Raw genomic sequence first — 134,656 nt, 5'->3', positions numbered from 1 at the left:
GTGACGCAGCCACGGATCCCCCCCACCCCGCCCCCCAGGCCTCCCGCCTGCCTGACCTTTGCCCCTGGGCCCCCGCAGGGCCGGAGTTCTGGTGCTCCATCGCCTACTTCGAAATGGATGTGCAGGTCGGGGAGATCTTCAAGGTGCCGTCCAGCTGCCCCGTGGTGACGGTGGACGGCTACGTGGACCCCTCGGGGGGCGACCGCTTCTGCCTGGGACAGCTCTCCAACGTGCACCGCACGGACGCCAGCGAGCGGGCCAGGTGAGGGGGGGGCGGGGGCAGGGAGGCGCCGCCCGGGCGGGTCCCCCCCGTCCCCCCCCCGGGCACCAGGCTGAGCCAGGCTTCCTGTGCCGCAGGCTGCACATCGGCAAGGGGGTGCAGCTGGAGTGCCGGGGCGAGGGCGACGTCTGGATGCGCTGCCTGAGCGATCACGCTGTCTTCGTGCAGAGCTACTACCTGGACCGGGAGGCCGGGCGCGCCCCCGGCGACGCCGTGCACAAGATCTACCCCGGCGCCTACATCAAGGTAGGAGCAGGGCGGCGGGGGGATTCGCTGCCCCGGCTGCTGGGTGTGGACAGACCCTTCGGTTCCCCGGGCTCCAGCGTCTCGCCCTTCATCCCGAGGGGGCCGTAGGAGCCGTGCCCCTCCCCACCCCGGCGCTGACGCTCTTGTCCCCTCCCAGGTGTTCGACCTGCGGCAGTGCCACCGCCAGATGCAGCAGCAGGCGGCCACGGCGCAAGCGGCAGCTGCGGCACAGGCCGCGGCGGTAGCGGGGAACATCCCGGGGCCCGGCTCCGTGGGAGGCATCGCACCGGCTGTTAGTAAGTGACCGGGGGGCCTCGTCCACACTTGGGGAGGGTCTAGCAGCTGGGTTTCAAGGGGGTAGAGCGGGCAGGGGGGCTGCGTGGCCAGGGGTCTGGGAGATGCCACTTGGAATAAGGGAGCAGCTGGGGTCCTAGTAGTGGTGGAGGGTAGATCTCGGAGCCAGGACTCCTGGGTTCTATCCCCGGCTCTGGGAAGGGAGTGGGGTCCAGTGGTTAGAGCAGGGGGGGGTTGTCAGCCAGGACTCCTGGGTTCTCTCCCCAGTTCTGGGAAGGGAGTAGGGTCTAGTGGTTAGAGCGGGGGGGCTGGGAGCCAGGACTCCTGGGTTCTCTCCCCGGTTCTGGGAAGGGAGTAGGGTCTAGTGGTTAGAGCAGGGGGGGTTGGCAGCCAGGACTCCTGGGTTCTCTCCAGCTCTGGGAGGGGAGTGATGTCCAGTGGTTAGAGCAGGGGGGGCTGGGAGCCAGGACTCCTGGGTTCTCTCCCCAGTTCTGGGAGGGGAGTGGGGGCTGATGGGTTAGAGCAGGGGGCGGGGCTGGGAGCCAGGACTCCTGGGTTCTCTCCCTGGGTCTGGGAGGGGAGTGGGGGCTGATGGGTTAGAGCAGGGGGGGTTGGCAGCCAGGACTCCTGGGTTCTCTCCAGCTCTGGGAGGGGAGTGAGGTCCACTGGTTAGAGCAGGGGGGGCTAGGAGCCAGGACTCCTGGGTTCTATCCTGGTTCTGGGAGGGGAGTGGGGGCTGGTAGTTAGAGCAGGGGGGGCTGGGAGCCAGGATTCCTGGGTTCTCTCCCCGGCTCTGGGAGGGGAGTGGGGGCTGGTGGGTCAGAGAAGGGGGGCTGGGAGCCAGGACTCCTGGGTTCTATCCTGGTTCTGGGAGGGGAGTGGGGGCTGGTAGTTAGAGCAGGGGGGGCTGGGAGCCAGGATTCCTGGGTTCTCTCCCCGGCTCTGGGAGGGGAGTGGGGGCTGGTGGTTAGAGCAGCGGGGGCCAGGACTCCTGGGTTCTCCCCGGCTCTGGGAGGGGGGTGGGGTCCAGTGGTTAGAGCAGGGGGGCCGGGCCAGGACCCCGTATGTCCCAGCAGTGGGGGAGGCCCGAGTCCCCCGCACTCCAGCCCTGCCTGTCTCCCCTTTGCCCCCTCCCAGGCCTCTCTGCTGCCGCCGGGATCGGTGTGGACGACCTGCGGCGTCTCTGCATCCTGCGTCTGAGCTTCGTCAAGGGCTGGGGGCCGGACTACCCCCGCCAGAGCATCAAGCACACCCCCTGCTGGATCGAGGTGCACCTGCACCGCGCCCTGCAGCTGCTGGACGAGGTGCTGCACACCATGCCCATGGCCGACCCGGGGCCCGTCAACTAGTGGGGCACCGCCCGGCCACGCGGCTTCCAGCCTCTGCTTTAAAGGGCCGGCGCTGCCTTCCATCCATGAGCGTCCGTGGGGCCTTATCTTACCATGTGGGGTGCCCGGACTCCCCCCTCCCCCACGATCCTGCCCCTCCCACTGAGCCCTGAACCGGCCGCCACCCTGGAGCCAAAGCGAGCCGGCCCCATCGGAGCGCCCCGGCTGCCGGGAGTCTCTGGGCTCTGTCGAGACTCTAGCAAGGGAGAGACTGCCCAGATCTGCTGGTCCCCTCTGGGCTCTGCCAGGGCTCGCGGCGCGCCGACCGGCCGGGGACTGTCTAGCCTGCTGGGTCTCTTCCAGCTCGGTGATCTAGGAGGCGTTTTATCCTTCCCTCTCCTGCTCCATCCACCCACCCCATCCCTCGGGCGACACTTCCTCCTCGTCTCTCCCCTTTGCCCCACGCTCGGCCAGGCGCTGCCCTGCGGGGAGGGGGTTCTGGGCGGCTGCTCTCCCCCCCGCCCCCATGAAAGCCCTCCCGGTCGCACTCACTTCTTGGGGTGGTTTAATTTAAATTGTAATAAAAAGCCAAATAACGAGGGCCCTACCAAATTCATGGCCTTGAAGAACGCGTCACGGACTGTGAAATGTGGCCTCCCGCTGTGAAATCGGGTCTTTTGTGTGCTTTTACCCTATGCTATACAAATTTCACAGGGGAGACCAGTTCTCAGACAGGAGGGCCTGGCCCCAAATGGAGTTGCGGGGGGCATCACATGGTTATTTAAGGGGGGGGTCGCGGTATTGCCACCCTCACTTCTGTGCTGCCTTCAGAGCTGGGCGGCCAGAGTGGGAGCATCGCAGAAGTAGGGGTGGCAGTACCACAACCCCCCCCATAACCTTGCAACCCCCCCTCACACACACACACACCCCTCCTGTTTGGGTCAGGACCCTACAATTACAACACTGTGAAATTTCAGATTTGAATAACTGAAATCATGAAATTTACGATTTTTTTAATCCTACGATGGTGAAATTGACCAAAATGGACAGCGAATTTGGTAGGGCCCTACAAATAACTACAAGTACCAAAAATCCCAGCCCGGCACTGCCGGGGCCTGGCCTCCTTCGCCCGCTGCAGGGAGCGTGGGTAAAGGGAGAGCCTGTAACCAGTGCCCCCTGGTGGCCAGCTCTGTAGGTGCAGCTCATTGGCCTGCCCTACAGCTCTGCCGGTCGGCTGGGTTTGCACCGTGGGGAGCGTCTCAGTCCTGGGCCAGGCGAGGGGAAGGAGCCGCGCAAGTGACGTGCTTTCCTCCCATGCACTGGGCCCTCCGTCAGCGGGAATTCAGACACTTCATGTGGCTTTTTTAATCGTTATTTAAATGATCTGGGTTTTTTCCACTGGTCTCATGTCTGCTCCTTCCCGCCAGGGCGCGCTGGGGCGTGGGAGGGGGAGATTAGCTGGTTTCTTTCCCCGCAGCGGAGGCCGAGACAGGGGCACCCGCTCAGACCCGGTTCCCTGGTGCTTTCTGTTCTTGAAGCTCTGTCCCAGCGGCTGCTCCACTAGCCGGGCAGGGAGGCGAGGTATTCGGGTCATGCTGCAGAGGGGGAGACGGGACGCCTGGGTCCCATTCCTGGGCTCAGTCCCATGAGAGCAGAGCAGAGCCTGGGGCTGTCTGCCCTGATGTCCTGTGTGTGCCAGTGGCTGGTTGGGGGGAGTGCGGGACCCCTGCACTGATGGGGTCACCTGCTGGAGCCAGGTTCACGCCCTGAGGCAGGAGCTTTTCTCTGGGTTATTTGGTGTAACTGGATATTTCTGTTCTCCATGAAACCGTCTGCATCCCGCTGAGTCCTTGGCCTGAATGAGAGCTTGTGGCAGAGAGTTCCAAAGGCTCACTGTGCTCTCTCTGCTCCGGAAGCCAATGGCCTCCTTTCCTCAGCATTGAGCCAGGCTCCTGAAACCTGCCACCCCCTTCCTGCCCCCTGGCTCCCAGGCCACCACCTTCAGTCCTGCTTGGCTGCAGAGTGGGTAGGGGGTGAATCCGCAGTCCTCCTGTTGTGACAGATGCTTATGGAGCCCTGGGCCGTGGGGCTGGAGCTGGGAACTGGATCTGTGCAGCCTGCAAACCTTGCAGCGGGGCCAGGCAAGGCGGCTGCCAGGCCTGAAGGTGTCACTGACTCCTGCCCGAGGATGGCCAGGACAAAGACGGGCCCTGCCCCCAACAGGCGGATCAGCTCCGGGGCAAGGAAAGCGGCACAGCCAGTTGGACACGAGGCCAGTTGGCAGGAAAGGGGAAGCGAGGCCTTTAAAACACCGGAGAAGAGGCTTCGGAAACGTTTTCCCTCCTCCAGCCAGGGGAGGTTTGTGCCTCTTTCCCATCCCGGAGGAGCCCACCACCGGTCTGTCTCCCAACAGCTCCTGGGGGTCGTGCTGCATGTGATCAGGCAGCCATGTTTCCTTGGCTAGCCCACCCACCCCTCAACATGCTATAAAAACTCCACAACCCACCTGTGCCACAACTTTTTCTGCATATAAAAAGCAGGGCCGGCATTAGGGGGTAGCAAGCAGGGGCCTAGGGTTGCCAGGGGGCCGTTAAAAGTTGGGTGGGCAGTGCAGCAGGGCGAAGGGAGGCTCCCTGCCTGCGTGTGGTTCCCAGAAGCAGCCGACATGTCTGGCACCTAGGTGCAGGGGCGGCCACGGGGGTCCGCGCGCTGCCCTCGCCCCAAGTTGTCTGGGAATGTTGCCAATGGGAGCTGCGGGGGCGGTGCCTGTGGGCAAGGGCAGTGCGCAGAGCCCCCTGGCTGCACCTACACCTAGGAGCCGAACATGCCGACTGCTTCCGGGAACCCCACGGAGCCAGGGCAGGCAGGGAGCCTGCCTTCACCCCACTGTGCTGCCGACCCCATCTGAGGTAAGTGCCACCTAGCTGGGGCTCTCACCCTGAACCCCCTCCCACATCCCAACCCCAGCCCTGATCCTGCCCCCAAACCTCCTGAGCCCCTTCCCGGAGCCTCCTTCACCCCAAACCCCTCACCCCTAGCCCCACCCCAGAGCCCACACTCCCAGCCGGAGCCCTCCCCCCCTCCTGCACCCCAACCCCCTGCCCCAGCCCAGTGAAAGTGAGCGAGGGTGGGGGAGAGTGAGTGACAGGGGGGCTCTTCGAAGGGGCGGGGCAAGGGTGTTGGGTTTTGTTCTATTAGAAAGTTGGCAACCCTAAGGGGGCCCTGGGGCACTAAGCCGCTCGGGCTTCGGCTTTCTGCCCTGGGCCCCAGGGAGTCTAAGGCCACCCCCCCCCCAAGCTGCTCATGGCCCCCCCCTTGAGAACAGCTGGTGCAGGGAACCGCAGGGGGGCAGAGTGCAGATGTGGGGGGCTTGGGGAGGATGCCCCGTGTGCTCGGCGCTGCCGGGCGGGGGGGGGGGGGGAGCGCTGGCTCTGGTCTGTGACTTCTGCCCCCTGGGAAACTACATTTCCCAGAGGCCTTTGCACCAGGGACACAGCCGCGGCACTCCATTTCCCAGCGGGCGCCGCGCGGGCACGCCGCTTCCCGGCAGGCTGCGCGGCGGGGCGATGGCCGGGCCTGGCGCGGGGACCCCGGGCTCGGGGGCTCGCGACCTGTTCGCCGAGGGGCTGCTGGAGTTCCTGCGGCCGGCCGCGCGCCAGCTCGACTCGCACGTGCACGCGGTCAGGTGCCTGATGGGGGCTGGGGGGACATGGGGGCTGGGGGGGGCAGCTGCAGCTGGGATCTAGCCCCATGGGGGGGTTGCATGGGCTGGGGCCCGGGAGAGGGGCTAGGGCAATGGGGGTTGCATGGGCTGGGGCCCTGGGGGGCTGGGCCAGCTGCAGCTGGGATCTAGCCCCATGGGGGGGTTGCATGGGCTGGTGCCCGGGAGAGGGGCTAGGGCAATGGGGGTTGCATGGGCTGGGGCCCTGGGGGGCTGGGCCAGCTGCAGCTGGGATCTAGCCCCATGGGGGGGTTGCATGGGCTGGGGCCCGGGAGAGGGGCTAGGGCAATGGGGGTTGCATGGGCTGGGGCCCTGGGGGGCTGGGCCAGCTGCAGCTGGGATCTAGCCCCATGGGGGGGTTGCATGGGCTGGGGCCCGGGAGAGGGGCTAGGGCAATGGGGGTTGCATGGGCTGGGGCCCTGGGGGGCTGGGCCAGCTGCAGCTGGGATCTAGCCCCATGGGGGGGTTGCATGGGCTGGGGCCCGGGAGAGGGGCTAGGGCAATGGGGGTTGCATGGGCTGGGGCCTTGGGGGGCTGGGCCAGCTGCAGCTGGGATCTAGCCCCATGGGGGGGCTGGGCTGAGCTCAGTGCCCGGTGGTGTTGGGGGCTCAGGAGCTGAGTCTGGCACTGGGGGTTGCCCAGAGGCTCCCTGGGGCTGGGTCCGGGCAGGCCTCACTGGGCTCCCCTGGCTGGCTGGGGCCGGGGTGGGCAGCCCCCTCTGGGGAGTAGCGCTGACCAATTGCCTTTGTGTTTCCCCAGGGAGAGCCAGGTGGAGCTTCGGGAGCACATCGATAACCTGGCCACAGGTGAGCCCACGAGCCGCAGGGCAGCACCCAGCCCAGGAGGGCTGGCTGGGCAAGGGGCGCGTCCCGCTGGGTGCGGCCTGAAGGGGGCGATCCCCCGGGGCGGGGTGATTCAGGTGGGGCTTGGGGATGGGGTCGGGGGGTGCCAGCCTGCTCCCGCCTGGCACTAGGGTGTCCCTTCCCTCAGAGCTGTGCAGGATCAATGAAGACCAGAAGGTTGCGCTCGACTTGGACCCATACGTGAAGAAACTGCTGAACGCCCGGCGCCGAGTTGTGCTGGTCAACAATATCCTACAGAATGCACAGGTGGGCACCTCGCCCCCCGCCAGGTGCAACAGGGGGACCCCGCTGGGCTTTGCAGGTGGGAGGGAGTCTGAGAACAAACCCCCAAGCTTCTGAGGGACGCTGAACCAATCCAGCTGCCCCTGGGGCCGCTGGAGGGTCAGCCCAGAGTCTGCTTCAGACACCCCCCGGCCCCCAGGCTGGTATGGAGGGGCTGAGATTGCATTGACTTCTCCCGGCTCTGCCATCTCTGTCCTGACACGCGCGCGGCTGTGGGCCTGCCGGCCTGGCTCAGGATGGTATCCGCAGACATCGCTTGCTTCTCCTGCCTGCACAGCCCCACTGCTCCCCTCTCTGAGGATTATTGTGTGGGGAAAGCACCCCCTTGTGCTAGGCCCTGCCCCAGAGCCGCAATCTTATAGCCCCAGGGAGCTGCCTTTTGGAAACTGACCGGTACTTTCACTCCCCCTGAGGTAGCTATTTCAAGATGGACCTGAGCCGCTCCAAGTTCTGGAGAGAATCCCGGGCTCCTGGTTGTCAGCCTGGGGCACTAGCCCACGTGTGCTAGGAAGGCTAGGGGGCGATGCCATCCCGAGGCTGCGTATGGGAAGGGATCCATTGCAAAGGGACGAGGAGACTTCACTCTCTCATGCAGCTGTGGGTCTGGCCAAGGCTACATGGGAATAGAGGCAGCGTTTCCTAGGTTTAGGGGACTGATCCGAGCATTCCCTCCCCTGCAGGAACGGCTGAGGAGACTCAATCACAACGTGGCCAAGGAGACTGCCCGCAGGAAGGCCATCCTGGAGGCATCAGGCGGCTACCCCCAGGGCTCTCCCAGCAAGTGATGCTGGGGAGAGCCTGGCTGGACAGGCCGGTGCTTTGCTGAACTGATGCCCAATGGATTCTAAAGCTGCTACTAGGAGATCAGGTGGGGAGGGGGAGCCGAGAGCACCCGGCCCTGCAGGAACTCCGCTACCATCGTACCTGCAGAGCTGAATGTATGGGCTGAAGTTGCTGTTGGGGGGTGTGTGGGGGGGGAAACTGTATGGGTGTCAAATGGAGGGAGAACTGCTCCCAGGGAGACCGCAGCAAGCTAGGCAGGTGGCCCTTCGCTGGCATTGATGCTTCCTTGTCACCCACTGGGGTAGGGGGAGGTAGGCAGCACCCGCCGGTGTCTCCTTCGCTGTCTGGGGGCTGCGGCTCTGACCAGCTGCCCCCACGGTCCATCCAGGGGGCTTGTCCTAACGTTTGCTCCAGTCAGCGAGGGGAGGGGCCATGTACAATATATTGCTACTCTTGGAGGTGGTACGATAATAAACTGCCTATTGCTTATGACTAGTGAGTGATGTGTGGGGGGCACTCCTGCTAGGCCTGGGTGGGCATGGACCCGTTGGACAGACTGTTCTCTCCTGCCCGGGGGAGGGCACTGCTTTGAGACGCAGCATTCTCTGACCCTCCAAACCGCACATAGCAACCATGAGAAGTGTGAGCCCGCCTGCCCCCCCTGCTGCAAGGCAGAGGGCCGGAGCTCCCCCCTAAGTCTGGTGGGAAGGCGTGGGGGGCTCCGCAAGCCACATTTCAACTGGAGAAGCGCTGCAGGCGGCCCATGAGCCAGGGTTTGGCCGCCCCGGCTCTAGAGGAAAGTGAAAGCCTTGCCCCTGGACAGAGGGGCTCAGGCCTGTCACATCCCTTAGTAAAAAGAACAGGAGTGCTTGTGGCACCTTAGAGACCGTCCCTTAGTGTCTCTTCATGCTGGGTACAGTGCAGCCATGGAGATCCAGCACTAGGCCGTAGTGGTGAAGTGCAGCTCTAGAGTGGATGGATGGACCAGTTCCGGCTCCTCCGAGATCTGGAATACCCCCCCCCCCCCCTTACCCAAGCCTCCGCCTGGGGAGGGGAGAAGGTTGTTTGCCCACACACAAATCAGAGAGGAGAGGCACTTAAAAGGGGGAACCATTTTAATAGAACCTATAAAAACCAAGACAAAATACAAAGGACTTTTCCCGTCGTTCGGCGGGACAGATGGTTGAGGACAGGCTCAGGCCTAGACGAGATTCTTCATGTGCTGCGGCCAGCAGGATGCTTTACAGGTAGGGGGCAAAACTGCAAGAGCCAAGCAAACACCACATCAAAATGCAGGTGAGGCAGGAACTTGTACCACTTTTCACAGTGCTCAGGGGCAGAAGGGAGGCCTGAGCTTAGAGCAAGAGCTCACGAGTGAAAGAGCAGCTGGCTGGCTCCAGTGCGGTACAGCAGCATCCATCACTTATTTCCCGGGGAGCTGGCCTGAGCACATGCCCTGGGGCTCACTAGGCAAGCAGAGAGGTTCCCCATAGTCCTGCAGCACAGCCAGGTGAAGCTTAGGGACTTCCCTACACTGCCAGACGCTGCAGGTAAGAAGCCACCGGCGCTGGCTCAGATTTGTGCAAGCAGCAGCAAGTTGGACTGTTAGTTTCCACTTACGGTCTCGGGCATTACAGGTAGGAGGGGAATGGTGCAGCCCCAGACACCGGAACCAGGCCGAGACCCTTGAGTTCCAGGTAGACGTGCCCCCCCCCCCCCGAATACATCTGTAGGAGCAGCCTCAGACTGACACCACCTGGCTGTCTTTACCTGGGCAGGTCACTCCTGAGTCTCCATGCTCTCCTCCTCCTCTCCCGCAGCTGTTTCTTCTTGATTCTCCTCTTCTTCCTCCCCTTCCTTCTTCTCTGGAGGCTTCTCATAAGCCTTCTCTGAAGGGGTGACTATCACCCCGTCCCAAGTGGACATTTCAGAGGCCAGGTCTGCAAAGCAAACAGAAGTCATCATGTCAGCCTGCAGTGCAGGGTCCTGCCAGCACCCCACCCCCAGGGCATTCTTCAGAACGGTGCCAGGTGGGGAGGAGACCAGCTGAAGTAACCCAGAGCCCCCTGCCATTTCTCCTCCCGCTGCGGCTGTTACAGGAAGCGGACAGCAGACCCCAGTGACAGCAAGCCCCTTACATTTGCCCACTTTTCTCAAGGGCAAGTTGTCAGGGTTCAAGGCAAGAGGCTGCTCCCAAGTTCTAGCAACAGCCCCCACCATGCAGGGACCAGACGTATCCTTGTCAGGTCACTGGCTGGGTGTGCCTGCATGCTTGATTTGCTCAGTCTGACCAAGTCAAGCCATAGGGGATTGCTCTCTTCTGCCATATGCTCGGGTAAGGACCCCCCACCCCAGGTTTCCTTAAGTCTTCAACCTTCCACATCCTTCCTGAGGTGTCTCCAAATAAAGCCCCAGCACTTCCTGGCCATGCTGACCAGCAGTCACAAGCCATGGAGCTCCTACTTACAGCTGGCATCCCCCTCTTGTCCAAGGATCTTCCTGTAACCGCCGTGTGAGAGGATTCGGACGAGCGTCTGTGCCGTGTAACACACCATGTCCTATGACGGGAGTAGAGAATGAATGCATGCGCGGGAGTCCCCCCGCACGGAGGGTAAAGCCTTTCTGACAGATCAGATCCATCGTCCAGGCAGTCGAGTGTTTGGCTCAGCCCCTCACACGCTCTCAGCAGGGCCTTGTTTTAGCCATAAGAGCCTGATCTGACTGCCCCATGCAGAGGGACCGTGCTACAGCAGCTCACCTGTTTGTGTGCACAGGGCTACGGCTTGGCTCTCCTCTCCCCAGGACAGGGGTGATATGAAGACTTTGATCTGCTCTTCCCTCGTTTACAGTTTAATTTTAATTAAGACTTGGGCTGCAGGTCTTTGCTTTTACCCAGTGAGGCATGCGCCTGCCTACGAACTGCATCGCACCACCAAGACTGGCTGAAGTGGCAGCGTCCCAGCGTATTGCCTCCAGGGTCCTAAACCCTCTTTCACGCTGTACCCAGGGTCAGGACCCCCTCCCACTCCAACCCCAGTGACACGAAGGGTTGAGCCCCAGGCTGGAAGCCCCAGGGGATAAACGCAGCCAGTAACCCCACTAGCTCATTTTCATACAGCAAGTTGCACTTCCAGGTCTCAGAGTTTTGCCCCTTTACAGAATGCCATGGGGCCAGGGTACTCCCACCACCCCAGCCTCAGGGAGCTGCATGCACAAAGGTTAGTTCACCTGTTGTTCCAGGGTCATGACTGTATGGACTCTGAAGTTGCCACTCTCACAGGGATCGGTGATCCCAACAGATCCCGGGAGGAACAGCCCAGCCGCCAGGATCTGAAGGCAGCGCCTGTGGGGCAGTCAGGTGTTAGCAACACAGACAGTTCTACGTTAGACCAGGGGTAGGCAACCTATGGCACGTGTGCTGAAGGCGGCACACAAACTGATTTTCAGTGGCACTCACACTGACCGGGTCCTGGCCACCGGTCCGGGGGACTCTGCATTTGAATTTAATTTTAAATGAAGCTTCTTAAACATTTTAAAAACCTTATTGACTTTACATACAACAATAGTTTAGTTATGTTATAGACTTATTGAAAGAGACCTTCTTAAAAGGTTAAAATGTATGACTAGCACGCGAAACCTTAAATGAGAGTGAATAAATGAAGACTCGGCACCCCACTTCTGAAAGGTTGCCGACTCGTGTTAGACACTAATCCCCAACACAACTGTCTTGCTGAGCCATGGGGTGACTCGCCAGCGCAGCATAGGATATGTTTAGCACTAGGCGCTAAGGAAAGTGGTCCAAGGTAGCACACTCCTAACATGGCGTAAGTGTGTGTGGCAACATCTCATGATGTTCTCAATAGGCCATGAGTTTGCTTTGTCACCATAGTTGAAAGGATTTAGACCCGAGAGCTCAAGGTAAGAAGTCCTGCGTTAATGGTACTGGCCAATGCCGTAATTAGATCCACGCAGCAGCAACCTGCTCGTTTCAGGAGGTTCTGAAGAAGTGACAAGGGAGTTCACGCAGCATGAAACAGTCTTGAGAAACCAGAGCCCAGGGCACCAGCAGCAGAGGCAAGATTTCCAAACTGACGTTCACTTTATCTGCAGCACACGTACCTGTACGCTACGTTGAGAGCCAAGGGCTGCCTGGTAGGGTTGTTCATCACAGCATAGTGCCCCTGAAGGTAAGGGGAGGAAGTTGTTAGACACAAGGGAGTGTTTAAGATCGATCAGTTTTAAAGCCCCTGTTTCTGCAGGAAGCGACAATCTGTGGGACTTGACTGCTTGAGCTGCCGTGGGATTCAGGGTCAGGGGCTGCAGACCCACCAGATCCCTCCGAACATTGGCCAGGGAAGCCACAGCAGATCAGAGTGAAAGAGTCTATATGGAGACTGTGCCCTTTTAGATCAAAGCCCCCTTCCACTCACATACCAGAAGGTCGAGGATCCACGGAGTGAGAGGCTCGAAGCCAGGGAATCGGATTCTCAAGTCCTTCAGCAATCGGATTAAGACTTTCACCCTGAAAGACGACGTTTTACAAGGACAATGCTCAGAGGGTTTCACCGGGCTCGGACCTCTCGCTGGCTGCCAAGGCCAGTCTAGAGTATTAGGGACGGGGCTGCTTTGGGAGCCTGGGTTCAGGTGCTGCACCTCTGCCCAGCATCAGCTCTGGAAGAACCCAAAGATTTTCCTCTACCAGTTACTCTGCTAGCCAACACTTCATCAGAAAGGGTTGGCCATGCAGGAGCAGGGGAGGCAAACTCCCATGCGCGTGCATGTGTGGGGTGGTGGCCTGCATGGTTCCAAGCGAAGTCAGATTGCCATGTGCCTGCAGGATTAGAGCTGGGCTTGAGCTCCGGTGTCATGTCTCTGTCTGGCTAGAGGAGTATGGGACTGGTGATGAAAGCCCCTTCCCCAGAGGGGAAACAGCCTGTTCACTGCATACAGGGAAGGCTAGGTCAGTAAGGCCTTCCAGCTGCAGAGAAACTTACGTGGACTGAGAAGCGTTCTCTTCAAACCAGCGAGCGTGTCGGATGGCAGCCAGGGCGCTCTGCAGCACTTTGATATCCACTGGAAGAGGAGAGGTAGGCAGGTTTGATTCGGAACATTTGAGGAGAGTCAGCCCAGGGTAAAGCAAGCTGCTCCCCATGCTCCTGTAAACATGCTCTGGATTGTCACAGCTGTGGGGTACAGAATCAGCAAGCAAGCTGTATCTCTCCACTCCCCGCCCCCCCCCCCCCGAGGTCTGTGGGTAAACAGGGCTGCTCTGCAGTGGACAAATAGAAGCTCCCCATCCCCACACGCTAACTAAGCCGCCAAATAAGTTCTGAGAGGTTTCCTTACAGTGGAGCTCTGGGTCCAGCTTGCGAAGGTTGGGGGGCACGGTGGTAATGAGGATCTTCACCGTGGCATCAGCAGAGCTAATCTCAAAGCCAGTCTCGTTGGTTAACATGGTCAGGACTGAGGGAGAAAGAGCAAGACAGATACTCAGAGGGGGTCCACACGGCTGAGCCCAAGACACCGAAGGCAAATAGAAGCAAGGAGACTTCTCAGCCTTGACATTATGCTGGTTTTCGGTTAGCTATCTCAGCTTTACCCTGGTTTGTGCATGAAGGAGCCCCCGCCACAGGGAGTCTATGGGGAGCGTCTCCCTATTTATCAGGGAACATCAGTGTCATTGCTTATTCTGCTCATCTGCATCCCCTTCATGTCACGATGCAAGTGAAGTTACTGACCTTCAGTAGGATCTTGTGCTCTCAGGCTTTCCACTACTTTGTTTCCCAAGGCAGCAACAGCTTCCACTAGAGAGAGAAACGGAATACAGAATTACATTCATTCTGGCCACCGTCCCAGTCAGCCACAGAGGAGAAGCCAATACTTACATGTGGGCAAGATTTTCAGGATCACTACCAGATCGGCCACGTTGTGCCCCGTTGTCATGGTGCCCTTCTTGTAAGACCCCACCTGGCGGACTTCTTCGATTTGCTGATTTATGGGAGCAAACCAAGAGTTAATGCCAACAACTCTACTTGTGTGGTCCCCTTATGCACCCCACCCTCCAGAGGCGAGATGGACTCTTTAATCAGGCCAAAGAAAGCCAGTTTCATACCAGTTATGCCACTAATATTCTGATCTTGTACCGAGGCAGGAGAATAAAGAGCAACTCAATCAGAACATGACAGTCTCCTTGATCTGCCAGCACACCTTGCTGGATAGATTCTCCAAACAAACTCATCTGACTCACCACTTCGAAAGTTCCTGGTGCTACGATCAGGTTGTCGATCACATTGTTTATTTTAGTCACTAGAGAAAGAATGGAAGCCTGAAAAGGAATCAGAAAAAGTGGTTGTAGCAGCAACAGACTGACTGGAGTCTTGAGACACCAAGCTAAATACACAAGCTTTGGAAGGATACGACTTAGACAATCCCAGTACAAGGGATGCAACAGACAGGTTAGTTCAAGTGTGTTTAGAAGCCACTTTAAAAATAACGTTGCATTTTCCCTCATCAGAATCCTACTGCAGGCTACAATACCCACCCCACGTTGGGGTTAGAGGAAACAGGCTAGGGAGCTAGCCCTCCCTTTCTACAAAGATAATTTCTTGTACCCCTTACAACCGTGACAAAGTCAACGCTCTACTGAAAGCAACCTGGCAACACCTTGAACTCCTTTTGACACGTTTCCAATGGCAAGCACCCAGCACGCATGCTTTATTAACCTGTTCAGCAGAATTGGGAGCCAGATCCTGGTTTCTCTTCAGCAAGGCTTCACTGAATGCCGTCTCGTCTGGAGCAGGTTTCACGCGAGGGAAGGCCATTTCACACTGAAACGAGAGTAGACGGACATCAGACTGGTGTCGTGCCAGGGAGACAAGGTCTTCAAAGTGGCTCGTTTACCAGCAAGAAAGACGATTATTCCATTTAACTCTGTTTACATCCATTAGTCACTTCCAAGTGTTTCCTTCTGCTAATGGCTGTTCCACTGTATCAGTCGGGCATTTCGTTTTGAGTGGAGCACGGAAACCTTCAGTCCTGCCTACACATCTTCCCTGGGGCTCAAACAACAGAGAATCACTAGAACTAGTGCATTACCACCACAAAGCAGGTGTTCTACATAGAGCTGATTGGGAACCAGGAGCTATGAAGAGACAGTTGTGAGAAGCTGGATTAAAAACATTTGGAAAGATCCATCCTGAAAAGCCTTATTCGTAAAAGGAGGCAAAAAAAGGACACCCATCAGCTGCTGTCCCTGAGCTCGGAACAAGGAGTCCCTGTCTGCATATATCCAAACCGTCTCACTGTTGTGACAGGGTGTACAGCCCCACCGATGAAGGCAAGGAAAGCATTAATCCCTTCTCCTTGGCAAGGACCACACCTGTGTATCTTTACTGCAGAGGCACTCAAGAGAGGATGGAAACAGCTGTAATCAAGGGAAACCTCCCCCAATAAAAGGAGGCAGCTCAAGCAGTCCTGTTAATCCTGAGAAGGGCCAAAACTAGGAAGGAGTCTGGAGGATACGCTGATTTCTTCTGGGAACTTGGCCAAGGTAACTCATGCTTTGTTTGGACTATAGGCAGCAGAGTTGGGAAAAGAGGATTTTCTCCTCGGTTTGGACCTTAAAGGGTGGGCCATATGTCATGATAAAAACCAGCCCTCCCCAGTCTGTTTACCCTTCACCTTGTGTCTCCACTGCCATTTGCCACACCCTGACAGACATGCTAGCCACTTGTGGTCCCTTTGATTACTTCAAATTAGCCAAAAAGTCAAATAGCAGGTCTGGCTTTCTGCAAACTCCCTGTCTCATATTAGACTTGCAGCAGTTAAGCTATTAGATGCCACAGCCTGCATTGTTTGTACTGGGAGCTTTATGGGTGTGTCTTCACAGCAGTTTGCTCAAGTTACCCCAACTTGATTCTTGTCCACACACAGGAGTGTCCAGCTCAAATTATGTGGTGGTTTGAGCTCCCAGCTAACCCATGAATGGCACAGCTCAAATTCTAAACAATCAGCAGCAGCTAATCCAATCACTGAATGGTTTGAAGTGTGGCTGCCCTGAGTCTCACTGGAGCTATTAAGGTAGACTAGCCCAAGTGCAGTTAACTCAAGCGTGCTAACTGTGCTGTGAAGACACGCCATAAACCAAGTTTATTTTTAAACCAAGAATATAATTGCAATACAACATTCCTGCACCTGGTTTACACAGCCAATGCCATGGACTGGCTAAACCAAGCCAAGTTACTCACCACATAGAAGTCAAAGGGGATGTGTGGCACAAAGGGTCTGAACCTAAAAAAGAAAACAAAGCAAAGGTGAGGTCTTATGACGACGTTAACCACACATTGCTGGGTGATAACGGGGCAGATACGGTACACCAGACTGAACCACTAGTCCATCAAATCCTACACCCTGGTTGGGAGGGTGTTCTAGAGAAAAGCAAACCCTTCTTCCCAGCCTCTCATGGGAGGACCTCTCACCCTGTTGGACAAGCTAAAATTCCTTTTTACCTGGGCAACAGGAAGTTTAACACAGTTTAATACATTGGTTGTCAATCAAGCGTTTACCAGTTTAGAATGGGTCCCACCTAAGCAAAGCTCTTAATAACCTTTAGGACGGCTCTTGCCTGTGCAGCATGTAGTGAGATCTCCACCACACGCTGGATCGTAGCATTAGGAAGATTTTATGGGGTTTTGCTTCATAGCTTATGGACAAGGCTCCACTTTCCCTCTACCTCCTACTGGTTTGCAACAAGTTGGTGGCCATCCCCCAATCCAGAAGTGGCTGCATTTCAGCAGTATTTTGCCTCTACAGCATGACGAGCCAGCAGGCCCAATGGCTAGGACGTGCCGCACCTCCTGGCAGGAGGGGGACAGCGGATTTCTGGATGGCGATGCTCACAGCTGCAGCCCACCCCGGGGCTGGTTCGCTCAGAGAGCAGCACTTACCCGCTGCCAGGGCCGCCCCTGGAGCCAAAACGCCCGCCACGGCCACGGCCTCGATCACCCCTGGGGAAGGAGGACAGCCCCGTGTCAGCAGAGCGGGGGGCCCGCAGACCCCGCCCCAGGGGGCAGCCCCGCCTTGGGAGAGGAACTGCCCCCCCCGCAGGGGGTCAGCTCCCCCCACAGGTCCTCCCAGCACCGCACCACCACCCCCCCCGGGGCAGCCCCCTGGATCCATCCCCTTCAGGCGGCACCGCCCGCTCCTGCCCCCGGGGCCAGACCCCCCCCCCACGCTCCCCCCTCAGACCGCCCCTGGATCCCCGCCCCTCCCCCCGGGGGCCAGACCCCCCCCCGGGCATCTCCCTCAGACAGCCCCGGGATCCACCCCCCCGCCCCTCGATCCGCCCCTCCCCCCGGGGCCAGACCCCCCCCCCCACGCTCCCCCCTCAGACAGCCCCTGGATCCCCGCCCCTCCCCCCGGGGGCCAGACCCCCCCCCGGGCATCTCCCTCAGACAGCCCCGGGATCCACCCCCCCGCCCCTCGATCCGCCCCTCCCCCCGGGGCCAGACCCCCCCCCCCACGCTCCCCCCTCAGACAGCCCCGGGATCCACCCCCCCGCCCCTCCCCCCGGGCATCTCCCTCAGACAGCCCCTGGATCCCCCCCCGGGATCCCCCCCTCTCCCCACGCTCCCCCCTCAGACCGCCCCTGGATCCCCGCCCCTCCCCCCGGGGGCCAGACCCCCCCCCCCGGGCATCTCCCTCAGACAGCCCCGGGATCCACCCCCCCGCCCCTCGATCCGCCCCTCCCCCCGGGGCCAGACCCCCCCCCACGCTCCCCCCTCAGACAGCCCCGGGATCCACCCCCCCGCCCCTCCCCCCGGGCATCTCCCTCAGACCGCCCCTGGATCCCCGCCCCTCCCCCCGGGGGCCAGACCCCCCCCCCACGCTCCCCCCTCAGACCGCCCCTGGATCCCCGCCCCTCCCCCCGGGGGCCAGACCCCCCCCACACGCTCCCCCCTCAGGCAGCCCGCGGGCCCCGAGCCTGGCCGCCCCTCACCTCATGGCGCCGCTGAACCCGAACAATGGAAGCCGCCGCTGCGGAGAGGAGAAGCCGCCGGCCTGCGTCGCTCACCCTCCAACAAGCTGCCCGGCTATTGGCTGCGCGCCGCCTCCCGCGCGACCAGCCCCAGAGGCCCCTCTTCCATTCCGGCTTTGCCATTGGTCGTCTCGCCTATCCGTCGTGACGCGCGCCGAGAGGCGTCAGGGCGTCGGCCAATCACAGGCCGGCCCGGGGCGGGACCGAGACGGGGCCGTTGGAGAGCTGGCGCGCTCTGCAGTGACGGGGAATGACCGCTAGGTGGGGAGGTGGAAAAGGACTGGCGGGGGGGGGGGGGAGCGCGCCGAGTGCGCATGCGTGTGTGGCACGCACGCTAGCGCACAGCTATGTGTAGAAGCTTGAGGCGGGTGTAGACCGCGCAGCAGAGTGGCGCAGCGGAAGCGTGCTGGGCCCATAACCCAGAGGTCGATGGATCGAAACCATCCTCTGCTAGGAGACGTCTTTTGGCGCAGCGCGCCCCATTGGGGCAGGGCAGTAACGGGGGTCCTATTTTACTCCCCAGGCGATGGCTTGTGATGTCACCACCTTGCAGGCCTTTGGTTGTGACATCATCGCGTTGCAGACCTTCAGGTGTGACATCACTGCTGGTGTGACATCACTGCTGGTGTTACCATTCTGCAGTGTTTGGATGTGATGTCATTGCACTGGCGCCGCCTGGGTGTGACGTCATTGTTCGGGTGTGACATCACTGTGCCGGTGTCATCGTGCGGGGTCTGGGTGTGACGTCGCTGTGCCGGTGTCGCCTGTGCAACAGCGTCTGGGTGTGACGTCACTGTTCGGGTGTGACATCACTGTGCCGGTGTCATCGTGCGGGGTCTGGATGTGACGTTGCTGTGCCGGTGTCGCCCGTGCGACGGCGTCTGGCTGCGACGTGGTGGTTCCTGCAGTTCCCGCAAGTGATTTCACTGCAGCTTAGAGCCTGCTGGAGCTGCCAAACAGGCCGGGAAGTGACCCCCTTCCAAGGTGCTGGGCTAGGAAGGGAGTGGGGTCAGCGGGATCTGCGCTCCATACCAGACAGGGGCCAGCGCCTCCATTCCCCCTCGCAGAAATCTCAGTCCCTGGGATACCAACTTGTGCAATTTTACCACAATAGTGGGTGGGTTTTTTTCTTAAAGCCCCAGCTCCTGGAGTCAGGTGAGGGCACCAAGCATCTCAGCTTCCTTTTAAAAGTAATAGGACAAACTCAGCCACCAGAGCTAGAAGGAGAAAAGCTGGAAAACACAGCCCAGAAGGCTCAGAACCCAGAAGGCAAATAACACAAACCCAATTTAATGTATTGATTGAAATCTCATGGGTTTTGGAAGCCCTGACTCATGATTTGTGACCACCTGGGGGTTGGAGAAGCTTCAGGCAGTCCCGGGGCCAGGGTGAGGATCCTGGTTATTTATTATTTATTTACTAACTGGTATCGTGCTGGGGCCTTGAAGCCCCAGCCACGTATCATGTGCCCATTGTGCCAGGCACTGCACTTTCTGTACACTCTGCATTTTGAACTGACAGCTAAACAAGTCGGAGGATACAAATCTGCTTTGGACGGAGACAGAGACACTGATGAGAAAGCGAGGGCAGGAAATTAGGGGGCAATCAGATACGCGTAGTATTGAGTGGACCCCAGATAAAACGGGGACCCCATTGGGCTGTGTGTTTTACAACCATCAAAGAGAACAGTCCCTGCCCCAAAGAATCTGCAAGCTAACCAGACCAGACGAACACTCGGGCTGGGCCGGCAGCTTCTTTCCCACCCTGTGAGAATTTTGGAAATACTGGAAAATGTTCCCATCCCAAATTGGGGCCAAAAAGTCAAAACCTTGACAATTTTCACCAACCAAAAAAAAATCTGAAAAAAGCCCATTCCGTTCCGGTCACCGGTGACGTGTCGATTCCATCGGTGTAAATATCCAAACAAGACATTGTGGATCAAACGGTTCTGAAACGTTTTGTTTCAGAAAGATCGGAATAGGACACGTGGACACTTTCAACGCTTCACCCCCACACACACAAACGTGTCGAGCTGGGAGATCCCTTGCAGCCCTGTTCTGTCAGCGGGTTCGGGTCTGATGAATTGGCCTTTTCCAGCAAAAAAAGTTTGTCTAAAACTTCCCAACCAGCTGGGATCCCTACCCTGCATAAGCTCTGTGTGTCTGGTGCCAACAGACCTCTGGGTGGCGCCGGGACACCACAGAACATCTGCTCAGCCCAACCAGTGGATGCCCCTTTCCTCCAGCTCCTGGCATCCGAAATGCCAGCAACGGGGCACTGAAAATGGCCACTTTGGGGGCTTCTTCCCTGGGCATCTCCGAGGGGACACGTGGGATTTAGGGGCATGGTGGGAGCGTGGTAACTCTGCCGGAGTTAGAGAGGAGCAGTGTAGATGCAGCATTGGGGAGAGGTAAATCGGGGGGCAGGGGAAGTGAAGTGCATTGTGTCACCCAGCAGCCCCACCCCCCACCCCCACCTGGCAGGAAGCACATGGCCCAGGAACTGGTTCAGAAACTTCTCGTGCTCCCAGCGGGGAGGGGATGTGCGGGGAGCCCCACCCCAGCACTGGTTGCTGGGGAAGAAACCCCGCCCCCTGCAAAAAAATACTAGGTCTTGGAGTGGCTCCTGGCTGAGCCCATGTGCCCCGGGGAGGGGGCAGAGGCGGTTTGGATGGGGGGAAAATCAGACGAATTCCCCCCCCGCCAATGGTCCCGCTCAGTAACCGGCTCCCTGGAGCCATCCGTCACTGGGGCAGCGCTGGCTGATCCACAACGCCCAAATAACCAGCTCTCCCTCCCTCAGTCCCCTGCCGCCAAGAGTGACTTTGGAGCCATTCATGCCCCCCCCCCCCCCGCCGGCTGCTAATGCTGCAGCCCCACCCCCCACCCCCCAGCCTCAGGTTCATCTCTGCAGATGTGGCTGGGGAGGGCACCGGGAGGGGGGGTCGTGATGCGCTCTCAGTGCCCGTGGGGGTGATTTCAGAGCAAGCAGGGCCTGTGGAGGAACGGGCCACGCATCCCACGGCGCGCCCTGGAACGAAAGACCAAGGCAGCCTGACCAGGAATCTCTGAGCACTTGGGAGCCGTGACATCACTGCCAGCACCTCTCCTGGGAGAAGGATTAGTGTCCTTACGATATTTCATTTGTGAGGAAACTGAGGCAGGGGAGGGGAAAGGGGCTCGCCCAAGGTCAGTCAGTCAGTGGTAGGCACTCAGAAAAGAACCCAGGAGTCCTGTCTTCTAGTCTGTTATTCTAACCACTAGCCCCCACTTCCCATAGATGGGAAGAGAACCCAGGAGTCCTGGCTCCTAACCCGCCCCCGTCCTCCCACTCCCACAACCACAAGACCCAGCTCCCCTCATGTAGTCAGGGAGAACCCAGGGGTCCTGGCCCCCAACCCCCACCCCGCTCTAACAAGACCCAGCTCCCCTCCTGGAGACAGGGGTAGGACCCAGGGGTCCTGGCTCCCTCTCCGCTCCTCCTTCCAGTACACACGCTTTCCATGCAGCCTGGGCCACGCTCTTGGAAGCTGGCTCAGCGTTCTCTACTCACTCCTCTCGCTAGCACTGGTGCTGCTCAGGGCGCTTCGAGTTCTCCTGTTTCCCAGCGGTTTGCAATCCAGCTGGGGCAGGAGGCGACTTTATTAGCTGCCCCCCAACATGCAGCCCCCGCCTTGAGTGCAAGGTCGAGGTTGCATTTAACAAAGCGCTGCCTTTCTCCGCCTGCTTTTCCCATTCAGCCCAGGAACAAATTCTCCCCAGACAATACGGACCCGGCGGTAACTAGCTCAGCGCCTTGGAAACGAATTCACTCCTTTGCATGGGAAGCCCATTTGCAAGGCAAACGCTCGGCCGCCCGTTCCCGTTAATAACCTGCCCTGACACAGGTTCCGGCCTCGCTGCGACGTTATTGTGTCTCTGCTCCCCCCACCGATAACTGGCTCCATTAACTCCCTCTCCTCTAATGGGGGATTGGCCATATCCGTGCCCCCGCTGACCCTGGTGGCACATTCCCCACGGCGCCGTAAATAAAGTGCCCCAGGGGTGCTAGTTGCTGGACTGCAGCGGCAGCTAGAAATTCCAGCCGAAACAGGACGCCTGTTGCAGCAGACGCAGCCTGGAAGACTGGCTCTCGGAGACCCCGCTGCCCCAGCGTAGGAGGGCAAAGGACTCGCCCAGCACCAGCAGGGTTGTGGCAGCCCAGAATTACGTCCTCTTGAGTCTCAGACCAGGGCCCCCTCTGACTTTCCTGGGCCCCTCTCTCTGCTACCTCCTTCTCAGCACACCTGAGGTAGCTGCCAGGTCTGCTTCCCGGCTCTCCAGCCCACCCCCACCCCCTCCAAGGGGCCCAATCCCCCTCTTCTGCGGCGGCGCTCATCACCGGGGGCGCTCCTGATTTGCACCAGGCACAGAAGCAGCCCCGTGGTCTGCATGCCGTGTCTGTGTGTGAGGCCCCTGCGTGTCTCTGGGGCAGTGCTCAGCCATGGGGTGGGGGGGGTCTTTGTGCACGGCTCCCCTTCTTCCTTTGAGGGACCCCTGCCAAAGACTGCCCTGGACTCAGTCCTCCCCGCCGCCAGTGCCCCAAAGCACCAGCCCGCTCCCCCAAATCATGAGGTCGGCTCCTCGGCTCCCGCTTTCTGGTGCTGGGGCCGTCAGGGCTGCCCCTCTTTCCCATTCTCCAGCTTATCCCCGCACCCACAAGGGCCAGAACCAGACTTGGATTTCACACGTGAGCTGAGAGTCTCCTGACTCCAGGAGCTGGGGATTTAAGAGAAAACACCAAATATCATGAGACAATCACAAGAGTTGGTGATGCTGTAGGTCTGGATGCAGTAACCGCTGAGGAGGAGAGCTGCCGTCCCCACCACTGCCCCCAGGGGGCGAAGGAGAGCTGGAACCTGGGGCCGGTGCGGGAGGGGGGGACCCAGCAGGATCAGGCCCTGGTCCCCGGCCCGGATCGGGCCCCCACTCCAGCCTCCGTGGAGGGCTCTGGATACTTTATTTTCTTCAGCCCTGCCCCCCGAGCCCTCCTCCGCCCGTCCCCTCATTATCTCCCCAGCCCCTTCTCCCCCCCCCCGGCCCATTGCCCCCCCCCCATCTGCTCCCCAGCCCCAGCCTCTGCCGCCCCCCACCGTCTCTGTCTCAGGCATTGCGGGGCCCTTTGACTCCTTGCTCAGCGTGAAGTTTTATAAGCAGGGGGGAGCCGGGAACTTCCCCTCGACCCCCCACCTGAGCCCTGCTTCCAGCCAGGCCTGTGCTCACCCACACGCTGGCCGTGCCCTCACCAGGGCCCGAGAGCCCCGCAGCTGGTGGTGGGCACCAGTTCTTTCCCTTTCACCCCCAGGTGGGAACGCAGCCCACGTGGGAGGAGTGGGGCAAACGGCGGGATCAAGCCACACACCCCAGTGTGACTGGTAATCACCCTTTCTCCATGGGGCCCTCCCCACCCTGCCCTGGCCCCCCCATCTCATCTCATCCCACCCTGTCCCCGTCTCTGCCCGTTGGGATTTCCCTCCGCCCCCAACTCCCACATCCCCCCCCCCCCCCAGTGGTCAACAAGTTACAGGCAGTGTTGCCAACCCGCCCCCAGACGTCGAACGCCCCCTCTCAGTTCAATTCCTGGGCAAAACCCGAAATACCCTGGCCACGTCCGGCAGCTCTGCTCAGTCCTGGGGGAGACTAGCGGGGGGCCAGCATTCATCTCCTCCCCACCTCACTGGGCTTTGGGAAACCGCCCCCCACACACACACCCCTTCCCTGTCCCCTCCCTCGGGCAGGTGCTCCCTGCCTGCGCTGGGGGGTTCTGGGCAGGAGGGGGTTAAGGAGCTGTGCATGATAACAGCCCTTTTGTCATTGAATGAGGGGAAGGAAAAGGCTGCCTGCCTGGGAGATAATCAGTCACTTTCAGCACCGGGAAGCAAGCGAAGGGAAGCGAAGGGAAGGGAAGGGAGCTCCCAGCGGCTGGAGCCCAGGGCAGTGGGGGGACGGGGCACGGAGGGGCAGCGGGCGCGGGCAGACTCGGAATTCCGGCCATGGTCACGGGGTGGCCCGCCGGGATCTAGGGGGCTGGAGCAGGGGAGCCGGGGGGCTGCACCTCGGGGGGCAGCGATGCGCCAGTGACGCCATGTGGTGGGCGCTGGTGGTGCTGTGCGGGGTCCTGTGCCAGTTGGGCGGGTCGCGGGGCCAAGGGGCCAACCTGACGCTGGCCGTGCTGCTGCCGAAGCAAAACATGACCTACCCGTGGGCCTGGCCCCGCGTGGGCCCTGCCATCTGGCTGGCCATCGACCGGATCAACCGGCAGCCGGACCTACTGCCGGGCCACACGGTGCGCTGGGTGTTCGGGAACAGCGAGGACAAGCACGGCGTCTGCTCCGACCAGGACGCCCCCGTGGCCGCCGTGGACCTCAAGCTGACCGACAACCCCGACGCCTTCATCGGCCCCGGCTGCGTCTACAGCTCGGCGCCCGTGGCCCGCCTGACCAGCCACTGGAAGCTGCCGCTGGTGACGGCCGGGGCCGAGGCCCACGGCTTCGACAACAAGGACATGTTCTCCCTGACCACGCGGGCCGGGCCCAGCCACCGCAAGCTGGGTGAGTACGTTGTGGGGCTCCAGCGCCACTTCAACTGGACCCACCGCGCCATGCTGGTCTACTCGGACGAGAAGATGGACGACCGGCCCTGCTTCTTCGCCATCGAGGGGCTGTACATGCAGCTGCCCACCGTCCACAACATCACCGTGATGGACATCTCCTTCAAGGACCGAGACCAGGCCAACTACACCTCCCTAATCCAGGAGATCAAGCAGAAGGGCAGAAGTAAGTGACCCTCCCACCCCACCTTGGTACGGCTGCTTCCAGGGACCCCCCTGCCCCACGGTGCCACAAGCCCCCTATGCAACATCTCCCTATTGCAGCTCCTCCCTCCCCGCAGCCCTGCCTGCCACTTCAGTGCAACTTTGCCCCCCTGCTCTGCGGCACAACTCCCCCCCCCCCCCCAGTGCAGCCACCCCATGGTTCACCTCCCCCAGCCCAACCCCAGGCTGCCCCAGTGCAGCCTTCCCACCACGGCACCCCCGGCAACACCCCCGCATGGCACTCGTCTTCAACCGAACAATGCAAGGGGCCCCGGTGCCGCCCCACCTCCTTAATGCACCCCCACACACACACGGAAACGCTGCCCCCCTTCTCCCAGCCCCCCACGTGGAACAGATCCAGCCCTTTGGATTCCCAGCGGGTCGAGGGGGGGAAGTTTTCTCCGAGTTGCTTTGTGTTAACTTTGTGGTGTGCTGCCGCTCCAGCCAGCCCAGCGCAGGCTTGGTTTCCCTGGCTCCCTGCACACAGAGTGGGGGAGCTGAGCGGTGTTGGGGGTGGCTCTGAATTGGAAAAGGCAAGGAGTTTGCTGGGATGGGGGTGAGGGGTGAAATGTACACCCTCCCCCGGGCAGTGAGAGAGGGGAGCTTGGACAGGTCATGTCGGGGGCCCCTCCAAGCCCTAGTCTAGAGCCAACGGGAGTCCGGCTGCAGGGAGATGGGGTGCGTTTGGTCTGGCCCTGGTTTGGGGAATTCTGCTTGGGGGTTTGAATCTGGCCCCAGCCGAAGCCACTCGAGGTGCAAGCCACCCGTCAGGTCCCATGTAATCCCCCAACAGTCCAGTCCCCAGTGCTCTGTGCCAGTGGCAGGGGACTGGCTCCCCGTGGGAGATGTAAGGTGGGACAATCCCCTGCCGGAGCCGTTACCCAGCCGCTGCAGAGTGCAGGGCAGCTCGCTAGCTCAGGGCCCAGTGCACACCCCCTGGGCGATCCCGTGGGGCTGGTTTCATTCCAAACGCTTGGTCTCCACGAACGCCCCAGCCTGGCCACCAGAAGGCAGGTGGGCGCTTTGCAGGTGGGCGCCAGCCTGCCGGGGTGCAGCGGGCAGAGCCCAGCCCGGGGCAGGGGCACCTGATGGGGAGACAAGCTCTGAACCCCCCAGCCCAGATGACACTTGTGCACCATGGCTCTCGGCTCTAAGGGCCTGATCCAAACCCTGCTACAGGAGGAGACTATCCATGGACTTGGATCTGGCCCTGACAGCAGGGATCTGGGCCGGGGCCTCGGCTCAAACCTGCACGTTGGGGAGGTGCCCCACAGATGGGCAGTGAAAGTCCGTCCCCCCCCCCCCTCGCCTCCCACCATGTGTCCAGCCCAACCACGGAGCCTTGGGCTTGGGAACGTTTAACTGTCCCGCGGGCTCGGAGACGCACAGCAGTGCTGCAAGCCCGGGCGGGCGTGTGTCTCTGTGTGTGTGTGCGGGTGTGGAGACGGATTGAGTCGCAGGGCACCTGGAAATCCGCTGGCCACGGAAAGACGCAGAACTGGCCCCTTGACAGAGAATCTTCAGCTTTTACATTTAGTGAAAAAATAAAAACAGGCACCGTAGAACCCCGTTTAGCCGAGCCCCCATTATCCGGCGCTCCCTCGGGCAGCTCTCAGCCCCAGTTTGGTTCAGATGCAGAGCTGGATAAACGGGCTTCTACTGGCTGTCACTAAAACCCCGTGTTCCGTGGATACCCGTGTGTACTGCGGCCGGGGAAAGTGAGGGTCAGCACTTCGGTTTACCCGTGGAAAAACATGGCTAGTTTTGTGTTTGTATTGGAGAATGTTGGGTTTTTTTATCACAGGCAACTAGGATCCCTGGTGATTAGGCAGCGTGCGTGGATGTGTGTGTGGTTGTGTACATGCGTGTGCGCATGCAGATGGATGGATTTGTGCGTGTGTTTTGAGGGGCAGCTGGGGCAGGCTGATGGATCGTCTTCCTGCCCAGGGTTTATTGTACCCTCACTGGGTTTCTAACCCACTGAATCCTGGGCACCTGGCACTGAAAAATCGTAGCCCCAACCTGCCCCGTGCTCCCTGACCCCATGGCCCATCCCACAGAGACAGCTCCTGGCCTGGCTGGGACAAAAGGCAAGAGGCCTGGCCCTCTGGAAGTCACAGCTGCTATGGCAACGCCCGGCCTCATCCCATGGCTGCTCCCAGAGGCCTGCCCGGCCCAGGGCTGACCACAGGGCCGTGCTGCGGGGGAGCGCGGAACAGCAATGAGCTGCGTCAGCGCCTGCCCTGGCTTTGTGCCGACGTCATTCAGAGCAGGATCCGGCCCCCGAGGCTGTGAGCTCTGCAGGCCAGGGGCCGTCTCTGCGCTGCGTCTGTACAGCACCTGGCGCAGTGGGGCCCAATCTGGGACCGGGCATCTCCGTGCTCCCCAAACACACCTAATGAGAGCCAGGGGTTAACAGGCGATCGCTCCAGCCCGGGTCAGAGCCAGGCAGGAATTCTTTCGTGTGGGGAGGGGAGTCGCTGCTCGGATAGCAGGCGATGGGGGGGAGGGCTGGGGTAAGCAGAGACACCCCCGGGGGGCAAGGGAGTGGAGTGGAGTGACACCCCCCCAGCCCGTCTGACAGCCGGGCGCTCCAGCGCCATGGTGATGGGCTTCCCGTGGAGACGCTGTGAGAGCTGGGAGGGGGAGCACCCCATGGATGGGCCGGGGGGGGGGCCAGAGCGCCCGGGTGCGTGGTGGGAGCATTCAGCCCAGAGTTCTCCTCCTGCTCCCCCCACGTCAAACTGTGAATCCAAGCAGCGACCCCAGACCTCAGCCCCGGGCCTGCCCGGAAGATGCCCCCACCCCCAGCCTAGGGGGAGTGAATCCCAATCAGCCGCACGGCTTCATCTGCAAACATGGGGGAGCCGGGCCTGCGGCCCAGCCAGCCAGAAACCCTGGGCTCAGGGGCAGCAGGGGTGTCATCCCTCCCTGTGCAGCCTGCTCCATCTAGCCGCTCCCCCGTCTGACCAGGCGTTCCAGGATGCCTCGTGTCCATGGGGGGTCCTGACAGACACGGGGAGCTCAGCTCTGAGCCACGTCTCCCTGTAGGAGGGATGAGCCAGGCTCCGTGCCCACTTGCTGCCCACAGAGAAGGACAGGCCGGATGCCCAGCGGGCCCCACCCTGGCTGGGCAGAGCACACAGGAGCGAGGTGATGTTATTAGTGGAGGTTTTTCTAAGGGTGCCAGTGGATCACGGCCATTCTGTCCCGCGAGTGAGGGACGCGGCTTCCTCCCGGGGGGCGAAGGACTGAGGACGCTGTGGTGGTGCTAATTAATGTCATTAACCCTCCCAGCCCAACCTCGAGTGTCAGCTTTTCCGGGGCTGAGCATCTAACCTCGGGCCCAGATTTACCCAGGAGCCCGGCCCCCAGCTGGCCCCCAGCAGGCCGGATTCTTCTGCAGCTGAATCGTTTTGAGACTCTGGCCCTAGAACTTCCTCAGTCCCCGAAATGCAGCCATGTCTGGGGTGGGCCACGGCCGCCGCGTACAGCCACATGGCAACGCTGCCAGATGTTTTAAGCCAGGAAGTGAAGAGGAATCCTGTAACGGGGAGTCCAGGGATGCAGGGATGCAGGCTGGAATTAGGGGTGATTATCTTGTCTCCAGGAGGAGGGGCACTACCCTGTTTGCAGCTGCAACTTCTTTAGCGTTCCGCTCCCCTGGGTAGGCGTGGCAGTGCCGGATTCGCAGGGGGGCACTTGTGCCGTTTATACAGGGGCGCGGAGCCCACTTACTCCCATCCGCTTCTTTCTCTGCTTCGTTTCCTAACGTGTGGGGGTTTCTGTATGCCTTCCACCGCTCACCCATGTGTCATGGGCCCTGCACTGCAGTCGCTACATGAGGATTTCCCTTTCGTTCAGGTGCCTGGGCTTGTGCCACAGGAGGATGTGAGTTCTATCCCCGCTGGTGCCAAGCAGTTCCAGGTGGCCCTTTAAGGGGTGCCTGGCCCTTTAAGGGGAGATGGGCACAGCCCCACCTGTGACCCACTTAGTTCACACACACACACACACACACACACACACACACACACCCCCGCAGTAGCAAAGTCACATGACTGGCAGGTCAGGTGGCTAAATCAGGCCTCTGGGGTGGAAATAAAACCAGGTGAGCAAGAAGACCCTTGTGGGAGGTCTTGGGGGTTGCTGTTGGACAGAGTCCCAAGGGCTGGCAAAGGGCTGGGTTGTAGGCAGTAGAAGCCAGCAAAGAGAAAATCCTCTAGTGGGAAGAAGCCACAGCAGGGCCGGGGCTTGGCTGGGGAGGAGTTTGGGGGTTTCCTGGGGAACTTTGTGATTTCCCCCAGGCCCCAGGAAGGGCTGTGACCTGAGCCAGGGAAGCCTGTGGTGACATTATTCAGTAGCCCTAGGAGGGGAAACTGAGGCAGTGCCTAGCCTGGAGCCAGAGTGGCTCAGTGGTGCTGCTGCAGTTTGCTCTGAGGGGTGTGGCTCTATGGCAGGAGTAGGAGAGAAACAGTCCATGGTGTGGGGGCTCCCAGGGTGCTGTGGGGCTGGGCGTGGTGTGGTGTGGGGGTCCCTGGGGGCAGGCTGGCTCCCAGGCACTGTGGGGCTGGGCGTGGTGTGGTGTGGGGGGTCCCCGGGGGCAGGCTGGCTCCCAGGCGCTGTGGGGCTGGGCGTGGTGTGGTGTGGGGATCCCCGGGGGCAGGCTGGCTCCCAGGCGCTCTGGGGCTGGCCGTGGTGTGGGGGTCCCTGGGGGCAGGCTGGCTCCCAGGCGCTGTGGGGCTGGGCGTGGTGTGAGGGTCCCCGGGGTCAGGCTGGCTCCCAGGGCACTGCCGAGCTCTGTCTGTCCCTGGTGCCTATTTCACGGTGTTCGTTCTGTGTCTGCCTCGGTTTGTTTTGTCTCGGCTATTTCTGGGGCCTGGCGCGCTCCCTGTCCGGCTTCGCGCTCCCTCCAGGGACCTTCCCCGGAGCCCGTCGCTGCTGGACTGGGCAAGGCATGGCCCCACGAAGCAACTCCTCGGCCAGGGGGTGCGTGGGACGGCCCGGGGCTGCGACAGCGACAGGGCAGGAGGTCTGGACTGCCTCTCCCACCTCTCTGCTTTCCCCCAGCAGTAGGCGGTGTCCTGGTCAGGCACAGGACCCCCTTCCACACCCTGCCCTGGCCGCAGGCCCTCACCCCACCCTGGATGGACCCCCCCAGGGCCTGCCGGACTCTCCCCAGCTCTCCGAGCTGAGCTGGGCCCCTGTCTCCGGCCGGTCTCCTCTCCCAGCCCTGCTAAGGAGCTGGGGCCCGCGGGGCAAGGCTGGGGCCGGGCGCTGGGCAAGCGCCTCAGATAAATCACGGCCTGAAGCCTGGGCTGGAGGGGAGGAGGCGCCAAGTCAGCACAACAGGAAGCCCCTGGGCTGGCGCCCTGGCTGCGGAGGGGCCGAGCGCTGACTCGGCCTGGCCGGGGCTCTGCTGACCGAACGTGCCCCCTGACCCTGGCCACATTGGCTGACACGGCTGGGCCGGCGGCAGGGAAACAACAGGCCGGGTCGCGCGCGGCCGGAAAATAACAGGATGTTCCCGGCCCGCTGAGGCCTAGGAAAGGGTGGGCTCCGACCCCCTCCCTGCTCCCCAGCCCCTGGGCGCTGGGCTTTTTCGCGTCTCCTCCAGGGCGAGATCGCTGGTCGGCTTCCTGGCCCCGTGTCTCGTGCGGCCCCAGCCCGTCAGTGCCGGGCGCTCATTCCGGGATCGTCTCTGGGGCGGCCCCCGGGCTGGCTGTGCTGGGGATGCTCTGGCCTGCCACCTGTGGCTTGTGGCACTGCCGCTCCCGGGCACAGCGGGTGTAAGCAGGGCCGTGGCATTGCATGCCCGTGGGCACAGCAGCCCGCGGCTGGGGTGAGTCAGGCTCCCAGCTCCCGCTGGCCTCCGCCCTGCCCAGAGCGGTGGCTGTCCTGGTGGTGGCTGGGCTGGGCGGGTGCCACCCTGGCTGCTGGCACCAGTGGGGGGTTTTCGGGTGAAGCAGCTGGCGTGGTGCCCCCCCCATGTGCAGCCCATCTCTCCCTGGGCCTGCTATTGCCACAGGGACGAACACCAGCTGTTGCTAAATAGATCTGTCGTTGGGAAGGGCCGGCTGAGCCAACAGGATGGGCTGTCTCTGTTCGCAGCCCTAGAGCTGGGGCCCCACCTCTCCGACCTGACAGCCGGGCAGCCGTGCCCCCCGCCTGGCCCAGGCGAGGGTTGTGCCCGCTGGGGGAGCGGGCAGGGGGCTGCTGCCCACAGCTACAATTTTATAATCTACTTCGTCCTGCCAAGAGTGCAGGGAACTGGACTAGACGAGGTCCCTTCCAGGCCTGCGATTCCATCCTAGGGGGGCCCCCACCCGCCTTTCGAGGCAGGGAAGTGCAGTTTGTTTCACACACTCATTTGTGACCCTCCTAGCCGTTCTGGATGCGCCCCCTTCATGGCGGGGGGAGGCTGGGGCAAGTGCAGGGAAAGGAGCCTGCCCCCAAATCGCAAAATGAGCTGGGGCTAGAACCCAGGAGTCCTGCCTCCCAGCCCTGCCCCTCCCCTGCTCTAACCACTAGACCCCTCTCCCCAGCCAGAGTCAGGGAGAGAACCCAGGAGTCCTGGTTCCCAGTCATTATATAGCATCCCCCCCCTTCCCCTCAACCCTTTTGTGGTGTGTAGCTCTGGGCACCTGGACAGCCAGGCCAAGCCCCCTCCCTCCGGCGCTGGCTGCGTCCTGGGGGCCTGGCACGGCCCTCCCTGGGCCCTTGTGAGGCAGGCTGGAGAACAGCTCGTTAAACTCAGCTCCTCCAGATTTCACAACCTTGGCGTAGTGCGAAGGGCTCCCAGGGGAGGCGGCTCTGGCAGCTCGCGGCGGGGTGGGGGCTTGTTGTCTTTCCAGCTCAGCATAGGAGGAATATGGAGAAAAGTGCAGGCAGAGCCCTGGGGCTTTGGCTTCCTGGCTGTGCCTGCCAAGGGCCTGGACCCCTGCTCCGGGATGGGCTAGCAGGAAGTCCTGGTGGCTCCTGGCTACTCCAGCCCTGGCCTCTTCCACAGGGGGCGGTGTGGGGCACAGGGCAGGAGAAGTGCTAGCCGGGGGGTGGGGTGTGTCTGGTGTGCATGTGCATGAGTGTGTGTGTGTGTGTGTGCGGTCACGCACCAACCCCTGTGCCCCGCCATGCCCCACAGGGCGTCCCCGGCTCTCTGTTGCACCAGCCCGCCCGAGGGACTGCCGGGGCCAGGGCAGTGACCCATCCAGCCTGCCCAGCTCCGGTCCAGCCGCTTCCCCTCTGGCAGCAGAGCAGGGGCAGGAGTGGGGAGCATTAGGGTCAGGGCAGGATCTCGGGGCACGTGGGGGTCCATGCATTGCTCCCTCAGCTCTGACTGCTCCGGAGCTAGAGAATCCGGGTCAGGGTCCCCAGGACAGAGGAGCCCCCGGCGATGCAGGGCACGTGTCCAGGGGCTGGTGCCGCTAACCCCATCCTTGCCCCTTCAGTCGTGTACATTTGCTGCCCCCCGGACACCTTCCGCCAGCTCATGCTGCAGGCCCGGCGCGAGGGGCTCATGCAGGGGGACTTCGCCTTCTTCTACATCGACATCTTCGGGGCCAGCCTGCAGGGCTCCCGCTTCCCCGACCCCCAGAGGCCCTGGAGACGTGGGGACAAGGATGACGCCAACGCCAGGGAGGCCTTTAAGGTGAGGCGTGCCCAGGATGGTGCCCTCCAGCCAGGTAACTGGGGAGGCCAGGTACCAAGTGCAGGGCCTGGCCTGGCTCTGTGTGGAGAGGGCAGCACTGGCAGGGCCTGTTACAGGTCACTGCGCTGGCACCATGGGTTCAAAGAGGGTTGGGTAGTAACTACAGCAAGGGGCTGGGAGTCCGGATGCCTGGGTTCTATTCCGAACTCTGGCCTGGAGTGTGCTTTTCTGCTTAGACCGGTGCGGGGGCGGGGGCTGGGTTCTCTCCCGGCTCTGCGGGGAGTGGGGCCTAATGTTATCAAAGGGAGCCAGGACTCCTGGGTTCTATTCCCACCTCTGCCACCAATTTGCTACGTGACGTTCGGCCGCTCATCACCTCCCAGGCTGCTGAGCTCAGCGGTGGTGGGCACTTGGGGTAGTGCTGGTACCTAGCTCAGGGGGGCTGCCGCGGTGCCTGGGGCGGAACAGCAGGGCAATGGTGCTCTCCCCCTTGCAGCCAGAACATGCCGTGTTTGCACCTGGCACAGGACAGTCACACTGGCACACGTGCTAAGGTGCACCCAGCTTCACTGGTATAAAGGTGCCGCGGGCAGGTTACAGGTTCCTGGGGGAGGGGCACTGGGCTGACAGGCTCAGTTTGCAGCTCTGGAGCCCTGGGTTTGAATCCTGCCAAATGCACTTGTGACATGAGTTTGCTGGGCCTCAGCCCAAATTGCCCCAGCCAGGCCCCTCTGTTGCCCTAGAGACGAGGGGCCGTGGGGGCAGCTAGTGCCCCTCACCCTCCCTGCTTCTGGCCAGCCCCTGCCTGTTTGCTCTTTGCTGTCAGCAAATAACGAGGAGGGAGGAAGGAAGCGAGATAATTTCCCCAGGTCTGAGCACTGCCAGGGAAGGCTATTAATAGCCCGGGGGCGGGACACTGCCCCCAACCTCCCCAGGGAGCCCGGGCCTGGAGGGGCCGAGGGAGCCTGGAAGCAAGATGGGGCGGAGGAAGGGGCCAGACTAGCAGACCTGGAGGCTTCTGCCCACTGGCTAGGGGAGCCGGGCAGTGGCGGGGGGAGTCCCTGGGAGGTGCCAGATCACCAGCCACCCTCCCGCGGGGAGTCCTGGCAGCTGCCCACCCGTGGGGCTGCAAGCGCCATGTGGGAAACCCAGGCCCATCACCTCCCCCAGGCCTCCCGGCTCAGACTCTCTCCCCTCTTCCCCCCTCCCCCCAGGCAGTGATGATCATCACCTGCAAGGAGCCCGAGAACCCCGAGTACCAGCCCTTCCTGGAGCAGCTCAAGCAGGGGGCCCGCACCCACTTCAACTTCACCCTGCAGGATGGTCTGGTAAGGCCCCCCATTCCCCCCGCACCGGCCGCCCCTCCTTGGCCAGAGACAGCAGGGCCGGTCAGCAGCCCAATAAGGAACCGGGGGGGGCACAGAGACTCGCCCGCAGTCTGTGCATGGGTAGCACCCCTCTGTCCTGGGGCAGCATGGGCACCTCAGCTCTTCCCCCCTGCCCCCCACCCAGCCCATGGCACCACCCCAGCGGTTCTGAGCTGGCCCATCCCTTTCAGATGAACTACATCGCGGCGGCCTTCCACGACGGGGTGCTGCTGTACGCCCGGGCCGTGAATGAGACCCTCCAGCAGGGCGGCACCGTCCGGAACGCCAGCGCCATCACCCGCCACATGTGGAACCGCACCTTCTACGGTGAGCGCCCCCCCCCCCCCCCAGCGTACGGACGCTGGAGTCTCCAGTGGCTGCTCCTGGGGCAGAGACCCCTTTGTGCAGCCCGAAGCCCTGGGGAACAGCTGGGGGAGAAGGGAGGCCCTGGGGGGACTTGGCCTGTGATTCCCGGCAGGGCCAGCAGGGGCGCCACTCCCATGGTGCTGGCCACGGAGCCAGGTGCCAGCCGCCTCCCTGCCCTGCCCTGCCCAGCGCTGCCAGACGGATCCTTTCCCCGAGCCGCTCATTCCTTCTCTCCAGAAATTCCAGGGCTGGGATCGTTAGCGGCTCGGGGCGTGAGCTGGGCCGGGAGCCGCTGGGCCGGGCTACTCGGCGGGAGATGGATGGGCTGTGGAGTGATGGAGCCGCTCCCCTCACAGCTCTACGCCCACGCTGGGGACCCCGCCAGAAAGCATCCCGAATGCCCTGGCCGGGCTCCACGTGGCTCCGCTCCCCCTTCTGGTGGGGCCCCTCCGCCATGGGGCTGAGGGGACGCTGGGCTGCCAGAGGGTCCGTCAGACGAGCCCCAGCCCAGGGGCCTGCGCTCTTTGGAGTCAGCCTCCGGCCCCTTTCTAACACAGGAAGTGGGTGAAATTCCCCAGCAGTTCCAGCGGCGTGCAGGTTTCTCCTTTGCTTTTTAGCCAGTACTGTGTGGTGTTGCTGTGCACTGCTGCGCTCCACCCCAGAGGCAGCTGCATCTTGGCACCAGGCGAGGGATCCCTGTATAACCAGCCTCTGCACCCCACCCCAGAGGGGCTGCATCTCAGAGCCATATGGTCCCCCCAATATCCCCTTCTCCACTTGTAGCCTCAAAGCCTGATTTTTCGGGCCCTTCTGCCCTTTGACCCCGGGTGCTGCCCTGTGAGGGAGCTGGTCCTGAGGTCTCTCACCCCCCCTTCCCCGCAGGAGTCACCGGCTTCCTGAAGATTGATGAGAACGGAGACCGGGAGAGCGACTATTCACTGTGGGATATGGACCCCATGTCGGGCACGTTCCAGGTCAGTGGGTCTCGGCCCAGCCTCCCAGCTCTGTCCTCTGCAGCCACCCCCTGAGGCTGGACTGGGACGGCTCTGAGCCAAACCCAGGGCCCTGTTACCTGGGCGTTATAGCTGGCGGGGGGAGGGGGTGATGGCAGCCTGGGACCCTGGGGGGCTCCTGCTGTTGGCCCCCTCCCAGAGCCCCCCTCTCTCGCCCTCTGCAGATAGTCTACAGCTACAATGGCACCACCAAGAAGATGAGCGCGGTGCCCGGGCGTGAAATCCACTGGCCGGGGAAAGGCGTGCCCAGGGACGTCCCGCCCTGCGGCTTCGACAACAACAACCCCCTGTGCCGCAAAGGTGGGGCCAGCATCCCAGACCCCGCTCCCGGGCTTTGCAGAGCAAGTTCTGAGGGTTTCATTCCCTTGCCCAGGCCCATGGTGCTGCTCCAGGCAGTCCTCGCCCCTGGAGCGCCGCCAGCATAAATACCTTCCCGCAGGCAGAATCCAGCCTCCCCCGGCGGGGAAGGGCTGCACTAGGCCGACCACATGAAAACAAGCCCCTCCAGCCAGCCCAGCCGTGCGGCTCCATCCCTCCCCCTTCAGCGGGCTTTGCACCCCATACGGGGGTGTGGGGAGCTGCCCCCTTCCCGTGAGCTCGGCCTGGGCTCCTCACCCGCAAAGCCACGAGGGGGGACAAGTCTCCTTGGTGTTTCTCTGCACCTGGTACCCTGTGCCCCCAGAACAGGCCCAGTGACTGGCCATGCTTCCCCCATCCCACTGTGGGCTTTGCTGCCTAGTGGGTGTTGCCATGGGAACTTCCCTGGCTGAGACCCCCCCCAGCACAGACCAGCACATACAGCCCCTGGGCTGGATTCGAACTCAGGACTCTGAGCCAGTCGCTCCCCACCATCGCCCTCCTGCCTTGTTTTGCAGCCAGTTTAACCACCCTGGAGATCCTCTCCGTCATGGTGAGCCTCATCCTGCTGATTATCACCGTCACCTCCTTCTTCATCTACAGGTGCGGGGAGGGGCCCTGCACCCCCAGGGCTGGGCCGGGGAGGGGGCTGTGTCTGGCTGACCTTGGCCGGGATGCAGGGATGGGGATATGAGGCGGGGGGCTCTACTGCAAATGCGGGGGGGAAGGGCAGGGGAAATGCTCCTGCTTTACGGGCAGATGTGGGGGGAGGCGACAGCAGGGGGTGGAGGTGGGATTGGGCCCGGGAGGGGGGTTGGGCAGCACCTGGCCCAAGGGGGTGGTTGGCCATGGCTCGGGCAGGTGCTACCGCCGTACAGATAACTAGCAGCGTGGGGGGCACTGGGACCGGGCTGGCGCCTGATGCCCTCTCACACATCCCCCCCCCCCCCCCCCCCCGGCACAGGAAGCTGAATCTGGAGAAGGAGCTGGCGGCCGAGCTGTGGCGTGTGCGCTGGGAGGACGTCCAGTCCAGCAGCCTGGAGAAACACCTGCGTAGCACTGGGAGCAAACTGACCCTGTCCCTGGTGAGCCTCCCGGGGCTCGGCGACCTGGCGGAGGAGGGTGGGTGTCTGGCTGGGACCCCGGGCCGAGCAGCCCCCCCAAGGGACCCCCTCTCCAGCCGGCACTGGGCGAAGGCAGCCGGGCCAGGGCCCCTGGTTACAGCTGTAGATCCAGGGAGGTTAATTCAAAGCAAATCCAGTCAGGGAGCCCTGAGCAGGTGCTGAGCCCGGCCAGGCATTGGAGGTGTGGGGGGAGAGGGGGGCTGGGGGCGCCCAGGTCCAGCTGGCTTTGAAGCGGTGATAGGGAGGGGTCCCCCACGGCCTGCTGGGGCCCCCTCCAGCCATTGTCACCCTTCCAAGCCATTGCCCTCCCCCAAAGCCCTGCAGCAGGAGTGGTGGGGGTGAGATTTGGGAGGGAGGGTTCCCCGAGGGCTGCGAGGGGGGGTGCCCCAGAAACCCTGGGCGTGTCGGCGCTGCCCGCGGTCCCCCTTCACACCGGCGCTTGCTTCCGCACAGAGAGGCTCCAACTACGGCTCCCTGCTGACCACGGAGGGGCAGTTCCAGATCTATGCCAAGACGGCCTATTACAAGGTGGGTGCGGGGATCCCGCCTGAGCGCACGGGGGAGCAGCCAGGAGCTGCGGGGAGGGGGTGGGGTCAGTGGGGGGTGCTGTGCGGGGCAGGGCAGGGTCAACAAGGGGAGGGGGTGGGTCAGTAGGGGGAACTGCGCTGCGGGGGCAGGGTGGAGTCAGTAGGGGGCACTTTCCCCTGACCATCAGTGTCCATAGATGTTAAACAGCTGCCCGGGGCGGGGGAGGTACAGGACCTACCCCCCATCTGAGCTCCCCCCAATCTCTTTCTCCAGGGGAACATCGTGGCGGTGAAGCACATCAATCGGAAGAGAATCGAGCTGACGCGGAAGGTGCTGTTTGAGCTGAAACACGTAGGTACCCGGCCAGCGCTCAGGCAGGTGGCTGGGCTGAGGGGCTCGGTGCGGCCGGGTGTTTCTGTTCAGCTCCGCGGGGGCTGCCCGGCTCGCACGGCTGAGGATCCAGGCGGTGCTGGCAAAGGGGCCACGTTACACAACTGCATACGTGCACTATGGGGCCCCCCCGCGGAGCACCCGTGAGCAGGAGGCTGGGCTGGGCTCTCTTGCCTTCCGCCTTCCTCCCCCTGTACAGACCCCAGCTTGGGGGGGACCCGGACTCGGCTCCCGAATTCTCTGGATGGGAGGGGTTGGTGGGACCCCTCCCTGCCCTGGGGCCCAGCTCCCCACTCCGCTACAGCGGCTATTGACTGCCAGAATGTGGTGTGTTGTGTGTGGGGGTGAGGTCTGACCCCCCCCACCCAGCATCCCCATTGCTAACGATGCTCCTGCCTCTCGTTAGTGCCTGGGCCTGTGCGCCTGTGTTCGGAGAGGAGAAAAATACTGACCCCCACCCCCACCCCCCAGCCTCATGCCAAGAGCCTCTTGGCAGCCCCAGGCCTGGGCTGCAGCCACCACGCCCGGAGCGGGGCCTCTGGGCACGAGTCCCACCCCCACCCCGGGGGCCGCGCGGGGGAGGAAGGGGGGAGCGAGAGCCGGGGCGAAGGGCAGTGCGGGAGAGACCTCGCCAGGAGACGCTAGTGCCCCTTGCTCTAGCCCCACCCAGCCTGCCCTGAGCGAGCCGAGCGCCCGGCCTTGCCCTGGCTTCCTCCTGGGAGCCCAGCCCGGAGCCTTCCCTGGCCCTGCACACGCGTGTGCGGATTCACACGTGTACAGAGTCACGCGCACACACTGAATTCCCAGGCTCTAACTGGCCCCTCCCGTTAGACCTGGCAGCCTGCTGCCTCCCGCGGGCGCCCAGTGGGCAGGGCAGGTCTCTGGCGCTTGCGGCTGCCCCCAGGGCACTGGGAGAGCCCCCTCCAGCCTCTCGGCGTGGGTTGATCAGTCCCTAGCGGAGGATCTGGAGCGGGAGGGGTCAGCGCAGTGTCCCTGCAGGGCAGCCACCGCCCCTGGAGAAGGCGAGAGACTGGCGTGTCCTGCCCCCCTGCTCTGGGCCACGCTCCCCTCCGTGTGTCGGGGGCTCTCCCAAGCCGCCCTGCCTCGGAGCCCCCACGGGCCGGGAGAGCTGTTAAGGCCTGGGGCTCCCTTGTACCCCCCTCCTCCGCCACACCCCTTGGCACCGGCCATGCTGGAGGCTTTTAATAGGGGTGGCTGGGCGCAGACAGACCCTGTGGTTCCCCCCAGCTTCCAGGCAGCCATCCCAAGGGAGAGGCCGACTCCCTGTTGTCCTGCCTCTTCCACCCCCATTGACCCCAGGGAGCAGGGGGGTGAAGCTGCTGTAAATGGCTGTGCGAGCAGCAGGGGGCCCAAGGCAAGGCCTTGTGGGGGGCAGCTGGAGCTGGGAGGGGTCTGGGGGCTCGCACTGATGCTTGAGCCGCTTGCATCCAATTATGGAATGGATCCATCTGCCCGGCAGCTGCGAAGCTGTGCTGGGCACCAGGGTGTGGAGCAGCCGCCGCAGACCTGAGGGGGCTAAAGGCAACGTGCCACTTTCACAGGCTGCGGGTCCACGCGTGGGACTCCCTGCTGCAGGACACCTGGTGAGCGGGGACTGAGCCCGCTCAGCTTCCGGCTGCCTGCCGGCTCACCCGGGGAGGTGTGAATCAGCAGGACCGGCCCTCACAGGGACACGGCTCTGTGGGAGGTGTGTCTGCGCCAGTGCAAAGCCCTAGTGTAGACGTGCGGCAGCGCTGTGAGGCCCGTAGCGTCTCTGCACTAGGGGATGGCGTTGGTGCAAAGAGGAGCGAGGGCACGTGGACCCCGCCACTAGCAGCTGCTGCTGGCATCACAAGCACCATCGAGGCCCCAGCGTCAGGACAGATTGACCCGGCGCTGCGAGGTGCGCTGGGCGAGTACCGGGGCGGAGGCAATTCTCAGCTGCTGCCTGAGGCAAAATGCCCCCCCACCTGTCAGCCCAGCAGGGCCTGGCCACTTGGCCCAGCCAGTGGGCAGGAGACAGGGCTGGACAGGCCAAAGGACTGTGCTGGATGGCAGCCACTCCTAGGGCTCCCCCACACCCCAGTAAACTCCTCGGGCGCCTTGGGGCACCAGCAGGAGGCGGCGTCGCACACTTGGGCCCTTTCTGCGCCGTGTGCCGAGGGGAGGGACCCGCTCCCTGGCAGGCAGGCGGGGCTGGCTCCGGGCTCTGCCACGCCAGGCTAATTACTCATTAGCAAGGAAGCAGCAGGGAAGCCACTGTCCTTTCCTTGCTAATTAGAAATCAGCCTGAGCCAAGGGGCAGCACTGGGAGGAGGGGGAGCTTCCTGGATCCCTGGTTGCCATATGGGGCGCTTGCCAGGCCCCACGTGGGGACAGTATCCTCCCCACTTCCCAGGGGGGGAAACTGAGGCACAGGGTGGTTAAGGCCTGACTTTTGCTGGGGGTTGAGGCTGGTTACCAGCACTCCATTTCAGGCGCCTGGAGTCCGGCTCCCCTCCCTCCCCGCACTCAGGCCCATGGGAGCTGCTGGGCGTTACGAAAGCTGGTCCCTGGGCCTGGGCACTGGGTGCTCCTGTTGACATCAGCTGGAGCCGTGGGTGCTTGGCGCCGGTGAGTAGAGAGGTGCCCCTCCCCCACGCAGCCCAGCCTTGGCACCGCAGCTGGGGGCCTGGGGCCGGGCAGGGCAGGGCTGGCAGAGTCTGTAGCCGGATGGGACGTCACTGGCTGGACAAACGCTGCCCGAGTGCAGGGCAAGGCCTGGCCCCTCAGGGCTCCGGCCAGCTCAGGGACCCAGCAGGCCAGGCTAGGAGCTGGGTTAAACGAGCCCTAGGCCTTCTGTGCAGGCCGGTCTCCCACAGCGCAGGCCCCTGCACCGGGCAGGGGCTGCTCGTCCCTCTCAGGCCGGGTGGGGATGCCAGGGACACCGGCCGGGCCTCAGGGCGCTCTGATGATAGAGCCCATCAGCCGCGTGACCCATCTGGCCGCCCCGCCTCGGAAAGGGGGTGAATGGGGCGTGGGGCAGCGCTCTGGCCTGGGGCGGCGACGTGATCACAGCGCTTCCCCCCGGCCTCGGAACCGGGATCTCTGCTGCTTTCTCGGCTGGGCTGCGGGAGGCTGCAGGAGCTCCAGCGACCCCTGTGCGGCCCCAGAGCCATGACCGCAGCTTATGGGCCCTGTTCCCTTTCGGTCCCGGCTCCGGGGGAGACGCCGACCACGGCGACACGGCCGTGGGGCGGGGAGAGCTCCTGGGTTAGAGCCGCCCCAATCCGTGGGACATGCAGCCTGGTGCGGCGCGTGGGGTGAATTCCTGTGGCGCCGAGCCGAGCCGGGAAGTTCCCTCTGCCCCCGTGCATGGAGGGAGGTTTTAGCACATCGGGTCTTTTTAAATGTCTGGGCTGGCCGGAGACCCTCTGTCCCTGCGCCAGCTGTGGGGAAAACATGCAGGGGTTGAGCCAGCGGGAGGGGTGGGGAGGTGACAGGCCAAGAGGAAACTGGCCACATGTTCCACTATCCCCGTGTCCTGTGCACGGGGATTGGTGCACACGCAGGGCCTGGCTTGCAGGGTGCTGCGCTGCATCTCCTGACATCTGGCTGCAGCTGGAGATGCGGGGGGAGAGGGGGGCGTTGCATTGGGTCATTCCTCTGCTTTTGGGACTGGAATTCAGCACACGAAGTTGGGGCTGCTGATCATGGAGTGACCTTCGACCTCCCCGCACTCAGCTCGCCTCGTAAATATCACGTGCTTGGATGCCGGCCAAGCAATTTCCTGCCCACCTGACTGGCCTGATAAATCCTTCATTAGGTTGAGCAAAGGCTTCCTCCGCAGCGTCTGCCTTCATGGCTGTTAAACAGCTGCTGAGCCCCTCCCAGAGGTGGCTGCATCTCAGAGCCAAGGGAGGGGTCCCTTGTAGACATAGTGTGATCCTCCCAACACGGGGACCATCCCGCTTGGGGGGGCCCCCCTCCCATGAGCACTGACGGTGCACAGACAGGCCTGCCCCACATATGCCTTTCAGAGGTGGCTGCATCCCAGTGCTGGGTGAAGCAATGCCTCTGAGTGGCCTGCAAAGCACTCTGGGAGGAAAGACAATATGGACTCCAAGCGGCCTTCCCTTAACCCGGCCTTCTCCATCCCCCTGCAGATCAGGGACGTCCAGAACGAACACCTGACCCGCTTCGTCGGAGCCTGCACGGACCCCCCAAACATCTGCATCCTGACGGAGTACTGCCCACGCGGGAGCCTCCAGGTATCGCTGGGCAGGGGCTATGGGGCGGTGGGGGGTAGTGGATGGGACTGGGAGCTGGGACTCCTGGGTTCTCTCCCGGGCTCTGGGAGGGGAGGGGACTCCAGTGGGTTGGAGCAGGGGGCCTGAGAGCCAGGACTCCTGGATTCTCTTCTCAGCTGAGGTGGCGGGGAGGCTCCGTGTGGCAGCCGGCGAAGGTTTGCCTGGTGCTGGGCAGAGCCTGCTGGAACTGGAAGGCATTGGGGCAGCAGGGGAGGGGCCTGATGCCCAGTGCCCTGCGTGCTGCTGTTCCCAAGTGGGGTCGCCAGGCACCGATCTCCTGGCGACGGGGAGAGGAGAAGGGCTGTGATCCGGCGTCCAGGCTGGACTCGGTGCAAATGTGCAGAGCAGTGGGCAGGCCTGTCTGTGCCCCAGCAGTGCCCATGGGAGGGGGGCCCCAGCGGGACGGTCCCTGCGTTGGGAGGGCACGCTTTGCAGCGGCGATGGCGGGGGCGGGGTCTGAATTAAAAGGAGGGGGCACGGCTGGGCTTCCCCAGGGCCTAGCGAGTGCTGGTGCGGGGGCTGTTTCCAAGCGGGATGATTTATGTGGGGGAGGGCGCTCCCCTCCCACGTTTCCTCTCTCGTGACAGGCCTGGATTCCTGGCCGCGCGCTCCAGCGCAGATGCAGTTCCTCCAATGACCGAGAGAGAGGCCCCTGGGGGTCCCTGCCGGGTACCCCGCTGGCCGCCGGGCTCCCTGTCGGCCAGCCAGGCGCCATGGGGACATGCTCCCTTATTCTCCGGCTCTCTCTGAACACAGAGAGCCGTCAAGTCCCCCACTGCCCTCCGCCCACTCGGCCTGCCGAGCCCCGTCCGTGCCACATGTGCTTTGCACCAGTGCAGCCCCCCCACTCCAGTGCCGGCTGCACATGGCCCTGGTTCAGTCCCGCGCCCACGCCAGGGGTTGGCCCCAGGATAGACCAGCCAAGCCTAGTCCAGTGCCACCCGACCCCCATTACCAGCAGGTCTCACTGGGCTGTCGGGGGGGTTGCAGAAGGATCCAGACCCCTAGTTGTGGGGGAGGAGGGAGAGTAGCTCAGCCCCCACCCCTCTCTGTGCTTGTGCCCGTCCCGTGCAGGACATCCTGGAAAACGAGAGCATCACGCTGGACTGGATGTTCCGGTACTCGCTCACCACTGACATCGTCAAGGTAACGGCCAGCCTCCCGCCTGTGCCCCACACCCAGCCCCTGCAGCACCCAGCCCCTGCAGCTGCCTGCCCCCGCAGCACCCGCCCCCCCCCCCAGTCCCCTGCACCCAGCCCTCTGCCTGTCCCCTGCAGTCCCCGCCCCCCCCCCAGTCTCCTGCACCCAGCCCTCTGCCTGCCCCCTGCAGTCCCCGGCCCCCAGCAGCCCCCAGACCCTCTGCCTCCCCCCACCTGCCTGCCCCTGCAGTGTCCCCTCCAGCTCCCTGCAGTGCCCAATGCCCATACGCAGTCCTTTGCCTTCCCCATGGGGCCTCTGAGCCCAGTTCTGACCCAGGCACCAGCTCTGCAGCCCCCCTGCTGCCCCCTGGCAAGGCCTGGCAGGGGATCTGGCCTTCGCTGAAGAAGGTCCCAGGCTGAGGCTCTGGCACCCCCCACCTCGCTTCTCTGCCCTCCAGGGGATGCTGTTCCTGCACAATGGGGTGATCGTCTCCCATGGCAACCTCAAGTCCTCCAACTGCGTGGTGGACAGCCGCTTCGTGCTCAAGATCACGGACTACGGGCTGGAGAGCTTCCGCCAGGCCCCCGACTCCGATGACTCCCACGCGCTCTTCGCCAGTGAGGGCCGCGGCGCCCCGGGGGCCCCTGGAAACGGTGGGGGGTCCCTCGGGGGTGGACACAGCCCCTGCTCACTCGGCTGGCCACTGGCTGCCCCATCCTTCCCTGCAGGTCCCAGATATGGGCCCCTGACCCCCGCTGGGCCCAGGCACGGCCCCCCATCCTTCCCTGCTGGTCCCAGCCATGGGCCCCTGACCCCCACTGGGCCCAGGCACGGCCCCCCCATCCTTCCCTGCTGGTCCCAGCCATGCCCCCCCGACCCTTACCAGCTATGGGCCCCCAACCCCTGCTGATCCCAGGCAAGCCTCCCCCCCCAGCTGGTCCCAGCCATGCCCCCCTGACCCTCACCAACCATAGGCCCCCAACCCCCAGCTGGTCCCAGCCATGCCTCCCGACCCTCACTAGCCACCCCATCCCGCCCTGCTAGTCCCAGGCCGGGTCAGCTGGGGGGGAAGCCCTAAGGCTCGGATCCAGGCCCTCCAAGCCCCAGCCCAGCTGGAAGGCCCCAGACGGCAGTACCCACAATGCAGCAGGGCAGCCACGCCAACCCTGGTGTCTTCCCTCCTGCCAGCCTGGCCATGCCCCTTCCCCTGCTCCGGCTGACCCTGTCTCCTCGCCCCCCGCAGAGAAGCTGTGGACGGCGCCCGAGCTGCTGCGCATGGAGGTGCCCCTGGCCCGGGGCACCCAGAAAGGCGACGTATACAGCTTTGGGATCATCCTGCAGGAGATAGCCTTGCGCAACGGGGTCTTCTACGTGGAGGGGATGGACCTGAGCCCCAAAGGTGAGAGTGGGGGGGGGGGTGTGAGCCCTGCAGGGGGGCTGGTGCCCCAGAGCAGAGGGAGTGCCCTTTGGGGATCTGGCTGTGTAAATGGGGCGTTCCCCCCTCCCCTGGGGCAGTGTGCTGGGAGAGGAGCCTCTGTGGGGCTGGTGGAGGCCAGGGAGCGGAGTGCCAGCGGGGCAGGTGCTGGCTGGAATCCTGGGCTGAGGGAAGCCGGGCTTGGCCCCCCCCCAGGAGAACCCGTATTTGGGGCAGATGGGGGGGTCCGTTCCCTGGACAGGGTTGAAGGAGGGGGGGGTGGTCAGCCAAGAGCCCCAACCCGCCGGCCAACTGGAAGGCAGCCAGGAGGGGAAAGCGGCAGAGCCAGGCAGAGAACCCAGGAGTCCTGAGTCCCATCCCATGCGCTCAGCACTAGAGCCAAGTGGGGCATTGAGGGGAGGCTGATGCAGGGGGGGCATCTGGGCCTGTGCCTTGCTGCCCATGGGGCCCCTGGCTCACCACCCCACCCCGCCCTCAGAGATCATCGAGCGGGTGAAGAGCGGCAAGCGCCCCTACTTCCGGCCCTCCGTGAACGTGGCCTGCCACATCGAGGAGTTGGGGCAGCTCATGCAGCACTGCTGGGCCGAGGACGTGCTGGAGCGGCCGGACTTCAACCAGATCAAGGTCCTGCTCCGCAAGTTCAACAGGTGAGCGCCCCCGTCCGTGTCCCCCCCCCCCCATCACTCCCAGCCCCCTCATCAGCCCCCCCAAGCCACAGACTCCTCAATCAGACGCTCCCCACTTCCTTCTGGCACAGGCCCCGCTCATGTCGCCAGCCCATGGAGGGACGGGTGGGACCGAGCTGCCCCCCTGCTCACCCCCCCGCCCCTGGAGCCTGCCCCCTGCTGGCTGGTCGTGGGGCCCTGCCCCTGGCCGCTTCCACCCTGGTGATTCCATCGAGTCCCTGTCCTCGGGTGGGAGAGGGAGCGAGTGGGGGGCTGTGCTGGCTGCGTGGCTGGCGTGGGGTGTCCCACCCCCAGCGAGGTCTGGAGGAGAGGGAGCTGCGTGGGTGGGAGAAAGGGACGTTCCCGCGGCCCAGCATCCTCACGGCCCCGTGCGTTGCAGGGAGAACACCAGCAACATCCTGGACAACCTGCTGTCGCGCATGGAGCAGTACGCCAACAACCTGGAGGAGCTGGTGGAGGAGCGGACGCAGGCCTACCTGGAGGAGAAGCGCAAGGCCGAGACCCTGCTCTACCAGATCCTGCCCCAGTGAGTGATGGGCCAGACCCACCCGCCCCAGGCAGGCTCCTTAACCCCCCATACTCCCAAGGGCTCCATTGGCACCCAGGTTCCAGTGCTATGGGGGCCTGCTCCTCCTCCCCCAGCCCCCCAAATACCTGAACATCTAGGCCCCTTCTGCCCCCATCCCTCACCCCGCTCTCCCTGTCCCCCAGCTCTGTGGCCGAGCAGCTGAAGCGCGGGGAGACGGTGCAGGCTGAGGCCTTTGACAACGTCACCATCTACTTCAGTGACATCGTGGGGTTCACAGCCCTGTCGGCAGAGAGCACCCCCATGCAGGTAACTGGGAGTGCGGGATGAGAGCTGCCCCCCCCGTGCAGGTAACCGGGGGGAGCGGGATGAGAGCTGCTCCCCACCCCGTGCAGGTAACCGGGGGGAGCGGGGTGAGAGCTGCTCCCCACCCCGTGCAGGTAACCGGGGGGAGCGGGGTGAGAGTGCCCCCCCGTGCAGGTAACTGGGGGGAGCGGGGTGAGAGCAACCCCCCCCGTGCAGGTAACTGGGGGGAGTGGGGTGAGAGCAGTCGTGTGTCCCCCCCCCCGTGCAGGTAACCAGGGGGAGCGGGGTGAGAGCAGCCCCCCCCCGTGCAGGTAACCGGGGGGAGCGGGGTGAGAGCAGCCCCCCCGTGCAGGTAACCGGGGGGAGCGGGGTGAGAGCAGTCGTCGTCCCCCCCCCCCTGTGCAGGTAACCGGGGGGGCAGGGTGAGAGCCCCCGGGAGTCGCTGGGGGAGGTCTGTGGTGCTCCCCTGGGGTCTCTGTCCCAGCCCCCCGGGCACAGCCGCTGTCTAGCCCCAGGGGTTGGGGAGGGGACTCCTGCCTGCGGTTGCAGTGCTGGGGAGGAGGAAGGCAGCAGGAGAGAAGTGGCGGAGCTTGGAGCTGGCCAGGGCCCCCGTCCCGGGGTTCAAAGCTGGCGGCGCTTGGAGCCCTGGCTCCCACCCCCACCGGCGGGCACAGCCTCTGCTTCGGCAGAGCTGCCAGGCTCCGTTTCCGAGGTGCCCTGCCTGCGTCACTGCTTCAGGGACGACTGCCCCCCCCCCCCCGGGGGCTGGCGCGTAAGGGGGGGAGCGCTCACTGCCCAGGGGTGGGGGATCAGGCCAGGCCGAGCCCCTGCAGCCTCTCACCTCCCCCTCCCCCCGCTGCATGCGTTGCAGGTTGTGACCTTGCTGAACGACCTGTACACCTGCTTCGACGCCATCATCGACAACTTCGACGTCTACAAGGTGAGGGGGGGGCTGCCTGGTGGGGGGGGGCTGCCGGGGGCGGGGAGATCTGGCCGACACCGGCCTCCACTTAGACTGCTGGTTCTGGCACGAACAAGTAGCTGCTCCCCGCCCCGGGACAGCCCCCCGCATGCTGCTGCCCTGGTGGAGACGCCATTGCCCCCAAGTGCCCCCAGTGCCCCAGCTCTGCTCTCCTGGCCCTGGAAATCCTCACTCCGGAGGCAGCTTCTGCAGCTCCATGCCCCCCAGCCGTGCCCCTGCTGCTCTGTGAGAGGAGCTCCCTGGCACTGCCCCGAGCCACACTCGCTGCCAGGCCCTCCGAGGGCCAGTGCCAGGGAGCAGAGGCACTGCCAGGCCTGCCCAGCCAGTCTCCTGTCGCTGGGAGGAAGGGGCAGTTTCCTCCAGACCCTGTCAGCTGGGGCAGCTCATGGCCAGAGGCAAGAGGGCGCGTCAGCCGAGTACAACGCTCCTGGTCTGCTGAGGTTGCCTGGGCACACACGTGCGAGGGTGCACACACACACACGTGCGAGGGTGCACACACACACACGTGCGAGGGTGCACACACACACACTTAAGCTGCCTGGACAGATATGCCCCCCCCCCCCATTGATCCAATGACTCAAGCCTCACAACAAGGCCCAGAGCGAGAGGTGTCCAGGGAGGCGGGGGCAGCGTGTGCAGCCGGTTTGCCCCAGGGCTGTGCTCCCCCCTCCCCTGCAGGTGGAGACGATCGGCGACGCCTACATGGTGGTGTCGGGGCTGCCGGTGCGCAACGGCAAACTGCACGCCTGCGAGGTGGCCCACATGTCCCTGGCCCTGCTCGACGCCGTGCGCACCTTCAAGATCCGCCACCGGCCAGACCAGCAACTCAAGCTGCGCATCGGGATCCACAGTGGTGAGCGGGGGGAGGGGGGGGGGGCGCGGCTGGGAGGGCCTTGAGCACAGCGTGGCCCCAGGCAGTGCCAGGGAATGGGCTGCAGGGAGCCCCTAGGGTAACCCCCCCCCTGCACATACTGGGGTGCACAGAGGGCCAAGGGCGGCAATGGCACTTGGTACCTCTATGGGGCAGAAGCCCCCTCCTGCCCCTCCCCAACCATGCAGCTCTGCAAGACCCTGTCTCGCTCTGACCCTAAATAGGCTGGGCCCTTTGCATGGGACTTGGAGCCAGGACTCCTGGGTTCTATCTCCGCTCTGGGAAGGGAGTGGGGTCTGTGACGGGTTCGGTCACAGAGACTCCCCTCGAGACTGTCACTCGATGAGCTGGGATACCCCTGAGAACAACCCTCCTGCCAGAACAGGTGCCCCTCCACTCCTCTCTTGCTGAGTTAGACACTCCAGTCAGCTCCAGCACAGACCCAGAGGTTGGGCCACGCCCCTCTGCAGTTCACTGAAACCGAGATTCACTCAGCCAAGGGGCTTCTCAGTTAACAGGGACTTTCCCAGTGTTCAGCCTTCCTGGGAGCCTGAACCCCAAATAAATCCATTTTACTCTGTATAAAGCTTATGCAGGGTAAACTCACGAATTGTTCGCCCCACTGATAGAGAGATGCACAGCTGTTTGCTCCCGCAGGTATTAATCACTTACTCTGGGTTTATTAATAAACATAAGTGATTTTATTAAGTATAAAAAGTAGGAGTTACGTGGTTTCAAGTAATAACAGGCAGACCAGAGTAAGTCACCAATCAAAATAAAGCAAAAACACGCAAGTCTAAGCCTAATACATTAAGAAACTGATTACAGGTAAATCTCCCCCTCAGAGCTGTTCCAATCAGCTTCTTTCACAGACTAGACTCCTTCCTAGTCTGGACCCAATCCTTCCCCTGGTACAGTCCTTGTTAGTTCCAGCAGACATCTCAGGTGGTAAGCAGGGATTTTCTCATGACTGGCCGCCCCTTTGTCCTGCTCCACCCTCTTTTATAGCTTTGGCACAAGGCGGGACTCTTTCGTTTCTCTGGGTCCCCACCCCTGCTTCTAAATGGAAAAGAACCAGATTTAAGATGGATTCCAGTATCAGGTGCCATGGTCACATGTCCCTGTAAGACCCCCACTCTCCATTCCCCATGGGCTGGCCCACGCGTCCACAGGAAGGCTTTCAAGTAACTAAGGCCATTTACAACTGATTGTTTCTGGAGCACCCTTAATGGCCTCCACTTCATATGTTTACATCCGTGATACAAGTTCATATCTTATTCTCCCAACTCCAGACAGAGAAATAAGACGTGTAAACAAATAGGATGAGCACACTCAGTAGATTACAAGCTTTCTAATGGCACCATACAAGGGGTACTTAGTGTAAAGCAAATTCCAGTGATGTCATATTCATCAGCATATTTCCATCAAGCATATGGAGTGCAATGTCACAGGGTCTAGTGGTTGCGGGGGGGGGGGGGGGGGGGAGAGACTGAGGGCCAGGACTCCTGGGTTCCATTCCCAGCTTTTGGTAAGGGAATGGGGAATAGAGGTTAGAGGGGGGGGGGAACTGAAGGCCAGGACTCCCGAGTTCCATTCCTAGCTCTACCACCGGCTGGCTGGGGACCTTCCCAGCCGCACCCAGGGAGCCGCTAGCGTGCGAGGCCCTTTGCACTAGCCCAGCACTATCAGTGCAAGGGATGGTTGATTCGAATGTAGGTGATCCGGGCAGGGGAGGGGTCAGCCCTGGGCACAGCCTGCAGTGGGGTGCCCAACACTCTCTCTCCTGTCCCAGGCCCGGTCTGTGCCGGGGTGGTTGGTCTGAAGATGCCCCGTTATTGCCTCTTTGGGGACACGGTGAACACGGCCTCAAGGATGGAGTCCAATGGGGAAGGTAAAGGGGCCAGGCACAGGGCTGAGGTGTGGGGGGCAGAGGGGGGCACTGCGGCGGGAGGGTGGTGCCAGCAAATGGGGGGCAGAGGGGAGCACTGGGTGGGGAGTGGGGAGGGGTGCTGGGCGGCCAGCAGAGTGGAGTGGGTGGCTGGAGCTGGCTGGACGGGGCCAGTCGTCCTCTGCAGGAGCTGAGCCGAGGCCCGGCAGGTGGCCGCAGGGAGCTGGAGGGGGCTGGGTCTCTGCGGGCAGGGGGGCCGTGTCCCTGCACTATCCACAGCCCCCTGTCTGTGGTTCCAGCCCTGAAGATCCACCTGTCATCAGCCACCAAGAGCGTCCTGGAGGAGGTCGGCTGCTTCGAGCTGGAGCTGCGTGGGGATGTGGAGATGAAGGTGATGGAAGCATGGCCTCCCCCTGCCCCCACCAGCCTCATCAGTCCCCCTGCCACTGTCTTCCCCCAGGCACTAGTACCCTCCCCATGGAGTCCTGTTCCTGTGCAGAGCCAGCTGCCCCCTCCCTCGAGCCCGGCCTGGGTTGGGCTGCCCCCGACCCTGCCACATCTCCTAACACTTGTCGGAGCGGACTCTGCCCCTGGCCTGCACCCCGCTCCCAGGCCAGGCTGCCTGGGGCCCTGCATGGGGATGGGGGGAGCACCCCGGGATCCCCCCCTGAGCTTCCTCTCCTCCCGCAGGGCAAGGGCAAGATGCGGACGTACTGGCTGCTGGGTGAGCGCATGAGCAGCATGCGGGGCTGACCGGCCCCCTGCCTACTGAGGGACCAGCATCCACCTGCGTGCCGGACCATCCTGCTTCTCCCCCGGGCATCGGCCCCTCCCACACACGCTGAACGGGGCTGAACGGGGCCCTGCAGGGGGGGCCCCACTGAGCCCAGCAACACCCGCGGGCTGTGTGTGGACCCTGCCCTCCCAGAGGGGTCTCCAAAGACACTTAAAACACCCCCTCCCCCCCCGCCAAGGGTCTCTGCCAACCTGAGTCGGGTGAGGGGGAAGCACGGAATGGTTGGACTGAACCCTGGGAGGGTGATACCCCTGCAGCAGCGTGGCACCCCCAGTCCCACCCACCTCCCAGTGCCCCTACCCTTGGCTCACGAAAAGCCCGGGAGCAGAACCACTGGCCTATCCCCACTCCCAGCCCTGAGCCCCAGGGAGCTGGACTCGGAGCTGCCCCCTTCTCTCCACCCCTGCGAGGCCCTGAGCCACATCCGAGGAGCAGCTCCCACCCCCGCGAGCCCGGAGACTTGTACCCAGGGGGGCCTCATCCCCAGAGCCACAGGTGGGGAGGAGCTGCCCTTTACCGAAGGGTCGGGGGAGCTCTCACAGCTGGGCATTGCCCCTCCCCTGCACACACACAGTCGGGGGGGCTCCCTGTCAGGGCGTCATCAGCAGAGCTCTACTCTTTGTAATAAAGCCTGTGTATCTTGCCCTCTGTGTGATGATGCCCGTGGGCCCTGGGGGGAGGCAGGGCCAGCCCCTGAAGTGTGGGGGCTCGTGTGGGGAGGGAGGGCCTGCTCTGGGAGTAGGGGAGCTTGCAGGGCAGGGGCGCTGCAGCGACAGGTTCAATTGGGATCCTGTGTGGGCACCACGGTGGCTCAGGGCTGCCCAGCCCCCCAGCAGTGGCATCTCCCACCTCTGCTGCAGCCTGGGGGAGTGCTGCTCCCCTGGGGATCCCTCCTGGACTGAGCCCAGGGGGCCACACGGCACCCCCAGGGCACTGGGTCTCTGCCGCTCCCTCAGGTAGGGCTGGAGCCCCAGCTGGATGGTGTCTGTCAGGCCAAGGGGAGCTGGCTGGTTGCACTAGCCGGGCCCGGCTGTGCGGCTTCCCCTGACCCAAGGCCGTTGGGTCCGGTCCCTCTGCGGGCACCGACCAGCAGGAGGGAAGGGGGGGCGTCCTGCCTCACGGGGAATGGGATGAACTGGGGAGGGACCATAGTGGGACACCAGCTCTGACAGCACTCGTGCTCCTGCCCTCCCCCTACACCTCATACACACGTGCCAGCGCCCCCACTCCTGCCCTCCCCCTGCACCTCAGACACACGTGCCAGCGCCCCCGCTCCTGCCCTCCCCCTACACCTCATACACACGTGCCAGCGCCCCCGCTCCTGCCCTCCCCCCTACACCTCAGACACACGTGCCAGCGCCCCCGCTCCTGCCCTCCCCCCTACACCTCATACACACGTGCCAGCGCCCCCGCTCCTGCCCTCCCCCTACACCTCAGACACACGTGCCAGCGCCCCCGCTCCTGCCCTCCCCCTACACCTCAGACACACGTGCCAGCGCCCCCGCTCCTGCCCTCCCCCCTACACCTCAGACACACGTGCCAGCGCCCCCGCTCCTGCCCTCCCCCTACACCTCATACACACGTGCCAGCGCCCCCGCTCCTGCCCTCCCCCTACACCTCAGACACACGTGCCAGCGCCCCCGCTCCTGCCCTCCCCCTACACCTCAGACACACGTGCCAGCGCCCCCGCTCCTGCCCTCCCCCCTACACCTCAGACACACGTGCCAGCGCCCCCGCTCCTGCCCTCCCCCCTACACCTCAGACACACGTGCCAGCGCCCCCCGCTCCTGCCCTCCCCCCTACACCTCAGACACACGTGCCAGCGCCCCCGCTCCTGCCCTCCCCCTACACCTCATACACACGTGCCAGCGCCCCCGCTCCTGCCCTCCCCCTACACCTCATACACACGTGCCAGTGCCCCTGATCCTGACCCCCCAGGATTGTAGGGGCACCTCTCTGCAGAGCCAATCTGGGAGGCTGGCTGGGCATGTGGGACACTGGGGGAAGGGGGCTGAGCCCAGTCTTGCCCCTGGAGAGCCAGGCAGCCCCCGCTCGGAGCCGGGAAGCCCTGGCCCCTGCCAGGAATGCGAGGGAGGCACCAGGGCTGAGCAGGCACCTCCGGCCCTGCCAGGAACTCACAGGCCTGAACGGGACGTTCCCTGGGCTCATCTGTCAAAGTCAGCAGCCAGGCCAACCACAAAGCGCCCTCTCCCCCACCCGCGGCACCGCCCCACCTGGGCGAGTGCCCGGCTGGCTGGGGGCCTGGGGCTGCAAAACCCTGCCTCTGACGCCCCCGCCCCGGGGAACAGCATTTGTGCACTATGGGTCCCCGGGACTCTGCCCTGTACCCCGCCCCGCATCTACCTGCTCCTGTAACCTGCCCCCAGTAGGCACATGGAGAATCTCACTGGAGTTCCTGGCTCCCCCGCTGGTCACTGGGGTCATGGCAGGAAACCTGGTCTAGCAGTGAGGGCGGCAGGCTTGGCGCCAGGACTCCTGGGTTCTATCCCCAGCTTTGGGTGGGAGGGGAGGTGGGCAGGACTCCTGGGTTCTGCCCTGGCTCTGGGTGAGAGAGGGCTCGAGGGGGGGAGGCAGTCAGGACTGCTGGGCTCTGGTCCTAGCTTTTCTGCTGACTGACTTCTGTGCTTCAGTTTAGCCACCTGTAAAGTGGGCTGATGACGCCTTTCCCTGAGGGCTGGGAAGGCTGGTCCGTTAGCCTCTGGGCCCCAGCCACGTGGGCTGGAGAGCTATGGGGAGCTGCGGCAGCCCACTCCGCCCCCCTGCAGGCCACAGCCTCGCGCGGGAGCCCTCACCCCAGCTCAGAGGCGGCCGCTCCCCAGGACAGGCTGCATGGAGGACATTGCGGGGTGGGGGACAGCCTGGGGCCTGGGATGGCCAGAGCAGCCCAGCGAGCGAGCGCTGAGGTGGGGACGAACCCAGGCTTCGTAGGGGCAACGCTGGGCACCAGTGGGGCTGGCCATGCACCTGGCAGGGTGGGGTTTGTAACATGCTGTACCTGCAGGACAGGGCTTGCGTCCCCTGGGCCAGCCCCATCCAGGGGTCGCCCTCCTCTGCCCTCATGCAGGCTGGGATGGGGAACCTGACCGCGCCTGTGGCTGGGGTGTGGAACCAGCAGGGAGGGTCAGATAATGGGAAGCTCTGCTGTGGGGCTAACTCTGCAGTTGGAGGGTGCGGAGGGGATCTCGAGGCAGACGGACAGCGGGTGGGAGCTCAGAGGCCAAGGGGAGCTGGCCCCTGGGAGCTCAGGGCTCGCCTGCCCTAGGGAGCGGGTCCTGCTGAGCCGCGGGCGAGCTGCAGCCACAGACGGGACCCATCATGCCCAGCCCCGCCCCGGCCCAGAGCCTGTGGCCCACTGTAGGGTGAGCCGGGAAGGAAGTAACTTTGCCAGCCATGGGCCCCTGACCCCAGGCAGAGAAGAGCCACCCGCTGACCCCCGTGACAATGGCAGGAAGCCTGGAACCGAGCTGGGGGGATGGGCTGGGGGCTGTGATCCTTACAGCTGCCATGGGGGAGCGATTGGGGGGCACGATCCCAGAGCCAGACTTTTGCTCCCACTGCAGTTTGCATCACAGCCAGGCCGGGGTCCTGTGTGGGGCAGGGAGAGGCAATGAACAGCCCACTCCAGGAATTGCCCTGATGGAGCATGGCTGGGGCGGGCACCCTGGGCAAGGGGGACCCTGCCTGGGATCATGTTGTGACTGGGCCCTCCTGGGACACGATGTCCACCGGGCACTGGGGCCTCCTAGGATGTGGCCCCAGGCGAACTGCAGCGTCCAGCCTTCCAGGCCCAGGAAGACGGGCACGGCCCCTGACCAGACTGGCAGCTTCTGCACGTCTCCGGAGCTGAGCAGCCCAGGCTGGGCACGGCAGGCTCCCCTCACGCACGGCCCAAGTGCAGGGGGCTTGGTCTCCGTGGCCCAGGCAGCCTCTGGCCTCTCTGCGGAGGTGGCTGGCAAAGGGGCCAGTTAGCACCAGCCGTGATGGTGGTTCATGTGACATGGGCGCTTTGCCCCCCAGAAACGGGGCTGAGACCCACACAGGGCTACCAAGCGGCTGCCAGACAGGCCTGACTTTCAGCCCCTATGGGCCTGTTGCGAATGGGCCTGGAGGTGGGGCGCTGCACCCTGGTACCCCGTTCCCCCCCCGAACAGCTGTCACTCAGGCACTTGTGGTCAGATCTCCCTCACACCTTCGCTGTCCCCAAGCCCCCTCGAAGTCCCCCTGGGCCTGGGCCTGGGCCTGGCAGGGACCCAGCGCCGCCCGCCCAGCGGATCGGGTTTATCACCCCGGCTGTGGTGCTCTCTGCTGTGCCTGGCTTCCTCCCGCACTGAGCTGTTCACTTCCCTTTCTGGCGCCCACTTCCCTGCACTCCTGTATCTGGTCAGCGCTGGGACGGAGGGGAGGGGAGGCGGCTAGTGAATCTGTGGAAGGAGTTCTGTGCAAAACGGGCTCGGCTGGCTACCCTGGGAGGGATCCAGCGGGATCCAGCCTTTCGCTCTGCAGCTGCTGTGCGGTGCCAGTAGCCCTGCTGGGGGCAGCCCTACGGCCTGTGAGACCACAGACCTGTGGCTATGGTGAAGAGCTGCAGGGGAGGGTCAGTGGGGTGGGGGAGTGCAGAACCCTATATAGGCAGAGCCCTGTATGGACGGGGGGACAGGGGGTCACTGCAGAGCCCCAGGGCGGGGGAGGGGTGTCAGTGCAGAGCCCTGGCCTGTATGGACGGGGGGACAGGGGGTCACTGCGGAGCCCCGGTGGGGGGAGGCAGAGTCTGGGGGAGGGGGGTTAGTGCAGAGCCCTGGGGCTGGCAGTGCAGAGCCCTGTATGGATGAGGGACAGGGGATCACTGCAGAGCCCGGGGGGGGGGGGGGAATGTTGGTGCAGAGCCCTGTATGAATGGGGGGGGGGTCAGTGCAGAGCCCAGGAGGGGCCAGGCAGAGTCCGGAGGGGGGGGGGGGTGTCGGTGCAGAGCCTGGGGGCGGGGAAGGTCAGCGTAGGGTGACCAGACAGCAAGTATGAAAAATCGGGGCAGGGGTGGGGGGTAATAGGCGCCTATATCAGACAAAGCCCCAGATCTCGGGACACCTGGTCACCGGTGCAGAGCGCTGCAGGGTGGACAGGGCTGGGGGGGCCAGGCGTGCTGACCATGGAGCAGGGAGACAGGGGCGTAAATCATACAGCGCCGTGCACTTGGCGGGGGGGGGGGGGAAGGTAAATCGTACAGCGCCCTGCACTCGGCGGGGGGGGGGGGAGGTAAATCGTACAGCGCCGTGCATGCGGCGGGGGGGGCGGTAAATCGTACAGCGCCCTGCACTCGGCGGGGGGGGGGGCGGTAAATCGTACAGCGCCGTGCACGCGGCGGGGGGGGGGGAGGTAAATCGTACAGCGCCGTGCACGCGGCGGGGGGGGGGAGGTAAATCGTACAGCGCCGTGCACGCGGCGGGGGGGGCGGTAAATCGTACAGCGCCCTGCACTCGGCGGGGGGGGGCGGTAAATCGTACAGCGCCGTGCACGCGGCGGGGGGGGGGCGGTAAATCGTACAGCACCGTGCACGCGGCGGGGGGGGGGGAGGTAAATCGTACAGCGCCCTGCACTCGGCGGGGGGGGCGGTAAATCGTACAGCGCCGTGCACGCGGCGGGGGGGGGGGGGCGGTAAATCGTACAGCGCCCTGCACTCGGCGGGGGGGGCGGTAAATCGTACAGCGCCGTGCACGCGGCGGGGGGGGGCGCGCGCTGCGCTGCGCTGCGCTGCGCTGCGCGGGGAGGGGTGGGGGAGGGGCGCTCAGACTCCCGGCCTCGCGCTTCTCCCGGCCCCAGCCTAGTAGGGCGAGACGCTCCAGCCCTACAGAAACCCCGCCCCCTCCCTCCCTATTGGCCAGCCAGCTGTGACGGGCCGTTGGGGCGGAGCCACCTTCCTCGCCTGTCGCTCGGGGGCCTCTCCCCGCTGCCATTGGCCGGCGAGGGGCGGAGGGGGCGGGTCCTTCCGGCGCGTGAGCCGCTTCCTCCTCCGCCCCCCCGCCTGTCGCTCCCAGTGACTTCCGGTCTGTGCTGCTGGGTGGGGGGTGTGGAGGCGCCTGCTCCCCCCCTCCCCCCGGGTACAGAGCCCCCCCCTTGGTCCCCTCAGAGGAGACAGCCCCCCCTCTCGGGGAGAGAGAGCCCCCCACACACCGCCCCCGCCCCCCCAGCAGGAGCTGAGCCCCCCCCGGAGAGAGAGCGGGGACCCGCCCCCCCCGTCCACCAGCCCCCCCCCCCCCGCAGCCCTCCCTGCAGGTGCCAGGCAGGTGCTGGGAGGAGTCTCGGGGGGGAGAGAGGAGCCCCCCCCATCCCATCCCATCCCCCTGGGGGGGAGACGGGGCAGCCCCCGTGGAGCCCTCGCCCCCCTTGGGGAAGAGCTGTGTGGCCCCGGGGTGTGAGTGACAGGGGGAGCCCCTGCCCCGCCATGGAGAAGGGGAAGGGGGGAGCAGCAGCAGGAGGAGGAGGAGGAGGAGGAGGGAAGTTGCTGCTCTCCACCATCCTGGATGCCAAGGATGAGTTAGAGGAGGTAGGTGCACGTGGGAGGGGGGCTGTGAGGGGTGGGACGGAGGGTGGGGCAAGGAGCTGGCCGGGGGCGTGCTGGAGGGGGGGCTGTAAGGGGTGGACGGAGGCTGGGGGCAAGGAGTTGGCCAGGGGGGATGCTGGAGAGGGGGCTGTGAGGGGTGGGAAGGAGGCTGGGGCAAGGTCCTGGCCAGGGGGGATGCTGGAGAGGGGGCTGTGAGGGGTGGGAAGGAGGCTGGGGCAAGGTCCTGGCCAGGGGGGGTGCTGGAGAGGGGGCTGTAAGGGGTGGGACGGAGGCTGGGGGCAAGGAGCTGGCCGGGGGCGTGCTGGAGGGGGGGCTGTAAGGGGTGGACGGAGGCTGGGGGCAAGGAGCTGGCCAGGGGGGATGCTGGAGGGGGGGCTGTAAGGGGTGGACGGAGGCTGGGACAAGGAGCTGGCCGGGGGGGTGCTGGAGTGGGGGCTGTAAGGGGTGGGACTGAGGCTGGGGCAAGGACCTGGCCAGGGGGCGTGCTGGAGAGGGGGCTGTAAGGGGTGGGACGGAGGCTGGGGCAAGGACCTGGCCAGGGGGCGTGCTGGAGAGGGGGCTGTAAGGGGTGGGACAGAGGCTGGGGCAAGAAGCTGACATGGGGACACACTGCGCTAGGACAGGGTGGTTCTCACTCCCCAATGTACTTCCACCTGCCTCAGCTTTTCCTTGAAGAGAGTGGCAGCTCGTAGTAAGGTGCAATCGGAAGCCAGTGTGTATTTTCGTAAAGCTCCCTTGATTTTGTCTCCATTACACTGGAGGGCAAGCGGCAGCATGTTGGCCTACTAATGTTCCCAATGGGCAAGTGGTTCTTCGCTTCATCTTCGGTTTCTCCACCTTCATTGGCAGCAGGCCCTGCTGCTTCATGAGTGGGCATTTTGGAGGTGCAAGTGTGGAACAGGATCACAAAGTTTGCTTCGGATTTCAGCATTGACAGGATTCCTCATCTTTCCTTTCTGATAACAGGAAAACGGTGTCATTCTGGAACGCATTTCTACTGACTGCCAAAGCATTTTGGAGCCCTGGCAGGACCCAGAATATGAGACCTTGAAATCATGTCATTCTGCTTATTGTCTTGCTTTTTTCTCCACTATGGATAGGTAGTCAGAGAAGGATTGGGAGTCAAGTCTTTTGGGATCTGTTCCTGGTGCTGAGGCATTGGAGTATAGTGGTTAGAACAGCTGAACAGGTTCTGGGTTTTATTCCTGGCTCTTCTTTCAGACTTTCTGCCTGACCTTGGGCAAGTAATCTTCTGTACCTCAGTTTACTCATCGGTAATGTAGATAACTATTATTGTACCTGTCTCACATGGGTGTTAATGTTCATAAAGCATTTTGAGATCCTCTGAAAGAAGCTATTGTAGGGTGAAGTACTATCACTTTAGTTGTGACTTGATTTGAGCGGCTAATGTCTCATGAATTACTGGACTTGCAGAGCCAGCTTTTATTTACCATGAGCCAGAAGCAAATGTATTCGGGACTGTTGAAACAGTGCCCGCTAATTTCCTATTGGAAATCAAGTAGAAAAGAAAGACCCAAAGGTATTTGGAATTACTTGGTCTCAAGGTCTGATATATATCAACCTGCTGGGCCTGGAAACTCCCATACCATTGGCAAAACTCTCAATTGTCCCTGTGTATTTTTGGTACTAGTCCAGGTCTGAATAAAACATCCCAGTCCTCAGAGAAATGCCACTTTGTGTGCCTGTCAGAGCTGAAAACTCAAATTCTCCTTGAAACCTCGCCAAGTACTCTCTCCGGGGCTTGTCTGGAATCCGTGTAACACTATTATTTAGTGTTCTGTAGTGCCTCTTCTCCGTGGATCTCAGGGCAGTACAACTCTCAAACCTTGCCTATCCAGTGAGGTAGGTATTGCTCTTTTACAGCTGGGGAAATTGAGACACGGACAGATGAAGTGACTTGTTCAAGGTCATAAAGTTGGGTAAGGACCAGAACTAGGAAGAGAATCCAGAAGTCCTGACAAATGGTCCCCTGCTTTCACTGTTAAGAATCTCTCCTTTGTGCATGTACTTTAAATCACTAAAGCAGTTAAAGGGTCACCAACCTGAAATCTAGTCAGTTTGTAAGAAATGAGTTAAAAATAATGTCAGCTATTACACCTGCTCCTGAGTCCCCCAGCCAGTTTTAGTGGTTTTACTGTCACATTTGCATGTTTAAAAAAAATCCTCTTCCATGCAGAGGGGTGCAAGACTCCCACAAATGGGGAAACTGACTATGGGGGGGAACTGTCAAATGCCCCAAGTGAACATAGTGGCAAACTCAAGAGAAGTGTCTTTTCTAATCTTCTCCTTATAACAATGTGAGATGCGGATTATGACAGCAATAGGTTAAGCCGAGGACTGGTGTTTAAAGTGACAATGTTCCTCCAAAACATATTACATATGGTATCGTCAACTAAAACTCAGAGAGAGAGCTGACCTCTTGCCAGCCTGCGGTGAGTTCTGATAAAGGAAACCGAGCTCATCACTGGGCTGCATGCTTGTAAAGTTGCTTTAAGGTCGGGGGTAACATCTTTCTTTTAGACTAACCATTTAGCCACTCTTCAAGTTTGTGTGTCTCCTATTTATTGTGACAGGTGGTTGCACTCTCTGTCTTAACTCTCTTCTAACACGTGGTCTAGGGAGGTATCTGCAAAACGGCAGCTCCTGCTGAGAGAGAAATACCCAGACCCTTTCTCTGCTATGGAGATATTGAAACTGGGTGTGTGTGGTGGGGGAGGGGTGCGTATATACGCGCACACACACTTGTGTATGTGCATTTTTTTTCTATAGCTAAAGAAATTACTGTTCTAATACTGATTCCACAGTTCCTCCAATGTGTATAGTCACGTCCCCGGTGACCCAGCAGGGTAGAGAATAACTATGTGAGGATTAGAGTGGTAGCCGGGTTAGTCTGGATCTGTAAAAAGCGACAGAGAGTCCTGTGGCACCTTCTAGACTAACAGATGCATTGAAGCATAAGCATGTGTCTGCCGAAGTGGGTATTCACCCACGAAAGCTTATGCTCCAATACGTCTGTTAGTCTATAAGGTGCCACAGGACCCTCTGTCGCTTTTTATGTGCGGATTGATCCCTAAGGTGTAACCATATCTGTTGCCATTTTCTTTAAGATTGATCCCTTAGAATTAGCTGCTATATGTATTTGTTGTTTTAGTGTCTGGACAGCAGTGCTAGTCCTCAAAAATATTCATGGATTTTAAAGCCAGAAGGGTCCACTGTGTTCATATGGCCTGATCTCTTGCGTAGCAGAGACCACGGAATTTCAGTTGGTGAATCCTGCACTGGAGGGAATTATTCTTCCTACCGTATAAGTGACATTGTCAAGCCCAGTGACTTGGGGTTGAACTGGAGCGTACCGTTAGAAAGTCAATCAGTCTCCATTTAAAGACTGAGGGATGATGAGCTTACACGCTCCTTTGGGAACCTGCACTGTTAACATTGTCCTACTTGCAGTGTGAATTTTTCTGACTTCAGTTTGTGCTCACTGGATCTTGTTCTGCCTTTGCAAATAATGGAAATGAGTCTACTTGAGATCTGGGCTTTCAAATTCTTTTGGTCCTCTCTGATAGTTCTGTAGATCAGCCCTGAAAAAAGCCTTACTGAAAAGCAGGGTTACCCTTCTGCACTTGTTGACCCATGCGTGTTCATTTGCATCACCCTAGAAGGCAGACTGTGAAATGGAGATGTTCCCCTTTGCCAATCGCTTCCTCCTCATTCATGTTAGTGGGCGGGGGGGCTGTCACTAGCCAGTGCCATAGTCAGCCTGGCAGATTTGCATTTTAAAGTGGTGCTAATCCAGAAGTGATTGTGTAGAAATAACCCCTTCAGATCCTGCATTTCAGCTCCTGGAGTCGCATCTGCCAGCTTTCCCTGGCACAAACAAGTCATTACCCCGTCCGCTCTGCGGGAGAGTGAGACCGGGTCCTTTTGTCTCACTTCTCACAGGTGGAGTAGGTGGCTGTGTTCCAGTTGCAGGTCTCTTGTCAGTGGTGCTGGCAGAGCCAGAAACATTCCAGCTGGGTCTTCAGATCCTGCCTTGAGTTTGTGGCACTGGTAGTTTGAATGATTGGGCCAAGTGACAAGGGGCACATCTCCCCTGGAAGGCAATGCACCTGTTTATGCCAGGGCTTAACCTACAGCTTACACAGCAAAACACAGGGCTGGAGAGACAAGAACCTTAACTGCAGTGAAGCCACCTCTCCACTACAGGCTAGGGGGGACCCTGCAGGGTCATTTTTATAGTCGGGCTGTAGCTACACTGGCAACAGTGGGAACCGGGTTTGCCCCCCTGCACAATAGCAGCAGCAGAAGCTGTAGCATATACAGTCCTTGGGTGGGCTTAAGGTTTTTAGTCACCATGTCACAAAACCCTGCTTGGGGTGGATTTAGGTGGGGGGTGGGGTGCTGGTGGTAATGTCTGAGCGTTGTCTGCTACAGCTTTTCCCGTTGTCTGTGGAGCTGCCCTGCTGGGGCCATTGGAGACCTGTCTCGTTCTCTAACTCCACATCATTCCTGTTCCACTGCTCAGACTCTTCCTAATTCTCAGTCACCGACCCGCTAACCAGGCCCGACCTGCACTACAAAAATAGCCATGTTGTGAACATGGTTGTAGCTAAAACGTGGCTGCTCCTTTTCTGTGTGAACAGGAAAGAAACGCATTAACCGTATCCTAGCGTAGGTAGGACGTGGTTTCCGAAGGGTGGTCATAACGTGTGTGGTTCTGTGTACGTAGGCAAGAATAAAGGATGGTTGATCATGGTGGTTCTTGTAGTGTGGACGGGGCTCACCAGCTCTTCCCCTCTAATGTCTGCCTGGTTACTGCAGACGTGCGCTCAGAAGGGTCTGTTGTCCTCGTGGCACATGCCTGGAGCCCCTCAGGTGAAGTCCGTGAGAGGCCCTGCACGTGCACTGGGAGGTGAGGCACCACCTACAGTTCTTACCCAGTGCTAGCTGGAAACGCTGGCTTGAAATGACAGCACGCCGGCCTCCGGACGTTCACGGCCGGCCAACCCACCCAGAGACGTCAGTCGGTTGGTGCTATGGGAGGGTTAACTTGCAAAAATCCAATTAAAATAACCCCTGTGGATTTCTCGAGGTCGAGTGAAAGCTCTTGCCGCTCATGCCTAGACTTCTCCCTCTTGCACTGTTATAACTTAGCAACGGCAAGTGGGTCTTATTAGGCCATTCCAGTGCAGTGCCTTGTTCGGGAGGGAAGGGAATCGGGTTTGGTTCTGATCGGTGGCAGCTGTCTGGGGTGCTGCAGAGCCAGCGTGCTCTCTCCTTCCCTCATCCCCCCTCCAGCCCAGTGCACGTAGTGATTCTGTGGGTGTGTCTACACTACACGCTAGGCCTGGGGCTGTGACCCAGGCTTGTGGACTTGGTGTTTCCAAGCCCCTGCTTGAGTTTCCGCACTGCATTATGAATTTGGGTTTACAGGGCTGGGCCCATGTGTCACAGCTGTGCTAACACATCCATACTGCACTAAGCCGCTCTCCTGACTCAGCTTGGGGTGTGGCCTGCATCCACACTGCAAAATGACAGGGCTTGGACCTGAGTCACAACAGGACTCGGGCTCTGACCCACCCCCTGGCAGGTCCTGAGTGCTTTCGGGTGAGTAGCCAGAAGGGAGGCTTGGGCTCAGTGGGCAGTGTAGGTACACCCTGAGTGGCTCCAGAATGGGACCCATCTGTCCCTTCAGTCAGAGCGATGGTCCACTGACAAACATCCTCCCCCTCAGAACCCTGCTCTGGGGCCTTGTGCAACAATTGGGAGCGCTTAGCCTGGCTTTGTGCAGAATGAATCCTGGACCTCCCATGGACAAGCCCCCGTAGAAAGCCTCCACTTGAGAACACCCCCAATGTCCTCAGGACAATCTCGTCATCTCTCTAAAGAGCTATCCCCAGAAGAAACAGGCCTCTCTGTTGCCAAGGCAGGGTTCATTGGCTCTGCTTAGGTGCCATTTACCAGACTTACTGAGCCTTGTTCACCCCAAAGTCTCTCCTTTTCCGATGTTCCTAGCACCTTGCTGGCTGTCCTGTTCCTTTCCCATGGCAGAGTCGTGCACACGGCTTGAGAAACTGAAGGCACTTACAAGCCAGTGTTCTGAGTTCACTAGATGCTGCCTTGGTCGGATGTTTGTCCCTTTCCCCACTGCTGGCTCCGTTCTGTTGTTAAGCATTATTTGAGCACTAGGAAAATAGTTTCATGTACTATCCTGCTCCCACTTCCCTGGCTAGTTCTTGCAGTTTTACAATCACATTTTGCTCTATTTTAAAATGCTTTCCTCTCCCGTGTTGCTGTATACAAGACCCACAGCAGCAAAGGAACTGGCTGACTACAGAGGAAAAGTGAAGTGGGCTGTGCACCCAACGCTGTCGAATGCACAAAGTGAAGTGAAATCACTTGTCGTGATTTTCAGCAAGTCACAGAAGTTCCAGCGGAATCATCATACTTTAAGTTGATGTTCTCCCTTGAGCCACAGTAGATCTGTAAGGCCTTTTCACATCGCCTCTCACTCCAATACCAGCGTGAGTGCCATCCAAGTGCCTGTCTTGGTGATTAGCCAGAGCTTCTGCACCAGACGTGCAGAAACTGTCATGACGCACTTACCAGCCAAGTGCCAAATGCTCCTGCCCTCTGTTTACCATGGAACAAACAAATGTTTTACTTGCTCACCCCAAGCAGTCTGCTCCTTTTCATGGGTAGGCAGGTGAGTGGGGCTTGGCAGGCTGGGGACGGCCTCAGAGAAGGATGGTGCTGTGGGTGTGAGGCACTGGCATTGGACTTGGAAGAGCCAAATTCCATTCCTGTCTTTGCCACAAACTCCCAAGGTGACCTTGGGCAAATCACTTAACATCTCCGTTCCCCAACTTCAAAATGGTGACAGTGGTGCTCTCTTCTGTGCCCTGTGCCCCCTCCCCCTGTCTTGTCTATTGAGAGTGTAAACACTTCTCCTGAGGGACTGTCTCTGATTGTCTTCACTGGGCCCAGCGCGGGGCCCCCCTGCTCTTGGCTGAGGCTCGTGCTGCTGTAACACAAAGAAGAGACGTAACCGCAGTGCTTGGAGCAGCGTACGGCCCACTGGAACAAAAGTCCTGAGTGTCATTCAGTGTTGTGAGCCGTTGGCAGTGGTGGTGCGTATGTATTTATTTGTATTTCAGTCATGTCTACAGGCCCCAATCCAGGGACAGGGCCCCGTTGTAGTAGCTGATGCACCACCCGTGAGAAGCCAGTCCTCGGCTGTTGTCGTAGAAGACAGCTGTGCTGCTAGAAGAGCTTGTTGTGCCTGGAGAGGACATGAGCAGCTGACAGCACCCTGGGAGTGCGCGCGTCTCGTAGTCAGACTCTGCTCCAAAGTTCCCATCGGGGTTTTGCAGTGGCAAATGAACAGTTTTGCCATGTGCTGTGCATTCTGCCTTTGTGTCCCTCTCGCTGTCATTGCATTAGCTGGGACATCCGCATGAAAACATCTGCTCCTGCGGTCTCTTCGCACCTGAAGCTACTTATGAAGTTAGTAATTAAAACGGAAGGCCTTGGACTCCAGCACCTGGCCCGAGCGCTAAAGTCACATAAAATGAAAGCGCTTGTATGTCTGCAGTGGGTCTTCAAGGGAACTCCACTTGCCGTTCAGTAAGGGGCACAGCCCTACAGTACGTGCCCAGAATAGTCTTTGCCACTGTCCGTGAATTGTAGCTTCAGAGAGAATTGAACCTGTGAAACTAGAGCTCTGCTCTCAGAACGGGGGCTGACGTCCCTGTCACCTTGGCCCATGCGTTGTGTTTGGCCCCAAATCCACAGGATGCCAGGATTAGCACTAGCTGGCTCTGCAGGCAGGGGAATGGCGGTGGAGTATTTCCAACACAGACTAGGAATATACGAGCAGCTATGAGGCAGTAGCTTCTCCAGTCAGCCGCTGGTTCTGGGGCCCTGGCGCAGGGGAAGAATGATTATCGTGCTGGTTTTACGCTGCGGCTTTGCATGGCCCCCATCACTGGTGTATATGTGGTGTCACGAGCATGGATGGCAATAGTCTCCCATCGCCTCTCTCATCACCCTTTCCATGGCAGCAGGACGTGGGAGGACCCAGGTTTTCAAAGCTGACTAATGATTTTGGTGCCCAACTTGAGACGCATCCGAGTGGCCTTGTTTTCAGAGGCAGGAAACCAGTGTGTTTGGAAAGTTGGGCCCCTTAAAGGCGTCTCAGATTAGGCTCCCAAAATCACTCCTGGGACTCTTGGCCCCTGTGTTTTGTTACTTGCACTAGGCACCACGAGTGGCCAAGGAAGCCGGGGCTCTGGGATACCTGTTCCTGCTAGCTGGTGTATTGATTTGTTTTGTCTATTTCAGAGACTAGAGAGGTGCATGGGCATTGTGACGTCGCTGACCAATGGGGTGTCGGAGAGGGAAGCTAACGATGCCCTAAATGCTCACGTAAGTGCCGGACATGGTTTTCCATTATCTGTTCTGGGGTAAGCCAGGGGTAGGTGAGGGCTTGTGCGCTGACCAGCCAGAGGTGGCTACTCCTCCCAGTTTGGTGATAACCCATTCATGCAGCATAACCCCTCGTAACTAAGTTTTCCTCCAAGTCCATAAAGCAGACTTTCAGTATAAATACATGATTCCTTAAATCTTATCCACACATACATCTCGCAGTGATTCTGTCTTGGCAAGATACAAGCTTTCTGTAGATACCTTACGTGTTACTCTTTACGGATGAGGATTCTGCAAGACGTGTTTGGTGTAGGGAGTTTGTCAGGTCTGAGGTGAGAGTTGTTTGCAAAGAACCGGGGACCCTTTGCCAAAGGGTTTCTGGGTCCCAGAAGATAATCCTGACAAGAAGAAATAATTCACCCAGAGGCACCTCCACGAGACAGCAGCCATGGGGGCTGTCAGCAAGCCAATCTGTAACCCTGCTAGGAGCAGTGGCACGGACGCTGTGCCATCTTCACCAATCTGAACACTGACCAGAAGTTTTCCAGAGTTGTGTTTTTTTTTTTTAAAGAAAGACGCTTACTCCATGTCTAGTAAAATCCTCTGGCGGCAGTGCTATGCTGGGTTTCCTTGCTGAAACCTGGCTGGCTTTTTCCTCCCCCATCATAACCCACCCTGTCAGATTGCTCACGAGTGCTGGACTGTTGGTACTGATCTGCCACGAGAGGGGGGCGTGTGCATGTTTGTGAATACACACGTGCTCGTGGTGGTGGTGACATCCTGGGATTGCAGTTATCATGCACTTCTTTGTACGCTCCCTCTGCATACACAGTTTGTCTCTGCTTGAGCTCCTTGGAATCCCCATTCCCAGTGGTACAATCTTCCCACTGCACTTGCTTCTCGTCCTGAAAAGTCCCCAAATCCTCGCCTGCTCCCCGATGATGTTACTGTGTAGAGAAAGCCCAAGTAATTTGTAGAGGTTCTAAAATGTATTGGCTGCAGTTTTCTCCTCCCTTGTATCTTTGGCTAGCTGGAGTCATGGCGCTAGGAGAGCCTGGCTTAGCAGGAGGAGGGATGCAAACATGGGGCCTGCCAAAGCCCACTGGTCTAGTGGGAGCCTTTCCCGTGTGGCTGAATGGCCAGTGAAGTGTGTCTCTCACAACCCTGTGAAGCCCCAGGTGTGGGAGGGTGCCTCACGGCACAGGGTGCCCTGGAGGCCTTCAGGGTGATCCTGTGGGGTAACCTGCATCACTCAGGTGTGGCCTCGCTGCTTGTGAGTAATGTGGGCGTCCGGAAGTCCTGCCAGTAAAACCTTCAGACCACTCCCACCACCATGGGGTCTCTCACTTAGGAAGAGCATTGAAGCATTGCTTAGACTACATATTTTAACTACAAAATGTGTGTGCGTGCACAGGTGGGTGGGTGTGTAGGAGGCACAGGACTCGGAGGACTTTGCAGATATGAACGATGGGGAAGCTCTGTAACTTCCTGCTGCTGAATTCGCTGGGGGCTGGTCTGGAGCGTCCCTGTCCTAGAACTGAGAAGAGCCTCTCGCGTCGTCAACACCCCACCTGAGCGAGGCCTCGTGTTGCTCACCCGTGTTGCTTCCCCTTTCCTCTCGCAGGTGTGCAAAGGAGCCCCTCAGCATGAGGAGATCTGTCTTGGCCTCTTCACCCTGGTCCTCACAGAGCCGGCTCAGGCACAGAAGGTAAGGCACGGCATGCCCAGCTCCTGCCTTGGGATGGCTTGTTTCACTGGGCGCTCTGCTTGCCAGACAAGGCATTTCTAACTGTGGCGGCTTTCCAGAGGCGCCTGCAGGCACTGAGGGCTCCCTGGGCTGGAGTCCTCAGCTGATCGTATGGAGGAGATGACTCAGCTCCCACTGTTCTACTTTCAGTGTGTTCACACGGCACAGACGTTGGCCTTTGTATTGCAGCAGCAGCTAATGCTGTCGTACCAAGGAACGGCGTCTTGGTGGCAGTATCTTTGGCAGATCTTGGGTTAATTGTTTTTGGTGGAGGGGTGTGTGGTGGGGGTCCTAAATAACCGATGGAACTGGGGAAGGCCCCTTAGCTCCTGTCCCTGTGGTTGCAGAATGGAAATGTTTGCTGGCTGGCCAGATGTATTTGCATACAAAAGTAATTATCTAAAATCTAGATAATAAACAAACTCATTTCATAAGCAAAACTGTGTGAGAGCAGCCCAGCTCTAATAAGTTGGCAAGCTGGATTTTATTTTTAAATATCTTTTGGAATGAACCTGTTAACGGCTATTTAATTTCCTGGATGCAGATTAGACAATGTTGCTGCAAACCAATGAAGCGTTTTGGGAATGAAATCGAGCATGATTCTGTAGAAACTGACTGCGTAGTAGGTAGAAGGATTTAGAAAAGGGATTTGCCCTGCTTTGCAAATGCAATGAAATGCCATCCAAATACTTTCAGATGCAGATTGCGAACGGCTTCTCAGCAGGAGTAGCTAAGGCCCAAGATGGCCAAGCGACACTGCCAGAAACCGCGGGTCATGTGGTAGTGTTTGAAACTCCCATCCTGGGCTTCTCTACACACAGCCCTTTGCACTAGCCACCGACTGACACTGACTTCCTGCTGGAACCTGCCTGCCTGGTCATCTTAAGCCGGGAACGGGAGGTCACTGAAAACAAGAGTAGAGCGTTTTGCTGTATTATTCATGTTGCAAACACACAGTAAGAGACAGTCCCTTGTTCTGAAGAGCCCCAGTCTAAGTGAAGATGAAAGGCAACAAGTGTGTATAAGAGACGGAGAGAAGAGTGCTGGGGAGGTGTGGTTAGCGAGACTAGCTGAGAGCTGTTAGCTGTGTTAATGAAATGGGTTTGCTGTCTAATCATTGGATTGGCAGGGAAAGCAGCTCTTTGTTGAACCCACTCAATCATTTCCCCCTTTTCTCCTGTCACTTCTTTGGAAGCCTTGGCTGCCATATAGAAACGAAGAACGTGAGTCAACATTGTGCGTTTTGTTTAAACATGGCACTCTTGTTTGTGGCTTGTACAGCCTGAAAATGGGTTTGAAACTGGTTTAAAATTAGTTTACATCTGAAATTGCTGGTGGTGTTGGTTGCTTTGGGAGGGAGGTTTCGGATGCAGCCCCTTGGAGATTGTGATCTGTTCTTCTGCACTGGAAAATAGTCCAAAGCCTCATGATTCTCCACAAAGTGAGGTGGTCAGTGGCTGCCGTGTCAGTGAGCGGGGAGGCTCCTCTCTAAGGTACCTGAGGTACCTGGACTGACAAGAGCTGGGGGAGCACAGAGGCCCTGAGCCGTTGAGAAACAGGAGCAGCGGAGCATGTGCATGTTCGGGGGGGGGGGGTGTCCAGCTCGGAAAGGTCATTGTTGCTGCTGGGGTGTGGCTGGATCAGCAGGTGTCCCAGGCCTTGCCCGGAGGTCCTGGAACGCTGGCACTGTTCCTGACGGCTGCACGTTCAGAAATGGGTCATGGGCAGCGTTCTGTTGTGGAGTGAGTGACCTGCCCATTCTCTCAGTACCATGACACACACCTGTGGCTTTCACTTGCCGCATTGGCCCGGCTGCGAGTTCGGTGATGCTGAGGGGTGTTTGGTTCGAATGCCGATCAGTGGCTCGGCAACGTGCCGAATGTAAAGGGATCGAAGTAAACGCTCGAGGGGAGGGCTCTCCGTGGTCTGGTGCGAGCAGGGCTGAGTGGCCAAGCCTGAGGGAGGCACTGATGGACTAAGAGTTCTCTCTTCATTGAGCCAGTGCTATAAGGCTCGGGCTCCCGAAACCAGGGCCACAGGTCCCCATTCACCCCAAGCCGGGATTGCTAAGCAGGGCGTGTCTCTTTCAGTGGAGTTGTAGCTATGACTCTTCTTAAAAAACCAAACCACTCCCCTCCCTGATCACTAGACCCCCCCACACACACCCTTTTCTGATGCCAGCAGGCTTCCCCTCCTCTGAGCTGGGCTCCGTTCCGCCTCTCCCGTCAGTCACCAGAGCTGGGCTCCGTTCCGCCTCTCCCGTCAGTCACCAGAGCTGGGCTCCGTTCCGCCTCTCCCGTCAGTCACCAGAGCTGCTTCCACGTCCTGACTCCGGAGCTGCTGGTGGGATTCTTCCCCTCGGTGCTGCGCCTGTGGTGCCAGGGCTCGGAAAAATCTCTCCCAGGCTGGTTCTGAACTAGGCCCCAGACAGGGACCAATATCACGTAACTGGTTCCTGCCTCCCACAACTTCGTCCCCCGCTCCAGCTCCGTGGCTCACCCCAGTCCGCAGGCTCTGGTATGGAGACAGTGTAGTCTCTTAAAGGGTTAAACTCTTCCAATTGGAGTGAAACCCCCTTCTGGTGAGTTGTGATAAACAATACCTCCGGCAGGGCAAGGGGGGGCCTGTACCCAGTCGAAGGCTCTCCCGTCACTCTTCCTTGTGTTTGCAGCCCCAGCGTCCTCCTTCCCTTTCAGCTGTGCTGTGCCCAGGGCTGCCCCACTGAGCCAGCGAAGTTCCCGCCTGCTCTGTTCCTGTGTGGGAAGGGCAGTGATGGGCAGAGCCTGCGTCCGTGACAGGCAGTGAATATCTCTGCCTCCAAGGTGGCAGTGGAGGGCACAGCAGCTGCTCAGGGCCCTCTCATTAGCCACCTGGCTGGCTCTGCTGCTGTGATCGAGTTTGCTCTCACAAGCACATCCGTGTTCTTAGGGGGTAATTGGCTCAGGCAGCGGGATGGGGACGGGGTTCTGCTGTGGTCGGTCATTGCCTCCTTCCTTTCCCCCACCTAGTCCCCATGGGTTATGCCGCCAGCAGGCGACTGGAGCCAGGACTGCAGAGTTTGACTTCTGGTTCTGCCACTGACTCATTGCATGACCTTGGCAAGACCCGCATCCCTCTGTGATTCCCGTCTCTGTCTGTAAAGGGGGGACATGGCTTGCCCAGCTGAGAAGGGGGCTGTGTGGCTCGCTGCTGGGGCGAGCTTCAGATCTTTGCATGAGGGGCAAAGCTCCCTTCCCCCAAATCTGACAGGTTCAGGAATCCCTTCCCCCATCACGGACGCAGTCAGCTGTGGGGGGCCTATGACAGCTGTTCACCAGAGCCCTGCAGTGCTCTGGAAGGGAAGGAGGGAGAACGGGGCCCCCTGGGGGAATTGGTTAGTAGCAGGTAACTCCTGGCCTGGAACTTGGCCAGGTTGCCGGGGTCAGCGCCCACAGAAAGGGGGTGGGCTCGGTAATCATCACAAGAGCCAGGGCCACGGTATTGAGTCTCCTGCAAAAACGGGGATGTGCTGCCTGAGGATTTCTGGGTGCTAAAGCCGAGGGGCTGGGATACTTTTAGTGTCTCCTGCTCTTTATCTGCAGTTTGACCTTTTGACCCCCCCCAAGACTCCCACACCCCAAATCTATCATCTTCCTTTCCTTGCTCCCGGATCTCCTTGGGAACCATTGACATCTGCGTAACTCCCGTGCTCCAATGGGGACTGGCTGGGTGCACGGACTCTGGCCGTTTGGTGGGGGGAGTTCGGACGCCAGTGGGGCCGATCTGCAAGTCGCACCGATGTAATGTGTGTTGGCTGGAAAGTGGCTGACATTGCCACTGCCTGAATTGAAAATCCTGCGTGCTGGGGCCTCTCGCTAGCAAAGGGCTGGCTGATGCCGCCGGTTACACGGGCACCGCCTGGAGTCCCTCCTACCGATTGCTCCCAAAGTTGACAACAGATGTATGTTGCGTCTGCAGCAAGAGGCTTCGGGGTTGTGCTGCTTTCTGCCCCTCCCCAGAGCCACAGACTCACCGTGGGCTACTCGGGCAGTCTGCCTCTGGATGCAGTTTCGCTTGCGCTGCTGCAGCAAATAAACATCCCTCCCTACACACGCGGCCCCCCCCCCCCCCCCCCGAAGAACAGAGCGCTGTGCGGCCAGAAGAGGCACCTCAAATCCCTCCACTTGTGTCTTGCTCCCCATTCCTCCCGGCGTCCCATCCGTCTTGTTCTCCGATGACGGTGCTTCCTTGGGGCGGCTCCTTTGGTCGTCCCTTCCTGTGTCCCAGTTCCACGCATTGGTGTCCCTTTCTCTCCTGGGGGGGAGCCCAGCGCCAAAAGCGGGTTGGACCTACAACTTCCCCTGCTTTTGTGAACAGCTTGTTAAAAGGCAGCCCTCTGCCTCCCACTGCTGGCGTGTGAGGGGAGTCGAGCGGCTACCACACCTTGCTGGCTGATGAAGAAGAAATGGGATCACAGCCGCCCCCTTCCCAGCCTGTTAAGGATCAGCTGAGGGCTGCAGTCTCCCTCCCCCAGGCTGGCAGAGATTAGCTGTGGTAAACTTGTCCAGCTGTGAGCCAGGACACTCGGCCCTTCAAATATCCAAGTGACAGCGGATGATGTGCAAGCAGCTGCCTCCTCCGCCCTGTGCCCTTTTGCTTTAATTAACTTCTGCTTTTGGCCCGGAGAGCAAACAGAGCCTCTCCCCTCAGTTCAAAGTGCCCGTTTTCCCTGGGGTTTCCATCACGCTCCACCCCCCCCCCCTCCTGCTGCATGGCCTGATTTATCTATTTAAACTGCACATCCATCAGGCTGTTCCCTTCCTATTAATTAAATGGCCTGTCTGAGGGGTGGCTCTGACCCGCCGAGAGCAGGGACGAGATGATGGAGCACTTGCATCCTTGAAACTAATCTGGCAATTCAGGTTCCCCTCCCTCCCCCTCGCCATCCGAGCAGGGTAGCTGCTTCTCCTCGCGCCACCCACCCTTTGCTCCCCGTCCCATGGTCCAGCGGGATTAACAAGGAGTCCCATCTCATCTGCTTGGGTCTCTGTGGGTGCCGTGTGGAACTCCAGGGGCTGAGTGACCGTCCCAGTTCCAGACCTGCTCTTAAACATTTCCCCAACCCTTTGAGACCCATGTGGGGTGAGAAGCTGAAATACAGCAGGACCTGTTGGGTGAGCCGGCTGCATCCTTCCGCATGGTACCAAAATACCCAGCTCTCAGGCAGCACCTCGGAGTCCCTGTTCTGGCTGCTTCCCCCTCCTCTGGGGCCTTTTAGAAGCAGGCACCCGTCACACGGTGTGTCCTCCTCCAAGCTTGGGCCTCCCGTTTTCCGAGAGTCAGGAACCGGTCGGGGCTCTTGGGTTGGGCTCCGTGGGTGTCGCGTCACAGTCCGAGCGAAGGCTCCCTCTGGGCTTGCACTGCGGAGCTTCAGGTGTGTTACCCCCATGGAGCATGGCCACAAGGTAGCTGTCACAGGGAGCCGTAGCTATTTGAAGCCAACAGGTTCGAGTCCTGGAACCTCAGCAAGTTTCTCTTTCAGAGCAATTCTTTGAACTCCACTGTCCTGGGGTATCATGGTAGGGGTTGGCTTGACCATGCAGCTTCCTTGGGTCGCTAAGTCAGCGTGCCCGGGGTTAACTGCAGACAGGCCTCACCTCTGGGTGCAGGGAGGGGAAGCTCACAGCAGCAGGAGGTTATCTGCACAGGAGAGGAGGCTGAGAAAAGCAGTAGACGTTACTGACTGAGAAGGAAAGATACTAGAGAGACAAGGCGGGTGAGGTGATATCCTGAGACCCACGTGGCTGCAACAATGCTGCGTTCAGAGAAAGATACTGAAGGCCAGACATGGATCTTGCGAGCGCTAGTGAGGACACGGGGACATAATTGGCTGCAAGGGGAAATGCTGGGGGTCACTGAAGACCTTCAGGGGACTAGTAGCAGAGTGTCATGGGCTGTAATTAAGGACAGGAAGAGGCAAGATCTGCTGACTCTGGCATAGTCCTGTGGGAAGAGGTAGCAGCCTGGTCATGTGAGACTGGACAGAGCAGTAGGGAGCTTAGCACGTGGTGTAGTCCTGGACCAGCGGATCCCATCAGCCCCTTCCAGCTCTGCGACTCGCAGGAGTTGCAGTGGTGTGTGTTACATTGAGGCTAGCCAGGCAGCTGCCTGAGGTTGGCGTTAAAGGCCAGCGTTCCCTGGGGAGGCAGCAGGCGGCTCGGCGGGCTGGGCCCTGGCTCCCGTTTGCGGAAGCTCCTTTAGCATCTCAGATTGATAAAAAGCCACACGAAACCGCCACCTGTTGCGTGAGTGTTTTATCCCTTCAGGTGCTGCCTGAGCGTGGGGAGTCTAATCAAAGAGCTCTTTCCAGGCCTCATTAACTCTCCAGAGCAGAATGCTGAACCCACAGCCCTGCTCTCCGCAATAGCATGACATTTAACAGCACAGATTAACATTCATGTGGAATGACTTAGCAAATTACTTCCTAATCATCCCCATCCCCCACCACGCTGACCCAGGGAGAGGGGGCAAGAGGAAGCCGGGCAGAGCCGTCAGCCCTGCTCTCTGGTTACATCTTGGCCGCGTGCTGTGGAGAAGGTCCTTCCTTTGCTGAGAATGTGTGGCCTAGAGTTGGCTGTCTCCAGGGTCTGCCCTGGGTGAGGAGGGGGTCTGGATTTCAGTGGTACTGGTTGGTCTGTGAACTGAAGTTGGGCTAATGCTTGATGAGTGGGAAGCCATCCCTGGCTAGCAGAGCTGTGGGAAGGAGGTGGCGGCATGGGAGTAGCCGGTTTTGCTGCTGCATCTCCAGGCACCACTGGTTAGCCAGAGCCCCGTTGTGCTTTGAGTTAGTTACCCTGACTGATATGGGTCTTTTTGGTGCGGCATCAGCTGTGGCTGGTGTCTGAGACCCAGGAGTGGTGTGTGTGTGTGGCCTTTGGAGATCGGGATGTGTGCTGTTTTTTTGTTTTTTTTAACAAGGCCAGACCTTCACACGCACTACCCTCTGCCCCACAAGCAGAGAGGCTGAGGACTGAACTCCTGTTTCACTTCTGCCCTGCCCTGCAGAGACCAATGCTGGAACGTGGGGGGCGAGAAGCGTGGGTGGGGGACGCTTTGGGCCCCAGCTCCGTCCATCCAGCAACTTTCAGCACCGTTTCGAACCAGCCTTGCCTTGCGGGGGAGTTCTGAGTGCAGGAGAACTGGGCTAGCCCATGAACCAGGGATTAAAGGCCTGAGCACAGAGGCTGAGAGGGGACTCAGGTGGAATTTACTCTAGCTTGGTGTGACAGTGGCTAGGCCAAGTCTGAGAGGAAGAGAGCTTGGCTCTCCTGCGGAACCTGGGCTATTCCCTCTGTCTGGATCCCCGGGGATGCTCCTGCTTTACGTGCCGATTCGAGTGCTAGTTTATTTAGTGTCCCAAACCCTCAGGCAGGTTCAGGGGCTTTATAAATCAATGATGCTGTACCTGTACCCATCTCTGCTGCAGTGTTACCGGGACCTGGCGTTGGTGAGCCGAGATGGCATGAACATTGTTCTAAACAAGATCAACCAGATTCTCATGGAAAAGTACTTGAAGCTGCAGGATGCCTGTCGGACTCAGGTGAGAGGGGAACCCGATATCGGCCCTGGTGAGAGCGGAAAGGGGACTGCAAGCCCTGAGGGGACTCAGCATCTTGGGGTTTGGTGATGGGATTGGAAGCATAAGCAGGAAGGGGATGTGGAGGAGAGAGCAATGTTGGATGGGTGTTCTCCCCCCCCGCCCCCCGATGGCTGCTAACACCCTCTGAGATGTGACCTTGGGGCTGTGGGTGTCTGTCTTGTGCTGCGGAGGTGTAGTCGTGGCTCCGTGGCCAAGGCTGTGCTGAAATCTGCGCTTGAAGCAGCACCAAATTCCCCGTCTCATGCTGGCTCTGCTCGTCTCTGTCTCTAGCTGGTATGGCTGCTGCGGGAGCTGGTGAAGAGCGGGGTGCTCGGGGCAGATGGCGTCTGCATGACCTTCATGAAGCAGATTGCAGGTGAGTACTGCCTTGGGCAGCAGCAGAGACTGGCCCCTGTCGCGTGGCGCTGCACTGCCCCAGGGCCCTGCCCAGCAATGGCTGCAGCAGCAGGAGGCCCATCCCATGGCAGCTGGAACACCGTGCGCTGCCTGGCTTGGGGTCCAGGTCCGAATCTGGCGTGACACCTTGCCCGGGCTGGGTCTGGGCTTGCAATGGAAGCAGCTCACGCCCACCTCTCAGAGCCTCGCTTTGCAGCAGTGGTGCATTTCCAAGAGCCGGCTAAACCTGCCTATCAGGGACTGGCTCGAGCGTGGAGGGGCTAGTGGGGCTGCTGCCGAGGCCTGGGAATCTGCGATAGCCCCAGCGTCCTCCCTGTGAGGGGTTAATCCCGGGTTGGGCCGGCGAGAAGCAGGGTGAGGTTAGGCAGCTAGTGCCAATAAAGCCTCGGGAACAGCCAGCGGGCGTGTGGATTTCTCAGCTTGTCAGCAGCTCAGTCCCTGTGGCCCAGCCCAGTAGAACCACTGAGCCCAGCCCAGCCCTGCCCCATCTCTGACATCTGGGCAGCCAAGGGAGGCGCTCGCGTCCTGTGAGCCAGGACTCTCCCATGCAGGGCCTGTAATGCCCTCCAGATGGGCAGGGCCAGGGCCTGGCCACGTGGCCCCCTCTGTGCCATTCCAGGTCCACAGAGCCATCTCTCTGCACGTCAGTGCTAGGCACCTACGTCCAGGGAGGAGGAATTTGCGTCGCATAATAAAACTTGACATTTCTTTTTTATTGGTTACATCTGTGACGTGGGCTGGCCCAGTTGGAAATGGAAACCATCCCCTCGGCTGCAGGGACAGGGTGGGCAAGGCTGGGTTCAGAGGGCCAAGTGCTGAGAACGAACCAGCCTCCCCGGTCTTGCCCCCTCCCCCGATGTGCACGATGTGATAAACATGGAATAGCTTAAAAAACCATTGGTGATGGTGTCCCTGTTTCCCTGTGCGGGGCCCAATTCTACTCTAATGACGCTGCTGTCCTGCATTTTGCTATTTTTATGATGCCTTAATTGTTATGATCATATTGCAATTGCTTGCAATGTGCCTCATATGCGTGTCTGTATTTCCAAATGTCTGAGTACAGCTCTGAGCTTCTAGCACTGTTAGCAAAGTGCTCCAGCTTCATGTTGGTGACCTCGTTTAAAGGGGAAGTAAAGGCAGCTGTAAGAAATGGGAAGTTGATAGTAGGGACTTTCACTCAGGAATGGTGGAAAATTGATAAGGGAAGCAAAGGGACACATGGAGAAATCTGTGTCCCCAGAGTTAGGGACAATAAGGTGTTTTTGAAATATATTCGGGACAAATAGAATCCCAACAATGGTATTGCTCCATTACTAGATGGAAATGTTAGAATTATCAATAATAATGCAGAAAAGGTAGATGTGTTCAATAAAAATTTCTGTTCTGAGTTTGGGGGGAAAACAGGTGAGAGTCTCATCATATGGTAATGATAACACTTTCCATTCCACTAATATCTCTGGAGATGATATACAGACGCTACTAAAGGTAGACATTTCTAAATCAGCAAATCCAAATAACGTGTATCCAAGAGTTTGAAAAGAGCAGGCTTGGGAGCTTGCGGGACTGTTAACATTAATTTTTAATTCGTCTTGGAGCACTGGGGAAGTTCCAGAAGACTGGAAGAAAGCAAATGTTGTGCCAAGTTTTTAAAGAGGGTAAATGGGATAATCCAGGTGATTATAGGCTTAACAGCTTTACCTTGATCTCAGAGCAGCTAATACGGGATTCAGTCAATGAAGACGGAAAATGATGTACAATTAACATAGCACGCATTAAAGGTATTGAACGCTGGCTAAGGATTGGCTTTTGGAATGACAAGGTGGGTGAGGCGATATCTTTTATTGGACTAACTGAGAGAGAGAAGCTGTCGAGCTGCACGGAGCTCTTCAGGTCTGGGAAATGTTCTAAGAGTGTCACAGCTAAATACAAGATCAAAGAGCGAGGTTAGCTCATGTGCTAAGGGACCAGTATGTGCTAGCTGTTTACCTTGTATTTCGCTGTGACACTTCGTGCCTTTCCCAGACCTGAAGAAGAGTTCGGTGTAGCTTGAAAGCTTTTCTCTCTCACCAATAGAAGTTGGTTCAGTAAAAGATATTACCTCACCCGCCTTGTCTCTCTCATATCCTGGGACTGACAGCCTACAACAACACTGCATTCAGATCTCCGAATGTAATTGTCATTGAGCGGGTGTGTTTCCAGAGGGGTCTTGCAGGGGTCAGTTCTTGGCCTGACGCTATTTAACATTATCAATGACTTGGAAGAAAACATAAACTGATCACTGAGAAAGTTTGCTGATGACACACCAATTGGGGGAGCGATAAATAATGCAGAGGACAGGTCATTGAGTCACAGCGATCTGGACTGGCCAGTTTAGGATGGCTAAATATAAAAGTATATGTCTAGGAATAAAGAATGTAGGCCAGGCTCTCTTTCTGGGGAGGCAGCGACTGAGAAAGATTTGGGCGTCGTAGTGGACAGTCAGCTGAACCTGAACTCCCAGTGCAACGCTGTGGCCAAAAGAGCACATGCCGTCCTGGGCTGCATAAACAGGGTAGGAGCCGCGAGGTTAGTTTAGCTCTGGATCTGGCACTGGGTGACTGTCGCTGGGATCCTGTGTCCACGATTCCAGAAGAGCGTTGATAAATTGGAGAGGGTTCAGAGAAGAGCCCCGAGAATGAGTAAAGGGTTCGAAAACCTGCCTCGTAGTGAAAGACCCAAAGAGCTCAATCTATTTAGATTAACAAAGTGAAGGTTAAGGGGTGCCTTCATTAGTCTGTAAGTACCTACATGGGGAACACATGTAATAAGGGCCTCTTCAGTCTAGCGGAGAAAAACATAACATGATCTAATGGCTGGTAACTGAAGCTAGACAAATGCAGACTGGAAATAAAGCGTACATTTTCCACAGTGAGGGTTATTAACCATTGGGGCAATTTACCAAGGGGTGTGGTGGATTCTCCATCACTGGCAATTTTAAATCAAGATTGGATGTTTTTCTAAAAGTTCTGCTCTAGGTATTATTTTGGGAAGCTCTCTGGCCCTTGTTATTCAGGTCAGACGACATGATCACAATGATCCCGTCTGGCTTTGGAATCTATGAATCCACGATAAGACTTTGCACTCCCATCAGGCCTTCAGCTGAAGATCTCAGAGCGCTTTGCAGACATCCGCTAAGCTTTGCAGATTGTCTGGCCCAGAGAGAAGTGACTTGCCCAAGCTCATGATGTGACTCGGTGGCAGACCTGGGAATAGAACCCAGGAGTCCTAGTTGCCTGCTCTACTCACAGTGCTACATTTATACCTAAATGCCTGGAGCAGTGTTCCCCGGTTTCCTACCAGACGGATTGCTTTCCTGTCCCAGGCGCTCTCTAAAGTGTCTGGCTTTTACTCCCCCTCTCCCCTAAACACCAAATCTCTTCCCTTTCTGGCTCTCGCTCTGTTTGCCAGAAAGGTCACTATTGACTCTGTGTTCCAGAAACTGACAGTTCCATTCTGAAGCATGCTCTAGCAACAAAGACCCCCTCCATTTTTTTGATACAACAGAAAATGTGGCAATCGCCATACTTGTTTCTGGGAACACGCTGAACACGTGCTTTGAAGCAGCCAGGTACCTCTGTGGCAGGCAGGATGGGCCAGATGTGAGGCTTGTACTGAGCTGGGGAGAAAAAGACTGTAATTATAGTGCTCTGCTTCGCGGCGGCTGGGGCTGAGACGGTGGCTGGTTGGGATAAAGCTGACACCACAGACAATTACATCGATTAACGTAAGTGGCTGTTTGCTCCCATGTTGTGCTCTTGGTTGCAGGTGGGGATGTGACGGCGAAGAATATCTGGCTGGCAGAGAATGTCCTTGACATACTGACTGAGCAAAGGTATGGTGCAGTGGGCCGCAGCGGTGTCGCTGGGAGATGTCTCCTGACTGGCGGGAGCAGCGGGCTGGCCGGGGATGGGGAGAACTGGCTCTTTGGCCATCCGAGGGGCTAATGGAGACCTCCCTGCTTGAGCATGGCAAGGGGTGTGGGAGGGGTTTGCATGTTTGGGGTGGGTGGGGACATGTTGGTATCTTTTCACATAGGTTGGCTTGTGGACAGTCAGCTGGGCAATGCACTGGGGTTGCAAGTAACTGGCCCCGCCCCTCGGGACCGGATCTGGCCAATGCAGAACGTGGCTTCGCCTCGAGTCCACGGCAGGGCATGGGCCTCGTTCTCCTGTCACGAAATCCACTGTGCGGCTGCAGCACGCCCGTAAGCACATCTTCAGCTGTGGCATGAAATCCTCTGTCCCAAGCCCTGGGGCCGGCAGCATGCACCAGTTGTTGGCTGCCTCCCGGGTGTCCCGCTTGGCACAACTGGCTGTAACCTCTTGGGGATTTTGTAATGCAGCTGGCGAAGCCAGGCGGGATCAGACCATCGGTTCTTCTAGCCTGGTGACCTGCGCCTGGCGGGTCACAGGAAGCTGGTATCCCATAATGCTCCTAGCCAGTTGTGCAATGCGCTGCCATGACGCTTCCCCCGTATGTGACCAGCTTCCCCCTGAAACAATGGGACTTGGTCACCTTGTGCCATGGACAGAACATCCAGGACTCTCTGGGGCAGTTTCCTAGGAATATTTTTCTCCTGACTTTTCAAAGTCCTGATGGAGGGTGTTCCTCTTAGAGGAGTGGTTTGGAATTCATTGCCCAAGAGCTGATCTTTGTCAGCTTCCTGTGCTTAAACAACAGCTCCCCGCTTCACTGGGGCTGCAACCACCAGTGATTTGCTGTGGCCAGACAGTGGGGAGGCATTGTCCTTTATTGGTAAAGCGGGGGCTAACTGATGATAAACAGACTTGGTAGCGCAGCCCTCAGCTGGGCGGCGTCCTTGCTTTTAAATAGACGATTGATTTTCACGACTCGCTGTTTATAATAACAGCAATTCTCCTAAAATCACTGATTGCTGCGCTTAGCAATCACAGCACAGCTCCTGCGTACCACCGTGCAAGGGACCTTTCCCTACGCACTGCCGTGCAGTGCCATCTAGTGCATCTGCTGGGAACCTGCACTGCCAGAGGGGGCCGGGGGCCGGGACTTGTTGCTATGGCCTAGAAAACAATTGGGAGTTCTTAGGCTGCGTGTTTATGTAACCGTTCGCGGGCAGCACTGTTAGGGCTTCCTTCCGCCAGCTCAGCTGATGCACCTCAGCCCTGCCCCTACCCCCGATCCCCGCTGTTCCGTCCTTGGGCCCCAGCGTGGCCCTGCCAGGTCCTGTCCCGGCACCACTGCTGCTCGGCTCCAGGGGCTCCTCTGAAGCAGCCTGCACATCCTGCCAAATTATGTTCTGGTTTTGCTTGCGAACAAATGACTAGAAAATGTTTGCAGGGGGAAAAGCAACTTCTCTCCCATGTGATTCAAAGCCACATTTGGCCTGGGATCTGCAGAAGCCAGCCCAGCGCATTCAATCCCAGGAGATTTCCCCTGAGGAGAGGAGCTTGTCGGGGAAACGATGTGAGGGGAAAGGCTAAGCCCCATTTGGAGGCATTGCTCGATTTTCCACAGCACGGTCTGTAGCAGATCAGAGAATGCCTGAGCACAAGCAGAGCCGAGCCCTGGGAATGCGCCTGCAGGGAGAACCTGCAGCTCTTTGCTGGGATTTATATCCTTTGATTAGGGGGAAGCCAAGACTTTAATTAAACAGCACATGAGAAAATCTAATTCTGCATTCAGAATGTCGACTGCTTGGTTTAATTAAATACAGCAACAGCAGAGCCACTCCCTGAGCTCCGGCTGCCTTGGAGAGGAGGCGAGCGCGCCACCTCTGCTAGGCTGGATAATATAGCCACTGGCCGCTAATGGCCAAGCGAACATGACACTGCCTCTAAATGTTTTCGAAAAAGCTCATTTGCTCTGCCTGCCGGATCCATTAATCCTGGGGCTGCAGGCGGCCTCTTGACCCCTTCTGACAATGGTTTTATGTTTGTACGCACCTTGGTCGGCGAGAGGAGGAAACTGATCTGACAGCCTACCAGGCTTCATTCCTTAAGGATTCCAGGCACTGCCCAGATGCAACTTCAACCCCCCCGCTTCTTGCTGCCAGTCCAGACAGCTCCACTGCCTGGTTAAGCTGTGTGCTAGCGCAGGGGTTAGGGGCAGTCTAGAGTGCCTGGGAAAGCAAACACGTGTCACATCTTCGTGGGCTCTTCCCCCCCCCCACCCCCGGTGATTTAGGGCAGCTGACTCATTTGCCATTGAGCCATTATCTCCTGGAGTTACAGCTGTGGCATACGCAGTGACCCTTGTGCAGAGCTCTGGTTTACAGCTTGCCCAGCCGAGCCATGGGGGTGATTATCAATCACACTAAAGGCACCGAGCTAGTCTGGCCCATTCCCAGTTCATGGCTGCAAATAGCAAGGCTGGGTAATTTACTGGCCGGCAGTATTGGTCATTGTGTTCAGCTGGAGGGAATCAGTTCTGGTGCTGCAGGGGTCCGGAGGGAATAGGTCACCCTAGGTAAATGGCAGCAGTACGGAACTGCAGGTGAGAGCGTGTGGGGAGACAAAGGTCTCAGTCCCAGAACTCCTGTGTGCCTGTCCTCTGGAGCCTGTTAGGGCCCGGGCACTGCACGGGGAGGGTGGTCAAAGTAACTAGCTAGATGGGCAGCAAAACGTAGTCACCTGCTGGCCTGGCTCCAGAGGGGGATAGCTCAGTGGTTTGGGCATTGGCCTGCTATACCCAGGGGTGTGAGTTCAATCCTTGAGGGGCCAGTTGGGGATTGGTCCTGCTTTGAGCAGGGGGTTGGACTAGATACCTCCTGAGGTCCCTTCCCACCCTGATATTCTATGATTCTAATGCATCTGGGAGAAGTCAGCTTCAGTCCTATAATGGGCCAGGAGGGTCACTGTCTGCAGCGTGCGAGGGCCCATCCTTGTCGGATGCTGGAGGCAGTTACCTGGGTTAGCGACCCAGGTGTTGAGGGGGGCAGGTGCTTAGGACTTAGCACTGGAGGGAAAGGTCTGATTAGTCTCCCAGCCCCTCCCCCTTCTCCCAGGCAGGGTTGGTCCCTGCAGCGCTGAGTCCAGTGTGTTGCCCAAATGTGTCTCATCTGATGCTGCTCCCAGCCCCTCTGCTGAGGAGCCAAGTCGATAACCTCATGCATCTCCCTGGTGGGCAGCCTGTTACGCTGGTCTCAGTCCGTCCACCCTCCCGTTCCTAAACTCTGCCTTTTCCTTTGCTTCTCCTGGCGTTCCTGCTCCGCCGAGCGAGGGCAGCACCTGGCTTGCTAGCTGGCGTGCCACTGAAGGCTGCCAGAGCCATTCTTGCTGTGCTCACTGAAAATACGGGTACACACCCAGCCTGCTCCCGTGCGGCCGCTTGTCCCATAGCCGCGGGGCACAGCATCTTTCTGCAGCGCCAGATTGCGCACTGTATGATGTGCGCAGTATGCGAGCGGGGCGGCGGCACAGCCTGATCACGCGAGGAGTTGCTGTTCGAAAGCTGATGCTCTGTTAACATCAGTGGCGTGTGACTGGTCCGGATGCTCCCAACGTTTGCTGGAGCCATCTGCTCCAACAGGCTGAGCTGGGAAGAATGAAAGCTCATCTCGTGCCATCTAATGCCGGGCATCGGACATCTCCCTACTTCTAGTTACCCTGTGTTGTGTGCACTGGGTCCAGGCTATTGGTGCCATGAGAGCTGCTGGGTGCTGAAAGCTTCTCTCTGCCCCAACAGCTGATTCCCCTTGTCACCGGCATACACAGTTGCCCTGTGGGGTGCCACAGCTGGCCCTGTAAATGTATGCAGAACTGTCTGTCCACCCAGGGAAACCAGACTGCTGGCAGTGCAGATGGGAGAAGCCAGGCTCTTGGCAGAGAGGGGAGGGATCGCTGGCAGGGCTGGGATGTGGCGGAGACGCAGCACTGGGTGGATGAGGGCATAGACCAAATGGCCAGCATGGGAGGCACAGAGCTGGGGCCGGGGGGAGGAGGATGTTCTAATGCTAGCTTGTGGCTCCCTGAGCCTAGGGCGGTGCCATCTGCTCTTCTGCAGGGGGAGAGACGCCCTGCGGCTTGTAACGCAGTCCCCAAGTGGGGGACCCTGCACACTCGTGCTGGGTGAAAAAGCCTGTGTCCCTGTGTGGCGAGTGCTTCCCCCGGGGTGAGCCGGGCTGAGCATGTGCCAGCTGGGGGCTGGGGGATACAAGAAGCTGGATTTGATGGGCCTGGGGCCTCGACAGATAGGCTGCAGGGGAGAGGTGAGTGGCTCTCGCCATAGTCCGGGTAAGCTGTGTCGTCCTGCTCCTGACCCCTTCCGGGAAAGCATGTGATCCAGTGTTTAGAGCAGGGCTGGGGGGCAGGACCTGCTGAGTTGGGACCGTGGAGAAGTTGCTTCCTCCCATGGCTCAGTTCCCCCACCTCTGGGCTGGAAAGCGCTTGGCAGGTCTCGGCTGGAGGAGGGTGGTGCTGGCTCAAGGCGCTGTCCCTCGCTTGCTTCCAGAGAGTGGGTGCTGAAGAGCAGTATCCTGATTGCCATGGCCGTGTACACCTACCTGCGGCTCATCGTGGACCATCACGGCACCTCGCAGCTCCAGGCCCTGCGCCAGAAGGAGGTGGACTTCTGCATCTCCCTGCTCCGGGAACGGGTGAGGGGGTGCTGGCAGCGGGAGCGTTCCCCCTCCGAGGGAGTGTCTGGGTGCAGCTGTGGAGGCGGGGGGAGACCTGTTTGTCCCAGCAGACACCTGTTGTGGTCCTTCCTCCGCCAGGAGCCTGAGCCCTGCCAGTCTGGGGTGCGGGCAGCGGCTCACTGGGCTCTGCTCCCTGCATGCCCGACTGGAAGTTTGCCCATTGGTTGGCGTGTTCTCAGCCCAGCTCTCTTCCCCCTGGCACTGAGAACAGCTGGTTTGATGGGGCTTGTTCCTGTGGGGCCTGTGTCCAGGCCCAAGCTCATCACCGGCACCGATGCCTTCTGATTGGCCAGCTGCAGCCGCCCAAAATGCCAGCATCTCAGGTGTGCAGCTGGCTGAGTGGAGCGTGGCAGCCAATCTCCACCCATGTGCTAGAAGCCACAGAACCCCCAGTTTGGCAGAGGAGGCTGGAGGGCTCTGGGGGTTGGCTCTCCGCAGCCGGTAGGGGTCAGCCCCTGCACCCCACATCTGTCTCCCCCCCACACTCCCCGCCTTCTCTTGAGCTGGGCATGTCGGCTCAAGCATCAAGCGCTGAGCTTCAGGGCCTGTCCACAGTTGTGGAGATAAAGCACTAGATTTACGGCCCCATTGTTTGTTTTACACCAGAGAACATTTTAAAATAGCCATTGACCTTCCCGCCTGTCACCCAGCCTCTTTAGAACCTGCTGTCTTCAAAAGCAGAACAGCCTGCCAGGGCAGGAGAGTGAATCATCCAGAGCTGCTCTCAGATTCAAGAACTGAATGTTCCCGGTCCCTCCCCCACCCCTCCCCACAGCCCCCTCCTCAGGTAAACAATACATGATCTCCCCTCTCCCTTTCCCAAGTTCATGGACTGCTTCATGATTGGCCGGGACCTGGTGAGACTCTTGCAGAACGTTGCTAGGATACCCGAGTTTGAACAGCTCTGGAAAGACATTATCCACAATCCGCAGGCGCTGAGCGCCCAGTTCACAGGTAGGTGGGGCACCGGGGGCGGAGGGGAGGTTACCCTGCGGAGCCTCTGCCAGGGCTCTCTGGCCGCAGGTCAGCCACGCGTGGTGTCCCAGCGCCTGTGCGCACACACCTTTGCATCCTCATAGCTAGGCACAGCCAAGCGCAAGGGCCAGGCGGTTGTGAGTGAGGACTGTCCGCACCGCTTAGTCTGCGCTGCTGGACTGTGGGCAGAGCGTGTGGGGAGAATCCAGTGCAGTAGCTTGTTCCCCTCCAGCAGAGCCCTCGTCCTCGGGGCTCCATGACTCGCCTGGGGCCAGACCTAAATCCTCAGCAGAGTTCCAGCTGCTAGCTGCTTCTCAGCTCCGATATCCCGGTCTGTTCGGCTGGGCTCCCCTGCGCACGCACCTCTAAAAGGGCATTTGTGAGTCCAGCTCTAAGCAGAGCCCGATTCCCCTCCAAAGCCACTCTTGGCCCACGCTTAAACACAGTAAGATGTGCCCTGCCTGCTGCCCCCTTGGCCATGGGCAGCTAAGGAGCTGGGCTGGGTCTTCTGCCACAGGCTGTCCCCCAAGTGGCTTCCCCATTTCCTTACGTACCGCAAGGGCCTGGTGCACATCTGGGCTCTCAGCCTTCCAGGTGGCATGATTAATAATTCAGCCAGCTTTCATTACAAGTAGGGAGAAGGCAGCCAGACCCCAGGAAAACATGGTGCAGTTTGATTACATGTTCTGGACTTAAAAGCTTCCTTCATTGTAATGAATATTTTTAATTGTCTGAGCTGAAAACAAAGCTGAAGGTGGTTCCCAGTGATGGAAAGCGTCTGGGTTCTGCAAACTCCCCGGGAAAGAGAGCTGGGGAACCTTTGAACTATCGAGCTAGGGCAGCAGATGCTGCTGTGATTATCCTTCCCCAGTGTGCTGGCACACCTGACGAGCAGGAACACTCCGTTACAGAGCTCGCCGCACAGGCCTGATTAAAATAGGCTTGTTTTATTTTAGATCTCTCTATGTCTCAGTATAAATTATTCCCTGCTCTGGAGGCCGTCTCCTCGTTAGCTGTTCTGCAGCAGTTCTAATGAGCTTTCCGAAGGAGGACTTGAAAGTCCACTATCCCAATGCCTTGTCCCGGGGGGCCGTGTTAATGGCACTTTAAAGAACTCTGGCTCCACTCAGGCAAGCTCCCAACATGTATCTTCTAATCAAAACCTCATTAAGCCTCCTGATCCCAGCCACCTTCCCCTTTGCCAGGCCCACCCCCATGATTGGCAGCCTTGGCGGAGAGGCCAAGGGCTGAAGGGGCCCCGTAACTGAGCTCTCCACGTCCCTGAAGGAGGGTCCCTGGGTGCTGGGGCTGGGACGTGGTTCTGGAGGCTTTGGTGTGCTCAGCCCTGCCCATCCTTAGGGTAGGGAGAGGTCCTCGCTCTCCAGGTGCTCAGCCCTGCTTCTTCCTGCCACTCTAAACTCACTGAGAATTTACCCCGACCTCCCGCTGAAGCTGTTCGTCCCTGGGCACTTCACAGGCGCTACTCCAGCTTCCCAGCAACTTCCTCCTCACCCGGGGAAATGAGTCCGCAGCTGTCCCCATCTGTCTCCTGTCCCCAGCATCCACACAGCTGGCGCCTCGTGCTGTAGGGCCATACGGTGTGTCCTCGTTTCCCCCCCCCCCCCCCCCCCCCCCCCCCGAATCTTCCTGCTGCACTTTGCCTCGGTGGAGGTGTTTGGTTTTGTGCTGCTGTTCTCTGCCCTCGTGCACTGCTGAGAGCCTGGCCTGAGCACGCTGCAGGACCGCAGTTACCTCTGGCAGCTGGCTATTCACGTCTGCTTTCGGGTTTGAGCCTGACTCAATCCCATGTGCTGTGAACCTCACCAGGCTGGGCAGGCCCAGGAGAGCCTGTCGCAAAGTGCTGGGGCTGGCAGAGAGGAGAGCTGGGCACGCAGGGAGCTGTGATTGTTCCCTCCCGAGCACCTGGTGGGTGCTGGGAGCATTTATTAAGCAAGGCTTCTTTGAGGTTGCCTTTCCCTGATGTGCAGCTCACTCCATGCAGAGCTCCCGGGAGCCAGCATTCAGGCTCTCTGCTTGTAAGCAGGCAAAACCTGTCTCCTCTCCACCCACCCTCCGGAGGTGAGGATGGGGTTTCGGGTGTATTGAAATGGTTTCAATGCCAACAGACCAAAGTGCACCTGGTGTCCGTAACTCTGATCCCTTGCACCTGCGTCAGAGCGAGCAGATCTGTAAATCAGTCAAGTCCTGCCAGGGAACGACAGGCCGCCTCTGCCGGTATCACAGATTCCCTTTCTCACACCTCGCCTGGCTCCGGCCTCTGGGACCTAGTTCATCTAGACCTCTCTCTCCCTCGTTGTCTTCCGGTGGAGCTTTCCCCTCGCCTTCTGGGGGTTCCTCTCCCGTCTAGCCCTGAGGACTAGGACCCCCATCCCCAGTGCCATTGGACAGCCATGCCATGGGGGCCCAAAGGCCTGCTGGCTCGAGGGCAGCTGAGACAAGCTGGCGGCTCACATGGCAGACAGGTGGCTGCGTCACAGCTGACACTCACTGGTCTCTTGCTGGCAGCCTTGGTGGAGAGGGTCAGCGCGAATGGGCCCCAGAGCTAGTGGTTAGTGCAGGAGCCTCAGCGAAATCTCCCCCCCTTGCCGATACCCAAAGCTCTGGTCTAACCGGAACTTTCGGAGCCGCTGTGAGGCCAGGAGCCAGTGCGGACAGTGGGATCTGCTCTCCCCAGATGCCATGGTGATTCTGGCTGGGGGTGCGCAGGTACAGACCTCTTGGCTTTTCCTCTTTCTAGGTGTCCTGCAGCTCCTTCAGTTGAGGACCTCTCGCAAGTTCCTGGCCTGTCGTCTCACCCCTGACATGGAAACCAAGCTGCTCTTCATGACATCCCGGGTAACAGCTTTGCCCTTCCAGAGGGATCCCAGCCAGGGGAGAGGGGAATCGGTACCGTCGGTCACAATGGGATTGGGGGTGCATGAGCTCTAGAGGGTGGGGGCCCTTTGAGAGCTTCTTCCCTGCCCCATCCATCCTCCTGGTGCAGCCGGCTGGGCGAAGGCCGGTTTCTTTGCAGGTGAAGGTGCAGGCAAGTAAGTGTGACCTTAGCACTGGGGAAGGTGCCAAATTGACAGCTCTGGAAAGCAGAGGCCCCTTGGTAATCCCCAAAGCCAGCCCCGTACGAGCAGGGTCCCTCCAGGGTGTCCTTTGGGGTGGCTCAGCCCTGGCTTGAAGAGCCCACCCTCGGGCTGGGAGAGTGCTTCGCCGCCTGGGACCCAGGTACTCTCCTCCCTACAAGGGGGCCAGGGCGGTGGTTGAACGGGCCTGAGCACAAGAGATTGGCTGCCACCGGCCTGGTCTGGGTTTGACCCAGTGACTGAGCAGCAGCTGCTGGTTGCCATGGGCGCACTGGGGTCAGCAGAATGGGGGAAGCGGCGCCCCCTTGGCTGGGCCTTTCAGTTTTTCCAGGAAAGCTGGGTCTTCCGCCAACTCCAGCGTCCCCCGGGAGAGGGGTGTGGCAGGAGGAGAGCGGGTGCACCAGCTGATTTGCTCATTGACAGCCGTGTCAATCTGGAGTCACTCCATATGACTTCATTGGAGTTGCTCTGGGTTCACACTAGTGTGGCCAAGAATAGAATTTGGCCCCGGATGTAGAAGGGCTTCCCACTGAGTGTTTCCTTAGGCTGTCTGGTTTAGTGGCCTTTGAATGGGCCAGGCATCGCCTTCTCGCCCCACGGTGTCAGGGTGTGCTGCTGGGTGGCGGGGGGAGGAGAGCTCGTGCCTCTGCTGCTGGTTTCTGCGTGGCTGGGGTAGCAGATCTCTGCACTGGGGGGGTGTATGGAAGCTGGAGTCAGGAGTCTGGCGAACGCTCATGTTTTTAACCCCACTCTGGCCACCGTACGCCGGTGGAGGGAAGGAAGAGTGGCCAGCCGGAGCTGAGCGAAGCGTGCCGAGACGCTCATTAAAAGGCATTACGTTGGCTTGGCCGGGGAGCTTTGCGGCGGGCTGGCTGGTTTCTGGGGGGTTGCTTTTTCTATATGGCTGCTGCGTGGTGGGTGAGCTGAGCTCTGCCAAGCTGCAGCCCCTTCCCAGAGGGGATGGGAACCCCACAGTGACACCAGGGTCAGCCGTTCTCAGTGGCCAAACACCAGGCAGGGTTCGTTTCCCCTTGCAAGCGAAGCTTGTCTCCTCCTCGTGCTGCGGCCGCTTGCCGTGGGAAGGAAACGAAGGTCTGAGAGCTGGACCTGGGTCCCGGAGGGTGCATCGTGGGCTGTTGGGGCACAGGGCGTCTCTGGCCAGAAGCTTGGTTCTGTCCATCCAGCTAGTGAAGCAGGGGAGATGGTGGCGGGAGTTTGTTCTCTGGGGCCCTTTCACTCCTCGGCCTCTGCTGATGCTGCCCAGGGATGTGCTGGACAGTCGCTTTGGCTACTGTTGGCCACTTGCAGCCTCCGCTGGATTGGAACCACGGCAGCTCAGAAATGAAGGCTCCGTGTCCCAGGCCCGTCCTACCAGATACTCTTGTCTCTGAACCAGACTCGGTGTGTCTGCCACTACCAGTGTGTTTCTCCTCCCCCTCCAGGTGCGGTTTGGCCAGCAGAAGCGGTACCAGGACTGGTTCCAGCGGCAGTACCTGTCCACCCCAGACAGCCAGTCCCTGCGCTGCGACCTCATCCGCTACATCTGTGGGGTGGTCCATCCGTCCAACGAGGTGCTGAGCTCCGACATCCTCCCTCGCTGGGCCATCATTGGCTGGCTGCTCACCACCTGCACGGTGAGTGTGTGGGGCAAGGGGGTAACATGCCCAGTGCCGGTTGAGAGCCCAGGGTGCCCATCTTTGTCTGGGCAAGTCTCTGGGGGAGTGTGTGACAGAGACATGGGCTGGATTTTCCAAGAGGAAGCTGGATCTCTGTCTCCCAGCTTCCGGCTCCAGCCACTCTTCCTTCTTTTAAAACAAGGCAGGGGCAGGGCCTGGCAGAACCGGGGCAGCGGAAGATACGTGGGGGCGCGGGCTGGGGGAAGACTGCTGCCGTCCTGATCACGTGGCTTCTCTTCCCCTAGTCCAACGTTGCTGCTTCTAATGCCAAGCTTGCCCTGTTCTACGACTGGCTCTTCTTCAGCCCCGAGAAGGACAACATCATGAACATAGGTACCGTGTGCTCGCCGCCTCCCCGCCCTCCTCCGGGGCAGACGCACCAGCCCCTTTCCCTGCATCCCCCCCAACGCCCAACTCTCCTGCTTTCCCAGCCAATACTGAAATCTCCACAGCTGCCTGGCTCCACAGAGCCTCTAGCCCAGAGCCAGGCAGGGTCTGGCCAGCTCACGGGGGTGGCCTGGGAGAGGGAGTCTTCCGCCTCTCGCTCAGTAGTGACTCTCAGCTGTACCCTGCGTGAAGTGAGTTCATTTGTTCTCGGTCCAGTTCCTAGAGGGACAGGCAGGTCCCATCCCACATGCCCCGTGTCTCGACACAGGCCTGTGCTCTGCGCAAAGCAGCGGGGAGGCTGGTGAGTGCTGGATGTATCTCTTTCCCCTGGCAGTGTGCAGCCCAGTCCTCTCCGGAGTCCAGGCCCCTGGAGCCGGAGCCAAAGCCAGGAGCTCTCCGCTTGGACAGGAGTTCCAAAGCGGGTGGTGATAACGGGGTCTGTTCGCTAGCTAGAGCCTGATAACTCGTCTCCAAGCAGCCCCGCTCCCCCTCCCCGGCCCTGTTTGAATCCTGCAGGGCTTTGCAAGCTGGCACGAGAGCTGCTTTGATGGAGCCGCTTTGAGCTGTGGTTTCTGTGCCTGCAGCAGCAGACGTCTCCCCTGGGCTCTGTGGCTGGCCACGGAACGCCCCTGCCTGTGCGGGCCAAAGCGCGGGGGAGGGAGGGAGGCAGGCAGGCAGTGTGATCACACAGCCTTCCCTCGAGCCCCAGGGTGGGGGGCTGCTGGGATCCACTGGCACAAGGGCAGGACTGACAGCAGATGGCACTGCTCTGACCTGGGACCCGAAGCGCACGCTCTAGGGAGGTGGGAAGTGCGAAAGGGGCTGGGGTGTGTAGGAGCAAAGGGGGCTCACTCTGGGTGCGTGGAGGAGGTTTCACTCAGTCCCGTCTGCCGTTCTCAGCGGGGGCCCGTGAGGTGCTGGCGCAGTGTGGAGTGTAGGGTGACCGGCTTTTCTGCTCTCTGCCTTCCAGAGCCGGCCATTCTGGTGATGAATCACTCCATGAAGCCCCACCCTGCCATCACAGCCACGCTGCTGGACTTCATGTGCCGGGTAAGCTGCAGAGACACCCTGCCCCAGGTCCCTGTACTGCCCGGCTGGTACAGCGGGACTGGGCTCGCAAGGGGCAGCTCTTCTGACAGGCTCAGTTCCACCCCCTGCCCGCCCTGGGACCTTTCCTAGCCACTGACGGGGCAGAGAGGACCCTCGCTGCATTGACAGCGATGTCTTGGGTGGGGAAACCAGCCGAGCAGATGGTGTGTGGCTGAGCCATCACCCGGCTCTGCTGAAACCAGCCCCAGCCCGGCTCAGTGGGGGCCTATCAGGAAGGTCTCTGTCCCCAAGAGCTTAAAGCAAACTCAGGCCCCCAAGCGGGGCGACAGCTCAGACCCAGGAGGGCCCCCTGAGGATGGCGTACAGGGGCGGCACTGGGGAAGGGTGAAGGCAGGGGTTAGTGCTTGGCCCACGGGCCGGGAGGCTGATCTTAGCACGGGGATAGCTGGAGAGGTGTGAAGGGACAGTAAGGAGAGCGGCGGGGGAAGGATGCAGAGGGGTGGAGGGCACAGCTGCCATTCTGTCTGGTCACTGGGGCGGGGGGGATTCCCTGATGTCCCCCCTGCCTGTCACCCAGGCGCTGTGCTGGTTCCCAGGGGCTCCCTCTGAGAGATCTGCGTTGTGGCCCATCACTCAGTGTGATCTGACCAGCTGCCGAGGCTGGCAGCACCTTGGCACCGCTGATCACTGCCCGGGGATACTCAGTGGCACTAATGCATCTTCGCGCAGGTCACCGGGTTTGCATTTAGCCCCAGAGCAGAGGCCGGCAGCAATTACAGGAGCTGTCATCCAGCTGGAGAGCTGGTCTGTGCTGTCCTGTCCTTTGCATGTAATTAACCTTACCGCCCACGCCTCGCCTCGCCTCCTTAGGGAGTGCAGGCTCTCTCCGGGGGGTGTCAGGGATAGGAGGAGGCCGAAGCGCCATCCCCCAGAGAGGGGATCATGGAAGAGCAGCAGAAACGCCCAGCTGGGTACTGGTGGGGCAGGCAGCGCGTGGACAGAGCAGTGAGTCAGGCTTTGCACATGGAGTCTCCACACGCCCAGTATTTTCAGTCCAAGGAGCTGGCGTAGGGAGGGGCCAGCCCGGACCCACGCAGCAGCTGTTTTCTTCACGCTGCCAGCCCCGGGGCAGGAGGAAAGGGGGGGAATTGGTACCTGAGAGGCTCAGGGTAATGCCTCACTCTGGCGATTGTTCCCAGCAGTGGGCTCTAGTGGGTTGAGTCAGGATGGTTGGGTTTGATGCTCCCTCTGTCCCCAGTTAGCCCCAGCACAGCCTGCTGTTGGGCCACGATCCACAAGGGCACTCGCCAAGCGCAGCAAATGTGGGTGTTTGCCTACCGTCACCGCTCCCTGTTCACAGAGCCCCCTTCGTCCCTGCTGCCCTGAAACTCCCAATTCGCTCCCGACCCCAGGGGCTGACCCTCGAAACGCTCGGCTCTGCAGTAAAACTGGACGAGAGCAGCGAGGGGCAAACTCCTACGCGGGGTTAGGGTGTGCAGCCAAATGCTGCCCTCGTTGTCCAGGCCCTTAAGCCAGGCCATAGATTAGGCTTTGGGGTGGCCTCTTTACTAACCTGGCGTGGGTGTTGGGACGGGAGAGGGAAGGGGAGATGGGAGTAAAACCCTCTCCTGCTGCCCCCTCTCAGTTCAGCGGGGTGTGTTCATCTGCTGCTCAAGTGGCCAGGGCAGTTTGATTCCAGACAGGCAGTGAACTGGCCTCGTGACAAGCTGCTAAACCCCCTCGGCTGGCGGGCTCGGGTCTGCAGCCTCCCGGCCTCCCAAACAGCTGGGCCAGGCCGAGGGCTGCACTAATTCTGTTTTCTCCATCCCCCTTTCAGATCATTCCCAACTTCTACCCGCCGCTGGAGGTTCACGTCCGGCAAGGCGTGTTCAATTCCCTCACCCACATCGTGGAGAAGCGAGTCCTGGCGTAAGGAGGCATTCAGTTCAATACGATCACACCGCTGTGCTGCGCTGCGCTCCCCTGCCCTGCCCAGGCTCCGTCCGTCTCTGGCCCAGCAAAGACAAACCTCTCACGGCTCCTCACAGAGCAGGGAACTGATTTGGGCTATGGCCCGTGGCGTAAGACACAGCCATGGATTTATCCTGCCCGGGAGTGAGGGTCCTGAGAGCCACAGCTCAGGCCAGGGGTGGGTTAGATGAGCTCCCACCCTTTCCAGCGGGCACATGTCACTGCACTGCCAGACGAACCCACATGCAGGTGCCTTCCTAGCCTGCCTCACATCTGCTGCCAGCCTGCAAACGCTCCAGCTGTTAGCGACAGCTGGGTCCCCCTGCCCTCAGAGCGGAGTTACAGACCCACCGGATCCTTAGGCGGGAAGGGGACATCCCAGGCCTGCAGCTCACCCAGCAGAGCGCTCTCCTGGAAGTGAGGCTACACCCAGCCCCGGGGGGGGATGAACCTGGAGCCCAGGCCCCTGACTAGTTCCCCTAACGAGGCATTGTCACCGGGGGGACTGAAAGGCTCTGAGATGGGGTGGGTGGCACTGTTGGGGGTGGGCGTGCTGCCCTCAGTACAGGTACGCTGGGTGACCAGCAGCCAGGCAGGAAGTGCCAGTGCCGATTGATCCTTCTTCTGCACTAAAGTCTGACCTTCCTCCAGGGCAAGGGAGCCTGGGCCTCTGCCTACCAGCCGCAGGGCCTGGGGGCTCCGGCTCTGGGCTCCCAGTTCCAGGAGGGAGGTGTAGGGAGCCAGCTGGTTTGGTGCATGGGCAGGGTCGGGAAATACATCTTAGCTTGGCCATTTCTCATCCCTTTCCTCCTCCCCACGCAGACCCCTGGCCCCTCTGTTTGACAACCCCAAGCTGGACAAGGAGCTCCGTGCCATGCTGAGGGAGAAATTCCCGGAATTCTGCAGCTCGCCCTCACCGCCCATCGAAGGTAGAGCACCCGGGTCCTCCGGGAGAGGGGGGCTTTCCTGGCCAGCTCACGGCTCTTGGAGCTGCAGGCTCACTGAGGCAGCGCTACATAGGGGGGCTGGAGCTTTTCAGCCATGAATCTAGGAACTCAAGACCAATTTTCAGAGGTGCCGAGCCCCGGAGAGCAGCTGAATGCCATGGGAGCACCGCTGAAAGCCAGGCTCTTAGGGCAAAGCTCTCAAACTTGGGTGCCCACCACGGCCAGCCCTTTACCCTGGACTCCACTCTGCCTCGCGTCTTGCTGGGCACCGCCAGCCGGGACTGGCCTCAGGTTCTCCTGCCGGCCTGGATGATGGCTAAGCAGGAAGGGCGATGCATGGCTCTGAAACCTTCTGTGCTCTGCGTGGGGCTTCGAGATAGTGTCAGTGGGTTGGGGGCACCCCCAGGTAAACTGCCGGGTCCCTCACCAGCACTGCCCCCTTCTCCGAGACCTGTGGAGTGGCCCCAGGACTCTGCCCTGTCCGCAGGGCGCTCTGAATGGCCAGGGTAACCCAGCTCCCATTCTGACTCCTGTGCCTTCGTTTCTGCAGTCAAAATTGAGGAGCCGGTTTCCATGGAAATGGACAATCACATGTCTGACAAGGATGACAGTTGCTATGACAACGCCGAGGCTGCCTTTAGTGACGATGAAGAGGACTTGAATAGCAAAGGTGAGCGGCTTTGTGCGGCGGGAACTGGCCTGTGATGCCCTCCAAGTGCTGCTATCTTTACCCAGTGCAATTAGCGGCCTCTTGCCTCTCTGCGCGCTCACTGCCTCCTTTCCTTCCCAGTGACCGGGCCCCAGAGAACAAGCCACGAGCAGTTCCCAGAAAGCCTCTTTTCCCTGCAAACAGCAGTCGCTGAGCCCAGGGCAGGGGGCCCTGGGCATTTACCGAGCGCTCTGCAGTCATTAACCGGTGCCGGGAAGCTGACCCCTGCAAGCGCCGGGGAAGGTCACGTGGGCCCGGGCTCCTGGGGTCTGAGTCTCCCGCCGAAATGGGAACCAGGCTAGGCCGAGCCGTGGTGCGCTGCTGGCTTGGGAACAGGCTCGCTCTTTTCTCAGGCAGCCCTCTCTGGCCCCTACACCTGCTGGCACATTTGGTTTTCGTTACACTCACAGCAGGCCTCTCTGGGAATCTGGACTGGGGCCATGGGGCTGGCTGGTCTGTTGGAGGCCAGAATTGCTGCTCTCAGAAGCTGCAGGCACCTGGGATCATTTCTTCAGCTGGCCGTTGGTGGAACAGCTCTGTGGTCTCCCCAGCGCTCTGATTAGAGGGATGGGGTGGGGTGGGGCAGCCCAGCCTGACCATGGGTGGGTTGCTGTCTGCAGTGCCGCAGGCTGGTGCCCTGCAGAGCGCTGGGCGTGCCAGCCCCAAATCCCCACACACCGGAAGCTTGAAAGTGCCATCAGTTACCTTGGACAATCTGAGCCTCATAGCTCCATGATGCACCATCTCTACTGCACCCTGCAGTGATCAGAGCAGGACACTGGGAGTCCTGGGCTCTGTCCCTCCCGCCCCTGCTGTGCACTGTGACTTGGGGCACATTGCTGGACTGGGGACGGGTGTAGAAGGTAGCCGGGATACCTCAGTTTGCCAGTCTCTGAGCACTCCCCTTTACCTACCCATGGGGTTGTGAGGCTTCTGACTTAGTAAAGCACTTGGGGGTCTTTGGATAACAGTCAGAGTGCCAATATTTGGGGATGGGCCTGACCCAGAGCCCCAGCCCTGAATGCCTCCGAACTTGGGATCCAGGTCCCACCTCGTACCCCACACGTCTGGGGCGGTGGAGCCGGGAAACCGGGCTGCTGAATGTGGCGTGCTCCTGTACCCAGCAGTGCCGCGCTGAGCACAGGGGTGGTGCAGTGGTTTCCGTCGGGTCTGGCTGGTGGCTCGGGTTTGCGGTGGTGCCAGCACGTTCCAGGCCCCGTCACGCAGGCAGCTCACTTGAGCCTCAGTTGTTCTCTCCACTGCAGGGAAGAAGAGGGAATTCAGGTTCCATCCAATCAAAGAAACCATCGTTGAGGAGCCCGTTGACATCACACCTTTCCTGGACCAGCTGGACGAGTCTTTGAAGGATAAAGTCCTGTTACTGCAGAAGGGCAGGTTGGTCTTGGCCAGTCGCTCTCTGTTCTGTGGGTCTCTACATGCAGCAGCATGTGGGTGCTTCAGTGCTGTCGAGGCAACGCTGCAGACACTTGCACCAAAAGCCCTGCGAAGGAGGGCTTGACCCCCACACCTCCTTCGGACAAGTCCGTGAGCTGTCTCTTTTATCGGGGGTCTCCCTCAGGCACTGGGGTCCTGTCCAGGCATATCAGAGCAACCGCCTCGGAGCCGCTCTCTGTGGGACGCCGCGAGGGATTTTGGCTGAGAACCCCGGAGTCTCTGTCCCCTGAACAGGGGCAGCCTCAACAGTGCAGGGGAAGCCTTCCCATGCTCTCCTCTTGTGCCTGGAGCCTGCCCCATCTCCAGGGCCACACCCAATCCTTGGTGCCCTCACAGGGCCTGGGTTTATCCCCCCTGCCCTCACGTCCCAACAGCTGCAGCATAGCTGGGGCAAGCGGCGCAATCCTCCGTGCGAATGAGGCGCCGTGGTGGGAGGATTGATTTTCCCTGGTGTGACGAACTGGGACTGTTCTTAATGTGGCCTTTGAATGCTGAGTGGGGAGTGTTGGCTGGGAAGGCAGGGGAGGTTGGCTAGGACGGTCTGCATTGGGGGATGGGAGACTGGCCGTGAGGGAGGATACCTGAGCATGTAATGTGAGAACCCAGGAAGGGGTTAGAGGGCAAGTGACACCTTTCCCCAGGAAACTAAAAAAAGTCTGGGGAGAGAGTTTCAGGAGCTGGCTGGTGGAATGGCTGGCAGGCAGATGGGGCTCTGACCTTCCCCCCCAGGGGGCTGTGGTGCCCCTGAGACCCCAAGATGCACCTAATTGGCGGGGGGGTCCTGTTGTCTGTGCCTGCAAGACCTGTCTTGGACTGTGTTCCTGTCTTCAAAATAAACCTTCTACTTTACTGGCTGGCTGAGAGTCATGGTGAATCGCAGGAAGCCGGGGGTGCAGGGCCTTGTGTCCCCCCACACTCCGCGACACCTGGTTAGCTGGGCCTGCTGGCCGCTGGGGGCATTGCTCCACAATCGCTGCAGATACTGGCCAGTCAGGGTCCCGATAGCTCTCTGTCCCCTGGGAGAGCAGCTCCTTTCCCTCTGTCCCCACGCCCTGCAGAATGCTCTGTCCTCCCTTTTGACCTCAGCGACCTTGGAATTAGCTCCATCTCAAGCAGGCGGACGAAGCTCTTTGCTTCCCAGACCCAAGCAAGGCACTCTGATCTCACTGGCGGCTTTAAGTGCGTTTAATCTTACGCTGTTAGCTCGTTTGTTTGCCTTTCCATAAAGTGTGCAGAATGCTTTTGTAGCAATGTAGCATGTTCTCTGCAGTGTGCGCTTGTAGGCCTGCCTGCCTCCCTGCCCGTGCCGGAGCAGTGCGAAGCAGGGCCTCCGAAACTCCCCCTTCCAGCTCTGGGGTCCTTTGGGCCCCTGCGCAGAGCCGGCTGGGTACAAAGCACCATTGTCTCCGCTCTCGCTATCTCCCGCTGTAACTTGGATTGCCTCTTGTTTTTTGCTGCAGTGATACGGAAGCCCAGTGTGAGGTCATGCAGGAAATTGTGGATCAAGTCCTGGAGGTAGCTGCCCAGAGCCGGACGCGACGCTCCTGCCTCAGGCTGGGTGACATGAGAGCGGCTGGGGGGGGCTCGGAGGTGGCTCTCTGTGATCCAAGGACTCACGTTTCCACTTAGAAATGTGACTAAGCAAAGACCTCCTGGAAGCAGCACCATCCTGTGGGGGAAGCACGCCCGTGTGCAAGTGTCTTGGTGCTGCAGAGCAGTGTGGGGTGCCCAGGCTCGCTGCCAGAGGCTGGGGGGATTATTACTGCATGGGGGAGGTGACCCAGATGCTCTGAGGAGGGGCGCGCTGGCCGTCTGAGTGACGTATTTACCACCCTGATTGCTAGCTGTGGCGAGTGCCCCTGGGCACTGAGCCAAGGGGGCGGCCTGTCAGTTTTGCTTATCTCAAGTGTCCAAATGACAGATGCCCCCTGCTTTGATAGCGCTGGGCTGGGGCACACGTCAGGGTGAGAGCCCAAGAAGCTCCCGCGGGGCCTCAGCCATGCTCTGCCAGCCAGGGGTCATGCTGGCCACTTGCCAGGAACCTAGCATGTCCCAAATGGGGCAGCACACGGGGCTCCATGCCAGTGCCCACTGCAGCATCTCCAGGCTGCGTGTGTGTCCTCAGGGGGCTGCGTTTGAGAGCCCCGTGCGCTGAGCCCACGCAGGAGTAGAGTACTCTTGCCTGCTGTGTGGCTCCGACTCCGGTCGCCCTGAATTACCAGCCATTAGTGGCTGAGTGTCTCGCGGTGATTGTGAAGTGCTGCAGACCCAGGCGTCTGTTAGGGGCTCATCTCACTGGTAACCAGCTCGGACAGCCGGCTCTTGTCGCCGTGCCGTAGCAACAGGATAGATCTGGTGGCACTCGCGTGTCTTGCCATAGACAGCAGTGCCAGGCCCTCACCCTGCCCCTTGCAACTGGACCTGAGCTGGTGGGTGAAGATCGGAGATCGCGCTTCGTTTAAGCGACTTTCTCTTTTCCCGCCTTTCTTTCCCCCAGGAGGACTTTGACTCCGAGCAGTTATCCATCCTCGCGTCCTGCCTGCAGGAGCTATTTAAGGCTCACTTCCGCGGGGAGGTCTTGCCAGAAGAAATCACAGAGGAGTACGGATTTATTTTTCTCTGTCTCATCCTTTCGCGCTGGCCGTTGGGTTTTTCTCACTACAACTTCCGCTGCTCCCTGTGACTGCTCCACAGGCCCCAGCTTCACGGAGCAGAGGAAACCCCGGCGGTATCTGGCCCAGCGTGCACCACCAGAGCTGTCACGAACGGCACAAAGCCAGAGCAGACAGCTGCAGCACCCAGGGCTTGAATGAGACCGTTCTTCCCAGTGCACCGCATACCACCCCCCACCACGCTGCTTAGCATGAGTAACGGGTGGCAGCTAGCGCCACGCCACTGGGAGCCCCCCCTTGCTGCCTGGGGACCCCAGATCCAAGGACCCCACCTGGCACCTCCTAGGCTGAGCCGGTAATTCCTAGTCTTCCCCCTGGTTGTAGGAGTCAGGACTCCTGGGTTCTATTCCCCATTCTGCCAGTGGCCTCTCGCACCCCGCATCTGTGCCCATTCGATGGGGTGCTGCCGGTCAGACCCTGAATGCTGGGGAGGGCAGTGCGGTGCTCTTGAAGGGCAGTGTATTAGACCGTTAGCTTCCTCTAGCCCCAGATGACCGTTGCCAAGCTGTCATGGCCGCCCGGCTGACGATGCGCTTTCCATGCAGGTCTCTGGAGGAATCTGTGGGGAAGCCGCTTTACCTAATATTTAGGTGAGTCTTTCTGAGCTTTCTCTGGTGTCTCCCATCATTCTAGCTGAACTCTGCACAGCTGGGTTTAATACAGTCGCTGCTGCTCTCTGCCCCCTTGTGTCCCAGGACCGTTGGGATTTCCTGCTGTGTGTGCTCAGGCCAGGAAAGCCCCAGGCGCTGTCTGCAGAAGGCCATGCAGAGGCACCCACAAGAGGATGCTGCGTGCCAGCTCACTCCCCATGGCCCCAAATGGCGGCTGGACAGTGGTGATGTCCTGGGCCACTGCTGACCCAAGGCTGGGTCTGCACCAGTTACCTGCTGTTTAAAATGCCCCATTAAGCTGCAGTGACGCCAGCCCGGGGATTCCTGGCTCTTGGAGCTGTGTCTTACTAGCCCTTTCCCTCCGAGTGGGGACTTCTGGGGGTGGGGGGAGAGTGCTGTGGAGTCTCAGGCCCCCTCGCTTCCCCTCAGCCCTTCCCCACGTGAGGAATTTAGCTCCGTGGATTCTGTGTAGTGAGGAGTTTTCAAACAAGGCCTTGAAATCCCAGCTCCTCCTGCTCTGCACAACATCAGACTCTTCCCACGAGTCAGGCCTCGCCCTGGTGTCCTAAGCCAGAGTCTCCCCAGGCACCGTGCTGCATGTCCGCAGCCATCCTCCGGGGGGGCACTGCCATAGCGGGGTAAGACATCCCCTATCAAATCAGCCCTGTGGACCGTGCAGGACCAGGAATCGGGGTTCCCTGCGCCGGCTGCACAGGGGACCCCTCGCACTCAGCACAGTTCTCTCCCATCTGAATGTCCCTGTTCTCCTCCCACCCCCGTTCAGGAACCTCTGCCAGATGCAGGAAGACAACAGCAGCTTCTCTCTGCTGCTCGATCTCTTGTCTGAGCTCTACCAGAAACAGCCCAAGATTGGCTACCACCTTCTCTACTACCTGAGAGCCAGGTAGGGGCGGCCGGGCGGGGTGGGCGGGTCAGAGGCAGGCTGCGTCTGTCATGGACCTGAGGGCTGTGCGGGCGGCTCTCGCTAAGCGATCCTGCTGTCACCCGGGGAGCGCGCTGCGGGATTCCCGCCCAGCCAGGCGGCTGCAGGGGCGACTTGTCTTCGCAGTTCAGCTCGTGTTTGATCCCTCCTTCCTTCCCGCTGAGCAGCCTCGTCCGTAGGCAGAGCCTTCTGGGGGGCTGTCAGGCTGGGCTAAGCTCCCTCGGCAGGCGGCCGAGTCGAGCTGCTCCTCGCCCAGCCCCAAGCAGCAGTCGGCCGGAATCCCTCCCCGGGGCACTCGCTCATGTCGCCCTGTGGCCCCTCTAGCAAAGCGGCGGCAGGGAAGATGAACCTGTACGAGTCGTTCGCCCAGGCCACGCAGCTGGGGGACCTGCACACCTGCCTGATGATGGACATGAAGGCCTGCCAGGAGGACGATGTGCGGCTGCTGTGTTACCTCACCCCCTCCATATACACCGAGGTGAGAACCCAGGCCGGGCAGAGGCCCCAAGGTCTCCGCTCCAGCGCATCCCGGTCAGCTCAGGGGCGTGAGGTGTCCTGAGCTAGGCTCTTGTTAGGTCAGCGGGGCCAAGGCAGCCCTGGGCCACGCGGGATAATTCCTCTGCCGGGTGCTTGGATAGGGGCTGCAGGCAGAGGTGCTGGCAAGTCGGTGGGGAATGGTCTTCTCTCAGTTGCAGACCCACCCCGGCGCAGCGAGAGGGCTCTGCTCCTGCAGGGCGCTAGGCCTTCAGTCAGAGTCCTGACCATGCCCGGGTGCGTGAAATCCCCTGGTGCTTTTTGCAGGTATCAGGGTGTTAATGTTGCACTCCCCTAATCTTTCCAATTAGACACAGTTCTGTTCTGCACTTCCTGTCTTACTCTGTGTTGTTTGGCTGTTAGCAGCTGCCAGGGTACGCCCCAGAAGTGGCTGCATTTCAGCACCGGGTAAATCGCTTGCTTACAAGGTTGGCGAGTGGGGCGGGTGAAAGGTGCTGTAGAAGTGGAAGCTAGTTAGGAGGCTCACTTCCCTCCTTGGCCCTTCCCAACCAAGTCTGCCAAGCGGCGAGTCCTTGGCCCCCTGGCTGGCCCCCGTCGCACAATCTCTAGTGCACTCTTCAGGTACTGGCCTCCACTTTCTTTTCGCTCTTCACACAGTGAGCGAGTTTCCTCCTGGCCTGTCCCCATGTCCTCGCTATCAGCCAGCTTGTGGTTCTAAGCAGGCATCATCGCAGGGCGCAGTGATTGGGGCGGGGGGGCGGCTGGGGGAGCTCCAAGCTGTTACTTCTAGCTAGAAGGGGGGCTGTGGCTTGGTTCACACGGCTCATCCCAGGCTTGGCCAGCACAGCCGTCACCTCTTCCCTGCCAGGGTGATGAGGGGGGTTTGGCTCTTGGCTCCAATCCATCGACTCTAAGGAGGCTGCAGTAATTCAGTCGAGCTGATCCCAGGGAGCGGAGGGCCAGAGGGTGAGAAACCACAGGGCTGGAATCCGCCCCAGGGCTGCAGGGAGCTCTGGCTTCGCACTCGGCGGGGTAACTTGACATGCTGAAACGGACACAGGTCACATTCTTTGAGTGTGCGTTCGAATTCCCTGGGAGGGACACGCTGCTCGGCCCCCCGCTGGCTGACTGGTCAGGAACATCTGCTGGGCGGGCGTTAGGAAGGGACCAGCCTCGGGAGAGTCCTGCCCACGCTGTCCTGTGGAGAAAGGGGCATGAAAGGGGGGGGAAATGTGGCCACGGGAGAGGAGGGGAAAATATGGAAAATAACAAACCTCGGGGAGGGGTCTTGTCCCTCTGTCATTTAGCTGTGTAGCGCCCCTCCCCCAGCATGCTCAGAAAGGGGCCCCCTGCTTGTGATGGCTGCCAAGGAACCCCTCGTGTGAATCCTCTGCCCCAGAGTGTCTGCTCAGATCTTCAGGCCCCGTCCACCCTGGGTTCAGACCCATTCCCCTCTGGAGAGGGGCATGGCCAGCGCCGCTCGGGCACAGCGGCCTCTGAGCCGCGCCGGGATCACTTGCTGCCACCCGCCTTCTGCCCTTTCCTCTTGGTGTGTTTTCCCACCAACACACCGCCTGGGAGCTCTAGCGCAAATGAAAGGCTGTGACACTAGCAGACATGGGGCTCAACGAGACGCCTCTGGCCCACCTGATTTCCCCAAGCAGCTGCACGTCTGCTCAGGTCAGCGCGGTCAGCGTTGACATTCGCGTCTCCTTGGGAGAGCCCCTCTGAGCCGTGCTCTGCAGCCTCTGTGCTCTCCCGACCAACCGGGGCCTGGCTTGCAGGCTTTAGTGCTGAGTGAACCCGCCTGCTTCCCATTCCTTGCAAACCCGGGCAAAAGGAGCAACTTGTCTCTCAGCCCTGCCCTGCTGCTTTGCCAACCCCATTCTGCTGCCCGTCCCCGCTTGGGATGCCCCCTGCTCTGCTCAGGGAGGGCTGCAGGCAGCGTTCTCCCCTGGGTGCAAGGTGGGGCGATGCTGCCGTGAATCGGGGTGCGACCTGTGAGCCAGCCAGGCCCCCAGGAGTTTCATGCAGGTCCAGTCAGTGGCTGGTCAGTGCAGGAGCAGCGTCCAGCACAGCTGACTACAGGGCACGTATGTGGGGTAACTGGGACAGGGGTGATCTCTCCCCCTGCTGCTCTCAAAGCTCCGCTTCTCCCTGAGCCCCTGCTCTGCTTGCATCTCTTTCAGTTCCCCGACGAGACCCTCCGGAGCGGGGAGCTGCTGAACATGATTGTCGCCGTCATAGACTCGGCCCAGGTAGGAGCGGGGGCTCTGCGCGGCGGGGAGGGGCAGCATTTGTCTGTACCAGGAGCACATGGGCTGAGCTCAGCTTGGAGCTGCAGAGAGGCAGGGCGGGATGTGCCATTCTCAGAGCCAGCTGCCATCTCCCGGGGAGCCCTTTGCACCCCTTCGTTGTCGGGCTGTGCAGCAGCCGTTCTAAATCCACGGGGCTGCCTCATTCCCCCAGGGGCCGGGCCGCAGCGTGCAGGGTCAGTCTGTTAAATCCAAGCCACGGCCTTCAAGGGATTGTCAAGGCCTGGCACTGCTGCGGGGAGGCGGGGGTGGGAGCGTGGAGAGGGATTTGGCTGGATATGTTCTGAGCCCTGGTGAGCGGCAGCTGTGTGGGAACGGCAGGCGAGGGGGCGGGAGGAGAAGGCTGCCGCGGAGCTGGGCAAAGGGAAGTCCCCCAAAGGGGTGAGATGTTGGAAGCCTCCCATAGATCCCGTGGGAGCCCTGAGAAATGTGGCACCCCAACCAGCCCTTCCTAGCGCAGGGAGCGGCAGGCAGTGGGAGCCCCGCTTGGCTGGCGAATGCTGCGTGGGGAGGAGGTGGCTCTCACGCCGCAGAACTGGGGCGCCGGCACATAAACTTGTGCTGCAGATGCCAGGAGGTTTCTGCACCCCAGAGAGAGGTCGCCATAGTCTTGGGTCAGGGTCCCCCCCAACCTGCCGCTCCTTCCCCTCGCCGTCACCTGGATGTAGCCCAGGCAGCGTGGTCTGCGTCCCTGCCACCTCCTGCTGCCACACCCCTCCCAACGCAGGCTGAGCAGAACTCGGCCGGGAGATGGGAACCAACTCGAGTGACTCAACTCGCGTCCCAGGCAGCAGCACAGGGGTGAGACCATCCCTCCAGGGGAGCCCATTATGTTGGGTTTGGGCTCGGGCCGTGCTCGCCCTTGGAGACCCTCTCCCAGCAGCAACACTCAGGAGTTGCCATGACGCCAGTTCAGAGGAACCCAAAAATAGTCCGTGGGAGGGAGGTGGGGAGAGCCAGGCGCTGAATACTTCTGCTGTCTGGGCACATCTGGAGCGCGATCTGCTGATAACCCTGGAACGGGCCCTAGTTCTACATCAGCTGAGTTTTCAAAATGGCTCGGTAGCTGCTTTCCCGGCTGGCCCGGCCTTGCCCAGCTGCAGCAAGGCTGGCGCTTCGGCCAGGGAGTTTTGCTTGGCAGGCGGCTAGATGGTCTGAGGTATGGGAACGGCTTGAGTCATGGTGCTCGGTTCAGCTGGCTCCTGGCGCTGCTCGGGGGCTCCGTCGCTGTCTGCAAAGACAGCCCAGTTTTCCCAGCACATAGCAGTCGCATTTCCTCTCCCCTCCCTTCGTCCCTTCCTCTTATTCTTCCCTGCTCCCTTCATCCTGCAGTCCCTGGGCAGCCCAACCTGGCTGCAAAGGCAGCCCTGGCCTCTCCCTCCCAGAACTCAGCACGGCGCAAACCTCCAAGCCGCTGGGGCGTCGTAACCTGACCGACGGGGGGCAGACACGAATGCAGCAAGGGGCAGGCTGGGAGAGGCGGGGGTGCTCTTGGCTCTCCTAGGAGGCCCCAGGGCCATGGCTGCAACCAGCCGCAGGGGCCAGTGTCTCCTCCCAAGCTGCAGCCCTTTGCCTTTGGAGAGCAGCTGTGCGGAGCCAAGCGGTCGCGCGGGAGTCGGGGCGGGGAGAAGGGGCTTCAGTAGCAAGTGCTGAGGCGTAGGGAGAGGCTCCAGGCTCTTGCCCCAGCGTGAGCGAAGGGGTGGGAGAGGAGCTCGCTGGGAGTGGAGCTAAGGGAAGGGCAACTTGCAGCCGGAGCGTGAGCCGCTGTCGGTGGCCAGGCTCTGCCCATCTGCTTGGGGGCGAGTGTTCCCCTGGGTCCCTGCTGCAGACGAAATGGGTGGGGTCCGTGTGGCCCCTCGTGCTGGGCTGGAGCCTCTCTCTGTCTGCGCCTAGCAGTGACCCAGCCCTTGTCAGATTGATTCCTGCCGTGCCCTGGGGTCCAGCTGTGGGTCTCATTCCCTCCCCCAGCTGCTGGTCCCCCCTCACCCCAGTCCGGCCTATGCAGCAGGCCGGCTCCCTTGTCTCTGCGCCGCCTGGGGTTGAGGTGTGATCCCATGGAGCTGCCTAGAACGGCCCTGATTTACGAGCCACCTGCGCTTGGGAAGGTTTCCGTCGCGCTCGCCTGGATCCCTGTTTTCACTGGGGGGCCACTTGTGTGTGCCAGACAGGCCATGCTGGGACTGCGGGTCCGCCGCCGCCTGGGCTCTCCAGGGCTCGTCTCTGTGAGGCCGGGGCTGACGGTGGGCCGCTCGCGGTGCTGCGTGAGCGCTGGCTGACCCTGCCCGGGGCGAGCACCGCCTGCTGCTGGCGGGAAGTCCCAGCACTCAAGGGTTAACATCATGTTGGCCTCCGCCCCCCACCCATAGCACTCTGGCTCTTTGAACCCTCACCCAGCGCCCGGCCTTCCTGCACTTACCCCGCTGTGCTCTGCTTTCCAGCTGCAGGAGCTGGTGTGTCACGTCATGATGGGGAACCTGGTGATGTTCCGAAAAGATTCGGTGCTCAACATCCTGAGTGAGTAGGACCCCCCTGGCCCGGGTGGAGGTGGGCGTGGCCGTGGGGGGCGGGTGGAGGTGGGTGTGGCCGTATGGGGGTGGGGGGATCAGGTAGGGTGCCAGTATTGGGGAGGTGAACATGGATGCAGCTTAAGCAGTCCCCAGCAGCCGCTTGTCTCGTGCGCGGACTCTGGCCTCCAGCTGGGCCGAGCAGAGACCTCTTTTCCCAGCTGCTTTAGACTCTGGGCTGGCAAAACCTCTCGCCGCCTTCCCATGACCCCCAGGAGCTGAGCCAGCCTGGGGCTCCTTCCGATGCCCCGGGCGATGTCAATAGGGGAGTCCACACACTGTCTCTGTCATGCCAGCCCTCTGGTATCTGGGCACCGGGCAGCACCTTCTGGCCTTGTGAGCTTTCCTGGGCCTCTTTCGGACTGGTGATGCCGGCTGGGGCAGTTCCACAGACGTCTCCCTGCTTCCTAGGTAGCCGCTCCAGCAATGCACCCCCCAAGGCTCTGCTCCCGGCTAGACAGGGAAGGGTGCCCTGTGCACGGGCAGGTGGGGCTGTTGTTTCTCAAGCACCTGCCAGGAGGAGCCTGTAAATCGGCCGCCACTCAGCAGTGCGTAAAGGAGACGTGGCTGGCCGGTGCCGTGCTCTCGGGGCCAAGGAGAGGCCGGCTTTCTCCCTTGGTGCTGTCAGACCCTCGTGGGTGGCACTGCTGCCGGCGTCCGGCGCGCCCTGCAGGTGGCTGGAATGGCATGCTCCTGCTCCTTGCAAAAGCCCCGGCCGTGGCAGTGCTGCGTCCGCTTCCCAGCTGAGAGGGCCTGCTCACAGATCAGGGCCATGGACGGGCAATGCCGGGAGCTCCAGCTGGACCCGAAGGCAGCACGAGGACACGTTGACCTGGACTAAAGCGATGGGGGTGCTCCCCGGGTGGGGGGAGGAAATATCCCTCACCTCTGCGCTGCAGAAGTCATACAGTCTGTTCTAACCCTGCAGGTAACGAGGTCCTGGTAAAGAGATGCCCAGGGGGGCCTGCCAATGCAGGCCCCTGGCAGCCTGGGGCAGCTCCCAAGGCGGGGACCATGGCACCAGTTGGCTGGAGATTGGCGTTTCCTCCTCTGATCCATGTCGTCTTAGTGGCGCTGCTTAAAGGGTCACTGCCCCGAGCAGGCTCGTGGGATTAGTTGTTTGAGCTGAGCTGTGAGCAGCGCTGATGGGTTTAACCAGGCTTGAGATGCTTCGCAGTGCCAGACACGGGGTAATCCGGAGACGCTGAGCAGCACCGGGCAGGTTGTTAGCACCGGCTCGGCACTCCCTCCATCGAAGGCCTGGGCTGTGATCAACGGACACGATTCAGTCGCTGTCCCTGCGACGGGCTGTCAGGGGAACGTCAGGGAGAATGGAGGGAAAGAAAACCCCTCCGCTAGTTCTGCCATCTCCACGTGCGCGCTCAGCCGCGGGGTCTCTAGGGGGCTCAGCCTGTCCCCTCACAGCCCCAGGCCGGTGCTCGGAGTGTCCTGGACCCGACTAGCCCGTTTGCAGCAGTCTGCCCCCGTGATGTTAGCAGCTGATAAGCTCATAGTGCCGGGCCGAGGCTTTCCATTGTGGTACAGTAGCTGCAGCCGTCAAAACTCTCAGGCTGACAGGTGGTGGGAGACGATTGGAGGTGGCCCTGTGATCTGACCCTGTACGTCGGGGTCTGCTCCTGTGAAGCCCGGGGACTGGGATCTGGGGTCTCCCTTGTGTTTGCTGTAGGACTCGTAGGGGTTTGGAAAGGCCAGCAGGGCCACTGTGTGTATCCAATCTGACCTGTGTGTACCGCACAGGCCGGGGGACTGCTCTGACTGAACTCCTGGGCGCCCTGGAGCAGAGCGCTCAGAAAAACACCCCTCTGGATTTCAGATTGCCTGGCTGGGGCATTTACCCTCCCTCCTGCCCGGTTAAAAAAACTGCACCTTAGTTTGACTCTGAATCAGACTAGATCCGACTTCCAGACGTTGGTTCTTCCCCTCCTGTGTCTGCTGGGCTGAGGAGCCCAGGTTTGAGTTGTCCCTGAGCCTGCGCTCTGTGAAGCTGAGACTGAGTCCGTGGCTGAGAGACGTAGTCCAGTGGTTCTGCGGCTCTGCTCTGAGCCCTCCGCCGGGATCCGGGCCTCGCCCCGCCCTGCACACCCATTCGCTCCTCGGAGCCCCTGGAGCCGCTGGAAGGGCCCTGGCCAAGGACTCGCTCTCCCTTCGGGGCAGAGAGCCCCGGCTCTGGGGCACTCCCCCGGGGGGCAGAGAAATGCTGGGCCCAACCGTCCCACCCTCCTTTCCCTGGGCTGGGGTTTGGGGCTGGGACACTGTCCGTTCCCAGAACCTCCCCCTTGCAGCCTTTGCCTGTCGCCCAACTGGTGGCTTCCGTGCCCAGGCCTCATCCCGCGGCCCCAGGGCTAGGGGCTGGATCTCTTGGGAGGCTGAGACTGTTCCTTCATCACTGCAGGAGCAGGACGTCCTGGTCCCAGGGGCGCCCCAGCCTCACCCCTGAGGGGTCCGAGCCCCTTTGTCACCTGTAATTAACCCTCATGCTTCTTGCAAGCGCTTTGCCCCTGAGTGACTGAGGTCGGCGCGATTTGCCCAAACAGCTCGGCTTAAGGGGCCTTCTTGCACTCGGCTGAATATTGCGTTTCACACGCGCCCCACGTGGCTCACAGCCAGCAGGCCCATCATTGCACGGCACAGGCCGATCTCCTGGCTTGTCTGCGGCCTGCACCATCACCGGGCCCTCATGCACTCGGCTGGGAGTGCTTGCAGAGCCCTAGTGCCGGGTGTCTAGGCTGGGACGCTGAAGGGGTAAGCGGTTCCCCCAGCAAGTGCCTGACGAGGAATCTCTGGTCTGTTTAGCTCCAGCCCTGGCACTGAACGGAAGGTGCCAAGCAATGCTGCCTAACGAGCGCTCTGCTTCCCCTCTAGTTCAGAGCCTGGACTGGGAGACGTTTGAGCAGTACTGCACCTGGCAGCTCTTCCTGGCACACAACATTCCCCTGGAGACCATCATCCCCATCCTGCAGCATCTCAAGTACAAAGGTGAGACGGCCCAGACGGCCTGCGCCCTGCGTGTGTCAGACACACACGCACACGCCACAATCCCGGGGGGGGTGTCCGATCCCAGCTGGGTCCAGCCAGCCGGCCTGCGCCCTGCGTGTGTCAAACAGACACACACACACACACACACACACACACACACACCACAATCCCGGGGGGGTCCAATCCCAGCTGGGTCCAGCCAGCCTGTTCCCCTGCCCGGCACTGTGCGTGCGTATGCAGGGAAGGAAGCATGCAGCCCCCAGGAGCTCTGCACAAGACTCACACACCCGGCGTCGTCTGCCGCCCCCGGCAGGAGCAGTGTGTTCGTGGTGGGGGCAGGGAGCGTGGAACAGGCTGTGCGGGCGGACCCCATGAGGGGCCCCGGAGGCGGGTGACATGTCTGCTCAGATACTGGGCATTCGTTCCTGATACCTACAGCCAGCCCCTCAGCATTGACTGTGGGCCCCAGCTGTCAGGAAGAAACTAAGCGCCTTTGGTTTCCTTTGCAGAGCACCCAGAGGCGCTGTCCTGTTTGTTGCTCCAGCTGAGGAGAGAGAAGTACGTATGCAGTGCGGGAGGGGTGGTAGGCGCGTGCCATGCCGGGGGGGGGGGGGTACTTGAACTGCAGAGGGCAGGGGTTCCCAAAGGAGAGCAGGCAGCAGCCTCTCTTGGCTAATGCTGGGCAGGGCCAGGCATTACGTGGCCCCAGGGGCAGCAGGCAGGGGACACCTGGGGGCCCGGCCCACGTGCAGTTTGCTGCAGGATCAGGGCCTGTGCGGAGGGCTCACGGGGCTGCTTGCGTTGAGACCTGCCCATGGGGTTGCCCGTGTTCTGCTCCGGGAATTCCTGGCTGGGTCGACGCCGGTTGGCAGCAGCCGTGGGCAGGGAATCGCAGCAAGCGCGCCCCTTTTCCTTTCGCGTCGGAATGACCCTTAGGAGAAGTGCTGGAGAGTTGTGCCCCCCCGGGGGGGCACTCCTTATCCCCAGCCTCCCCTGCCCCAGGCTGCGGGTCCCCGAGCTGTGCCGCAGTACCCGCTCCGTGGAGCTGCCGGGAGCACCGCTCCTCTCGTTCGTTAATCAGAGTGTGAGGAACGCCGGCGGCAGATGGAACATTTAATTTCTCCAGCGCACGGCGGCTCCGCTCCCAGTTATCGCTCCCCTGCGGCTTGGCTCTAATCAATCCGGATTTGATCAACGCAGGAGCTGCCGCCTTCTCACGTCTTTAAGGTGGTCCTGACAAATCCTGCTCTTCACGCTTTAAAAGTTCCAGTCGCAGGCTTTGCAAGGCCAGGCGGGGTCCGAGCAAGGGCTGCAGGCGTGCCCTGGCCCCTGTGGGCAGTGAGTGAGGCTGCGTATTGTGTGCTGCCGTGTCTAGGGAGGGAGATGGGAGGACAGATCCTGTCCCTCCCTCCCTGAATTCCCCCCTTTCGCTGCTGAGACCCGCATCGTCAGTCTGATCTCTGCCTGCGGATTACAGAAAACCCCCGGCTCTTCCCTAGCCCCTCGGCAGCCCCCAGTCTCCAAGCCCGTTACCCTTCACAGCACCTCTGAAGTGGATATCCTTCCCATGTGCAGAGGGGAAACTGAGGCCCGGAGAGGGGTGGAGACTTTGCCAGGGTCGAGTCGGCAGCACAGCTGGTACTTGAACCCTGGAGTCTTGGCTCCCAGGCCCTGACCCCTCTAAGCACCAAACACCTTCAGTTTGTGAATGCTTGAGACCCCAGATAGGAAGGATTAACGAGAGGGGGGCTTCCTGGGGCCAGCTGGCTGCCCGGGACGGGAGAGGTTGCTGGCCACTGGGCTAAGGTAGCGTGTCCCAGTATCCTGGCTAGCGCCAAGTAGGAGAGGAGTTGCCTTCTACCCTCAAAGCCTGAGCTAGGGCTCAGCTGGGGTTGGGGGTCTGGCCCTTCCTTCCCGTCAGAGCCCCGCCCACATGGCTGATGTGCACGGACTGCTCCAGAGAGGCTCCCAGCAGGTCCGTCTCTCAGGAGACTGGAATAGCAGGGGTGCTGCAGGCTCGGCTTGACGGGTATCGGCAGGGCAATGCGGCTGTCCCTTGGAGACTGATCCCAGGCCAAGCTGCGGGGCCGCTCTCCTGAAAGGTCCCTTGGGCTTTCCACCCCCGGCTCTCTCTTGTCGGGGATTTGAGCTGCCACTTGTCCCCAGTCTCCTCTGCGTGGGAAGGCAAACAGCCATGCAATTATTGCTGATGCGTTAGGGGAGCTCGGAGCGCCTCCCGCCTTCAGTAAGCCCCTGCTCAGATACGGTAGCTTAGGAAGGGGAATTAAAACCATATTTCATGTGCCATGCACGCCCGTCCAGCACTCCAGCCCTCGCCCCGGGAGCCAGCACCACCTTGGGCCTGGGATGCCACAGAGGAGGCGGAGGCTCCCCTCTCCGGGCTGCGTCCCCTCCCCCTTGCTCAGCAGTAATTGGCAGTGTGGTACTGCCCAGCCCGGGGGAAGCATTATCACTGGCTGCATTCCTCTCGCCTGCTTCTCCAGGGACGCTTCCCCCCCGAGACGGCTTTCAATTTCCTGTGCAGCTGGCACGGTGCTAACACCGCAGGACCTGGACGGGCAGTGCGAAAGCCACTGGCCACGCCTTGGGGGCTCGGGTATTACTAGTGATCCTTGCTTCATCGTGGGGCTGCCGAGCACGTGGGACTGACCTGACCGTAGTGTCAGCCCCTCTGCCCGCTCCCTGCCCTTCAGTCCTGCGGCAGCTTGGCGGGTCATGGAGACTCGGGCGGGACTGGGGAGAGGCGCTCTCCAAAGGGAAGGGGCGCCAAGGTTACCTGCGCTGTGCCCACAGAGTGGGGCTGGGGGTTAGGGGTTCTTGCCATGCTGTCAGCACCTGAGCAGGGGCCTGCTGGGGCATGCAGCGAAGGTCGGAAGCTTGGCTTGGTCAGCGGCCTGGCCTCCGCCAGACAGGACCAGTCTCCTCCCTTCCTGTCACACTGGGGCTGACACCTACTTGGCCCCAGACACGCTGCCTGGTAGGGCTCATCCTGCCCCCAGCGTCTCTTCTGGAGGGCTGAGGGCACGGCACGGCTGGTGCTGAGCAGGGGGCCTGGAGTCAAGTCCTGGCTCAGAGCTGATCCGCGGTGTGACCCTAGACAGTCGCTTTGCCCCACACCTCCGTTTCCCCATCTGTGAAATGGGGGCAGTGGTAATTTCCTCCCAGCCAGGAGTGGAGAGGCTGAATGACACCGTCCTGTGAAAGGCCATGTTGCTTACTCCCCAGCCTGGCCGGGAGTGAGCAGGTGGGCACCGTTCTCAGCGGGGGGGGGGCTGTGCCAACGTGCTGGATCAGAATGGCTCACTGGAAATGACAAGCAGTGGCAGAAACTCCCTGACGCCGGCCAGCTAGGGGAGGGTCAGTACGCCGGCTAGCTGTGGGACTCCGACCCAGGGGGTGCCCAGACAGGTTTCACTGGGCGGGAGACGTCCGCTGAGCAAAATGCAGAACAGCACCATCCCCTCTAGCACGTCTCGTCCCAAAACGCTGCAAGGCAGCCACCTCTGGGGAGGAAGGAGGCAGCTGTGAGGTAATTCCTAGAGTTGAAATTTGCCAGGACTCTTACCAAAGAGCCCTAGGATTCTTAGTGATTAACTCCGTGAATGCCTCCTCCAAAGCCACCCCACCGGCAGCCAGATGCTCCCCTTTGCTCTGGAAAAGCACCACCCGAGGCACCAGCAGCGCTGACATCCCCCAGGCCTCCCATGCCAGTGCTGGCCTGGCCCTGCCCAGCCTGAACTCTGCTGGGCCGTTTCTGTCACCGGGCACCTCCCAAAGCCAGAGAGCCGCCTGTCGTCTGCCTCCCACACGGCGCAGCAGGAGCCCGGCCTGGACACTGATCTCTGCGGCTCAGTACCGCGTCTGCCTGCTCTGCTCACCTCCCGTGGCTGAGTGAAGAGCACTTTATTTCTATTCATTAATGCCGCCCTTGGAGCTGGCTAATCTAATCCCGGCTCTAAATTGTATTAGCTCAGCCCAGAATGCACAGGAGCGGCAGCGGGAGGGCGGAGAGCACGTTGCAGCGAGGCCGATGCTGGCGCAGGGGCTCTGGGGAAGTGCCAGGCTGCTCCATGGGGGCCGGGCTCTTCCGTATCTCCGGGGAAAGGGCTGGATGAGCTCCCTGCCACGCAGCTTTGCATCTAATGCACCTGGTCCTCGCCCCGCCGGAGGCTTGGAGCCAGCGCTGAGCAGGGAGCCCCATCACCTGCAAGCCTGGGACCTCAGAACCAGAGGGCCACACCGCGGGTTCTGCCAAATCCTGTCTCTGGCTAGGGAACTCGCAACAGTCGGGGTTAGTGCTCCGTTGATGGGCAAGGGGGGCCGGCCGCCTGCCGCACCTCACTGCTGGCGGCAGAGGTGGGATTGGATGTGCCGAGGCTTTTCCCTTCACCCCCCTTTCCCTTCCCACGGCAGGCCCAGCGAGGAAATGGTGAAGATGGTGCTGAGCCGGCCCTGCCATCCCGACGACCAGTTCACCACCAGCATCCTGCGGCACTGGTGCATCAAACATGACGACCTGCTGGCCGAGCACATCAAGTCCCTGCTGATCAAGAACAACAGCCTGCCGCGGAAACGCCAGAGGTGAGGGGTGGGGGGGCCCTCTTCTCCCGCGGCTTCCTCCTCAGGGCGCCTGTGGCCTGCGCAGGTGAAGGCGGAGGCTTGTTTTGGGTGAGGAGACGTCCCAGCGGCATGGGCAGGGCGTGTGCCCATGTTTAAAGGGCCTGTCCGGCTATGGGACAGCAGTCAGGGGCATGCTGCACTTGTGGCTGCTACGGGCGCAGTGCTGGCTGGGAGGCTGCCTGCCGCTGTTCAGCTCCTGTTGGCAGCTTGCAGCGCCCGTGGGGCATCACTCGAATCGGCAGCATGACAGCTCCTGGAGAGCGGGGACACTCCGCTGGTATGGAGGGACCGGAGGGCTGCAGGGTTTCCCTTCTCCCAGACTTGCTCTGCCCTTTGTCTCAGCGCCCAGTGCCCCAGTACGCCCATCTAGGAAACCCCTCTCCTCCCGCTGGCCCTGCAGCCAAGGGCAGTCTCTGAGCTGCCGTTAGCGTGGATCGCTGCAAGGACGGCCCCTCTCCTCCGGCCCTTCAGCCAGGCCGGCCAGCCTGGCTGGAGAGCGGGAGTGCTGGGTGAAGTGGGTCAGGACACGCGTCACAAGCACAAGAGCCCTCGAGCGTGTCTGAGATTTAGTGACAAGCGGCTGCATCCCTGAGCTGGCTGGAGCGGGGAGAGCAAAGGCCTGGGCCGGCCGGGGGAGCAAAGGCCTGGGCCGGCCGGGGGAGCAAGCCGAAGGACAGGCTGCACCAACGCCCCCTGCAGTCACAGCTCAGGAAGCAGTTTGTGTGAACCTAGTAGGGCCGAGCCTCTGCCCTGCCTTCCAGGGGAGTCTGAGGACAGGGCACAGGCCAGGAGCTCAGAGCTCAGCCAGCCACGTCGTCGGCCGAGAGCGAAGGCAAGCCGTGGGAATCCCCTCCCGGCTTGCCAGGGCCCCAGGACCTGCCTCCACCTTCCCCCTAGGAGAGCAGATGCTGGTCCTGCAGCTTCCTTTCCAGTCCGTCTCCACTGCCCGGGCTCTGCATTCCCAGGCTTACTGCACAGTGGGGACGTGGCCAGAGTCCCTGGCCCGACGGGGAAGAGGCAGCGCTGGGCACACAGACCCAAAGAACCTGGCCCTCACTTAACACCCCCTCAGCCAGCACTGAGCTTCACCTCCCGCATCCGTCTGACTTCAGAGGCATTGAAATTCCTTCCCCACATAGCTCTCCTGGAGCTGTAACGCTGCCGAGGGCCCATTGGCCAGGCCCCCCAGCCCTGCCCGCGCACATCCCCAGCCGCCTCCACTGCTCTCTCCCGTCTTCCGGGCGAGGCGGAGTGTGGCCGTGGTAGCTAATAACTAAAATCCAGGCAGGTATTTACAGCAAACAATTGGCTGGCGCACTCAGCAGTAACTCCATCCCCCCGCCCCCTCCCCCCCCAGCACCTCCGGGCAGGTGGGGCTGTGAGGTACCGGCCTGCCTCCCGCTGCTGTCCTTCCCTGCAGCCGCTCGGGGGTTCTCTTCCGGGGCAGAACGACCCCTTGGTTCTCATTGGATTCCTCTGTCACAGAACAGCCCCCTCCAGGAGCAACTGTGTGCCCATGTGGGGGAGCTCAGCATTCTCCAGCACCTGTCGTTCCCCAGCATTCACTAGCGAACAGGGGTCACTTGTCCTCCAAAGGAATGCAGCTGCCTCGTGGGTGGAACATGGCAGCGGTTGAAAAGTGCACAATGGTTTAGGACGGGAAGTGAACAAGGAATACCAGCCCCTTCCTCCTCCCACCCCAAACCCCAGAGTGACTTGGGCCCAGCTCTCGGTGTCTGTGCTCCCACAGGTTTTCTCAGCCTGGCTGGTCCCATGCAGCGCCGCGTGGTGTGGGGCTCTCCTGGGCTGGCTCAGGGCGAGCCCAGCTTGTGCTCAGAGCCTCCCAGGAGCATGCAGGCCCCATGGGCGCTCCAGAGAGAGACTGATGCTTTGCAAATGCCCTGTGAGACCTCCCCTCGCTGCAAGGCTCTAGCAGAGTCCTCAGCCAGGGAGCAGAGAGGAAGGCAGCAGCCCACGCTCCCTGCACAGGGTAACCCTGGCAAGAGGCCACCTCGGGCTTGAGAGGCCTGGCGCTGCTGCAGGGAGTGAACGCACCAGGCTGGCGCTGCCGGACACCATGGTTCAGGTTGCCTAGTGCAGGCATGGATGGGATGAGCTGGTTGATCTCGGTCCTTTGAGAATATTTGTTGTCGCCAAAAACCACCACGTGGTGGAGATTAATTCTGTGCCTGAGCCCGGACTGTCCGGGGGTGCTGCAGGTCAGGGCTGAGGTGCACAGGTGGGGTGGGGAGTATCGGGGCTTGTTGGGGTCCAGGCCTGGTGCTGGGGGGGCATGTCAGGGCTGAGGTGGAGGCAGTGGGCTCTGCAGTCTGAGGATGGCAGTCCGGTGAAATGCTCCAGGTGAGGATGGGACGAGGCTCGTCCGCATTGGCAGCAGCCTGCACGGGCCCACACTCCCCACAGATCGCAGGGGGCGCTGGGCCCTGCAGCTGCCTCTCCCATGCCCGGGTCTCAGCACTCGCTGGGCTTGCCAGCAGCATCTGCTGAGCCATGCCGGTGTTTCCTCTCCTGCACCGTCTCACCCAGGGCGGCAGAAGAGGCCGTGGCGCCTGCATGTGTAACTGACACAGGTCACCGCCGTGTCCTGCAGCCCCACTGAGCTGGGCACGGGGTCGGGACCCGGGACCCTGCCCCCGCCCCAGCCTGGCCTTTCCCATTCGGGCAGGGGCAAAGGCTTCGTTCTCTGTCCCAGGCAAAGAGCTCTGGGGATTCCTGTCCCCCAAGCGCCAGCGCTGGAGAAAGGGCCTGGCTAACAGAAATGCTGCAGGCTGGCAGCGCCCCTGGGAGGGTCCACGCTGGTTCTGGAGGGACCCACTCGAGGGGAGATGGAAGCGTGGTGTCCATGTCTCATTCAGTCCTCGGTCCCTCCCACACCAGGCAGACCGAGAGCAGGCACTTGGCCAGGGGCCTGGCTCGCAGAAAGCCCCCAACAGCCACCGGAGCAGCTGGGCCAGGGTGACGGGGAAACAGCCCCTTGTCCAGTCCTGCTCCCCAGAGCCGACCCCCCAAGCCAGCTCTGTTGGGGGAGAACAGTGCCCTCCGCTGTCCTTCCAGGGCTCTGCGGGCGCTGCTCTTCCTGGAGCAGAAGGGCCATCTAGTGTCCTGAAGCGGCCCTAGCGCCGAGCTCTGACTGGACCTGCTCCCTGCAGTGCGGGGCACGGTCCCTGGGCTGGTGCCGGCAGCGCGGCTCTGGGAGTCTGGCTGCGTGGCCGGAGCGCAGGGTGGGGGATACAAGCTCCCAGTTTCGCAGCGGCCGGCCTAGAGCTCTCTCCCCTCGTTCAGGCCTTGTTCAGGGTCTGTAGCACAGGGGCTCCAGGCCGCCTGCTCAGGGGTCTGTTGGGCTAGGGTCTGTTCGGCTGCAGAACGAAAAGACAGCCCCCCCTCCATTCCCCTCCCCCCCCACCTCCATTCCCCTCCCCCCCAAGGAGCAGTTCCTGTGGAAATCTCCAACTCCATCCGCTCCGTTCGATTTCCCCTCGTTAATTAGCAGCATTTGATAGGCGAACACCAGGGCTCTTTTCATTATTTTTTCCGGGCCCAATAAGTCGGCCGTTCTAATCCCAGCTAACGAGCTCGCCCGCCAGCTGCCCCCCGCGGCTGATGCCCGGCGCTGGCGCTGCGAGGACATTGCGTTCCCCGCAGCCTGGCCTAGGATTCGTTCCAGGCGTGGTGGCTGGAGTGGCCTGGCGTGGAGCAGCCTCTGGGGATGCCTCCGGGCGCCCCAGCTTCACAGGCCAAGCCCTGGGCTCGATCTCATGCCAGGTGCTGAGCCCACCTCCCCTGGCAATGGGGGGTTCCCAGCTACAAACGCCGGGCAGAGGGGGGATCCCCGCGGCGCTCTGGGACAGTGGGTGGCTCGGGGCCCCCCAGGGACTAACTCTGCCTCCCTCGCCCTGTCCTCAGCTTGCGCAGTTCAAGTAGCAAACTGGCCCAGCTGACGCTGGAGCAGATCCTGGAGCACCTGGACAACCTCCGACTCAACCTGACCAACACCAAACAGAACTGTACGTGGGCCGTGCCCGGCGCGAGGGGGGCTCGGGTGGAGCTGGGAGACGGGGGGTGGCCACGGGTTGGCAGCACGGTCGCTCCTGGGACGGGGGGTGGCCACGGGTTGGCAGCACGGTCGCTCCTGGGACGGGGGGTGGCCGTCAGGGTCCGGGGACCCTGTTGTGCTCTGTGCTGGACAGACACGTTGCTGGGGTGATGGGCAGGGATGCTGCGGGGTCTCCTTTCTTAGCACCATGGCTGGAGGGGCACTGCCCTCCCCTTCTCCCCCCAGCCTGGCTCAGGTCAGCAGAGACTGGGGGGGACCCAGCATGCCACAGGCCTGGGCAGCACATCCAGGTTCTGGCCTCTGGTGCTGCCTCCTGGAACGAGCACTTCCTTCCCCCGGCGGGCTGGGCGTCTGCGCCCCTTCCTGCTCCACGGAGTTACCCGGCACTCTACACGGGGGGAGCCGAGGCGCAGAGATGGGACCCAACCATCGGTCAGTGTCCGCGGGACGTCCCTCCGGACTCAGCCAGGGAGAAGGGCTTGCTCCGTGCCACTGGCCAGCAGTGGGGCCGGCAGGGTAGGGCTCTGACTGGCCTTTCCTCTCCTTGCCTGCCAGTTTTCAGCCAAACGCCGATCCTGCAGGCGCTGCAGCACGTCCAGGCCAGCTGCGACGAAGCCCACAAGATGAAGTAAGTGCAGCCCCGTCACAACCCGCTCGCTGCCCCCAGGCCCGGCGTGGGAAGCAGGGTGGCTCAGTGGGGTGTGCTGGGAGCGCGTTGGGTCACGGGGTTCAGCAATAAACTCTGAGCTGGATGTTCCTGGCCAGGCCCCCTCGTGCAGCCAGGCAGGAACCAGCCTGCACCCGGCTTTACACAGTCCGGGGCTACGCACCGGGCTTCGCATAGCCTGTCACCCAGGGCATGCGGGAGTGACGGGGGGTGTCCAGAGAGCTGGGGCACTGACAGGCCAGGAGGGAGCAGAGCTGGGCTGGCGGAGGCCCAGGCCCATGGGGGGCTGAGCAGACTCGGGGAGGGGTGGGGTTGGGGGTGCCCAGAGCCTGACCGCACCCTGCTTGCTCTCGGTCCAGGTTCAGCGACCTCTTCTCCCTGGCAGAGGAGTACGAGGACTCCTCCAGCAAGCCCCCAAAGAGCCGTCGGAAGGCCGCGCTGTCCAGCCCCCGCAGCCGGAAGAACGCTGCCCAGCCAGCCAACAACGAGGAGGAGTCTGCCTCCAGCAGCGCCTCGGTGAGTGCCACCCCCAGGGGCCCCTGGAGAGCTGGGGCGTGGCACCACGCGGGGTCCCGGCCACGGAGCGAGGGACGTCTGGCCACGTCCGGGAGCCCTCACCCCAGTGGGCTTCAAGGCAGGGCTGCAGCACTCTCAGCGGGGTTCCCGTGCACTTCCCGACTCCTTCCCCTGGACAGGGGGCTCCTGCCGCCCTGTACCTTCTTCCTCTGGCGGGGCCCTCAGCCATGCCAGCTCCGGGGGCTGCTTCTGGACACAGCCATGCTGGCCACATGGTTCTGCCACAGCCCTGCGCAATGGGGCAAGGATCCCACTGACCCAGCAGCACCCGCGGAGGGTCACCCCCGCCGGGCCCTGCCCCTCTACCCGCCCAGCAGTGTCCATGACCACCGCCAACCCCCCAACCGGGCCCTGCCGTCTCCCCCCCTCCCCCCCCGCCTCCCGACATTGCCCGTGATCCCCACCCAACCAGGCCCTGGCCCTCTGCCCACCCGGCAGTGTCCATGACAGCCGACAGCCCCCAACTGGGCCCTGCCGTCCCCCCACCCGCCTCCTGACATTGCCCGTGATCCCCACCCCACCAGGCCCTGGCCCTCTGCCCGCCCGGCAGTGTCCATGACAGCCGACAGCCTCCAACCGGGCCCTGCCGTCCCCACCCGCCTCCCGACATTGCCCGTGATCCCCACCCCACCGGGCCTTGCCCCTCTGCCCGCCCGTGCCCGTGACGACTGCCCCCTGCTCTGCCTTTCAGGAGGAAGAGGACACCAAGCCGAAACCCACCAAACGGAAACGGAAAGGCTCGTCCGCCGTGGGCTCGGACAGTGACTGAGGGGCGTGGCCCCGTGCCCAGCTCCACCCTGGCCCGCTGTGGCAAGTGGCAGCAGCGGCTCTGGAAGTCCCTGCAAAGCGGCAGCCGCCGCCCCGGTGGTTGTGGAGCAGCTGGGCAAAGCGGTCCCCAGGCTGGGAGCGAGCGAGGCGCACGCTGTCTGTCTGTGGCTGCACCCACCACGTGACTGCAGCCTCCTGCCGGCGGCACCACGCTGCCACCCCGGCCCCACCGGGCTGACGTCTGAGTCCCTTTCTAACGGAATTGTGGGGTGACTGGCTGGAGCAAGCGCCTCTTTCCGTGGCCTCCGGGTGCCAGGCCAAGGGGCACGGCCCTGAGTCCCCAGGAGAGGGGGCAGCCGGGGCAACTTCAGCAGCAGGCACAGGCCCCTGCGTCCCGGGGGCTGGACAGGAAACCAGACAGGCTGCGGAGCAATGGCCTCCTATTTTCATATAAGAAATGTAAATAAATAGTGAGAACTGGCTTGCTGCTCCGAGACGCTTCCAGGAGGGGACCCCAGGCTTACCTGTGCCAGGACAGCCAATGGCCTGGGGCACCTGCCCACCATTCCCTGGCCGTGCTGGCTCAGTTCCCACCTGCGATTTTCACCACAATCCAGAGCCTTGGCCCCGCAACAGCCTCTAGCTTCTGCCGCGGAGCGGGCACTGCCCAGGAAAGACCAGGCAGCGGGCAGAGACCAGCCCCCGGAGCCCATTCGCTGCTAGCAGGACGAGCTGGGGCTGGGAGTCCGAAAAGAGCCAAACCCCCTGAGCAGCCACTGCCCCCCAATCTCTTCCCTGCGAGCCAAGCCCCCCAAGCTGGGAGGAGGAGCAGAACGGGCCGCACCGGTGCTGAAGACGCCTGCTTGGCAGAACTGTTCACAGGCGGGCGGCCCGGCGAGGCTGGAGAGTCAAAGCTCTTTCCCCAGAGAGATTCGCCTTTTAAAGTGTTTTTAAAACTACAATAAAACTGTCCAACGTTTTGTACAACGTGCCTGATGGTTTGTGTCCGTGGGCGAGGCAGAGTGGCTGGCACAGGGACGGGCATCGTCTGCCTCTGGCTGGGCCTAGGGAGACCCCATTGGCCGGGCGTTCAAGTGAACGGCTCTTTTCTGCCCCCCCAAAGCTTTGGTGGTTCCTGTGGTCAGCCCAACACCTCCCCCCCCCACACACACACACACAGAGCAGCTGGCCCCCGAGCCGCTTCCTGCAGCCTTGCAGACCCGGCCCCAGGGACCAGGCGAGTATTGTCCGCGCCCGGAAACACACGGAGGCCCAGGCAGCTTGAGGAGACTTGCCCAACGTCACGGAGAGAGGCCATGCCAGAGCTGGGACCAAAACAGTCATCCTGGCTCCCAGACCCCTGCACTAACCACTAGACCCCACTCCCCCCCAGAGCCGGGGAGAGAACCCAGGAGTCCTGGCTCCCAGCCCCCCCCCCCGCTCTAACCACTAGACCCCACCCCCCCTCAGAGCTGGAGATAGAACCCAGGAGTCCTGGCTCCCAGTGTCCTGCTCTAACCCCATGACACGCGGAGTGGAAATGGTGCCAGGATCGGCCAGGGCAGAGCTCCCTGTGGAGGCCCCTCGGCGGGCACTGCACTGCGTGGAGCCCGTTTCCTTGCTGTGTGGTGGGTTTAGACGTGGCAGGCCCCTGTGGTGCCCCCGGCACGTTCCTCGGGCCCCTGGCCATAGCCCTGTCGTTAGCCCTGCCGTCACTAAGCGCATGGGCTGCCAAGGGGAAGAACGTGCCAAACTCTCTGCTCGGTACAAGCCCCTTCCCGGTGCGGGCTGGGCAGGGAGTGCCCCGGCCATGGGGGGAAGCGGGGCCACGGGGCAGGGAGGGAACACAACTGGGCTGTTCTGGGGCGGTTCTTAGGCCTGTGGGGCCTGGTGCAGCCCCGTCCCAAAGCTGCTGGCCGTTCGCAGTTCTTGCCCTGACATCAGGGCCTGGCTCGGGGCTGCTCGCGCTGTTTCCAGCTGTGGAAGCCGCCTAACCTTTCCCCTAATTCTTCTGGTTTCAGCTCCAAGCCACAGCAATCCTGGCGCCCGCCCCGCGTGTGGTTCTCCTTCGAGCAGCAGATGTTGGGAATGCAGCAGGAAAACCCCCTGCGCTGCCTTCTCCTGCTCAGCCCTGCTCCGAAGCTCCCCCGCCCGCCAAGGAGGGAGCGAGCTGCGGCTTGTCGGTCCCACGTAGAAAGGCAAAGGGATTTTTCACCTTCCCAGCCCCCTCCTCCCTGCCAAGTCCACCCGGGTATCAGAGCTTCAGAGGGCGGGAGCTTAGACCCGGGCAGGCTGGGCCGAGGGTGGCCGGGTGTGCAGGGCCTTGCTACAGCTAACCCCACGTGCGCCTGGCGCTGTGCCCTCACAGCGACCCCTCCAGTTCCCACAGGGGCTACTTGCCCACCCCAATCCCACGAGGCAGAGCCCAGCCCAGCACCATGGAGTCAGGTCTGCGCTCCCAGGCGTGGGCGGCTTGCTGCAGCCGACCAGAGATTTTTCACGGGGCTCCGGTTAGGAAAAGCTGTGGGAACCCTGCGCTTTGCCCCTGAGCCGAACGGAGCCCCCAGGCCGGCTGGGTGTGACCTAGGGAAACGTTCCCCGCTTTCCGCTGTCTCGCAGGGCTGGGCGTGGGCCTGGCCGAGGAGCCGGCGATGGTGCAAGGGCTGTTTGCCCCCCAGCAGGCGGCCTGGAGCGGGGCAGTGACTTGGCCAGGGTTCAGGTCAGCCCAACCTGCACTGCAGGGGAGGGGGTGTGGAACCAGACGCTCGGCCTTGCTGTGTGACCAGCATCTCGCTGGGCCTTGCTCGATACCGGCCTGGAGCCGGGGTGAGATAAGGGCCTGTGGCGCCGGGCGCCGCCCAGGCAGTCAAAGACAGTCCCGGCCCCGAGGAGCTGAGACACCAGATGCAGGGCCCTGCTCCCCAGGGCCCCTCTGTCCCGCTGCAGGCCCGGGCTGGGGCCGCCTCCCCCTGCCCAGACCGTGCGCTTGGGCTTTCCAGTCTGGGTCTCTGACAGCCGGACTCCCATGTGCCCCCAGCTCCCGCGGAGCCCTCCTCCACAGCCAGCCTGCGCTACCCGCTGCTCTGGGGCCCGGCTGGGTTTGGCTGCTCTGGGCCAAAACTGGGGATCCAGGACTCCTTCGCCGTAGGAGGTGCTGTAAGGAGCCTGGATGTGGAACAGCCCCCTCCCTGCAGCGGGGCTGGGCCCGGGGCCAATTCTCAGGGCAGGGCAGGATGGGGCAACAGCTTTGCCCAACGTTTCCTTGTTGTAGCCAACACGGTGCAGCACGGCTGGCCCCCGGCTCTGCCAGCTCCAGCTCTGCAGGGGCGGTTCGGGCTCTTCTCCCCTCGGTGTGAGAGCGCTCGGGCGTGTCCCCTCCCTGCCCAACCACACACTGAGGGATGGTAAAGCAACTGGGGGGAGGTTAAATACCAGGCGCTTGCCAGGTGGTGCGCAGAGGGGGGGAGAGTCTGGCGTGGCCCCATCTCCACAGTAGCCAAGTCCTTCCCCATCTACTGTCCTGGGAGCTGGGCAGAGCCGAGCCCCTGTCCCCCAAGCACTCCTGGTGCCCGAGGGCAGAGGGGTTATAGGGATCGAACCCGGGGTCTGGGCCTGGGCCTGACATACCCATCCCAGAAGGTCTCTGAAAGCCAACCTCACATGGGTCACTGTCCCTGCGCGGTGTCCGTGCTGCTAAGGGGGCAGGAGACCCGTGTGCATGCTGGAAATCGGGCTGCCCATGGTCGGGGTTGGCGTGTACGCACAGAGGGGCACGGCGGGGCTGGCACTGCCCAGGCAGGGGGGAGCCAGGCGCCCCCCAGCCCTGGGTTCCCCGGGGGGGGGGCTCTCAGCTCCCCACTTCACAGCTGGGAACCGAGCCCCCCCCCGGGGCAGCGCTAGGCCCCTGCCCAACCCCGGGGCCCCTCTCCAGCTCCTGCCGGGGGCGCGGGGCGCGGAGCCGGCTCTGGGCCCCCCCCGGGGGCGCGCCCAGCCTCTGGCGCGGGGCTCGGCCCCCTCCTCCTCCGGGGGCGCGCCGGCTCCTGCCCCGCCCCTGCGCGCCCCCGCGCCAGCCAGCCCCAGCCCCAGCCCAGCTCCGGCGGCGGCATGTACCTGGCCGGGGCGGTGGTGGCCGCGGCCGCGCTCCTGTGGCTGCAGCGGCGGCTCTGGCCGCACCTGTGGGCGGACGCGCGGTTCCTGCTGCGGGCGCTGCTGTGCCGCCGCCGGGTGCTGCGGGGCGCGGGGTCCAGCCTGGCCCAGCGCTTCGCCGGCCTGGCGCGGGCGGCCCCGCAGCGGCTCTTCCTGCGCTTCGAGGGGCAGCGCTTCAGCTACGGGCAGGCGGAGCGGGCGAGCCGGCGGGTGGCGAACGCGCTGCGCGCCTGGCGCGGCCCCGGGGGGCCCCTGCGGCCCGGCCAGACCGTGGCGCTGCTGGTGGGCAACGAGCCCGGCTTCGTGTGGGCCTGGCTGGGTCTGGCCCGGCTGGGGGCCGTGCCCGCCTTCCTGGGCACCGGCCTGCGCCGCGGGGCGCTGCTGCACTGTCTGCGGGGCTGCGGGGCGCGGGCGCTGCTGGTGGCGCGCGGTGAGTGGGGGGAACCCGCGGGGGGCGCACGGAGGAGCGGGGCGCACGGGGAGACGGGGGGGCCGGGGCGCAATGGGGGCGCACGGGGAGACGGAGGGGCCGGGGCGCACGGGGGAGCGGGGCGCACGGGGAGACGGGGGGGCCGGGGCGCAATGGGGGCGCACAGGGAGACGGAGGGGCCGGGGCGCAATGGGGGCGCACGGGGGAGACCCGGGGAGGCGCACGGGGAGACGGAGGGGCCGGGACGCAATGGGGGCCCACGGGGAGACAGAGGGGCCGGGACGCAATGGGGGCGCACGGGGGAGACCCGGGGGGTGGAGGAACCGGCCGTGGGGGGGGGGTGGATTGTGATTCTCTGTGGGGGTCCCAGAGGTCACTTGATAAACTAGCGTCACCCAAAGGATCCTGGGGACGGCCTGGCGTGGGAACAGCTGGGACAGGAAACCCCGCCCAGTCTGGGGGTTATGGGGAGCAAAGAGCTGCCCACCCCCAACCGTGCCACAGGACTCGGCCTCCTGCTGTGACCGACTCGGGCCCCGTGTAGCTGCCTCTGCACCCTGCGGCCCGGCTGGGGGACTGGACTGGCTCTTCTGCAGTGACCCTGGGTGTCAGCCCACCGCCCCTGATCCCCCAACATGGGAGTAGTTAGGGCCAGGTTTTGGAGAGAGCCCAGCGCGCTGGGTGCCAGGCATGGTCTGGGTGCTCGGCCCTGGGAAATCTCACCCCAAATGAGGGGTGAATGCTGGGTGCTCTGGGGTCCTCTCAGTGCCATGGCACTTCGCTCCTGCTGTGGACAGTTTTCAGTAACGAAGGGGGGACCCACGAGCCCCACACCGCTGGAGGTGCTAGGCCTGAGAGGTGGAGCAGGCAGGGTCTCCAGCCAGCGCTTTCAGTGGGGGCTTTGGGCTCCCAAGTGGAGTCAGCGCCGCTCCCTGTGCCGCCTCCCAAGCTGGGCCCCGAAATCACCAGGCCCGTGTGAAACCCTTGGCCGGAAAGCTCCTGCCCGCGGGCTGGCTGGGAACCGATCCCCTGCGGCGGCTCCTTGGCGTGGCTCTGAAAGCCCCAGCTCCTGCGGCCAGGTGCTCCTGGCGTCGCCCCCAGAGCCTGCGGCACCCAGTCGGGCTGGCAGGTCTCTCGTGTGTCCCTGGCTCCCCAAAGGCCCCGGATACAGAGGCAGCCTCCTCACTGGTCACCGCGGGCAGGAGTCTGGGTCCTGGTGTCCGCGCTGTCAATAGGCCCAGGGCCTATGTGCTGCCGTGTTTGCAAAGTTCCAGTGCCGTGGGGGACAGGCACTGGTCTGTCGGTGCAGCACCCAGCCCGACAGGGCCCGGCTCGGTCTGGGCAGTGCCCCGGGGCTAGGCCCGGCTCGGTGGCTCAGTCTGGGCAGCGCCTGGCCGGACAGGGCCCTGATCTCGGCCGAAGCCCCTAGTGCTGCCTTGCTATAAATCTAGGACTTTCCAGTGGGTTCTGCTCAGGCCTGGGCAGAGCCGAGCTCTTGTTAACGCCTGTTCTGCAAACTCTTTGCCAGGCTGGACTGGAAAAACTTTTAAAAAGAAGTTTGAGGCAAGTTTTCCTGTGTGCCCCTCCCACCACGCGCCCCTCCCCTCCCCGCCAGCTGCAGTGCTGTGGCAATAGGAAGTTTTTCCTGGCAGATGGGACCCAGCCATGTTGTTTGACTTCCTTAAAGCTGAGAGCCCCAAGTGGGTGGGTCTGGGGCCCGGCTCCTTGGACCCACGGCTGCCTGAGCCCAGCACAGAGCAGGTCCCAAGCGCTGGCCGGGCTGGGGCTGGGGCTGGCATAGGTTGCTGGTGTCACGCAGCCCCAGATTGGTTCGTTAGTGCTCCTGTTCCTGGGGCGCTGGGTGCTCTGTGTCTGCAGGGGGCATGGGCGGGGGAGGGGAGCTGGTTTCGAGGGGAATTCGGTGCCAGGCGAGGGGCGTTGGGATGAGCCAGCCGGGGCAGGGCAGAGTCGTGCGGTGTTTGCCGTGGGGCCAGGTCTCAGCGTAGGCAGAGTGGGGTATCCCTGGGGGCCGCCTGGCATTTGGGTCTGAAATCAGGGCACGTTCGAGCCGGGCCAGGAGCAATTGTGTCGCCCCTCTGCAGAGCCGAGACACACACCCCCCCGCCCCGAGCTCGGTTCACAGGGACAATTTGAATAACTAATTAACGCAGCAACCCTCTGGCATTGCCTACCGAGCTGGAAGTCATCGCAGTAATTGCAGCCGCGCCAGGCCTTTAATGATGATTTAATTGGGGACAATTCGGCATCCTCAGCGGGGTGGGGGTGGGGAAGGTGGCTGGACGGGACCGACGGGGACACATCCTGCCACGGCTCAGACGGGCGTGGACTCTGCACCAGGGGGCTCACGCAGCTCCGCTGCTGGGGGCAGCCTGGATCTCGGGGCCAGGAACCGCCGGATCGAGCCCTGAGCCCCAGGCCAAATCCTCAGCCAGTGCAAATCAGCGACGCGCCCTTCGGTCTGCAGTGCGCCAGCCGGGGCGGAGGGTTTAGAGGGGAGAAGCCTTTGCCCCACTGAGCTAACGCTGCTCCGGCCTGGCCTGGCGCGCTGGCCCCTGCCCTGCGGTGTCCTCTCCCTGGCCCCCTTGCCTGCCCAGCCCCTCGTCCCTGGCATACGGCGCCCACCCGTTGCTGCTCCGAGCGCAGCCTCTCTCGTTGCCCTTGGGAGACGGCCCATCACTCCCCCTGTCGGGGTCCGGCTCCACCCGTCCGTCCATCACTGCTTCATGGTGCCATTTTCCGGCCCTCCCCCATGGCTCGTTACTCTCCTTTCCCCTTAACGAGGGGGCACCACAGAGGGCAGGGCCCTGGCCTGTGAATCGGGCGTTGTCTGCTGCCCTGCACGGGGTCTGCTCCAGTTATTGGGTGGGGTGAAGGAGGCCCCATCTGGGGCGGCGCCAGCTGGCCGTGACTTTGGCACGGGGCTGTGGCCATCTGGCAGCCGCCCCCTGGGGCCCCCCACACTGGGTGCTGCACCCCAGGGCGAACAGACAGCCCTGCCCCGGAGCTCATGCCCTCCCCCTCCCCACAGATCTGTATGAAGCTGTGGAGCCCTTGCTGCCCGCCCTGCAGGAGCAGGGCATCGTGGTGTGGATGTTGGGCCCGGGCCCCTGCCCGCCGGGGGTCACCAGCCTGCAGGAGCTGATGGAGGAGGCATCCGAAGAGCCGGTGCCCTCAGACTTATCCACGCCCAGGGACATGATGGACACCTGCCTCTACATCTTCACCTCGGGCACCACAGGTGGGGCCCCACTGCTGCCCCCAGGCACAGGGCTCCCCCCAGGGCAGGGGCTGCGGGTCTGGAGTGAGGGGCATCCGCAGAGCTGGCCGGGGGAATGGGGGGTGTTTGGAAAGGGCCTGCCCGGCTCTCTCCGGCGCCTGCTGCCTCCAGCCCATCCCAAGCCCCAAGATCGCGGGAGCAGGGCCCGGTTCAGCGTCCCGGGGGCTGTCTGTGGCCGCTCCGTGCCCCGATGCAGGGCTCCCTGCTCTGGCTTCGTGTGTCCGGTGGCTGCGGGGCCTGGATGAACAAGGGGGGGCGGCAGGAGGGGGGGGGGGGACTCTGCAGCTGTGGGGGGGATGGGGAGGTTTAAACGCGACCACTCAGTGGCATCGCTGCTCAGACTGGTTGCAGAGCAGGGCCTGAGGGGAGCGACAGCTGTGGGGCATCCCTCGGGGCGGGAAGCCAGGGCGTGGGGTGTGCCCGGCTCGGGGGGACTCACTGACCCCACTCCCCCGTGGGTTGGGCACTGGGGAGCCAGGAGCCTGGGCACGGCGTGATCCCCGTCTCCCCCGTTGCAGGGCTGCCCAAGGCTGCCCGCATCAGCCACCTCAAGTCCATCATGTGCCTGGGCTTCTACCGCCTGGTGGGGGCCTCCAGCAAGGACGTGATCTACGTGGCGCTGCCCCTGTACCACATGTCGGGCTCCCTGCTGGGCATCGTCGGCTGCATCGGGATCGGTGAGCTGGGCAGGAGCGACCTGGGGGGGTCTGGGCTGCCCCCCGCTGGGGGGGGGCTTGACAACAAGGGAGAAATAATCCCACCTGTCCATGCCCGGTGGTGGGGTGTGATGAGCTGTTCCTGCGCCGGGGAGAGGGGCTGGAGCTGCTGTGGGAGCTCCCTGAGCAGAGACCCGAACGGTGTCAGGAATTGTTGGGAAAGGGACAGATGATAAGTCAGAAAATATCACAAGGCCACTACAGAAATCCTGGGACACCCACACCGGGAACACGGCCTGCGGGTCAGGTCGGCCCATCTCAAAAAAGATACCTTAGAATTGGAAACGGGGCCGAGCAAGACGACACCACGCTCGGGGCTGGAACAGCTCCTGTCTGAGTAGACAAGACACACTGGCGCTGCTCAGCTCAGAAAACAGCCGACGAGGGGGGGGGATATGACAGAGGTCTATACAATTGTGGCTGGGCTGGAGAAAGTGACTAGGGAAGTGTTATTTACCCCTTCACGTAACACAAGAACCAGGGGTCACCCAAAGACATTAACAGGCAACGGGTTTAACACACGCACACGGAAATACTTCTTCACACAACGCACAGTCAACCTGTGGAACTCACTGCCAGGGGATGCTGTAAAGGCCAAAAGTACAACTGGGTTCAAAAAAGAACGAGACGCTCATGGAGGCAGGGCCGGCTCTGGCTTTTTTGCCCCCCTAGGCAAAAAATCCACCCGCCGCCCCCCAGCGCGGCAGGGGAGGGCACCAAGCCCGGCCGCAGGCCTGCAATCCCTGACCAGCCAGAGCACTGGGGGGAGGGCGGAGAGCCCCCGGCGGCCAGAGCGCTGGGAGGAGGGCGGAGAGCCCAGCTGGGGCCCTGCCGTGCTGCCGCCCCCCTCCAGGCGCCGCCCCAAGCACATGCTTGGTGGGCTGGTGCCTGGAGCCGGCCCTGCATGGAGGACACGTCCACTAATGGCTGTTTGCCGCGATGATCAGGGATGCAACCACCTGCTCCAGGTGTCCCTAAACCTCCAACTGCCAGAGGCTGGGACTGGATGACAGACGATGAGTCACTGTCACAGAGTCCCCAGGTGATGCTCTGGAACTGCTCCCCACAAAGCCAGTCAGGACTCTGGGGAGTCTCCTCTCCCTCGGAGCAGACTGTCTTCAGGGCAAGGAGCTCACACGGCTTCACCTCCTGGGTCTCTCCTGGGAGCATTCAGCATATGCCCCTCCGTGCGCTTCCCACAGCGAGTCCGCCCAGGCGGGGTCCTGCACCCCCACTTCGCAGTCAGATGTAACTCTCAGCCAGCCAGTAAAACAGAAGTTTATTAGATGACAGGAACATGGTCTAAAACAAAGCTTGTTAATCCAGCGAACAGGACCCCTCGGCCGGGTCCATTCTGGGGCCTAGCGAGGCAGACCCCTGTCTCCCCTCTTGTCCAGTCCCCAGCCAGCTCCAAACTGAACCCCCCTCCAGCCCCTCCTCCTCTGGGCTTTGTCTCTTTCCTGGGCCAGGAGATCACCTGATCTCTTTGTTCACCTTTAGCTATTTCCTTGCAGGGGGGGAAGGGGCCCTGGCCATTTGTTGCCAGGGAGACAGAGTGTCAGTGATTTATGCGCACTGGCCTTTCCCTACCACCTAGAGACTTAAGAAATGCATAGGGGAAACTGAGGCACCCACACAGTATTCAGAGGAAACATTAAGAACAGTCCCACTTCGTCACAGTCACTCAAAACGTGGCCTGTCTCTTCGTCCCTCTGAAGCGCCTGGCACCAGCCGCTGGCGGAAGACAGAGCTCTGGGCGTCTGACCAAGTCCGGCCGCTCAGAGGTTCTTAAGCTTTTGAGGCCCATATTCCAGCAGGAACGGGGGCCCCATAGACCTCAGGGGCCCCATCTGGGCCAGGGGGCCGGTGCTGCAGCCGTTAGAAACAAGGCCACTGAGCTCAGCGTATCCATCCCCGGCTGCCTTGGGATCCGCCGGGTGCCAGCCCCCGCAGGTCACCATAGAGGCATAAGTGATGCTTTGCCTGTCCCAGGGCGCTGGGCTCCTCACCAGGGAGGTGGGGTACAGGCATCGAGAGAGGCTGGGACTCCTTGCCAGAGCTGGAGATAGAACCCAGGAGTCCCGGCTCCCAGCCCCTCCCCCTGCCCTACCCCACTAGAGTCCACTCCCCTCCCAGAGCTGGAGATAGAACCCAGGAGTCCTGGCTGCCTTGGCCAGCTGTCGCTGAGGCCTGAGTGGGGTGGGTTGGCCCGCCCGGCCTGTGGTTATGCAGGGCCTTGGGGCAGCTCTCTGAGGGCGCTCTCCCCGCCAGGTGCCACGTGTGTGCTGAAGAGGAAGTTCTCAGCCAGCCAGTTCTGGGGCGACTGCCAGCACTACGGGGTGACCGTGTTCCAGTACATCGGGGAGCTGTGCCGCTACCTTGTCAACCAGCCCAAGGTCAGCGCCGGGAGCTGGGGGCCCACACGGTGCCGAGGGCCCCCTGCTGGGATTTGTACCCAGTTCCCTCTGGGTTGCCCCTTCTTAACGGTGCTGACCCCTGAGCACGGCCCCATGCGCCCCAGCCCTGGGGTGGAACGGGGCAGCTGGTCTGCACAGGGCCAACAGGATGTCCAGAGCTGTGGGCACCATATGAGCACAAACACTCCTCCCCACTGGGACCCACCTGGGGAAACTGAGGCATGGCAGTGACAGGGCCAGGAACTAGACCCTTGAGCAGGCAGCAGGGTGGGAGCCAGGGTCTGGGTTCTCTCCCTGGCTTTGGGAGGGGAGTGGGGGCTGGTGGGTTAGAGCAGGGGGGGCCTGGGAGCCAGGACTCTTGGGTTCTGTCCAGGCTCTGGGAGGGGAGTGGGGGCTGGTGGGTTAGAGCAGGGGCCCTGGAAGCGGGGTTACTGAACAGGTTATGATCCTGCATTAACCTCGGGTCTGGGGCGGGACTATCCCCGCACTGAACCAAATCCCCCCACCCCAGAGAGAAGGGGAGCGGGATCACAGCCTGCACCTGGCCGTGGGCAGTGGGCTGCGGCCCGACGTCTGGCGGGATTTCCTGCAGCGCTTCGGCAACGTCCGCATCGTGGAGACCTACGGCATGACCGAGGGCAACATCACCTTCTTCAACTACACCAACACGCTGGGGGCGGTCGGCCGCGGCAGCTTCCTCTACAAGGTGAGCGGGGCTGGGCCATCGCCGGGCGGGGGGCTGCGGGTCGGGAGTGAGGGGCACTGGGGGGCAGGGGGCTGCGGGTCGGGGTTGAGGGGGGAGCTGGGGGGCTGCGGGTCAGGGTTGAGGGGGGAGCTGGGGGGCTGCGGGTCAGGGTTGAGGAGCACCGGCCAGGCAGGGGGCTGCAGGTTGGGGTTGAGGGGCACCAGGAGAGCTGGGGGTCTGCGGGTCGGGGTTGAGGAGCACCGGCCAGGCGGGGGGCTGCGGGTCGGGGTTGAGGGGGGAGCTGGGGGGCTGCGGGTCAGGGTTGAGGAGCACCGGCCAGGCGGGGGGCTGCAGGTTGGGGTTGAGGGGCACCAGGAGAGCTGGGGGTCTGTGGGTCAGGGTTGAGGAGCAGCGGCCGGGCGGGGGGCTGCGGGTCGGGGTTGAGGGGCACCGGCCAGGCGGGGGGCTGCGGGTTGGGGTTGAGGGACACCAGGAGAGCTGGGGGCTGCGGGTCGGGGTTGAGGGACACCGGCCAGGCGGGGGGCTGCGGGTCGGGGTTGAGGAGCGCCGTCCGGGCGAGGAGGCAGTGCGTGGGGGGTCTCTGACTCTCTGCGCCTCTTTCAGCTCTTCTGCCCCTTCGAGCTGGTGCGCTACGACGTGCTGCAGGGGATGCCGGTGCGGGACGCGGCCGGGTGGTGCCAGCGGGTCGGCCCAGGTGAGCGGCAGAGGCTGGCCGGGAGGGAGGGGGGAAGTGGCCGGTTGAGGCCCCTGCTCACCGCTGCCCCCCACAGGCGAGACGGGGCTGCTGATCGCGCCGGTGACCCCCCAGAACCCCTTCCTGGGCTACGCGGGCGGCCGGGAGCTCTCGGAGCACAAGCTGCTGCGTGGGGTCTTCACCGAGGGAGACACCTACTTCAACACGGGCGACCTCATGGCCCAGGACGCCGCCCAGTTTGTGTATTTCCGGGACCGTACCGGGGACACCTACAGGTACCAGAGCTGCAGGGACACCCCCGCTCCTCCCCTCCCGGCATCCAGAGAGACACCCCCGGGCAGCCTCAGAGACACCCCCTGGTCAGTCAGCCCCCCCAATCATCCAGAGACCCCCAGGGCAACCAGCCCCCCCCATCCAGACAGCCCCCCCCCGCCCCCGTCCAGAGCCCCCTCCCGGGAACCCAACATCCCAAAGGGCAGGACCCAGAGCCGCTGGTGTTTGTCCCTCTGGGGTCGACGGGGCTGCTGGGTTCGGCCTCGTGCACAAGGGCCTGACCTGGTCCCCCCAGCGGGGGGTCCCTGGAGAGCTGGGGGTCGGGGGCTCTGGCTCTGCCCCGCTCAGGCCGCGTTTGCCCCCAGGTGGAAAGGTGAGAACGTCGCGACGACGGAGGTGGCCGAGGCCCTGGCCGCGCTGGACTCGCTGCAGGAAGTCAATGTCTACGGGGTCGCCGTGCCAGGTACCCCCCCAGGCTGGGTTCCCCCTTCCCCCTCTGCCCCCTCCCCCGCAGGCTGGTGCCAGGGGCTCCCCAGGAAAACAGGAAGCCGGGGCGGGGGGTACAGCTGCCTCCTGGAGCCCAGTGGGAGAATGTCGGGGTGGGGGGGAGGTTCTGTCCCTTCTGTCTCCTCCCCCCACCCAGCACAGTCTGCCCCCCCCCACGGTGTTCATTGCTCCCCCTCTGCCCCAGGGTACGAGGGCCGGGCTGGGATGGCCGCCATTGTCCTACGGCCGGGCTGCAAGCTGGATGGGGCCCGTCTGTACAGCCACGCGGTGGAGTTCCTGCCCCCCTACGCCAGGCCCCGCTTTCTGAGAGTGCAGGTAACGCCCGCCGGGCACCGGGACTATGGGGTGGAGGGTGCAAACACCACCGGCCTCCCCGTCAAAGGCTTGGAAACGACACGCTGGAGAAAGTTGCAGCTGCCTCTGGGGAGGGGCAGGGTGGCTGTTTATACAGGGATCTCTCACCTGGGCTGAGATGCAGCTGACTCTGGGGCGGGGCGTGAGGGTTGTTTGGGACAGGGAGTGACAAATATCCCAAATCCAGGTGGAGCTGCAGGGGTCACCTCATTAAAGCCCCAGACAGCACATAGCAACTGCCCCCCCAAATTGCCAGAGCTCCCCCCCCCCCGGGGCACCCAGCACAACAGCTTGGTCTGGTGAAGCTGTATGGGGGGGGGGGATTCTGGCAGCTTAAAGGACCTGAGAAAAGACCCAGGAATCCAGGCCAGGGGGTGTCCGCCAGCAGGAGCCCCCAGGCTGTGGCACCTGCACCCCCCTAGACCCCCTTGCCTCCAGCAGGGCCCCCCCCCCGTCCCTGCAGCCCCTGTCTGAGCTCTGATGCGTCTCGTCTCCCCTCCCCGGCAGGACCAGCTGGCGATGACACAGACCTTCAAGCAGCACAAGGTGCGTCTGGCCAGCGAGGGCTGCGACCCCACGCGCCTCCCGGACCCGCTGTACCTGATGGATGACGCCTCAGGGGCCTACGTGCCCCTGACCCCGCGGCTCTGGGAGGGCGTCGTCTCGGGGGCTGTCCGGATATAACCTCCCCGCCCCACCTGCCTCGGGCTCCCTCCGGCTGGGGGTCACCTGGGGAGACTACGAGTCCCAGCATGCACAGCTCAGCACCATTGCATGCTGGGACTCGTAGTCTCCCTGCTTGGCCAGGGCTCTGGGGTGCTGCCTGCCTCCGGGGGGGGGAACGGGGCTCAGGTGGCTGCAGGATTTTTCCCACATTGCAGCCCCTGGTCCTTCCAGCGCCCCCCACCCCCTGCGCCCCATGTTTGTCACCCACCCACTTCCTGCCCCCCCTCCCCTGCGCACACCCCACTCCTCTGCCCCAGGGGGCTGGAAGCCGGGAGCTCAGCCCTCTCGTCCTGACTCACCCCCGGGCCTGTCTCCAGCAGAGCGACTCCCTGGGTGCTGACTGGGAGCTGTGTCCTCCATCATCCCCCCTCCCCGCACTCGGGGGCGGCTCCCCCCTCACGGGATCTCCCTGCCCAGGGCATTGGGTCGGGGGGCGCGCTGGGCGGGGACACCAGGGAGCTGGATTCGGATCCTGGCTCCACCATGACTTGGGGGGCCCTTGGGCTGGTCCTTGAGCTCCCAGCCAGGGCTCGGGGAGAACGGCCCTGCCTCCATCCCCCCCCGAGTCTGGCTGGGCTGTTCCGAGTGCGAGATGGGCCGGCACGGACCGACCCTGGCTGCAGCCTGGACAGTTTGTGTCCGAGGAGTCGCCGGGCGTCCTTTGCCCTCGGGGCCCTGGGGGGGGAGGGAGGGGCGGGGGGTACCACGGGGGGGAAGGTTTGTACTTTTTATACCTTTTGGCAAATAAAACATTTTTAACAAAATGTGTTGCTCTCTCGTGCCCCCCCCTTTGCCCCTGGAGCTGGGAAAGCCCCCCCAGCACCTCCCCCTGGCACTGGGGTGCGCTGACCCCACAGCTTGGAGCCCCCCAGCACCTCCCCCTGGCACTGGGGCGCGCTGACCCCACCGCTGTGGCTGGGAGCCTGGGGGTCGGTTTAGGGGCCCA

At 61.6% G+C, this 134,656-nt stretch overlaps 6 protein-coding genes and 1 non-coding gene across 16 annotated transcripts in view; 6 read left to right on the top strand and 1 right to left on the bottom strand.

The window, feature by feature from the left end:
* The window catches only part of LOC128827061 (mothers against decapentaplegic homolog 4-like), a 20,513-nt gene extending 16,967 nt beyond the window's left edge, over positions 1 to 3,546 (top strand). For all 9 annotated transcript variants that reach the window (XM_054010765.1, XM_054010768.1, XM_054010767.1 and 6 more), the window contains 4 exons: positions 79 to 262; positions 358 to 526; positions 684 to 822; positions 1,958 to 3,546. In XM_054010765.1, the coding sequence (XP_053866740.1) occupies positions 79 to 262; positions 358 to 526; positions 684 to 822; positions 1,958 to 2,169 (704 nt within the window). In that variant the 3' untranslated portion in view covers positions 2,170 to 3,546. The remainder of the gene's footprint in view (positions 1 to 78; positions 263 to 357; positions 527 to 683; positions 823 to 1,957) is intronic.
* Positions 3,547 to 5,714: 2,168 nt separating this feature from the next.
* Positions 5,715 to 8,289, top strand: SNAPIN (SNAP associated protein). Its single transcript, XM_054010770.1, has 4 exons — positions 5,715 to 5,833; positions 6,629 to 6,675; positions 6,860 to 6,978; positions 7,695 to 8,289. Exons 1-4 carry the CDS (start codon positions 5,715 to 5,717, stop codon positions 7,797 to 7,799), a joined length of 390 nt encoding a protein of 129 aa, XP_053866745.1. The 3' UTR covers positions 7,800 to 8,289.
* A 605-nt stretch (positions 8,290 to 8,894) lies between these two features.
* Positions 8,895 to 17,898, bottom strand: ILF2 (interleukin enhancer binding factor 2). The gene is made up of 15 exons (XM_054011188.1): positions 17,795 to 17,898; positions 16,743 to 16,802; positions 16,044 to 16,086; positions 14,520 to 14,624; positions 14,045 to 14,122; positions 13,683 to 13,785; positions 13,536 to 13,601; positions 13,144 to 13,260; positions 12,792 to 12,870; positions 12,232 to 12,319; positions 11,917 to 11,978; positions 11,026 to 11,140; positions 10,265 to 10,355; positions 9,568 to 9,737; positions 8,895 to 9,057 (listed from the first exon to the last, which is right to left on the bottom strand). Exons 1-14 carry the CDS (start codon positions 17,797 to 17,799, stop codon positions 9,577 to 9,579), a joined length of 1,173 nt encoding a protein of 390 aa, XP_053867163.1. The 5' UTR covers positions 17,800 to 17,898; the 3' UTR covers positions 8,895 to 9,057; positions 9,568 to 9,576.
* A 316-nt stretch (positions 17,899 to 18,214) lies between these two features.
* TRNAM-CAU (transfer RNA methionine (anticodon CAU)) lies at positions 18,215 to 18,286 on the top strand. Its single transcript has one exon. It is a non-coding gene; the product is annotated as a tRNA-Met (tRNA).
* Positions 18,287 to 23,548: 5,262 nt separating this feature from the next.
* On the top strand, positions 23,549 to 51,037 carry NPR1 (natriuretic peptide receptor 1). Of its 2 annotated transcripts, none has more exons than XM_054010832.1 (22): positions 23,549 to 24,647; positions 32,131 to 32,330; positions 33,545 to 33,658; positions 33,889 to 34,024; positions 34,946 to 35,037; positions 35,241 to 35,376; positions 35,952 to 36,036; positions 36,398 to 36,518; positions 37,011 to 37,085; positions 37,359 to 37,436; positions 41,621 to 41,725; positions 42,839 to 42,910; positions 43,362 to 43,557; positions 44,148 to 44,303; positions 44,818 to 44,986; positions 45,405 to 45,551; positions 45,737 to 45,860; positions 46,729 to 46,797; positions 47,518 to 47,692; positions 49,503 to 49,601; positions 49,898 to 49,989; positions 50,289 to 51,037. In XM_054010832.1, exons 1-22 carry the CDS (start codon positions 23,690 to 23,692, stop codon positions 50,349 to 50,351), a joined length of 3,462 nt encoding a protein of 1,153 aa, XP_053866807.1. In that variant the 5' UTR covers positions 23,549 to 23,689; the 3' UTR covers positions 50,352 to 51,037. The 2 variants fall into 2 exon arrangements, with proteins under 2 accessions (XP_053866807.1, XP_053866808.1); XM_054010833.1 differs by having other exon boundaries at positions 23,558 to 24,647; positions 43,362 to 43,521.
* Positions 51,038 to 56,668: 5,631 nt separating this feature from the next.
* INTS3 (integrator complex subunit 3) lies at positions 56,669 to 120,430 on the top strand. Its single transcript, XM_054010979.1, has 30 exons — positions 56,669 to 56,953; positions 65,336 to 65,419; positions 67,044 to 67,127; positions 74,632 to 74,745; positions 75,076 to 75,160; positions 79,006 to 79,072; positions 83,668 to 83,812; positions 84,679 to 84,808; positions 87,588 to 87,685; positions 89,367 to 89,558; positions 89,846 to 89,933; positions 90,958 to 91,037; positions 92,875 to 92,966; positions 93,831 to 93,937; positions 94,506 to 94,625; positions 95,930 to 96,059; positions 97,580 to 97,634; positions 98,617 to 98,720; positions 99,337 to 99,381; positions 100,187 to 100,306; positions 100,670 to 100,823; positions 103,030 to 103,098; positions 105,594 to 105,669; positions 108,603 to 108,716; positions 109,226 to 109,274; positions 113,151 to 113,318; positions 117,282 to 117,382; positions 117,988 to 118,060; positions 118,459 to 118,615; positions 119,367 to 120,430. The coding sequence occupies exons 1-30, from the start codon at positions 56,852 to 56,854 to the stop codon at positions 119,442 to 119,444; spliced, it is 3,081 nt and encodes a 1,026-aa protein (XP_053866954.1). The 5' UTR covers positions 56,669 to 56,851; the 3' UTR covers positions 119,445 to 120,430.
* Positions 120,431 to 123,507: 3,077 nt separating this feature from the next.
* On the top strand, positions 123,508 to 134,400 carry SLC27A3 (solute carrier family 27 member 3). Its single transcript, XM_054011116.1, has 10 exons — positions 123,508 to 124,019; positions 127,069 to 127,278; positions 127,836 to 127,994; positions 130,305 to 130,429; positions 130,962 to 131,156; positions 131,760 to 131,850; positions 131,927 to 132,125; positions 132,489 to 132,586; positions 132,815 to 132,945; positions 133,492 to 134,400. Exons 1-10 carry the CDS (start codon positions 123,548 to 123,550, stop codon positions 133,666 to 133,668), a joined length of 1,857 nt encoding a protein of 618 aa, XP_053867091.1. The 5' UTR covers positions 123,508 to 123,547; the 3' UTR covers positions 133,669 to 134,400.
* The last annotated feature ends 256 nt before the right edge of the window (positions 134,401 to 134,656 follow it).

The sequence above is a fragment of the Malaclemys terrapin genome, chromosome 21 (genome assembly GCF_027887155.1).
Source record: "Malaclemys terrapin pileata isolate rMalTer1 chromosome 21, rMalTer1.hap1, whole genome shotgun sequence".
Taxonomy (NCBI): Eukaryota; Metazoa; Chordata; order Testudines; family Emydidae; genus Malaclemys; species Malaclemys terrapin.
This window is presented reverse-complemented; position numbering and strand designations above follow the sequence as displayed.

Coding starts and splice junctions, on each gene's coding strand:
- SNAPIN (XM_054010770.1), top strand. CDS start 5,715: ATGGCCGGGCCTGGCGCGGGGACCCCGGGCTCGGGGGCTCGCGACCTG. Junction 5,834..6,628: donor TCGCACGTGCACGCGGTCAG/GTGCCTGATGGG, acceptor GTGTTTCCCCAG/GGAGAGCCAGGTGGAGCTTC. Junction 6,979..7,694: donor ATATCCTACAGAATGCACAG/GTGGGCACCTCG, acceptor CCTCCCCTGCAG/GAACGGCTGAGGAGACTCAA.
- ILF2 (XM_054011188.1), bottom strand. Junction 16,087..16,742: donor AGGGGCGGCCCTGGCAGCGG/GTAAGTGCTGCT, acceptor TTTCTTTTTTAG/GTTCAGACCCTTTGTGCCAC. Junction 13,786..14,044: donor CACCAGGAACTTTCGAAGTG/GTGAGTCAGATG, acceptor CCCATAAATCAG/CAAATCGAAGAAGTCCGCCA.
- NPR1 (XM_054010832.1), top strand. CDS start 23,690: ATGAGGGGAAGGAAAAGGCTGCCTGCCTGGGAGATAATCAGTCACTTT. Junction 32,331..33,544: donor ACGCCAGGGAGGCCTTTAAG/GTGAGGCGTGCC, acceptor CCCTCCCCCCAG/GCAGTGATGATCATCACCTG. Junction 35,038..35,240: donor CCATGTCGGGCACGTTCCAG/GTCAGTGGGTCT, acceptor CGCCCTCTGCAG/ATAGTCTACAGCTACAATGG.
- INTS3 (XM_054010979.1), top strand. CDS start 56,852: ATGGAGAAGGGGAAGGGGGGAGCAGCAGCAGGAGGAGGAGGAGGAGGA. Junction 75,161..79,005: donor CTTCATGAAGCAGATTGCAG/GTGAGTACTGCC, acceptor TCTTGGTTGCAG/GTGGGGATGTGACGGCGAAG. Junction 100,824..103,029: donor CCCCCTCCATATACACCGAG/GTGAGAACCCAG, acceptor CATCTCTTTCAG/TTCCCCGACGAGACCCTCCG.
- SLC27A3 (XM_054011116.1), top strand. CDS start 123,548: ATGTACCTGGCCGGGGCGGTGGTGGCCGCGGCCGCGCTCCTGTGGCTG. Junction 127,995..130,304: donor CGTCGGCTGCATCGGGATCG/GTGAGCTGGGCA, acceptor TCTCCCCGCCAG/GTGCCACGTGTGTGCTGAAG. Junction 131,157..131,759: donor GCGGCAGCTTCCTCTACAAG/GTGAGCGGGGCT, acceptor CGCCTCTTTCAG/CTCTTCTGCCCCTTCGAGCT.